The 144,179-nt window shown below is 36.5% G+C and overlaps 8 protein-coding genes and 1 pseudogene across 8 annotated transcripts; 5 read left to right on the top strand and 4 right to left on the bottom strand.

Annotated features, from left to right (window-relative positions):
- Nucleotides 1-7,821: 7,821 nt before the first annotated feature.
- LOC146138285 (carnitine O-palmitoyltransferase 1, liver isoform-like) lies at nucleotides 7,822-24,005 on the bottom strand. The gene is made up of 16 exons (XM_083393333.1): nucleotides 23,674-24,005; nucleotides 23,489-23,525; nucleotides 23,181-23,290; nucleotides 22,793-22,909; nucleotides 22,650-22,723; nucleotides 22,445-22,581; nucleotides 21,712-21,851; nucleotides 21,248-21,428; nucleotides 20,756-20,854; nucleotides 19,471-19,605; nucleotides 17,209-17,385; nucleotides 16,393-16,553; nucleotides 13,381-13,447; nucleotides 12,153-12,332; nucleotides 10,159-10,318; nucleotides 7,822-8,851 (listed from the first exon to the last, which is right to left on the bottom strand). Exons 1-16 carry the CDS (start codon nucleotides 23,973-23,975, stop codon nucleotides 8,739-8,741), a joined length of 2,190 nt encoding a protein of 729 aa, XP_083249459.1. The 5' UTR covers nucleotides 23,976-24,005; the 3' UTR covers nucleotides 7,822-8,738.
- A 9,474-nt stretch (nucleotides 24,006-33,479) lies between these two features.
- Nucleotides 33,480-39,207, top strand: LOC146138284 (carnosine N-methyltransferase-like). Its single transcript, XM_083393964.1, has 7 exons — nucleotides 33,480-33,625; nucleotides 33,704-33,896; nucleotides 35,050-35,202; nucleotides 36,037-36,182; nucleotides 37,240-37,436; nucleotides 38,466-38,683; nucleotides 38,916-39,207. The coding sequence occupies exons 1-7, from the start codon at nucleotides 33,531-33,533 to the stop codon at nucleotides 39,012-39,014; spliced, it is 1,101 nt and encodes a 366-aa protein (XP_083250090.1). The 5' UTR covers nucleotides 33,480-33,530; the 3' UTR covers nucleotides 39,015-39,207.
- Nucleotides 39,208-48,124: 8,917 nt separating this feature from the next.
- Nucleotides 48,125-61,372, top strand: LOC146138283 (carnitine O-palmitoyltransferase 1, liver isoform-like). The gene is made up of 16 exons (XM_083394237.1): nucleotides 48,125-48,414; nucleotides 48,552-48,588; nucleotides 48,803-48,912; nucleotides 50,127-50,243; nucleotides 50,318-50,391; nucleotides 50,467-50,603; nucleotides 51,582-51,721; nucleotides 51,982-52,162; nucleotides 52,390-52,488; nucleotides 53,190-53,324; nucleotides 54,686-54,862; nucleotides 55,962-56,122; nucleotides 57,740-57,806; nucleotides 59,575-59,754; nucleotides 60,376-60,535; nucleotides 61,260-61,372. The coding sequence occupies exons 1-16, from the start codon at nucleotides 48,125-48,127 to the stop codon at nucleotides 61,370-61,372; spliced, it is 2,178 nt and encodes a 725-aa protein (XP_083250363.1).
- A 2,160-nt stretch (nucleotides 61,373-63,532) lies between these two features.
- LOC146138282 (general transcription factor II-I repeat domain-containing protein 2A-like) lies at nucleotides 63,533-64,168 on the bottom strand. The gene has a single exon (XM_083394557.1). It carries the CDS (start codon nucleotides 64,166-64,168, stop codon nucleotides 63,533-63,535), a length of 636 nt encoding a protein of 211 aa, XP_083250683.1.
- Nucleotides 64,169-77,497: 13,329 nt separating this feature from the next.
- LOC146138281 (cadherin-7-like) lies at nucleotides 77,498-90,202 on the top strand. The gene is made up of 16 exons (XM_083393649.1): nucleotides 77,498-77,795; nucleotides 78,281-78,433; nucleotides 81,232-81,370; nucleotides 82,022-82,209; nucleotides 83,135-83,267; nucleotides 83,803-83,951; nucleotides 84,490-84,667; nucleotides 85,225-85,297; nucleotides 85,469-85,596; nucleotides 85,823-85,953; nucleotides 86,234-86,345; nucleotides 86,635-86,751; nucleotides 87,043-87,159; nucleotides 87,754-87,955; nucleotides 88,456-88,636; nucleotides 89,441-90,202. The coding sequence occupies exons 1-16, from the start codon at nucleotides 77,514-77,516 to the stop codon at nucleotides 89,669-89,671; spliced, it is 2,514 nt and encodes an 837-aa protein (XP_083249775.1). The 5' UTR covers nucleotides 77,498-77,513; the 3' UTR covers nucleotides 89,672-90,202.
- A 1,299-nt stretch (nucleotides 90,203-91,501) lies between these two features.
- Nucleotides 91,502-104,174, bottom strand: LOC146138280 (coadhesin-like). The gene is made up of 16 exons (XM_083393650.1): nucleotides 104,096-104,174; nucleotides 103,129-103,227; nucleotides 102,506-102,626; nucleotides 102,194-102,349; nucleotides 101,823-101,915; nucleotides 100,199-100,333; nucleotides 99,618-99,741; nucleotides 99,203-99,369; nucleotides 98,235-98,399; nucleotides 96,801-96,956; nucleotides 96,181-96,369; nucleotides 95,676-95,814; nucleotides 95,161-95,321; nucleotides 94,391-94,554; nucleotides 93,024-93,171; nucleotides 91,502-91,856 (listed from the first exon to the last, which is right to left on the bottom strand). The coding sequence occupies exons 3-16, from the start codon at nucleotides 102,510-102,512 to the stop codon at nucleotides 91,660-91,662; spliced, it is 2,001 nt and encodes a 666-aa protein (XP_083249776.1). The 5' UTR covers nucleotides 102,513-102,626; nucleotides 103,129-103,227; nucleotides 104,096-104,174; the 3' UTR covers nucleotides 91,502-91,659.
- Nucleotides 104,175-105,498: 1,324 nt separating this feature from the next.
- LOC146138279 (retinoic acid receptor RXR-alpha-like) lies at nucleotides 105,499-112,437 on the bottom strand. The gene is made up of 10 exons (XM_083394556.1): nucleotides 112,323-112,437; nucleotides 112,056-112,189; nucleotides 111,480-111,587; nucleotides 110,908-111,043; nucleotides 109,628-109,687; nucleotides 108,835-108,854; nucleotides 108,325-108,442; nucleotides 107,327-107,461; nucleotides 105,893-105,992; nucleotides 105,499-105,646 (listed from the first exon to the last, which is right to left on the bottom strand). Exons 1-10 carry the CDS (start codon nucleotides 112,435-112,437, stop codon nucleotides 105,499-105,501), a joined length of 1,074 nt encoding a protein of 357 aa, XP_083250682.1.
- A 3,779-nt stretch (nucleotides 112,438-116,216) lies between these two features.
- On the top strand, nucleotides 116,217-126,869 carry LOC146138278 (uncharacterized). The gene is made up of 12 exons (XM_083394555.1): nucleotides 116,217-116,290; nucleotides 118,760-118,901; nucleotides 119,447-119,579; nucleotides 119,952-120,081; nucleotides 120,238-120,393; nucleotides 121,673-121,829; nucleotides 123,280-123,519; nucleotides 124,903-125,075; nucleotides 125,158-125,287; nucleotides 125,402-125,505; nucleotides 125,693-125,855; nucleotides 126,801-126,869. The coding sequence occupies exons 1-12, from the start codon at nucleotides 116,217-116,219 to the stop codon at nucleotides 126,867-126,869; spliced, it is 1,671 nt and encodes a 556-aa protein (XP_083250681.1).
- Nucleotides 126,870-132,281: 5,412 nt separating this feature from the next.
- LOC146138277 (uncharacterized) lies at nucleotides 132,282-133,317 on the top strand (annotated as a pseudogene).
- Nucleotides 133,318-144,179: the final 10,862 nt, after the last annotated feature.

Raw genomic sequence — 144,179 nt, 5'->3', positions numbered from 1 at the left:
ATAGTTAAGTAATCAGATTATGACAGAAAACAATTTAATCAAAAATAAAACGGTGTTGCACTAAATGTATTTAGACTCCATTTCACTTTACCATTTTGGGACCAAAATCAGCAATTTATGAAGTCTGTTTGTATTGCGATGTCAATTTATGCCGTCATTTTTTAATTATTTTTGCCTACAGCGTTCCACGCGAGATGAAAGAAAATTAGGACCCGCGGTAAAAAAAAGTTTAAGAACCCCTGTCGTACAGCATATGGTTAGGACAGGTATTTGTTTACAGAATATTTACAAAGATGTACTCGTTAATACGTATAGTTCAAACAATTATTTTTACCCTAAATATCGATAAATAGGCTACCTACCTAGTTCGGCGACGTATTCGCATCCTGTGACATCCTGTGCCGGAAAGCAATCCATAGTTTCCGGGTGAAAGGCTTTCTTTGGCGCACATTTGGTGGCAAACAGTTGACCGTGGTGGCAGAAATAGAACCACACACATGAATCCGGATCGTGGAATGCGAACAGAGGCTTTGGTTCTCCGTTCTCTTTCTGACATACTTTGTCCGTGTCTAATAATAATTCATGAATGTTAAAACAAATTAAAAGTAATGATTCAATCTTCGCAAATTGTGACTATATTGCTTGCTTTTTATATAGGCTATGTAAAGGCATATAGCCTACTTCACTTTAACAGCAGGTGATATTGACATAATCCTGGTAAAAGTGGACTTTTAGGAGTTGGTTTGCAAATAAATTCTGGCTTAATCAAGGCTGCGTGAAACGTTTTGTTTAAATTTTCAAATTTTACTGAAATCAAATGTTCTAAACTTGCTAAATAAAGGGTTATACTTATAGGCAGTGGTGGGATTCAGCCGGTTCGCACCGGTTCTATAGAACCGTCCCGCGAAATTTATGAGATCAGCGAGCTGGTTAGCATTACTGTACTGTCAATGAATTTTTGCATCTTATCTCATACATTGATTTTTGAGATCAAAGTACCTCTCGTTTTTTTTTCAAAAATGTGCAATGGTCAAGGTCACATGTAACAGTCATACATTGTGTTAATTTTTATAATTGTAGTTTTTTTCCGCTTTTGATTGTTTGTCTAAAAGTCTAATTGTTGCGTCATAAGTAGAAGTCAAGAGACGACTGCTGCTTTTTAGTGTGGCTGTTAGCACTTAGCAGTCACGCAGTGATGGTATGCAGCCGGTTCGCAGTTCGCAACATTCGCTGGAACCTGAGGTTGCATCCTGTTCTTGCAACTACTTAAGTTATTTGCCGAGAAATATGACATTTTGTAAAAGTGTAAAAGAACCGGCTGAAATATATGACTTTCGTGATAGAACCGACTAATAAAAAAATGGAATCCCACCACTGGTTATTATAGGCCTATATACAAAATATTAAAAATGTTTCCCGTCTGTATCAAATTGTTGCTGTTATACTGTATGTAATGTTTACCATCTGGGCCTAATTGGTAAAACTATAGTATGGCGAATCACAATCTTATAACATATTGTAAATTTTATAAATACAGTTGTCTATAATTTTGAACTAAGAAATTGCCGTTCTGGATGTACGACAATAAAGTTTTTCAGCGATGGTTTGCGAGCTAACTGAGCGTTGTCCTCTTCAAAAGTGGTTTTATACAATAAAATATTAAAAGAAAGGTCACAATATAGTTTGACAGCGTTTTTGACATTTTTCCAAAGAAGCTCTTTTTTATTACCGATACGGACTATATCGCTCTTAAAAAACCTAAAACACGATAACTATTGTTGAAAGTTTCCACTTACATTTATCTGCTGCGGGTATAATAGAATCCGTGTCGACCGAGGGGATTTGTCTCTTTACTGAAAAAACAAAAAGGTTTATTGCTTTATTTAGCATTGCTGTCAAAGTAAAAGACCAGTGCTTAACGAACTTTTTGTTGGTGTAGCACCATTGTTGTGCTTTACTTATCTCGCATTCACGTAATCGTGTACATTATCTGTTTCTAAGATATAACCCATGGTTGGAAAAATCTGGTGTCCATTTCAGCCATATTTAGCGTCCAAACGTTCATTAGAAAGAAAAAAATGTTAATTTTAATATGGAGCGTAACTTAACTTCCTAACGCCAAAGTAAGTATGGACAAGTTATAAAATTAAAACGAATTTCTATATTTTTACCTTACCTAAATATTTACTTTGACAGTGGTAATTAAACGTTTGTTTTTCTTCAATCGTACGCCATAATTCGTTTATATAATAAATTACGAGGTAACGTTATCCTAAATACAACCAAGAATTTAAACAATGTTTAATCAAATATAATAAACGACATTCATTTAAAAGAATACTACAACTTGGGTAAACTTGAAGATGCTTTGAATGACGAACTAAATTTATAACCTGGAAATGACTAGCCTACTTACCGATGGTTTTAATGTCATCGTCTTCATCTGTATTCCTGTTAACAAAAAGTAGATTTACATTACTAAACTGACAAGTTAGCCTATACTTGAAGTTTATTTGGAGCCAATAACTGAACTTGTATTTTATAGCACCCTTGTGGGTATAGTATTAAGTGTTCAGTCACGTTTTTTTCTTACCAAAAGTATGCCGATCCAATATTGCTCCACACGATAACTGCAAATGAAAAACAATTTAATTTTACACTGGAAAAACGCCTTACGTTACTGCATATCAATTTAACTTACCAATTAAACAAATGAACAGGATTTTTCTGACTGCATTATCTTCCATCTTTCGGCTAAAAACAATTTTGTAAAAATGTAAAAATACAAATAAACTAAATATGCTACGCGTATTTAAAAACACACTAAATGTCTATTTAAGAATCATCGCAAATCGAAACAACAATCGATACGTTTAAAACTCATGACATACCTTTTCAGCTTCCAGATTAATTGAACAAAAACCTCATAAAATGTTTTGAATTTATATGATTTTTCGGGAATTGTACATGGCTGGACCTCGTTCGTTAAATGAGAAAATACAAAGACAATGTCGGAATGACTAATATCCTCCGCAAATGGACTGATTGGACTTATCGCTAGTTTTAGCAATGTTCCATCAATTAAGGTCGGACTAAAGTACAAACAAAAACTGTTTCGAAATCGGCAACCAGAGCATTAATGTGCAATTAAAATAACTGAATACCATTTGGTACTGCGCATCGTTTTATATTTAAATGGACGAAGAAAATATATATGCTAGTCAAGGAAATGTTCCCAATTTACGGGGTTTCCGTCAACATACGAAAGGCTTTAATTGCCACAACTCTTAACTGCAACAACCTGCAAACTCGTTAATTATCGGCGCAAATTTTAACGTTAAGTTAAAATAGTAGGAAAGATATCATTATATAATATTTGTCAAAGGATAATCACCCAAAGTTTGTTACGCATATGCCTCTATATGACAACGCAGTCGACATCGTTGGATCGCTACAGTACTTTTCACTTTTCATGGTATGTTTGTACCAAACGTTAACTCAGTGTTTCTTAAACAGGTGAATGGTTAAACCCAGGGAGAATAACTTTTATGCAGCGGTGAACCAACCAAAAGGGGTGAATACTGAATAAGGATAAACCGTCAGAAATGGACGATAGCAGTAAATCGACTAATAAACTGTTGTTTTTTGGTGATTTTTTGCTTATTGTAGTAGTGAAGTTCGTTTGCACTGAGTGTATAAGTACAAAAATTTTGTGACTGTGTTTTGTGCTTTTGCAGATAAATATTTCTGGACTCCAAAAATTGTCGATTTGCATTGGTAAAACTTAGCTTGAGTTGAACTTGTGCACTTAAAAATCGAAACTACCCAAGTCATTTTGTGCTGCTTTATATATAGACGAGATAGTTTTATCATATCATGAGACAAGGGTGAATGAAATCTGGAGATAGATGCTAGGGGCATGGGCGCCCCCACGGGGGGCAAGGGGGTGGGATTATTAGTATTATTTGTAAGTGCATTAAAAAAATATTTATGAAGTTTAAAAATATTATACATTATCCATTGCCCCCAGTGGCGTATCCAAGGGGGGCGGGAGTTCTTACCCCCCTTTTGTTAGCATAACTGTATTGTTAAGTCAAACCTTCTTTCTTTTCTTTCTCGCTAAGAAACGTCGCGTTAGGCGCAGTATGTTTCTCGCTGTTCGGTATCTGCGCTAATATCCGATGTTGGTGTAACAAGGAGGTATATTGGTGACTGTCGTGCGCGTTTCAAAGTCTCCATTGTTAAGTTATGATAATAGTTAACGCAAAATGATGCTCTTTAGGCACATACTCTAAGTCAAGACCACGTGTTAAGTGTGCAATGGAAACAACTTATTTCCCCTCAACAGCAGCTTGTAATTTAGCTGACTTGGGATACAGCTCGGCGCAGATATTGCGCTAATCTTGGCATAATAACACCCGTCTGATTAGTTTTTTTGATTGGGTCTTGCAATCACCATTCTATGACGTCATACTGTCGCTGTTTTATGACGTCATTATTCATAACGTCAGACGAAAAATAGGAGAATTCCCTAAGTTTAAAATTCGGGACCCCATTTTTGATTTTCGGGTTACGCCCTTGATTGTCCCCCCTGGAAAATTTTCTGCGGGCGCCCCTGGCTAGGGGTGGTTGAACAAAAGCACTGCACGTTAACTTAACTTGAAATCATCACAAGTTTCAGGCGTCTTTAATATAGTTAGTCCCGGACATTCTGTTCGCTAAAGCGAGTTTTAGCCTAATGACCTGAAATAAAATTTACTATGGACGTTTTAATTTAATCTATTTAGTTTGTTGAGTTTATTAATTACGTTATTATTGGTATCGGATCGGATCGCATTACTTGTTGTTGAAAATATCTGGTATCGGTAACGGATTAAAATGTCAAGCATCGGAAATCCCTACTTATAACTATAGCCAAATAAGTAATTTTAATCAACATTTGAACATGTGAATGTAATCAAGTTTGTAGAGCTCTTCTGGCAAATGTAATTTTTATTCCGACGTTTCGACGTCCTATACAGGTCGTCTTCATCAGGGTAAATAACACTGAATGCGACTAGCCCCCCCCCCCCCCCCTGAAGACGACCTGTACAGGACGTCGAAACGCCGAAATAAAAATTACATTTGCCAGAAGAGCTCTACAAACTTGATATTATGCCTGGCAGCAATAGCTTATATATGAATGCAATGTTCTCAAGTTTGTTAAACCAAGATTTGTTTTTTTGTTCGGGAAACCCCAACCTTTCAAAGGTTGTTATAAAAGCATTAACTTTACGTTGGAAAGCCGGGTGAAGGAGTAAACCATTGTTACAATGCCTTAGTTAAATTATTATCATTAAGCTCAACGTAATGGCAAGCATTTTTACTACCAAGTATACAGCTACATTTCACTTAAACTTGTCTTAGTTTGTAGCAACTATGTTATCTTGCATGGTTTGTAACAATGGCAAATGGCAACCTGTTCAAGAGGTCGGGCATGCAAATACATTAGCAGTTGGCACTTCGCACTATATATTTTATTGCCGCTTTAGCGTTTATGTTATACTGCGCAGGGCTAGTTATCAAGTTTGCAGACGATTGAACTTCAGATTGGTGGCATGATCAGTTCTAGGTAAGCAACCTTGAATCTTTGGACATCACGAGCAGCGACAAAGGCAAGTATTTCAATGGCGAAATTTCGATCGCTGACACCAAAGGTAAATCACTACCGGGATATGATTCATAAGGCAACTTTGGCACAGGTGAGGGTCTGCCGGTTCGAACGCGAAAAAGTGAACTTCGCCCTGACATTTATATGACAACCTGGTGCTGCACGCATGGCGCAGGCATGGCACAGGCACGTTATTGTTGTTATCCTCTGATGACAAATCTATGGCAGGAAGTCCAGGCCGATTTACCTTTGAACGTGTTAGCGAACTAACCAGGCCCGTGCCGAACCGCTATAATAAGTAAATAGATATAATCGATTTTTGTTGGATATTTTTATCGAGGTGAAATTTCTGACGAAACGATTGGGGGACGAAGAGTGATATTAGGCTTGTGATTTACATCAAATTAGAATTTCGTATTTCCGTTTTGGTAGCCTACATGTTCCAAAATGATTTGGGATAGTACCAAAAAACACTCAGTAGGCCTACCCCATCCATTCTTTTGAAGCACCCGAAACGTTTTGCGGGCACTGGACTAAACATAAACTCATATACAAGGAAAAATAATTTGCGAAAAGAAAGATGGTGTAGTAACTGTACCGGTAAATCTCGAAAACGACCTGAGACGATTTGTGGTATTTTTTGTAGATGTTTACTATATCGCCGTAAATAAAACGTAATAAAAATTATTGTACGAACATAAATATTAGTTTAAGCCCTAACGTATTATAAATTGAGCAAGTATATATATATATCGTATCCCAACGTTTACCCAGCAAGTTTCAGTGAATCAATTTACTCTCATAGATTTCAAAGCCTTTTCCAACAGAAAACGTGAACATTTTTGGAGTACGTTTATCTTGATTTTCCTTAACAAAATTGAGCGAACCTTCTACAATCCTCATAAATCCTTCGAATATTCTTTACAGTTTTAAAAATTAACAAGTTAATTTAGTGGGATAAATTGATAATATAGAGTTCATTGCACAAAATATGCATTCTCCGTTGTCAATGTTTGCATATGGTAAACCAGTGTTTTAAATAAGTAATTTAAAGTTCCAGTCAATTTGTGAAGTAACTTAATTCCGCCAAGTTACTGATACAAAAATACAATAATAAACCTTTATTTTTGATAAACTCAGCCGATAACGAAGCATAAGCCAAACCGAAAAATAACAAAAAACAAGGTTTAGCAATCCACTCGTTTTAAGAGAAAAAATTGAGATAAATAGCTTATTTTTATGATAAAGTGAAAATAAAAACTCTTTTTAGGCTATAACCCAAATCAGTTCACTTAAATACCTAGCTAACTAATTTATTTTTCGAAACGACATTTAAAAACAGTCACTTAAGTTAAGTCATTACAACACGGTGGTAAATTGTTTCGCGTTTGAGTTAAGGTAAAATTATAAATGAAAACTTGCATGGAGTGACACATCCAGCAGATTAGTAGTGTGTTTTTTTTTTTATATTTTGATAATTTCAGGTACAAAGAACTTTTTTCATCAGAAGGACTACTCAGAAGCAGAGGCGTAGCTAGGGGGGTGTGGCGAGGTACATATGACCCCGGGCGCCAAGGTACAGGGGAGCCAAAATGAGGCTTTCAAAACCCAAAATATGGCCGATTCTTCTTTAAATAGAATGTTGTAATAAAATTCGTTTTTTCGTATAAAGTAAATAAATATCGTTTTTTCGTATAAAGTAAATAAATATCGTTTTTTCGTATAAAGTAAGGTATATTATGTTATTGTAATAGAAAATGTGATTAAAAATGGAGGAGGGGCGCCAATTTTATAGTTTGCCCCCGGGCGAATACCCTGGCTACGACTCTGCTCCGGAGTAATATTACTAAAAAATAACACGCACAAAGAAACGTATAAACATATTCCAAATTAAATGTATTTAAATTCTCGAGATTAATCAATTATAGGCTTATTAGAGCATATAACGTCATATATGCATATACAATAGTACGTACATCGTACTGGGTTCAAATTTAGTTTCTATTTAAAATAGAATAAAAGAAGCACAACAAAAACACTCATGAATTTGTCTAAAAAAAACCTTTGGGAAAACGACGTACACACAAAACACAGCAAAGTGTGATTCAATCAAAAATTTATAAATTTGATTAGAAATGGAGTTTAAACTGCTAGAGTATAGTACCATCACCTTTGAAAAATAAATTGTTTCTTCATAGTTAAAATGACTGCAAATACAAGTGTTATTATAAAATACCGCTGTTTTAAGTGTGTTTTGTGCATGCCAGAAGCTACTGCTGATTTTTTAAAGAAACAATTTCTAATTGAATAACGTACAATGCATAAAGGAAGGTATTTTTTGCAAGGGCAAAACATATCGTTTCCGGGAGAGGAATACGAAAAGGATATACACAAAAAAATTGTTTATACATTTTTGTATTTAAAGAACATACTATATAGGTTATACTGGTGGTCGGCGTTTGAGGTTGAAACCGCGAACAGCGTTCGTTTTTAGTATACCTTACTAACCGATACAAAGCCAATACTATTATCGAAATAAATTTACTTGGTAACTATTGTTCACATAAATTACTCACCAAACACGCGTGCCAATTTATACTTGTTTCAGTACGATTCGGACAAGTGACTTAATTTACGGAAAAACAATAACAATACTTGGTTTTAAGTTTCGGGTAATGGGAAAGATGTACATACTGCTTCACTTAGTTACTACAAACGCGATATTCAAGCCAATATTTTTTATCGGAACGAATTCAGTTTCTGACACTATGCCGTTTTTTCAAAACGTAAAATCGGCGTAAAGGCAGTTCAACGAATGCAACATAACTGCCTGGTAATGTGCACGCGAAAAATAAAATCAGGAATTTCGGCAAAAAGAAAACATGTTTTAGCATTTGTCACAAAATTGGGTCTTGGTTTAAAAATTTAATTTTTATTCTACAAAAAACATAAAAATTAAAAAATATATAATTTTAAGATTAACCCTTTGGGTGCGAACAAGTGAAATTTTCGACAAATCACAGAGTAAAAACATCAACGTTTGGATTTTTGAAAGAAATATGTGTGCTGGACTGAAGTTGTTTCCAATTTACTTCTTGGCAAACAACTGCTTCATGTCAGCGATGGCTTCCAGTAGCTTCTCGCCGAACAATTTCGAGCTGGTGCTTTCGCAGCTACGGTAGCTGGTGATGTGAATTGTGCCTGCAAATAACACATTGTATATATTTTATACATGTTTCCCAACTGGATCTTTGATTGCGTTATTCCGAAGCTCAGTTGGCAGAAGACCATAACGAAATGTCTGCTAACAGACGTTGAAAATGAATAAAGAGATACTTTATATGGACTTCGATATTCTTACTGCCTGCTAACTAGAGTTCGAAGCTCAACGTAGAATAGTAAAAAAACAGGAATACATAAAGTTTCCTCACCACTGACAATAGTATACAATATACATAGTACATACTGTACGCCGGGGTGCTCCAACCAAGGCACATTTTTTATTTTTTTCTATATTAGCGTACACAATGCAGAGGCTCTGTATTCGCGTATCACATTTATCCCATAACTAAAAAATAAACAATAAAAGCTAAAAAAAGTTTTCTAGGTAAACAAATATCAGCACATGAGTCAAGATAGCCAAGGCCAGGGATGTCCAACCTGCGCCCCCCCGGCCTGATATTTACTTGCGGCCAACCACTTATTGTCAATTTCACTAGCCTTTATTAAAAACAATTGTTTCGACTATCATCAAAACGTGTAGAACGCGAAGTATTTGATGTAGGCCTAATCTTATGTTTTTTCTGAGACTATAATCGAGTCTAATGTCGCATTTCAACATCCATCGAACGCTTTGTGCACACACCATTGCTAAGCAAGATGTGTGTTTTCTAAATGTGTATTTTTCCGGACCGTTTTAAGGAAATGTATAAGCCCAAACATGTAAAAACTAAAATTTTCGCGCTTCGCCATAATAAAATAATATATAAGGTTGAGATTACTTGACTATTTGCGCATGAGTTCACTCTCGAAGAGCGGGTGTTTATAAGTTAAGTTGTTTTACGACGTCACGATATGACGCAACTTATGACGTCACCCCTTTAATTGAGGTTTTGCGGCCTATCGAAATTTTTAAAGTGGCAATGCGGCCCATTCTGCTAAAAGGTTGGACATCCCTGGCCTAGGCAGCATTAAGAAATGTAGTAATATTGTGGGTCTACAAATGCTCACAATCTTGTACAACCCTGTGATAGAACATATAAAAGCGTTATGGATTTGTTTCTTATCTGACAACTATTTCTCATATTAAAAAAGTAAATACAACCGGGCTGCATTTTCCTTTAAATGAATCAGTACGCGTGTACACCATAACTGTTGTTCAGCTGGTGCAAATGAAACGTCAAAATAGAAGGGTCATGGAAGGATGGGCATTTCAGAAAACTGTGACCAGGTAATGACCACAATTAGCATAACGGTCACTGAGACGCAAGCAAAGAGTTTTTACTTACAAAAGTTTTCACCAAGGAACAGGTAGAACACCCCGTAGCCGTCCTCACGCTGCGGTGCGAAAGCGCCACCTGCTGGATAGCAGGTCATCTTGTCGGAGAGCTTCCGATCGAAAGTGAATGGTGCTTGCGAGGTTGAAAGCTGGTCCAAGTCGGTGAAGATCTGAAATAGGATTTCTTACTGGTATATTTACAGCGTACGACAAAGCTTGCAACCCTTTTTTCGCGGTGGCCCAAAAACGAACGCGTAAGTACAACAGCGAAGCTTTGGCGACCAAATTATTTTCACTGAACTTTTTGTAAGGGAACAAAAAAAAACATAAGTAAGTAGCATTAATCAGTGCGAATTTAATTTTTGTTGTCCATGTCTCTGTATTGCCTTCAAAATATTCTCAACTTTGGAGAATTCTTTACCAGAATCAATCTCAATACATTTAAACATTTCAACTATTGCAATTAACGGCACAACCGAGTCAAATGACGACCCATTTTTATAGGTTGGAAAACACTGGTTTCCAGAAAACGAGGTTTGGGTTTATGCTAAATCTGCGACATGGGCACTGGTCGTTGTGTAGTTGGGACAAGTGCTTTTTTAAGCAAAGCCGGTAATAAAAATGCTTGGTGGAAAATGGGCGCATTTAACTGTCATAGGTAATTTCGTCAAAACTAGAGAAATTATTAGTGCTGAAAATGTTCACCTCTAAAAGGCCAACTACGAAAGCGTTGCACTGCCAAGTTACAATCGTTTATTAAATAAAGTCATTGGCTTCGGTTTACTACGCTTTTATTTTTTCCAATGCTATAAAAATCTTTCCCGAATTTGAAATGAATTAACTAGTTTTGTAATTTTACGTATATACATTTGCTCCCGATAAATGTTTATTGAGTAGTGGCTAAACAATTGGCACATAATGTTTATTATCTGTCTGGACTCCGGGTCAAGACCAACTCGATAAAAGCGTCAACGCTATGTCTTGCAACAAACTGTGAGGGTCAAGTAAACAAACCCAAGTGTTTACATTGGGAGACAAAAAACAGGCAACAAGGTTTCCAATGAAAGACGCGGCATTTCAAAAAGGCACAGCCAAAGGACGCGCATCTAAAAGCACACGCCCGTTCGAGCAAACAATAGGAAGAATGTTTTCGTCGCTGAGCCGCCATTGGAAACCAAAGCCCGATCATGTGCGTGATATCACGTGCGTACAATGCCTTGTCGTGCTGTGAGCGGCTAGACTGCGCGCCGAGTTTTTAGTTACAGCTCAGCTTTTCGTTTGTTATTGTTGTTATATCGTGAAAAGGCTGTCGGTTACAAAGTCCACATCGCCGCACGATTTGACATTTAAATCAAAAGCTGGATACCAGAGGACATTTTAACGCACAAAGCTTTCTCGTGGTACAAAGTCCGTTTGTAGTTTGGGACAAAAACACAATATCTATATTTTTAGCATAAACAGGTAAAACGAGCCTTGTAATATATAAAACAATTTACCCTGAAGTCGATTTGTACTTATAATAGCAGGATGGTGATATAAATCGTTTAAAGTATTTGTATATATTGTGTACGGCATTTGGGTTCGATTAGACGTTGCTGAGATCTGTCCTAATCCGTAAAAGTTTGAAAACAATCGGTATCAAAATAAACATGTAAGGGTGTTACAAAGAAAATCATACCGCCACGGTATAGCAAAATTGAAAAATACAAACGGAAAATTAAGTTAGTTTACAAATTTCTAGATTTAATACTTTAACTTATCTGAAAATATCTTCTCGACAAACGCATAGTGGTTACAGTTAAAGAGAACATGGTATATATTTTACAGTTTTTGAATTTACCTGTGCAATTTATCGATGTAACTATATAAAATTGCGTTACCCGGGGAACAATATTTGTTCAATTCTAGGCAAAGGAAAAAGAAATGCCATCAAAACATCTTCTCCCATTAATCTGACAGTATGAAGTATGGGAAACGGTTAAGAAACCTTCAACTTAGACATACCTTCCTTTCGAACAGTTTGGGCTTTATTCCGAGGAACTTTGAGGCGACTTGTAGACCGAACATGTGACGGTCGGCTCCTAGACCATTCATGGCGTCCAATTTGTAATTGTGGTGGTATGCCATCGCGTCCTTTAGGTGTTTCATACATTCAGAACGCGGCACGCTGGGGTCGTCCATCGCCTAAACAGTAATTAAAAGTAAATAATAACGTTTTTGGGTGACCATACAACGAGTTTATTCTGATTGCTCACTAAAGTTGGCAATATTGATCAATTTTTATTTTTCTAAAGAAAGGCAATACAGGTAAATGTTTTCAAAAACAATCATAATGATTTGTCCTTCTCACAAATCAATAAATAGAAGTAATTAACTTCAACAACATTTACCGTAGTTTGAGAGGTTACGAACTAAATTACCTCTTCAATTCTTATTTCAGATAAGTAGAAATAAGTAGGATCATAGATTATAGACATCTATTTTGACAAACCGGGGCTTTTAAATGCACTGCTTTCAAAGACAGTAATAAATACTCGGATAAATAAAAATGAAAAAGGGCGTAATGTATAATGGTTAGTACTTTACTAAGATGGCGCTAAGGTAATCAGTAAATCTTGTCACATTTATCAAACAAAGCTTTCTTCACCACTGGCGTGCGTGCGTGGTACCAATAAATCACAAAGTCAATAAAAAAGGCGATTGCGTAGAAAGCGTTTTAATCAAATGTATATCATGAACGTTATCGTCGGGATTTTGATTCGCACGGTCGACCATTCGCATGTACTGGCGCCAATGCGTGACATTGAATTTAAATTTAGTTTTCTTCAATATAAATCGGGCGAGAGACAGGTGTTAAAAAGTAATAAAATTCTATTAATTGCGTCAAACTATGATTTAGTTAAATATACTTAAAAAAATGGCAAACTGCTTTAACCAGACATTTAAGCTAATGCCCCCGTGCAAAGCCAAACCAAACAACCTTCTATAATGATTTATTTAGAATTGCCAATATTTTTTTTTCTTTTGCCGACCATTAAGATGTTTTTTACAGTGTTAGTGCATCACATCTGGCCACAATAGTATAACTATATACAGGTGAAAAGCTAAACAGAAATCAGCACGGTAAGTTAAAGCAAAGCATAACGTGTGTGGCCCGCAGAATATTTTCCGAGATGCTGGTAATTTAGGACCAACCTGATGTAGTCAATCGGACAAAAAAATATTTACAAACCTTTGTGAAAGCAAGTGAGTGGACAGATGCAGTACGAATCGTCTCGGTTCGGCCGTATTTGAAAAATCTGCAAAAAAATTAGGCGACATGTAAAACCAAAAAATCCAGGTTTTGTCCATATGATATTTGACCACAAATTATATTCAGTTCAACTAATTAAAAAATGATGTGGGTTCAACAGCTATTCAATTCCATGTAAATCATTGAATTCGTTATAAAAAAGTGCTACTGCGGGACTAATTTCACATAGTCACAGGTAGAAAAACATATTTAAAAAAATAACAGTAATAGAAACTGGACTTGATCGCACCAAAGAGAAAATAGGCCGATTAGTATTTGCAAAATAGCAAAAATGCTAATATTAAAGGAAACATTGCTAAGATGTAGTTGAATGTACGTTAAACAACTAACATTTTGAAACGACGAGTAAAACGTCGCAATAATAGCTTCAGTTATGACTCTGGTGGTGTGATATCAGTTTCGCAACGTCCACAATACGCAACAAACTGTTTGCAAACAGCGACGTCCGCATTAAACGCTTGTCGCAAAACTACAAGCAGCTCAGCTAACATTAAAGGAAAACGTGTGCTTAGTAAACTGATAAACCGGCCACGTAAAACGAGAGGGCCTAAATCGTTTTTGTTTGAAAATGTATCTATGCTAAGAACGGGAAACGTGCAGCACACTCCGCAACACTTTCAGCCATATCAGGCTAGCGTTTTAATTAAATTGATGTAAAATCGAGTCATTCACCAATAGGCGAATAACGAGAAATTAGATGACGGGTAACACTTTTGGACCATTGATGATGATGAATGCTGGTAATTTTCTTTGAACGACATTTAGTCATTCAATTCAGTGATCTACGATATAAAAAGACGAAGGCGTGATCAAAACAACGATAAACTGGCTAAAAGTCGTTATATAACACTGAAAATGACTTCCTAAACATCATATGATTTTCTGCAGGGTTTCTCGAAGAAGACTTACTTTTTTCACGTTCGTGCATAACCAACAAATTTTGTGTCACGTTCAGATGGAAAATTAGTATTTCTAAGAAATCGATTGCAATTCGTTTGGGGGTTTGAGCTGCAAACAGGAGCAGTACTGTAAAAAAATCTGCAATAGAGGAATTGCAACACAAAAAAAACCCAGGGGTAAACAACGCCAAGGTTCATATCGACAAACGAGAGGCAAAAATATATTCATCAAAAGCCTGTGCATGCGCCGCCACCGACAGCACTGTAAATAACGCTTCTCGGCAAGCAAGGAGGAAAGGCAAAGGGAGTGTCGGGCGATCACGTTTCACTTGCCCTGGATGCTTTCAGGCTCTCTAATCGCATTCGTCATGTGCTCGGCTTATCCCCAGGGAACTTCGCGCTTTCGATCAACACAGCACTAGCAGAAGCGAAACGCCAAGAGGAAGTTTACGAACGGTGGTTGCGAACTTTCAGGCGACAACCCATATGCAACACACCACGTTTCTAAGTTTTAAAAACATACCTATACCCCCAAAAAATCCTTATGGAAATGGGCGTTGTGACATGACCTCACATGATCAACACTGGCAATCGTGTCGCTAGACTTTTAAAATTTAATGACTTGTGTCTTTCGGGAACGCTTCGAAACGGGTCTCGAGTGGTGATTTGAAAAAGCTCGCACTTACTGTGCCGAACTTTGACAGCTAGGCCTAGTAATGTTTTTAAACATTTTTGTAAGTGTGCTACTAATTTTTCAACAAATGTAAACAAATTGTTTATTTAAACACCACTGTGTTTTTTTCTGGGCTATACTTGGTACAGTTTGCACTTTTTTCAATATGCTAACAAGTGGGGTTTCCAGTACGCCGACAAGTGAATACATTCGCTCCAGATAGTATAAAATTAGTTGTTTTTAATCTTTCGCGGGGGTACAAGTATAAATTAGCAAAGTAAACTGCCCTTGTTGAATGACAGGCAAGGATACTTAAATACATCTAAAGGGTCACAAGCAAACAGAGTAAGTATTAGGCTTAAAAGCACAAGCAGAGTTTAACATTCTAACGTGCTTCCCAGAACCAGCAGAACAACCGTGATGCGCTACAAGTATACCTATGCCACAAAGTGTCAGCAGCAATTAGAATAGCCCGGGGCGTCGGTAAGTTCGTCGTACGGTCGACAAGTCAGAAAAAAAAATATATAACATGTGTGTATCTTTGTACAGCAATTTCCAAGTATAATAATGAAAATAAAACATTTTTGTAACTCATCCCGCTGAACGGATATGGCTCTCGCTGTTTTTTGTTACCGCAATATGTAGGTGTTGTAGCTATGTCACGTAGGAGAGCATATGTTCTATTCTGTCATTGTTTACAAATATTTTTTTCATCAAAACTATTCGGTAATAGTTGACCTGGTGTTATCGTACGTATTATGGCAAACTTAATTTTAACAGCCTAGGCCGTTGAATGTTCAGTTCCCTTATATAGTTTCAAAATGAGTTAGAACTACAAAATCGCACCAACTTGCTTACAACCAACACGTTAGTATAAAAACAAAGCAGGAAGACTTGAAGGACGTTTTACGGTCGGTAAGCTCCTTGCAGCAGCTAAGTGGCCTGTAAGGCGGGCGACACAAACATAAGGGAAAGGAAATTCGATACGAAAAGCGCTTCAGTGAAGCGGAATTGCGCTGTTCGCGGGAAAGAAGAGACAATAGAAATACTGTAAGCATCACAATGATAGGAATCTCGCTTCTCCGCAAATTTATTAGGCACGCATTTTACTTTATAGGCGCATGGTTTAAAAACAATGACTTCATGTTTGCTACCTATACATATTTAACGTACTTCACTATTACCATACGTTATGAGTTAGTATCGTGATACTTTCGTTTTACAGGACCAATTGATTCTAGTAAAAAACAGAGCGTGGGACACTAACTCAACAAAAGGGCTATAGAAATAAGGCGCCGGAACTGTACCTACCGGTATATCACCAAATAGTACCAATTTTACGCGAACTGCTTGTCGTACCTGGTCATTGCTGTTTCGTATGTCTTGGGAGCTTTCTTGTGCAGACGGTAGAAAGCAAGCTGGAGCGCCATTTGCATGAAACTGTCCGGGCTCACGCGAAGCTTTTTGATCGAGCCCTTGCCCTGGTCCAACTTCAGCGCGCAAGCGTCGAGGTTAGCTGCCTGTAAAACGTTGTACAGGGCGGTCAACGATTGATTGGTCGAATTTGTAGAGAGTAATTCTTGCCATCGTTTGGTTCAGCACGTTTCAAAAAGTTAGCGAAATTACTGCATCCAGCAGGGGAACTAGCTAGGTAGTGTGGCCAAAAATTTGGGTTAAGCCGCTCTGGATTATATCAAATTGAAAAGTAAAATTAGGTTTCCGTATTTTTACTCTCTAAAATTGCTTTGCTCATATGGTTTTAACATATGGTTTTTGAAAGATTTTGCAAAACGTTAATTAATTCCAAGACTTGTAAATGGCCGTATTTGGCCAATCCTAAATAATGTAATCAGGTGGCACTATATAAAGACAAATTGTATTGAACTCTCGACAAGCTTTCGCACAACCTCGCTAAAGTTTTGTGGCAACCATGTATCTTGGCTTTGAATTTAGATTTCGCGTCTAACAAAAAAACAACAATTTTAAGTGATAAGTTTTGACATAATGTCGTGTCGTGCTTAACGTAGGTTAGGTCACAAGTTGTTCGTTGACACTAATGCACACGTTTAAATTGTATTTGGTCTACAAACAAAGTCCGCCAGACTTTACTGGAATCTATTTAAAAGGTGGATAACAATGTGCTTTGGCTGTAACCAAGGTTTGTGCTTTACTTACAATCTGCTGGAAAGCCAGTTCGCATTTCGGGATAATGTTGTTAAAGGACGACATGTCCCATTCTATCCGGGTCGGCACAGGGATCACCGGGTGCTCCGTACTGCCTTTGGCGACCGGGGTGCCGTTCTCGTCATAGGCCGAGTTGCACCAGATGTACTCCAAAACGCGGCTGGTCAGCTGAAAACAGAAATAAACAAATTGTATACCTTACTCGTAGTTCTATAAAACCCGAGCGATTGGAAGAAATGTCGAACGTATATACTTACAGCTAAAGCAGTGGTCACAAAACTTTTACCCTAAAGGTAGTGATAAACATAAGGACTTGCGGTCGCGGACTGAATAACTGTAAAGACTGGATATCTCAGTCCGGGTGTCAAGGTTAATCGAACTTTATTAATTGAATTATTGAATATTATTGGAATGACTAAACGACTGAAACTAAAAACTATTATAAAAATGTACAAAAAGCTTTTTGAATTGTTGTTTAGGTTAAAATTTCACCATAATTGAGTTTTTATTTGCAGACGAACATTTCAGTTAATAACTGTATTTTAGCTTCATTAGGAGCATGTCGCGGGTCGAAATAATTAACCGGTTTTCCATAGAAAACAAACAAGAACTGGGCGCATACTTTTTAAATGCAATGACCAATAAAAGATTTCGTAGTTTGGCCGACATCTTTTCCGAAATTGTTTAAAACCATTAAAAACAAAAGGAGACTGCAGCCCCATGCAATGATAACATATAAACGGCCACCAACATTGGGAAGCATGTTAATCAATTACAAATATATTGGAAAAACTTTACACGATTACAGCCCAGCTACTGGAAAATCATCACCATGTGGTAACTGCTGTCTGTGTGGTCACTTCAAAGATAGCAAAGGTATGGTGCCAACAACGCTCGCCGTTACAACCAAGAGTGGAACCGTTCAGTTAAAACATGTGCTTTGTTGTACCAACCATGGTATTTACATGGCTTCGCGTAAACTTTGCGGGACAAGGTACTAGGAAAAACAAAGAACTCGTTTTTAGCCAGATGGAGGGGCCATCGAGCCGTATGTAAAACGTTTAATTACAAGGACAAGAACGACAAAGCTGTTTTTTACGGCACTATGCTGTTCAACACATATCTAAACTTAAATTTTTGAATCATATTGTTACGTAATAAAACAGAGTGACATATTGTCGTAACAATGACCGAGTTTGAACAATTTTGCGATACAAACATGTTTCGGTTTGCACCAGAAACAAGGCGTGATTCATTTTATGCGAAAATCATTATGTCATGCGTTTACCGGAATCGAAAAATAACACTGTTATCGCATGCCGCGCGATCGTTTGATTTATACGAAAAAACACACAATATTTCTGCAAAGCATAGCTACAAATCCGCTTTAAATAAGTTAATGTAAACTCTTTGTAGAATCACTCTGTGAATGACAGAGGAGTGTGACGATTAAATGCCTAATTAATCGTTGTATGGCCCATCAATGTTTGCTATGCCAATTCAAGCTCTGACATTATTGAATCGATAGACGCTTTCTTTTTTGTAGCTTGTCAATGGATAACTAAAACACGTAATGTGCACAACGTTAGAAGGAAACACACCTAAACGCCTGTGAATAAAATACATATAACTAAGGACAAACTTTTATTCGTCAATGTAAATAATGAAGAGCGAGCAAATCTATCTGTGATATTTTTACCAGCAGTTAGCTATGCGAGCAAGGAGGATAGCAGACTTTATTGAAAACGATAATTAAGTTATGTAAGCTACACATAACGATTCAATATGTAAAATTAATGACAAAATAAAACTTTTCACAGAACCTAAAAAATCACCCTTCTATTGAGGCATTATGTATGTACGTGTTTCCAAAACTTACAAACAAATGAATGATATTAGAACCGTTCTCATCGCTATGCAAGTGTTAAACCCACTTTGCAGCGAAATAAATGTTATGAGTCAAACTTCGTATTGTAGTCTACGGCACTGTTCGGCACCCGCAATGTTTATAACGAAATACACCGGTAGGACTCTTTGCTGCATTGCGTCGTGCATTGACATATCCGCATCCACATGAGATTGATAACAGCCTTTTGAGCCGCACCAGTGATGCAGTGCACGGACGAAGAATCAGTTTCACAAGGCTTGCACGTAAAACCTAAAGTTTGTCGTATAAGGCTTCAAGCTGCCGGCACTTACTCAAACAGACTCAAACCGGTCGAATTAAATAAAGCAATAACACGCTTTACGTACCGTGGCGTCCGCAGTTGCGTGTTCCACGTTGCCACCGGACAGCCCATTCTCGTAGATTACGCAGGTGAGCGACTTGTCTAACCACCTGCCGTGGCCGTTTCCGAACAGATTGGCGTGGCACTCTTCGGTCAAATTCTGGCGAAAGAGTGACAGGTTGGCGTTAAGGTTGGGCTATCGCAGGAAATGATCCGCGTTCTGATTGAATTTTGAGTAACTACTAACTACCAGCAAGGAAGGAGAAATTAATTTCCGAATAGTTAACGGGGAAAATCCATTTTCGGGGGAAAATATAAGCTATAGTTGTTTTGGCACATGTTCAAGTAGTTCAGGGTCAACTACTGAACACCCAATACCAGTGTTGTAAACAAGTCATTTTGAAATGACTTACATCCCAATCAACTCATATGTGAAATAACTTTTCAAGTCCAAGTGGTCTTTTTAAATAAATAACAAGTAAAGTTTCAGGTAAGTTATAATTAAAGCAAGTAGAGTCCTTGCCATAAATATTACACGTTAAACGATTGAAATTGGGTACATTCTTCTGATTAGGAGAAATACCTTAACCAAAAAAATACCAAAAACGCAATATGCAACAAAAAATTGTTTTATTTGCAAAAATTAGGTTAAGTAGCTCAATTTATAAAAAAAAAATGCTTAATGAAAACACTTAATTTTAACAAAAGTCATTTGTCTAAAAGACCCAAGTCAAGTCGAGTCATTACAATACTGCCCAATACACACCGAATAAAAATAATTTGGAAAAAAAAAGTATTTGCATTTTATTTAATGGGTAATGTTATTAATAAAGAATTGTTAAAAAACATTTTGAGTAGTAATATTAGAAAGCCTACAAAAATGTGGAGAAAAGATTCTACAGCTCCTGATATTTACACAATAGTCAGGCAAGATATTCCTGTTTAGGCATGGCATTTTGCTTGGTTTAGCAGGGAGGAAATGCATTTCAGGCTGGTCTGGGTATGGCAGTACAGGACGTGATGTAAATATATTTATCACCCGTTAACAAATATTACGGGAATCTACAGAATATGAGCTAATGAGTATTGTTGTACATTTAATACAACAAATAATATATAACTGTTTTAAAACAGAAAACATAAAAGGCCTCACGAGTCACGACACTAGTTTTAGTAATGTAAGCGTAATTAAACCGTTGCAAAGTCATGTCGGAAAAAGTTACGTCCACAATATGGCGGCGATCCACCAATACGATTGGATTAAAACATACAACTGCAGGGCAAAATATTGTAAGAATTGATTGGCCTACTTTGGGGCTGCAGTCTTCCAGCACGAGATGAAACAGGGCACTTTCAACATCTTCTAAGTAAACGCTGTTGCGTGGGTGGGCCATCAACTTTTCCCTTTCCTAAAAGGACAGGAGGAGTATTTGACAAGGTAAACAACACACGCAGTCATAGAAATACAATGGCGAAAGTAAGTTTCTTGAGTTTTGTTTCAATTCAAAAATCACAACGCTTATGTAAAAAGACAATTAAACACAAGGAACTCAACTAAGTTGAATCAAGAGAAATTCAGAATATTTCTTCTAGTTATATTCAGTCACAAAATTTTCACAAGAAATTAAGAAATAACATCGTAAATCGATTATGCATAACTTTGCAGAGCAGAACACCACTTATTTACCTACATACAGTTTGTTAACGTATATCAATTAATAATGACAAACAGAGTGGCAGACACAACAGCACCATATGTCAACTGAGAAACAAATATGAAAAAGCCAATTCATTTTATTCACCTGGGCCCAAACAGTTCTATTTTGTGTTGTAAAGACTGACGGATTCCATTGGGTGGTTTTTATGTCCTCCGTTTCTTTGAGTATTCCTTCCAGAACTTTCTGTATCTCAATGGGAGAAAGCACTGTGTGTTCGCCGAACTGGTCAGTAGTGTATACCTCCATTCGAAACATAATACCTTTTCTGTTGAAAAAGAATAAAAGCATACTTCATAACAATTTGTTCTGGGGTTTCAACTTTCAAGGTTTGTCAAAATAGTCTGACATAGACACAATTTAGTACAGAATAAGAACATTTAATTAGAACCAAAGATTTAAACTAGTTTAAACATATAAAGTGTAAAACACAAGTTGTACCAATATGGAACTGTTTTTTTTAGCAGAATGTTAGTGTTGTAGCAGACAGCTCAATTTATTAGACTTTTATTTGTGGTTAAATTAAAAAAAAAGATTAATTGAAAATTTACCTGAAAACAATTATGTGATTTGAATTATCATAACGTTTCAATTCATCCATAGCATGTCCAGGTAATCGGTTGGCAGCATACAAGTAGCGGTACCGATGGCAACATATTGGTACCAGGTCTTGCACAAGCAGAGATGGCAACTAAAATGGAATAAGATTATAATCACTTGGCTTTTAATAATACTGTTTTTAATTTTTATAGGTAAAGCTAAATTAATTCTACAGTATCTGCTTAAACAATGATATTGAAAGAAAACACATAAATATGTAAGTATTTATAAGGACAGTAAAGGGAGAAGTCATGAAAATATGGCTATTCATGTATGGTGACATCAAGGATACAGGAAATCAAATTGTGGCCATTGAAAGGTTATGTCAACAACAGGGTGTTCAGTATAGCACGTACACAAACTGTTTTGCAGCATAATCTTATTAATCGCCCTTTTAGGATGCCAATAAATTTTATAGTAGGATGCATCTGGACTCCAATACAAACAATAACAGGATTGTTAGCTTGGAAAAACAATTTGCTTTGTAAAAAATCAACCATAGTGTCCTTCAGAATGCAAACAGGCCTTGAAGCTAACAAACATTATGTCAGTGGCAAAGTCCGAAGTTACTGAAAGTGACGCACAGTTCACATAAAAGGCAAACAATTGAAGGACTCCAGAAAAAGCCACTATCTTACAAGTATGTACAAAGCAATTATACTACAAAAAGTAAAGTTGACATACTGTCCTTGAGGTGATAAGGTCATATAACTTAACATTGTGGTAAACAATGTTGGCGGCTCTGGCACACTGAGGACGCTGTTCCACATTAGATAAGTCCTTTTTTTTTAATGCTCCACTTTGGCAAAAGTTTGTGTACACTGAATAAATGTATGTTTATTAGAAACAAAAGGTGTTAAATTAATTTAAATTGATATTGTAAACTTACAAAGCGAACTTCTGGTGACAAGATAAGCATATTTGTCCCACAAGTCAGCAACCCAATTCTCCTCAGTTTCATATCTATTTACGAAGGATTTGTGTGTTAATCAAGTTACAGGCAAGATGACAAATCAATGTTTTTAATAATACCTTTTTTGTAACACTTTTTGCAAAGCTACACCTTCTCCCTTTTCAAAATTGTCCATTTCAGTTTTGATTTCCTCAAATTCATCTTTTTCAACCAGCGGTTGAACAACATCCAGCATTCTAAGCAAAGTTATAAAAACAAAATATGTTACATTCCATTTTTTTAATTTTCTTTATTATAGACAGAGTACTCTGTACGTATATATACCAAATATCTGAATATTTTAATAAATGCTTTATTGTGTCATAGACATGTTTTATATCGCTAGTAAACATTAAATTATATTTTTTTAGTGTATTTAGAAAATTATTACAAATTTCTATGAGTTGTTGTTTCCTAATTGTTACTGTTGTGTTTTGTAGTTCGAAAGCATGCAAAAAGAAAATATACTTCTTGCATGTGTATCCCAGGGAAGGAAGAGGGTACTTTGGAAGGACATGTTGAAAGCTTAAAAGAAACCTCTTTCTTGGCAGAAGACTTGACAATGAAACAAACCAACACTGCAAAAAAACAACAATGAATAAGCCTTACTTTTGTAAAAAAATGACAAATGTATAGCTTACATAATGAGAAATATCTAATCATAATTATGCCTAGTTACACAATCTTTTAAATTTACAAGTTTATGAAAATATTGCAATCTATGATGAATACATATATATATATAGTCCTTTAGTCAAACAATAACATAGTCATACCCAGGTTTTCTTGCTTTTTGGAAAGTACACCCAGTCCCTGCAACAAATGAACATTTAGTTTTACTTTATAAAAACAAAACTTAAAAAGAAATTTACAGATTTCAAATCAGGACAAATTTGCAAATTAGCTCCGTTTTATGCGATTTAAAGCAAACTTTGTCAAAGAATGGTATATAAATCTATACCTATATTTAAGAAGCTGGCGAATCACTTCCCATCGTAGCTTTCCAATAACTGTCCAGAAAAATACCCCTGCCAGGAAACCACCAATTGCAGCGGTCAGCTTAGCTGCAGGCAAGCGGGTGTGTGCCGGGAAGGGGTATTCTGTACCCTCTGGAGCAAGTTGGGTCACGGTTCGATCTAGGTCGGCATGAAAACCAGTGGCAAATATGGCAGCCATGACCATCCCTATCATGGTCATGTACAACAGCTCCGACTCATCTTGTAGTCGGGCAGCATAAGATTGCTGCTGCATGGCTGCTTTCATGTTTTTAACTCTATTTCAAAACCTAATAAAAAAACGAGTTTATTTAACATCTTACAATTTTAGACAAATGCCAGAATGACATATGTGCTTCAAAGCAAAACAGACAAAACACTAAATTCTTAAGGCTGTTTATCCAGACAGCAATGTAATTATAATCGACATAAAATCATTAAAGTGTGCCGGCGTGAAAAGCGATCCAGTTTAATAGGCTCTAGGCATCTCCTAAGGCTATTTGCCCGGATAACAAAGTAATTTAAAACGATTTCCGAAAATAATCATCGATATTATGCAAAACTCGGCAAATTAAAATTAGTACTAACTACTAACCCCCTCCAAACCCAAACTCTAACCCCAACCCTAACCCAAATTAATAAATCATTACCCAAGCGTAAAATAGCAATCCGATCAAGTAGACACCTCAAATTTTTAAATTAATTGGTTAAATTGATAGCCTTACAATTCCTATTGGACACCACCGTCCACCGCCTTCTGCGGCTACAAAGCGTGTAAATACAACACACCCTAGCTACGCCAACCAAATACGCCCTCAGCGCAAACGTTACGCATGACTGCGGTAAAACTTTTTTTTAAATTTACCCGCTGTGATCAGTAGTAACGATATGCAGGGGAAATGCAACAAGTTTGACAAAACTAAAATAACTAAACACCATCCCCAAGTGAGTGACAAATTGCTTTTACAAATAAGGATTGCAAGTAGTTTTATTGAGTTGAAACACCTAAAAGTTTGAGAAGTACAGTTTATGGAATGACAGTGGCGGATGCAGGATTTTAGTTTTGGGTGGTAAATATTTTGGAAAACTTGACTTGCGTTAAATTAATTATGTTTTTTTATAAAGTGTGCACATGAACAATTCGCATGCTAACTTGCGTTTTCTTATTTTTCGGTTCACTTGACGTTAACTCGCTCTAATTATGACTAGACTTGGGCAAGTGATGACTTGGACTGGAACTTAAGTTATTTTTACAAATTAATTTAGTAGGACTTTAAGCATTTTTAAATGACCTGTTTACAACACTGGTTCATAAGTTCACACGGCGTAACCCCTTAGTACGCTTTGTGTCTGAGAGATGAATAGATTATTTCGAAAAAATATGTTATATTCGAGTTCAATTTTTTTTCAAAATTCAGTCTAGTCCTAATAGTCAGACCGACCCAACAAGTAAAGTAAATCGAAGTGAAATATTTAACACTTTTATATCAAGCGAAAACGCTATAATTAGGCTACATCAACCATCCGATACCAATCCTTTTGGAAAACGAAAAAGTTCCAAAGAGTTCGTTGAACGCGTTTCTTCTAATTCTGACAGAACCCGATCACTAGTCGACAATTAAGCCCCCACGAACCGTAGCACAATTAAGGAATATAGACTGCGCGTGTTGGGGATCGTGATGTTCAATAGAGCGAGAAGGGTTAGTTCATTCCTTGTGTAGGTGGCCAACGAACAAAAATTCTTGGGTATCTCATTGTACTGCAGAATGCAACGTCTGTAACAGTAAGCTATTTGAAAGGCACCACGAAACAAACAATAAAACCCAATTTTTTATGGCCTAGTCCACTGGTTTTTAACCTCCGGTCCGCGATAATTTTTGCTTTGGCCTGCTAAAATTTTTCTCTATTTGTGCGGTTGGAAACAATATTTTATACCAACTTTAACTGTGATATGCCAAAAAATTCAACTCATTTTTGTATGTAAGCCTCTTTGGAACAGTCAGCACAAAAAACGCTTCCAATAGTCGATAAAAGATACTTCTACATTAAGAATGATGGCATCCTCTCGAGAGAAAAATTGCATTAGCATTTCTTCTCTGTCCCGGTAAAACGTTATGTTTGTTGCCGAATCAAAAATGTTATGATCACGGAGGCGTTACTTAAATTGAACCTATGCTACCCATTAGCATAGGCCTATAGGCTACATTTTTTATGGTGTGTGTGGGAAAGCAATATCTCGAAAACTACAGCAAACCAAGCAAAAGTAATGACTTTTTCGGACTCAGTGCCCCTGATATACCCCTAAATCGATTTAACATATCATGTCTTTTTTTTTTAAATGTTAGTTGCCTGTGATAATTTTTGTCAAACTGAGTGAACAGCTATGCAGTAAATTCAGTTTAGCTCAATGTCGGTTTTAAATCTGCAGTGCATGACGGATATAGCAAAATTCAATGAACTTTCAATTCAGCGGTAAAATACTAACAAGGGAGAAAAAAGAGAGAAAAAAGGGCGTGGGGCGTAAAATTATAAACAAGGCATGTAATTAATAACGTTTAATGCATAGCGCGCACAAAAGTTACGAATAAACTATAGCTGCCATACAGGGACGCCCGCAGAAATTTTTCCAGGGAGGGCAATCAGGGGCGTAACCAGAAAATCAAAAAGGGGGTCCTGAATTTTTAACTTAGGGAATTCCCCTATTTTTCGTCTGACGGTAATGAATAATGAAGTCATTAAACAGTGACCGTATGATGATATCATAGAATGGTGATTGCAAGACGTGATAAAAAACTAATCAGAAACAGCCAAATACGTCCAGCAAAAGCGAGCACATGCGTCGTCGACAATCCTGTCAGGCGCCAGCTGCGAAACCACAGTGTGCAATCGTTAACTTCAGGCGACAAAATAAACCAAGACCGTGAAAAATGTGTGATTAATTGTGGTAAAATCATACATAATTCGACTATCAGCAGCGCAGTTTTCAAGTTCCATGAACGCAACTAGCGCAATTACAAGCACGCCTTTCACCGCCTCAAATACTAAACGAAGATCGTTTTTTTGTTTTTTTTAACGGCGTTTTGCGCTCGATTTTGGTTTCGCATTAGATTAGATTAAGACGCGTGACCCAAGCACTGCGTGTAGCACCAGGTTTGCCAAACGATGTTCATGTGGATGTAACAGATGGCTACGAAGATTTTGTAAACTATAGCTGCAGCGCATCAATCAGTTTATTGCCTTGTTTTATATTTTAGCTTGGGTAAAAACAGGTATTGGTTTCGATGCTTTAAAAATACCTGATAATTTGCAACCATGAAAGAGTGTTCAATATATGATTACCAGGTGGCATAGGTTGCCTACAACAACTGCGGAAATTCATCATTGTTACATAAATGAAGAAATTGTATTGTTTTCTATGTTCAGTTCACACCCTACTATGGACGAAGATGGGAAAGCGGCTTTGGCAAGTAAAACTTTGGATACACCCAAGCTAAGTAAATTTTGCCTGGGGTTGCCATCGTTCATAAAAAAACAGGACGCACCAGAATTAAAAAAAATTGTGGGATAAGAGTCCTGGTTTCTTGTTTCCGCTCTGGGTGTTAATTGCAACTTGCTGTGGATTCCAGTTTGTAACTATGGACGCACGATAAAGACTACCAAGTTGCGGAAAACTTTGTAAATACCTTCAAGTTGTTAATGATGTTAGTGAGAGAATGGTCAAGTTAAACACTGATTACTCCGTAAACCTCACTGATGATGCACAGCAGCACGCTGGCCTCCTGCAAAAAAAAAAAACTTCAGTTAGCTAATTTTTTCAAAAATTTTCAAAATTTGAACAACCCTACAGGGCGTGTTGGTCCAATTTTGGCATATTTTCTAATGTCTTGTTTATCTTTCGAATTAATGAAATATAACCGTCATATAAAAATAAAATATTTTAAGGCGATGGCAAGTCTTTATTCCAGGTGCCCCGAATTAAAAAAAAGTACACACTAGAACCGGCGATAAAACGGAACGCAAAAAATAAGAAAAGGCAAACATAACGCTTCGATAAATCCGGGTGGGTGTAGTGTCGCCCCACTTTTAGCAATTACTTGCCGCAAGTTTTATACAATTATCTTGTCCACAGCAAAAGTTATCACCTTTCAAAAAAGGTGACCAATGTGGTACAACTTGCCCTGTGCACGGGTCAGTTCACTCAGTTGTAATACCTAAAGGGGCGAATTGTAACTAATAAACATATTTGAAATGCATTTTTATTGTTATGGTACTTCAAAGAAATGTCAAACTCAAAGGTAAATGTATAACAGAAAGTATTAGCCTACAATACGCCAAAAGGGCTACTATAGGGTTGTAGGCTACGTCTCAGGTCGAGTGTAACCAGGAGGTGCACAAGGACAGGATTACTACTATTAAACAAATTTCGATTAGGCCTACTGCTAAATTCAAATAGCCTACAGCTGAAACTGCAGGCTTGGATGGGCATGAATTACTAAACTATAGCTTAAACGAAATTGGTGTATTTTGGTGCTGACAACAACTTTTGTTGGCCTCTCCACTTTTTCCATTGCTTCGTTGCCTGGTCTATCTGTTAAAATTTTTTGCTGGTACCTTTTTCCGTTTGGATTCAACTATTTGTCTTGGTGGTGCTTTTGGTAATGGACGAAGTTGTTTAGGACTAAATTTATAATGAGACTCGCATACAGCAGAATTTGACGTAAGAATAGATGAGCTTGTGGCATACCTTGAGGCATTCTATCACACTACGAAATCCTACTCCATGTTATGACAACAAATTGTCCAAATGGGAGCTGGAGGCAAATTTCCAGGCGATAAAGTTTCTTCAGCATGTAGAGTCAAAAAAGATGTCCCATTGGGAGCTGGAGGCAAATTACCAGTCGATGAACATTCTTCTGCATGTTGAGTCCGCAAAGATGAGTGAAGAGCTGGGTCTGGCCGATGAGTCACCTAGAAAGGAGAAAATTCGTGTTCTTTAAATATATCGGAGTTGAAAGGCCAGATTCCTGTGCAACGGAATCCTGACTAAATGCTATTTGCGTTGTTGCCACTTGAAGAAAGGTTTTACCCAGCCCGGGAACATCATAAGTGGTCATGGCTTTTCCGGGGTTCATTTTCATCCACGCGTCACTGGCACCATTAGCATTTTTTTTCAGGGATCCATAAACACTAATCTATGGCTGCAGTTGTATGGTGGGAGCTACGATTGGCGAGCAGAAGCAAAACCTTTCGTTCAACTGTGACTTTAGTCTTACTAACAAAGTGTTTAAGGAAAATAAGGAAGTCGTCCTGTTGCATTGTGTTTAAATCAGGTGGTCGAACCGTTTGACTTTTCCGGTTCAGCTTCGGTTCGGTTTCAAGGATTTTTTCGGAATTCGGTTCAGTTCCGGTTTCGGTTCGGAGGAATTTAAAAGTTCCGGTTCAGCTCCGGTTCGACAATCGTTATTTCAAAACCGGTTCATAAAGTTCCGGTTCGGATACAATATAAGTTGCGTTAAATCTCAAAACGAGGGTGAATATAAATGTGGAAAATAATCTTTGAACTGTAAGTCATTTAATCAAAGTTACTTGACGTATTACAAAACAGAAACTCATAATTGAAATATCTAAAATATAAATTAACGTTTTATTTATTCAATATGCATATTTTTTTCATAAAATTTCAAACATGGCGTAACTTGACTCTGTAAAATAGAAATTGTGACGTCATGCTGGAGCGAACCGCTTATATTTACAGGTTAGGGTTCGGTGCTTTCAAAATATTCGGTTCGTTAAAATCTTACAAAAAACGATTCATGTTGGGCAAAAATTGACCCGAAACCGGTTCATAAAGTTCCGGTTCGACTCCTGCTTCAAATGTTTTAAAACGTATTTTTTTCAAAATATCGAATTTTTGGAGGATTTCCCGCCAAATTTCTATGTGTTTAAAGTTAGGCTGGGGTATTCTAACTCACCCGCCCACACTCACAAAAAAGCCACCAGGTCGATGGAAAAATAAATCTTTTTATTTACAAAAAATTCAATAACAAAAAACAACGAACAGCTAAAACTACAGCGAAAACAGTTGCTTATGCGAAAACAATACTTATTCCCCTGGGCCCCACTCATTTTCAAGATCAGGAAAAATCCGCGTTTGTTAATGCTGGCATCCTCTGTGTGGTGCTTAACAACTTTGTCCCACTCATAGTCAATCTGGTCGACACAATGTGGCCATCGCCAACCTTTACGACAGTTTGCTAAGTTAGACCTTGGCACATTTCTTATCCATTTCTATTACAGTTCCACGGAAATTCGACTAGCTATTATTCTCATGTCCAAATGACTAAGTAGAAAACCCCTTTTTACGACTTGAATGTGTTCAACAAACGCATCTTCTTCCATTTCGCAAAAAACTGTTGGATGGGTGGTAGAACCAGTGTTTTTGCTTAGCATTTTGTTGCTCAACGTTTCGAAAGGAATGTTGTACAATTTGCTTGTTTGCCTTAACGACATAAACTTTTTCTGAACCTGCTCCATGGCTGTTGACAACGTTTGACTCAAATATGATCGTTTGGATGCACGAACCCTATTTTACAGTGCTTATCAATAATATTGTATACGAAAATTGATGAATTAATGGACGCATTTTTATGCTAAAAAAAATTAAACTCTATTAACATGCGTGTCATTTGCATCGTCAACGAAAGTTCCTCTACGGCATGAGGAATCTAAAACAGGACGTTATTTACAAATGAAACTTCGATACAACAACAAAACGTATAGGCTACACTTTCAACAGCACTAAAAAAGGTGTGGCCCAGTCTGGAAAGTATGGCAGATTTCGACGAGATGTCGCGGATGCACGGCCGAAAAAAACGGGTGACCGGGTGCAACAAAGTTAAAAATCTGCACCTCGGGTGCACTAAATGATTTTCCGATGCACGTATTGCATACATTGCACTATAAACGTATGTCGCTCAAGCGTTTTTCATATTTGTGGTGCAGTTCGGATTTTTTCGAGGTGCACTTTTGAAAGGTTAAAAAAAACTCGCGGGTGCACTTGTCATACTTTCCACAGGGGGTGTGGCTACTTTGAACACTGTTCAAAACTTCAAAGTTAGACGCACCAAAATAAAAAATGACCCACTTTAGTAATTTTTAGATACTGAACGGTATTCTCAACATAAACCCAGTTATAATATGTCTTTCATGTGCTAATAAAATTTTACTGAAAAAAAGAAGATCAAAACCTCTTTCACTTTCCTAGATCCAAGAATTTCCCAGGCTACTTACAAATTACAATTACAAATTACCAAATGCTAATAAAAGTCACGTGGTGCGGTTTTAATCTAAAAGCAGTCTTTACTGTCAACATAGAAATCTTGTTTTAAAATATGCGGAAAGAGCGGATATTGAAGTCTATTTCATTAAATTTGCGGGAAAACCGATTTATGTTGTGTATTTTACAGACCTTAATGCATGATGAAATATTTTTTTTTAATTAGTGTTCAAAGTTATAGTGCTGTTCAAAGTAGCCCCTCATCACTGATCAGACAGATGTTCCCTGGCTTTTCAAATCGTTGGCAGCTGATGTAAGTTCACATTTAAATTTTCTCACCATAGCAGAAAAATAAATAAAGAGTTCCTGTACGTTATACTGTTTCGCCCAGGGTCACTTTTAACACTTTTCAAATGTTACAACCAATCCCGGTCAATTTTGTTACAACCGACCCAGGCCCATGTTAGCCAAAAATTACCATCGTTCACCCCTTGCTCAGTCAACTGGCTAGTTCATAAAGTATGCACCAATAAACTATTGTTATTACTAAATCAGATTGTATGCTTTTCAATTTTTTAAGTTAAATGATTGAACAACACTAACAAAAACTAAACATGTAAAAAAAGATACTTTCTCACCTAAAATATATATTTTTGTCCACCACTTCGTTTGTACTTTAGGTCAGTGCTCTTCAACTTGCACCAAAAATATGCATGGGGTGCATCATTACGAAAAGGTATAAAAGGGTGCATCACAAACGTTTAATGAACCATTATTACTTCACATTTTTATTAATAAAACAGTCATTAAATAGTCTTTTTGCTATTTTCTCAAGTTTGTTTGAATGCTGTTTTATGACATGCAATAGTACTCGCAAGCGGAGAACTCTCACCGACAGTGTGTAATACTTCGGCAGCCCCTCTTGGTTTAACTGACATGATGATATTGATATGCATAATGATTTTTAAGATCGCTATTTATCTCAGTATACCTTTTAAGTAAACAGGGTGCACGAGTTCGTCACAACAACTTTAAGGGTTTACCAAACTGAAAAAGCTTGAAGACCACTGCTTTATGTAGCCTGCTCCAACTTTCAATGGTGAAATTGAATCGAAAGGCGCATGCACAATGTTAATCACGTGAATAGAGTTTGGCCGCAGGTGGCGCAATTTAGAGTGTTACAACCGACCCGTGTTACATTGCGCACCGGCCTCTCCTCATAAAAGCTTACTAAGCTATCATTAGGTGTAAACGTCGTAAGAAGGTGCGGCTTCGAACGCAAAGTGAGCTGGAGAAGGAAGTAAAGTATCTATTTTCGTGCGTATCTGCCGATTGTTTAAGAGTTCACTGGGAGAGTATCCGCTTGCCATTGGTGTCCGCCCGTACTGCATGAAAAACTCGAGCAGAGCTTCTCTCGGAGGCTTGGACGGCTTGCGTAAAGCCTGTTTAAAGGTTTGTACAAGGCGTTCAGCAGCTACATTTGTTGCAGGATGATATGGGGCTCCTGTCAGGTGAACTATACCGCGCGTCTTGCAGTAGTTCTGGAATTCTTCCGAACGAAATGTCGGTGCATTGTCCGACACAATGGTGCGAGGATAGCCAACATGGAAAAAGTCTCTTTCCAGGAGATCCATCGTGGTCTTCGCTGACACCAAGTGTGCAAAATGTATACACGGGTACTATGGAGTAAGTATCAATCATAAATAACCAATTGTACCTCATGAGATTGATTGCATGGTCCACATGTAGGCGTCTTCATGCTTTTTCGGGCATCATCCATGGATGAACAGCCACCTTTGAAGGAGCGTTTTGGTGCACGGCACAGGTGTGAGATTTCCTGCACAGGTCGACTATATCGCTATCCATGCTTGGCCAGTAGACGGATGTTCGGGCTAACTGCTTCATTCGATGCATGCCGAAATGACCTTCGTGTAGTAGGGCCAGTACGTTTGTGTAAACACTGCGTAAACTGTAAAACAATGGTATTTTAGGTGATTACCCTTTCAGAAAACCAAAATAACTTTTTTAAATTAATACTTATAATTAGTTTACCAGATATAAAGTTATACGAAACTTTTTAAGTTTTAGGGTTTTCTGCTATAATTAATTAGCCTCATACATGGATAATGAGCAATGATACTATAGTATCATTGGTAGTAAGTAGTTTCAAATTTCCAAATGTATCATATTTGGATTTTTAGTGATGTAGTGTACTAAAGGTTGATAAATGTTGAAACTCTTACGCACGTCAATGTCATATTTTCCGCAGAGTGCAGATGTTGAAGTCTAACTATCTCTCACTGTGCAAAACTTTTCTAAACTGAAATATTTTGTAAATTTGCAAGTATTTATGACTATGAGAATTTTTTTAATTTTGTGATAGGAAAAAATATTTATCTTGTTAAACGCTATTGTGGTACACAGTGTTTTAAAATAATAAAAAAATAAAATTTTATTTTAAAAGCGTGTCTTTACTGTTTTGTATAAAAAGTGAATAAAAAATATTATTAAACGTTATATGATGTTAATGGTTTAAGAAATATTGCTATGCGTTGTTCTTTGGAAGATTCTACCAAAGATGAAAATGAAAAAAAGGAACAGCTTCATTTTATGCAGGTGCTAAACGCATTTAAAGGCTACAGGTAAATAGTTTTAGTTTTTAATTAATATACAAAACTGATTTTTGGTGTAGCTTTATTTAGAGAACTGTTTTACTGCAGAAAAACTGCTTTGCATCGATTAAACTTCAGAGAAGATAACTATGAAAATCTCCTCCCTGAACACAAGGCAATGCTACCAAATCATAAAAAGATGTTGGATGAAACACGACTTTGTATTGATTGCAATGCTGCTGTGATTAGAGAAATTACGCAGTTCTGTGGAGACATGTTCCAAAATGTTAAATATAAAGAGGTATATATGTAAATGTAGAAACAGGAATACTATTTTTTGGTAAACAGTTATGTAAATCCATTAGCAATCCCAGACTATTTTTAGCGTTCAACGCATTTTACATTAAATGCGTGGCATTTTGATGCCGGGTTTTTTTTTGATGCCGGTCTGCATTATGTGGCACATTTTTTTACTAAATTGTAATGTACACCTTAATTTTGGAAATCGGTTGTATTGTGTTGGAATTCCAAACCTCAGTTGTGCTTAAACCTTAATTACATAACTAAAATATGCTAAGATTTTGATAAAAGTGCCATAAAATGCAGACAAAATTTTTAAGACTAGTTTGATTTTATTCTGTACAGTAAACTCTTGCAAAACTGCAATTTTTGCATAGGTCCAGGTTAGCCAGTGTTGTAAACAAGTCATTTTGGAAAGCAAGCCCTGTCAAGTCATATGCAAAATAACTTAAATTCAATTCAAGTTGCTTTCAACAAATAGCAAGTCTCAATACAAGCCATTAGTTATGCAAGTCAATTTCAAGTCACAGTATTGGTACAAAAAATAAGATTAAACATCTAAAAGGGTGAAATCGTTCCATTCTGACTAATATTTCACAAAAAAAAAAAAAAAAATAACTGTTTAACATTTATTACTTTTAAAATTTGGCTAAAATAACCCAAATTTTAAGTATTCAATTGAAGCACATTAACATTTGTCAAGTAGTTTGTCTAAATGACTCCAGTTAAGTCAAGTGATTAAACCCAAAAGATTATGGTTGAGTCAAGTCATTTGAAAACAGTTACTTAAGTGCACTTATGTCAAGTCATTGACTTCAGTCATTGTTAAATGCTACAACTGCATTGGTTATAGCCCATGAAAACCCAGGTTATATAGGTGTTTAGGAAGTTATTCTTTAATTTAATTCTCGTATTTTGTTTTATTTACAGGTTGTAAACACAATTTAATTAAAAAAAACTCTTTGAATGCAGCTTAGAATTATTTCCATCTATTGTTCAGTAAAATTTATCAAATAATTTTACTTGTTTGAAATTTTAACAATATATCTTTTAGGTGCTTTTTCACCCTTTTAATTTGATTTCCTACCATTTTATACTCAAAAATCATGCATATTTGCCTTTGCATAACACAAGCATATTGCATTTCATTTCAGCTTCAAGAGCATGTTTCTTTTACTTCTTTTGATTCGGATAAAGTGAAGTCGACCTTGAAGCAAATAGTCCGCGATTGGTCATGTGATGGTGCAGAAGAACGGAGTCTTTCTTATCAGCCACTGATCGATGAAATTGTTAAATTTTTACCAGTTGTAAGTTTTTTAATTCTTGTTTTAACCCCTTGTGTACTTAATAATTTAAAATGCGACCGAAGCCCTGCAACCAGTATTCAACGTTATAAGTACTTTTTTACTATGATTGAGTTATGTAACATGTGTTTCTGTAAACTTCTAAATAAATTATTTTGTAAAGATAAATGTCAAGTTCAATTTAATTCATTGCATCATACCATATTTCAAGTCAAGTCACTTTGTTTAATAAAATAAGTTTGTAAATATTACAAACCTTGTACTCATTTTTGAATGACATACACAAAGGAAGCAAACTGTTTTTTTATTCAGGCATTGCATTAGGGAAAAAAAGTAAATGTTTATACAATCTAAAATAAGTATACTTCAACAAAAATGATCAAATTACTTTCAGAAAGTCATCATTACTGAAGAAAGAATTTGAAAATAATAGTTAGTCTTTTTACTGCATTGGTTAAACTGTAACTGTTTCAGTTAATAACACATGAACTACATTACTTCTAAACTGCTTAATTTAACTTTTGTGTTTGTGATTAATTAGTTGCTGTTGGTTTAACATTCTTAAGATCGAAAATATTTTTGTTCTTCTCTGAGTAAAGCACAACTATCCCTTTAACCTGAAATTGCACATGCAACAACATTTAAAAATCTTGACACCTTATGTTAGTTGATTACTAAACTTGAAAAAAATGTTAAACTCTCACAACGTTTACATGAAATTTGCAATCAGTAGACCAGATATAGTAATCTTCATAATAATAAAATGAGATACTATATGAAATTAAAACACACATTTCAGTGGGTTGTTATTTGTAAGTTATTTACAACAATTTTTAGGATGGTTCAAGCGAAACACCATCTGTGCTTGTTCCTGGCTGTGGCTTGGGAAGGTTAGCTTGGGAATTGGCTAGGTTGGGTTACTTTTCACAAGGCAATGAATTCAGCTTCTACATGTTGTTCACTTCTAATTTTATCATTAACAAGTAAGCATATGTTGTTTTGTGTGTTATTATTTACATAACTTCTTTACGTTTTGTTGCTCCAATTAGTAATATGTTCCACCTTAGCTAAATCATTATACAATACTATGTGGTATACACATGACATGAATATATATATATTAGGGTTGTTAAAAAAAAAACACTTTTTTTGTCAAATTTCAGTGGGGACCCCCTGGAATTGTTAGGTTGCGTCTAAAAACCCCACAAACCAAATCTGAGCACGTTTGGTTCAGTATTGACCGTGCTACAATTTGAAAATTCAGATTTGGGCTAAAACAAATAAATTGTCCTCCCCCTAATTTTTTTTTGCATTGCATTGCTTTGCAATTGAATAGCCATAAATAAACCTGTTTTGCAGTAAAAAAGTGAATAGTCATGGTACAAATGTCACATTTCAACAACATTTGTTAAGCTGTTTTGTATGAAAAATGGCTTAAAATTTTAAAATAAAGTAGATGCAGCACACATGACATCCAATTAATAAAATAGTGCATTTAGTCTTCACACAATTATATCAATTACTTATTTAAAGTTCAAAAAAATGTGCTAAAATGCCATTTTTCGTACAAAACAGCCTAACAAATGTTGTCGAAATGTGACATTTGTACCATGACTACTCACTTTTTTACTGCAAAACATATTTATTTATAGCTATTCAATTGCAAAGCAATGTAAAAAATGAAGAAACATTTTTTTTCAGGGGCAGGATATTTTTTTTTTTTAATTTTAGCCCAAATCTGAATTTTCAAATTGACGTAGCACAGGAATTTGACAAAAAAGTGTTTTTTTGAACAACCCTAATATATATATGTATATATATGTATATTAATAAATTAGGATTCACTTTGTACTGCCGTAGGTGTATTTGGAAATGGTTATTCAATTTAGGATTTAACTTCCTTGCATACAAATACTTAGTTCAGCAAAATTCAGTAGGCCTAAAATAAACTTAAAAAGGTGTAAAATATAATTTAGTTTTAAAGATTAAAAACATGTTAATTTGTGGATCTTCTTTTGCTGAAAATGTCTTTTTGTTAAGGACTCTAGGAGATACAGAATCGTCAGACCACCACAAGTTTTCTATTTATCCATGGATTGATAAAAGCTGCAATAATATGTCTTGGGATGATGCTTTAAAGGCCGTTCAGTTTCCGGATGTAAACCCAGCTACTTTGCCATACAACAACCGATTCAGTATGACTGCCGGCGATTTCTTGGAAGTTTACACAGAACAAGGTATAACATTTACACTGATTTAATTATGAAACTTAAATAACAGAATCTGTTGCCCACACCCCAACGATTAAGCAAGGTTGCATGATAAATTCACTCATCTGATCAGCCTAACTACAGAATTCCACACCTGATTATTTCGTTGTTGATAAGCATTTTAGCGAGCTTTGTTACAATTAAAAGAAAATAATAATAACTTTTCTATAAAGCGGTCACATTTCTGCTGGAAATACTGTATATGCCAAGTTGTTTAGCTTTTTCAGTGGTGCCCTCAGCATTGGCACAGCCAAACGCCTGTTTCGGTTTAACACGACCAGTAGTGATGTTCATAGTAGAATATCGAATCCAATTCTTCCGTTTATTTCGGGTATTTGGGACCAATATAATATAAGTTTTTACCGCCGATCGTTGCGCCTAATCGTACGAACGTGAGAGGCAAGTTTGGATTTAGGCCTGTCTCTGCGGCGAAACATTTATATTGCTTGCTTTAAATGTAGCAAATTAGTGCAATATCAGCGTTTTTTCGGGCGACCTAATTACTTCACGTCTTGCGAAAACCTTCGCCTAATAATTAAGTGTCAATCAAGTGTTATTGGGCGAGCGGCTAAAGTGTGTGCATAGTTTATAATTTCCCTAAATGCGTTCAGTTGCAAAAGTAACTTAACATTGTAAAACGTGCTGGCCGTGGAAAAAATGCGCTATAGGGTTACTTAAACGGTCAACTTTAGGCCAATATTCAGTGAGGTTATGCAGTGATGGTCAGTGATGCACAGCGTAATTGTCAAGTATTCGCTATGTCAGTAGTAACTTTGTATTCTTTGCAGTACATTATTTGATTGCATAACAGATCACGTTAGTCAAAAAAGCAGCAGTTAGACCCAACATGTTTTAAAAAACAGGATCTAATTGGTTAACAGTTTATTGTGTAGTGTTGCACTGTACTTACTATATTGGCATAATATAAAGTTTTTGGCAAATTTTTTTTTTACAAGATGCTTAAGTTTGATCAACTAGTCTGCCTTGTTTTAATAGATAGCTGGGACTGTGTTGCAACTTGCTATTTCATCGACACCGCCCACAATATTATTTCCTACATTGAAAGAATATTCAAGATTTTAAAGCCTGGTGGTCTCTGGGTTAACCTGGGACCTCTTTTGTATCATTTTTCCGGAATGGCAAAGGAAGCTTCAATAGAACTGTCTTGGGAGGAGGTTGTGGAAGTAATCAAAAAAGTCGGATTTACTATCACTGTGAGTTGCTTATTCTCTTAAATGTAAATCTTAAGTTCTTCCTTATGTTATTAGAGATTTTTATAACGTTTAACTTGATAAATTTCTGGGTTTGAACTTGGGCTTATTTCAGGATTAATATCTACATTTTTGCAAAATTTCAAACAATAAAGTTAAAAAAAGATAACATAATTTATGCTTTTAATCTGCACTTTTGTTAATGAGCGAGTGACCGCGTAACATGTGATTTCAGAAGCAAAATTGGATGAAGGGTTTGTATACGAGTAACCCTCAGTCAATGCTACAATACCAATACAACTGTGCTTTGCTGGTTGCAACTAAGCCGGGCTAGGCAAATCAGCGATCATGTTTTCCTTTCAACCCAAAGAGGAGTTACAAATTGACATCCTAGTTGATGTGCCTGTATGCAAGTAATCTCTCCGCCTTTCTTTCTTCTGTGTAAATGCATAATGTTCAGTATAATTTACCCTAGATAAACGCATGCTCACAAAAGCGCACAAACGGAAAACATTGTTTTGTTCGAGCTGTTAGTGATGTTCAAAGTAGAATCCCAAGGTATTCTAGAATATTAGGTTTCGAATCCAGAATAACGAATCCAGAATAGCGAATCCTAGTATATTTTTATTAAATTATCTAGCCTTGGTTTTGTTTGGGGAAGGGATTAATCTTAATCTATCCCACAGGGCCTACAATCACAGCAATAAATCGCCCAAACAATTTGCTAACATGTGTACATTATAATAGAAAATTCTTCCATATGTTTAACATTCTTAACAACTGTCATTTGAAGCAGTTCTGTAAACTGTATTATGTCAACTGTATAAGTTGTTGCCAAAACTTATATTTTTGCCAATAGTGAGTACAATGAAACACTGCACACAGAAGTCTTAAGCAATTCGGTCCTGTTTTTTCAAGCATTGTTGGGTCTTAGGGCTTATTTTTTTACTAACGTGATCTGTTATGCAGTCAAATGATGTACTGCAAAGGATACAAAGTTACTATTGACATAACGAATTCTTGACAATTACACTGTGCATAACTGCATAACCTCGCTGAATATTGGCCTAAAGTTGACTTTAAGTAACCCTATAGCGCATTTTGTGGACGGCCAGCACGTTTTACAACGTAATATTACCTTTGCAACTTAAAACATTTAGGGCAATTGCGAACTCCACACCAGACATTACAAGTTACTCGCTCGCTCAATAATGCTTGATTGACACTTAATTATTTGACGAACGTTATCGCGAGAAGCGGTAATTGGTCGCCCGAAAAAACGCTGATACTGCACTACGAGGTTACATTTAAAGCAATCACTATAAATTGGTCGCCGCAGCGACAGGCCAACTTAACACAAGCGTTTGTACAATTAGGCGCAACAATCGGCGGTAAAACATTAAATTATATCGGTTCCAATTACCCGAAATAAACGACAGAATTGGATTCGATATTTTGAACATCCCTAGTTATTACACACAGTAGACTCCTCTGTACTGTTGTGTGGGAAGAAACAATACGCAGCCAATAGAAGCATAAAAAGTGAAATAGAGCTAAAATATTTTTAATGCTATCTTCTTCAACAAATGTTTCTGAAAATTGTGCATTTTTAGAAAAAATGTTTAAAGAAAATTACGAATATAAATTATTCTTAATTTAATACCGTTACATTGGGTGTAATTCCATACTTACCAGAATCCAGAACTTTGTCACCGAATTAAAGCTCACCTTCGCAAACTGAAATTGACTAGCCGATTTTTGGTATTAGTTCAATTTTGCAAATATTACATTTAGTTAGGCCGAGCCTTGTAAGTTTACTAGGCTTGTTTTAAACGTGTTTATATACGACTTTGTGACCTGGCCCGTCTGCCTTATCTTTGTAATTTCATTTTATTGTTTGCGTTCGCTTTCGAGGTGTATAGGTTTATTCAAAAATTTGAATACGCGATACCGTCATTTTCCGTTATTCTTAAAATCTTTCTAGAGCAAACGTTTTCCACACTTAGGGAAATTTTATATTTAGATCTTTATTTAAGCAATCACGGTTGTGTGAATTGTTTTATCCATCGTATAACGTGTACTTCTTAAGTTAATTTTTTTCCAAATAAACCGACATCTCATTACTGAATAAGAAAGGTCTTTTGACCATTAAAGTTAACACAATACATATGCACATTGGTACAAGTTATCAGCTTCTTTCTGTTTTCTTTTTGTGAATTTTTTTCACTAAAATATTTTTTAGCAAAGTTAATTAGTTTATTACTAATAATTAGGTACTAATATAGAATCTAAGCCCGTAGTCTGTTTTGAAAGTGTATATCTATTTCTCAGTAAACAAATGTGAGAGTTCTCTAAAAACTAAGTTTATAGGGGGAATTTAGTTTTGAATAACAGTTACGGGGTCCACTGCTTAACGGCTTAAAAACGACTGAGAACCACTTGGCTTAAAGGATAAAGTAGTCGACATTGTTGTGTTTTCTATTTTACAACAAATTATAGTCACTTACAAGTCTCATTTTACTCTTTTTAAATGCTGGAATACAACTTCCGTATAAACGGCAAATTTAAGCCATTCTACTTTCATTTGTCGTACTCTTGCATATTAGAATGAGTAGCCTATGGCAAATGAACTTGGGAGTCAGATAGTACAATGGTCAGTTTCCTCCGGTTGAAATACCCTTGGGAGACGCCGAATGGATATAAATACGCAAAAAAATCTTCTGAATTAACTATTATACATATATAGTTAAATCGAGAAATTTTGTTAAATGAATTTAGTTCACCAGTACAGTTTCTTGATTGTAGCCTAAGTATTTTTCAGGAACGCCGATCAGTTATGCTTCGTTTTTTTGTTATCAAGCTTTTGTCAGCATTGTTGCTTGTAATCGCTTTAAAATAGAAATCGCTTTAAATTATTGCGTCAGATTTTAGTTGCCTTTTATAATCGTTATTTATCTCAATTGTTGCACGTAAAACTATCATATTGCGACATGTTGTTTGTTCTTTTTTTTATTGACTTTTGGTCCAAACATGACGAGTTTACCAATTTTCAAGGTTTACCTTTTTAATTTCGATATCAGTGATTTGACTTGAAGATGACTTTCTCTAATAACGACCTGACTGGGACTTATTGACTTGGTTAACTGATGACTTAAATTGGGACTTAGTTATGTTTTTAATAGACTTGACTTGGACTTAAGTTATTTTACAAATAACCTGGTTGCAATACAGCACGTACCCCACAGAAAGCCACTAGCACATTGAACTTTTTTGTTAGCCTTTTGTGCCAAGGGTAATATGTCTGCTAGTTAGCGGACGCAACTAATGTGGACTAGGCAAGTGGTTCTTCAACTTTGGACACTCGCGGGTAGGTAAAAATACAAAACCTTTCACGGGCTGATAACGAGAACTTTGATGGCGCGATTCTTTATTCAACAACTAAACAAAGTCAATAACAAGCAACAATTTCGAGGTGTATTCTATTAAGGGTTAGGCCAGTGGTTCTCAAAGTTTTTTTGTATTCCTCCCTTAAAGACCTAAACAATGTTAATTCCTCCCCAAAAAATCCCAAAAGGAATATTGCCAACATTTCACAGTTATGGATATGATGTGCAAGGTACGTTTTTCTAATTCATCTCAGAGATAACAGTGAACATTACAAAAGTAGGGTACAAAGCGTTATTCATTGTTAATGTGAACAATGAGTTTCATGTTCAAAACAAAAAACAATAAAAATTGAGCAGAAAAGCATGACAGTTTTTCCCGAAGATCACCGCGTTTGCAAATGTGAAGTGTTCCTTTTTTTGGTTGAAATATCTGTAATGGCACTAAAACCACATTGAACTTAATATGTAGTCGGAAATGGAAGAAGTGTTTGCTCTGCAACGGTTAATTTGGCATACTTGGCACAAACTTGTGGATCCAACCACATTAGCCGTTTTTTAAATGAATGATTTGGAAAAAGTCGCTCTCGAGCATTTGCTTTGGCATTTTGCAGAATTTAAAATATATACTGGATCTGGGCAATCTTATGTTTTGCCCTTTCTTTATTTTACTTTTACGTATCACTTTTACCATGCTTTTACAACCATGCTAAAATAAGCAAACAATATAAAACAGACACCTGGTGCTAGTAAACTTTACTTACTGTGACGAAACAATAGATATTGTAAACCAAACAGAGTCTATTATGACGTAGGTTTACCACAATTAAAGCAGCATATCGTCTTCACATAAGGCTACTTTAAGTCGTAAAATAAGTAGAAGTTCCCATTTAAACTTTGAGCAGTTAGTTATGTGTTATAATTATCAAATAATAAAAAGTGAGCCATTTTCATCCACTTTTCCTTCCCAATTCCTCCCTGGAACAAATTTCCTCCCCAAAATTTAAAATTCCCCCCAAAGTGAGCCAAGTGGCTCCCTTTGAGAACCACTGGGTTAGGCCTACAATTAGTAGTTAATCTGAAAATGTTAGTATGAAACGTTTAAATAGTATTTAAACATTTAAAGACAAATACTAATTTTGGCATATTCCGAGTGCGAGCCACCACAATTAACGCAACATTTCCAGTTGGGCGAACAAATTTACTTACTATTTTATCAGTTAATCTTTTACTTTACGGTAAAGTTTACTCGTGCGGTTTAGTGACAGACAAATACTACAATTATTTTTGTCAAACACATAACATATTACACTCAGTTATGCACTTTTATCCATAACCAAAAAGCAGCATAAGAATACACATTGTGTTGAATTTATGAAAAAGAATAGATTTATGCAGCACTTCTTTATTTAGCTAACCTTATTGTGTCTTTACCTGTTGCTCATTCTTGTGGTTTTAGTGCAGATAGACTTACTGCAACATTTAATATAGGCTGTTTCTTAAGATAAAATGCAACCTATAGCTTCAAATTAATACGGTGCCTAAATTATCTCAATTCGCTAATATCTTAAAAACTATAGTTAAAATGTCATTGAATATAACTCCAAACTATAATATTTTATGACAAAAAGTTAAGACAATTTCAAAAATCTGACTATAGTTTTTTAATTTTGTAAACGATTTGATGTGCATTTTAATCGATTTTGACCTAAAATAATTTTGACAAATTTTGACCTAACGTTTAAATTTTGACTTTTTTTGACAAGTCAAAAAACAATCGCCCTATAATTATAATGAATTAAGTGACAGTTTTTAAATGACTTGACTAAAGTCGTTTCGGCAACAGCTAAATGACTTGGGTTGAAATTAAACAGTTTTATTTAACTCTTTAATAGAAATGAGTTATTTATTTCATTTTTGCAATTAAATCGATACGATTGCTGAACATTGTTTTTTGTTATTTTTCGGTTGGGTTAGCCTATTACTCATAATTTGACGAGTTAATCAATTTTAATGGTTTGTTGTTGTATTTTTATATCAGTAATTTAACGAAATTAAGTTATTTTACTAAGTACTTTAATGAAACTTAAGTAATTTCAAATGACTTGTTTACATATCTGATTTACCATCGGTCATGCAATGCAGATTTGAAACCGTCATTGAGCTAAGCTAAATTTACCGCACAGCTGTTCAGTCATTTTGCAAAATTACGTTTCTTTTTGTTAAGTTAAAAACCTTACGTAAAAAAGTTCTTCTTTTGTAAAATAATCTCTAAGCCAATAAACGGATATATATATTTATCTCTCACACTTACAGAAGTTGTGCTTTTGAAAGCGCCTTACATTTTGCGGCTAACCTGCCGTCTGGTCCTATATGGTTTACGGTGTTTGATCAAAGATATCACACCTAGAACAACCTGACCATTTTGTTTGTGTCCTGGGCAAAAATCCTGATTATTTTTAAGGCCACCTACGTGATGCCTTTTACCTTGCAGACGGCTGAGATACCGTCACATGGCCATTTGGGGTACATGCTTGCATAGTGTAACTTTTTAGTTTAACCTTCACGCCAAGGTTAAAAAAAAAACATGGACAAGGCGGTAAGTTTGTTGTCGAGTTTAAGAGTTAGCACCTTTTCGCTTCCTCAATTTTAGTATTTTAGAGCGATAGACTCCTAAGCATTTGACTGACGGCTTTGCCTTTCTATATTAAAATTACGTGTTTTACGGCTTTATTTCTGCATTGTGGGCTAGACATTTCCTGTGTATTTGCATGTTGTTAATCGCCGGTGTAAGTATTTTTACACATATTGTTCAGCAACAACGAACCAGATCGATAACTATAGGGGATTCTCGAACCCTAAGGAGCAGTTCAGCTTAAGCTCTTCGACTACCAACGCGCTTTGTGCGAAACGAGATTCTTTTTTTCTTTTTTTTCGTTATCCTAGAATTTTTTTTATATAACGACACAACAAAGCGAGCGCGAAGGAAAAAAAAATAGGCGAGATAAAACACTTGTCAGAAAGCTAAAACACTTTAGAAAAGCAAGGATCTCCAGCGGACAACAAAATGTAAAAGAAAGATTCTTGTCCTTGTATCTAAAGTTCTTAAAACTGTTTATTTATTAAAACAGATAAAACATAAAATCATTTCTTAAAATCTTTCAGAAATATATATTACGCCTATAAGGCATCGTCAGTTTCTGTACAAAAACAAACATGTAAAAATGCCAATATTAGTAATTAAAAAGTAAAATACATAAAATAAATGGTAGGATTGCGTATAGGTCTAAAATCATTAAACACCTGCAGATGTCAGATGCAAAAGCAGCAACTAGCGAATGGCATCAAACTACAACGTGAAAAAAAACGGAAAGAAAGAGAAAAGTCACGCAACTGATAAGCATGTTATCAAACGGTGTCGCAGAGCTATCATTTATGGAAAGAAATAAAGCGGGTCAAAAACAAGCCCTGGGCAAAAAATTACATTACGCGTGGTAGTATCATTTTTTGGATATTTATTTCGGCTTAGATTTTATTAAGCCATTTATCTTCAAAAATATCCAAAAGACTGACTGGTGGCATTTGTGCAAATACAACAACAAAACATTGGTATAAGTGCGGCTTTCTTTGCAGTGTGGTATGTTGATCAGCATAGTGCCGTAAGAGCGCAGCTCGGTCGTTGTTGGCCGAATAATCAAACGTCTTCCAAGTTGCTCGATGAGCATTCCAACGTGTGGAAAACTTGGATTTAGTTTGACCGACATACTGCTTGTCCCACTTCTTGCAGGTGGCCACATAAATGCCGTAATAGCTACACGTCAAATTTTGACTTAGCTGCACACTACCTGTGTTTAGTTAAAACAGTAGTGTGTGGCACATGGTTTGGTGTTCACCAAAATTGTCACAAAGAGCACATTTACCACATGGACTCGATGAACCAATTGTATTCCCAGTCTTCATCCTCGACATACCTTTAAAATTTGTGAGGAAATGTGCCAATGTGGGCGGTCTTTTGTAGAAACTGAAAATGCCTTATAGGCGTAATATATATTTCTGAAAGATTTTAAGAAATGATTTTATGTTTTATCTGTTTTAATAAATAAACAGTTTTAAGAACACGCCCCCTTGTGGGCGTTAAGGAGTTACAGGGGGGCATTGTAAGCCTTTTCTTAATTTAGGGGCGCCAAACCCGGACAAGGGGTCTTTATAACATTTTATAGTATCACGAAATAAACACGCAACAGCCACATTTTTTTTGTTTACAAAACTTCTCTTAACAAACAAATATTATTATAAAATGTACTATTTAAGCTTGTATATCGGGGTAGTCAACTAGAAGACCAAGTGCGTTATTTCCTCTTTAACGTGCTTTGTTAACTGTCAGGGACACACATTACAAAATTGGCGACGACTTAGGCAAGACGTGCAGTAGGCTATATAAAAAGCACATGTGGCTCGCAACCCACGGTTGTCTAAGCCTGTAGCCCCGCAAAATATGGTTTTATGACGCGTAAAATTGCCTAATGCAGGCCATTTATATCCAAGGGTAAAAGTAGATAAAATAGCTGCAACGTATTGTACATAAAACCAGCAAACTTGTAAAATTTAATCAAATTGGTTGCTTGATCTCACTGGTTTGTGACTATGCAGAGTGGGTGTCAATGACGTTACAGCTATTTTTATGTTGAAATTGCGTTAAAAAGTGGCAAAATAGTCATTAAAATGATTAGATAGGTGCTGGCATTCAAACAACTAGCTGCAAATAACATTAAACTGTATAATGAATTAAGAAACAACAACTACGAAAGGTGGCTCGGATATTTTAATAAACTTGTTCTTGTTATAATTTTTCATTCCTACAATTTCAAAAAACAAAAAACACCTTAACGTTGAGTTAAAATTGTACGACTAAGGATTAGTTAAATTGTAATGGTATTGGTATTTTTTTATGTTCTTTGCTGAATATATTTAATATCCCATAATCACAATCAACACTATATTACAGGTCATCTCTTTAAACATCTATTTTTAAGCCGATTTAGAATAAACTTTCGCCTCGTGGTAATCTTGTTCGGCTTTTTGGTAGAATTTGTTTCAGTTCGCTTTAATTTTGATGGCCACATTATCATGTAAAACCGGAAACTGTCTGCGGGCCGCTCAAAATCTTATCGCGGGCCGAATCCGGCCCGCAGGCCGTATGTTGCCCGCCCCTGGTCTAGCCGGACAATAACGCAGTTATCTACGTCTTGGTGGGTCCACCACATCTCCTGAATTCTGCTGCAAAAAGCCAATCAACAACGAGGACAATGCCGTCCAACGAACAATGTTTTATCGGGTCAAACTCTGGTCATTCTGTGAACAGCTTGTCCGGCTGTACGCCTCATGTCATATTGCCTTCCCGCCGCGTGTTGTAAATTTGTTCGTCGAATGACCGATTTCCTAGTCGTATTATGTGTCGCACGAACTAGTATGAACTATAGTAACTATTAACATCATGCCGGTGTAGGCTACATAAGAAACAGTGAAAATCTTTAAACCCAGCAGTTACATATATAGATAGGCCTGGCCTATATTGTTCGCAAGCGGAGTCAATTGCGTAAGTTTACTGAGGTAAAATTATTGACTGTACCATAAGTAAACCAAGTACTGATTCTCGTTTGTTTATACGCAATACATATTCTTTATTTGTGGTCTAACCCACAGGGTTAGGGTTGGGGTTAGCGTTTAGGCTTGGATGGTGGTAGTATTAGATTTAATTTTTCTGAGTCCTTAATTTCAATGATTTTGTTCGAAAATTGTTTTCAATTACGTTGTAAGCAGAGTAAATAGCCTCAGGGGTGCCAATATGCTATTTGGCCGGATCGCTCTTTTAGGCCGGCACCCGTTAGTCATATTTCGATTTTAACTACTTAGTTGTGTCCGGGTGAACAGCCCCTTCCTTAAAAATGTAGTATTATCTGTTTTGCTTTGAATCACACATGCCGTGTTATCCTTTGCCGAAAATCGTCAGATGATAAATATGCTTGTTTGTTTGAGTAGAGCTAAAAACATGAAAGCAGCCATGCAGCAGCAATCTTATGCTGCCCGACTACAAGATAAGTCGGAGCTGTTGTACGTGAACATAATAGGGGCGGTCATGGCCGCCATATTTGCCACTGGTTTTCATGCCGACCTAGATCGAACCGTGACCCAACTTGCTCCAGAGGATACAGAATACCCCTTCCCGGCACACACCCGCTTGCCTGCAGCTAAGCTGACTGCTGCGATTGGTGGTTTCCTGGCAGGGCTAATTTTCTGGACATTTATTGCTGAGCTACGATGGGAAGTGATTCGCCAGCTTCTTAAATATAGGTATACGTTTTTACAAAGGTGTGCTTTAAACCACATAAAACTAAGTTAATTTGCGTGTTTGTCCTGATTTAAAATCTGTAAATCGCTTTTTCAAGTTTTTTGTTTATGAAGTGAAACTAAATGTTCATTTGTTGCAGGGACTGGGTGTACTTTCCAAAGAGCAAGATAACCTGGGTATAACTAAGTTATTGCTTTGACTAAAGGAATATATTTATATATATATATATGTATTCATTATAGATTGCAATATTCGCATAAACTTGTGAATTTAAAAGGCTGTGTAACTAATAATAATTATGTTAAGATATTACTCATTGTGTAAGCTATGTATATGTCATTTTATTTTACAAAAGTAAGGCCTATTCATTGTTTGTTTTTATTTTTGCAGTGTTGGTTTGTTTCATTGTCAAGTTTTCTGCCAAGAAAGAGGTTTCTTTTAAGCTTCCAACATGTCCTTCCAAAGTACCCTCTTCCTTCCCTGGTCTACACATGCAAGAAGTATATTTTCTTTTTGCATGCTTTCGAACTACAAAAAACTTAGTAAAACAGTAACATTAAGCAACAACTCACTCATACAAAATGTGTAGTAATTCTGTAATCCGATAAGTAATAATTTCATGTTTAATAGCGATACAAAACATGTCTGTGATACAACAAAGTATTTATCATTAAAATATTCATGTATTTGAGGGTTGTTTCTGAGCAAAAATTTGCACTTGCCAGTTGGGTGAGCGGCCATCAATTAGCACTCGCCCAGACGAAATAACAGTCGCCAAAAATGCTGGCACGCCGTCTGCAAATTTCCGTCCTATAGCGCGGTCATTTCTTGGGTTATTGTTAACCTGTCTTGTGGCTTCTATACGAAAACATTAGTTTTGATAAAAGTCTGGTCGTTGGTTTCCATCATGGATGAACCAATTAATGACCCATAAAAGTTTACGCTTAAAACAATGTAAACATTTCCTTTAGCCGAAATATTTTTTTTACAATCTTTAATGAAAAAATAACACTGACAATATTTACAACCTGATTTAAGAGCTACTCGAGCTAGCTGTAGTTACATAAGTATAAAATACCGTAGTGTACAGTGGACCGTTTCGGTCACTTAAAACATCTTAAAAACACTGCTTACAAATATTACTATAGGACATTGCATTATAAATTCTTATACAAACAATTTAATAAATACAAAAATAATACAGCTTTCCAAATTCGTTTACGACTGGGTTAAACATTTAAAAATTAGCAACGTTTAAGTTAAACAATAAACCTCATAACATAACTATTTGCCACTGGAGAAATGACGTATTTGATTGTTTGCCGGTAAACGATTTTATTTAAAACGGGACAAAGAGTCTTTATTGGGAGCATTACTTCGAACGTCACCTTTGATTAACCTTATTAAATTGTGTAGTGTTGAATGTATTTGCGCCATTAGTGTTTAAGGAAATGACTGGGGCTGAGTAATATTTCGCTAAGTAGTGGTGCTTATCACAAATTGTCCTCTACCAACTTAAATATCTCGCCTAAGCCACTCGCCATTTGGGCAAGTGGGTGTCAATCAACACTCGACCGGAGTAATTTACACTCGCATTAGCGAGCGTGCGAGTGCGAAATCCCAACCCTGTATTTGGTGTATATATACAAAGTACACAATAAGGAAATGTTAAAAAATGGAATGCAACATACTATGTTTTCATAACATTGCTTAGAATGCTGGATGTTGTTCAACCGCTAGTTGCAAAAGATGAATTTGAAGAAATCAAAACTGAAATGGACAATTTTGAAAAGGGTGAAGGTGTAGCTTTGCAAAAAGTGTTACAAAAAAGGTTATATGAAAAACATTACTTTGTCATCTTGCCTATAGCCTAACTTGATGAACACACAAATCCTTCTTAAACAGATATAAAACTGAAGAGAATTGGATTGCTGACTTGTGGGACAAATATGCTTATCTTGTCAACAGAAGTTCGCTTTGTAAGTTTACAATATCTATTTCAATTAATTTTACACCAAGCCGATTTTGTTTGAAATAAACATACATTTATTCAGTGTACTCAAACTTTATCCAAAGTGGAGCATTGAAAAAAAAGGACTTGTCTAGTGTGGAACAGCGTCCTCAGTGTGCCAGAGCCGCCAACATTGTTTACCACAATGTTAAGTTATATGACCTTATCACCTCAAGGACAGTATGTCAACTTTACTTTTTATAGTAAATTGCTTTGTACATACTTGTAAGACGTGGCTTTTTCTGGAGTCCTTCAATTGTTTGCCTTTTATGTAAACTGTGCGTCACTTTCAGTAGATTTGGACCTTGCCACTGCCATAATGTTTGTTAGCTTCAAGGCCTGTTTGCATTCTGAAGGACACTATGGTTGATTTTTTACAAAGCAAATGGCTTTCCCAAACTAACAATCCTGTTATTGTTTGTATTGGAGTCCGGATGCATCCTACTATTATAAAATTGATTGGCATCCTAAAACAGTGGCGTAGTCAGCCGAAATTTTGAGGGGGGGCCAAAAAGTTGAAATTTTTTGTTTAGCTTTTACCTACGTATTAACTGCCGTAACGAACACAAATAACAATGCTAGCAAACCGTTTCGAGCAGTAGCGGACTTAGTGTTAACGCAATACTCAAAAAAACATCCAATGGGCAAAAACTGTCTAAAAGTGGTAAAAGTACATTAATGTATAGTCAATGTTATATTAACTACATCGTTTTTCACGTAACAGTGCCAGACAATGGAAGGTGTGGCATGCCTGTGATCAAATGTTGTGGTACTGCTCATAAATGCTAGAAAACAAATTATAAAGAGTAAAATATTTATAATTTTTTTGGGGGGCATGGCCCCTTAGACCCCCCCCCCCCTGGCTACGCCTATGTCCTAAAAGGGGGATCAAAAAGGTTTGGGAGCAAAACAATTTGTGTAGGCTACGTGCTATACTGAACACCCTGTTGTTGACATAACCTTTTAATCTATTTGATGTCATGTCAAATATTTACATATTTATGTTTTTTATTTTACATATTTATGTTTCTCTTTGAATATCATTGTTTAAGCAGATAATGTCGGGTTTTTAACCTACTGTTAATTTAGCTTTACCTATAAAACTTAAAAACAGTATTATTGAAAGTCAAGTGATTTCATAACCGTATTTCATTTTAGTTGCCACCTCTGCTTGTCCAAGACGTGGTACCAATATGTTGCGATCGTTACCGCTACTTGTATGCTGCCAACCGATTACCTGGACATGCTATGGATGAATTGAAACGTTATGATAATTCCAATCACATAATTGTTTTCAGGTAAATTTTCAATTAATTTTTTTTTTAATTTAACCACAAATAAAAGTCTAATAAATTGAGCTGTCTTCTACAACACTAACATTTCAGCCGAAAAAACAGTTCCATATTGGTACAACTTGTATTTTACACATTGTATGTTTAAACTAATTCAAGACCTTTGGTTATAAATGTTCGTATTATGTACTAAAATTGTGATTGTGTCTGTGTCACACAATTTTACTAACCTTTATTATGTAGTATGCTTTTTTATTTTTATTCAGAAAAGGCATCATGTTTCGAATGGAGGTTCACACTACTGACCAGTTCGGCGAACACACAGTGCTTTCTCCCATGGAAATCCAGAAAGTTCTGGAAGCAATACTCAAAGAAACTGAGGACGTGAAAACTACCCAATGGAATCCGTCAGTCTTTACAACACAAAATAGAACTGTTTGGGCGCAGGTGAATAAAATGAATCGGCAAAAAAAATTTGTGACTGAATATAACTTATAGGAGTCTTGGAGAAATAATCCTAATTTCTCTTGATTCAACTTTAGTTGAGTTTCTTGTGATTGGTTGTCTTTTTATATAAATCGTTGTAATATTTAAATTAAAACAAAATTGATGAAACGCATTTATATGACTGTGTATATTGTTTGTCTTGTCAAATACTCCAGCTGCCCTTTTAGGAAAGGAAAAAGTTGATGGCCCACCCACGAAACAGCGTTTACTTAGAAGAGGTTGAAAGTGCCCTGTTTCATCTCGTGCTGGAAGACTGCAGCCCCAAAGTAGGCCAATCAATTCTTAAGATCTTTCGTTCGACAGTTGTATATTTTCAACCAAATCATTTTGGTGTATCCCGCCATGTTGTGGACGTAACTTTTTCCGACATGACTTTCCAAGTGTTTAGTTACGCTTACATTACTAAGACTACTGTGGTGAAGCCTTTTATGTACTTTGTTTTTAAAACGGATATATATATATATATATATATTATTTCTTGTATTGAATGTACAACTGTACCTCTAGTTGTTTTACAGTTTTCCCATATCAGTAGATTTCCGTAATATTTGTTAATGGGTGGTAAATATATTTACATCACGTCCTGCACTGTCATACCAGACCAGACCGAAATTTCATTTCCTCCCTCCTAAACGGAACACAATGCCAATACGGGGAATAGCTTGCCTTACTATATATAATAACGTAGAATCTTTTTTACACATTTTTGCATGCTTTCTAAAATTAACACCCAAAATTGTTTTTCACCCCTCCTTTAATAATAGCCTTACCCATAAAAAATGAAAAAATCTATTGTGTTTGTTGTCTATTGGGTGTTCAGTAGTTTCCGCTGAATTACTTGGACATGATTTAACAATATTCGGAAATTAGTGTCTTGTTGGTATTTAGTTACTCCAAATTCAAATAGAACGCGGATCATTTTCTTCGATAGCCCAACCTTCAAATTAACCCGTCACCCTTTCGTCAGAATTTGACCGAAGAATGCCACGCCAATCTGTTCGGAAACGGCCATAGCAGGTGGTTAGACAAGTCGCTCACTTGCATAATCTACGAGAATGGGGTCTCCGGCGGCAACGCGGAACACTCAACAGCGGACGGCACGGTACGTAAAGCGTGTTATTGATACAGTTAATTCGACCGGAAGTGCCGGCAGATTGAAGCCTTGTACGACGAACTTTCTCCGTGCGAGCCTTGTAAAACTGATTCTTCGTCCGTGCACTGCATCACTGGTGCGACCCCGGCTAAAAAGTCTGTTATCAATCTCATGTGGATTCGAATATGCCAATGCACGACACAATAAAGCAAAGCGTCCTGCAAGATCTATTTTGTTATAAACATTAAGGGCACCGAACATTGCTGTAGATTTTCTTCAATACTGGTTTATGACATTTGTTTCGCTGCAAAGTAAAGTTGGTTTAACACTTGCATAGCGATAAGAACGGTTCTAGTATCATTCATTTGTTTATAAGTTTTAGAAAAAACGTAAATAATGCCTCAATGCAGGGTTGATATTTTAGGTTCTGTTGAAAGTTTTATTTTGCCATTCATTTTACACATTGAGTTGTTGTGTGTGGCTTACATAACTTGTGCTCCCTTCGTATGTTGTGCACATTACATGATTTAGTTTTACCTGCCGTGCTTATAAAACAGCAAGCCACTAAAAAGAAAGCGTCTATCGAATGAATAACGTCAGAGCCTGAATTGGCATTGCAAATACTGATGGGTCATAAAATGATTGTAGGTATTTAACTGTCATACTCTTCTGTCATCCACAGAGTGATTCTACGAACAGTTTACATCAATTTATTTAAAGCAGATTTGTAGCTATGCTTTGCAGAAATATTGTTTTTTTGTTTTTTTGTTTTTTTTGTATGAATTAGATAATCGCCCGGCTGCGATGCAGTGTTTTTATTCCGCTCAAGCATGACTTGATGATTTTCGCATTAAATGAATCACACATTGGTTCTGGTGCAAACCAAAACATGCTAGTATCGCAAAATTGTTCAAACTCGGTCATTGTTACGGCCACTTTGTTTTATTTACGTAACAATAGATGCAAATTGCTAGTGCTGGTGGTTGTACTTACACGTGGCACAACTCTGAGTATAGTTCAATCGTTTATTGGTCATTTCATTAGAAAAGCATGCACCTAATTCTTATTTATTTTCTTTAGTAAACCGGTTAATTCTTTTAACCGGCGACAAACTGCGAGACATGCTCCTGAAGCTAAAACACAGTTATAAACAGAAATGTTCGTCTGGTGCGAATATAAAATAACTTAAGGTAAAATTTTAACCTAAACAACAAATTAAAAAGGTTTTTTAACATTTTTTATAATATTTTTTAGGTTCAGTCGTTCAGTTTCAGTCGCTCATTAAGTAGTAATCAATATATAATCAAATCAATAAAGTTTCGATAAACCCGACAGAGATATATTACTTGGACAAACCCAAACCTTTACAGTTATTCGGTCGTGCTTTGGAGTACATCACGTGCAACTCAGCCTATGACGATAACGGCTACCCGGTGGCCAAAGGCAGTACGGAGCACCCAGAGATTCCTGTGCCGACCCGGATAGAATGGGACCTGTCGTCGTTTAACAATATTATCCCGAAATGCGAACTGGCTTTTCAGCAGATTGTAAGTAAAGCACAAACCTTGGTTACAGCCAAAGCGCATTGTTATCCACCTTTTAAATAGATCCCAGTAAAGTCTGGCGGACTTTGTTTGTAGACCAAATACAATTTAAACGTGTGCACTAGTGTCAACGAACAACTTGTGACCTAACCTACGTTTAGCACGACACGCTATTATGTCAAAACTTATCACTTAAAATTGTTTATTTTTTTAGACGCGAAATCTAAATTCGAAGCCAAGATACATGGTTGCCACAAAACTTTAGCGAGGTTGTTTAGGGAAAGCGAAAAAAAGCTTTCTTTTAGCGAAAGCTTGTCGAAAATGCAATACAATTTGTCTTTACCTATATAGTTCCACCTGATTACCCGTTATAGCATTAGACAAACACGACCTTTAAAAAAAAATTTACGAAGTCTTTGGATTACTTCACGTATTGAAAATATTTTAGTTAGTCTTTCAATTAATTTGTAAGAAAGTGCCGTTAAAAAAGCAATTACAAAATATTTTATGCTGTCTTGTTTTCGAATTATATTCAGAAAATGTCGAGCAAACCAATTTTAGTCATTTAATTTTTTTCATAAAAAAAACTCTTGAAGATAATAAAATTACGTAAACATAATTATACTTTTCAACTTGACATAACCTAAAGCGGCTTGTCCTAAACTAATGTCGTCATTGGTAAGAAGTCGAACGCGGGTCCACATTTTTGACACTATACTTATAGCTATAGTTGCCCCTTCTGGATGCAGTAATTTGGCTAACTTGTTTAAACTTGGGTATACTATGCACGGATCTGTAATGTAGCTTGATGATAAATTGCAAAGCCAAAATTGTTATCATCGGAGTTTTTCTCCAACTATAAAAACTCAGATGATAACAATTGCGTCCCACCTTTTAAAAGTGATGCTTTGATTTGCTTGTCAGTCACATTAACTCACGATGATACAAGTTCTTATCGATATATCTTAATTACAATGCTGTCGATCTACTTAACCTTTTTGGCTTTGCAATTTTTCAAACGTGCTTAGCCAAACGACGGCAAGAATTTCCCTCTACAAGTTCAACCTATCGATCGTTGACCGTCCTGTACAACGTTTTGCAGGCAGCGAACCTCGATGTTTGCGTGCTGAAGTTGGGCCAGGGCAAGAGCTCCGTCAAGAAGCTTCGGGTTAGCCCGGACAGTTTCATGCAAATGGCTCTCCAGCTTACTTTCTACCGTCTGTACAAGAAAACTCCCAAGACATACGAAACGGCAATGACCAGGTACGACCAGCAGTTCGACTATTCGATGACATACTGCTCGGTACAGGTTTGACGTCTCCTTTCTATAGCCCTTTTGTTGAGTCTTAACTCATAAGGTATGGAAATAGTGAAGCAAGTTAAACATGTATAGGTAGCAAACATTAATGTAATTTTTTTATGGTCGTAAAACTGCTACGAAGTGTGCACGTTTTCCGTTATCAGCATAGATACATTTAAAAAAAAAGTAGGCCCTCCCGTTTTACGTTGTCTTACGTGGTCTTTTCCTCTGTTTTTACTAAGTAGGGAAGATGAGACCGTGTTTTGATTATGCAAAACGTTTCCCTTTAATGTTCAGCTGAGCTGTTCAACGTTTTGCGGCAAGCGTATAATGCCGTAATGCGGACGTCGCTGTTTGCAAATAGTTTGTTGCGTATTCTGGTCGTTGCAAAACTGATATCACACGACCAGAGTCATAACTGAAGCTTTTATTGCGACGTTTTACTGATCGCTGCTATATGTTAGTTGTTAACGTACATCAAACCAGTGCTTGTCAACCATTTTGGGGACAGTACACACTTTTACCTTTACTGAAGAACTTGTACACCCCAGTCCACGCAATGCACTGAACCCTGTTGTGCTGTAAAAAAAACTATTAACTGTTATGAAGAACTAGTAAGTACCTCATAGTAACAATTGCAAGAGAAATATTTAGTTATGATGTCACAAATAGAATATAGTATCACAAACTACGTATCGCTTAAATAATGTTGTGCCATGTATATTGTACACTCCAGTCCAGTGGTTCTCAACTTTTTTCTTTCGTGGTCCGTTTTCTTTGCACAAAAATTCTGCGACCCAATATTTGTTTAGGAAAGAACAAACTATAAAAAAGGTTTAGAACAAAAAATAACAGAACATATATCGAAACAGATTATTTATTCAACCGTACAGTAATGAGGTAGGTACTTGCTTCTGAACAATAAGTTTACATTCCTTCTCGATTCCTTCCCAAACCATTATTCCTGTAAAATTAGGATAGTGATATAAATGAAAATAAATTCATCAATAAATCTAGCTTTTTAAATTCGTCTTTGGCCAACCTAAAAGTTTTCATGGGCCACCATGGCCCACTGGTTGAGAACCGGTTCTCCAGTCAGTCTGGTAATAAACCTGTTTATATATCATAATTCCTAATCATAGTCCGATTGTAATGTGGTATCTTTTACACCCTAGTACACCCCATCAATGTAGAACACCCTTTAACAATTTTGGTATACCCTGTGGGGTGTATAATACACCCGGTTGAAAAGCACTGCATTATACAACATCTTTGCGATGTTTGCTTTTATTTATTTTTTTGAAATTTTGCGGATACTAATCGGCCTGTTTACTCTTTGGTGCCATCAAGTCCAGTTTATATTTCTATTATTATTTTTAAAATCTGATTTTCTACCTGCGACTATGGGAAATGAGTCCCGCAGTAGCACACTCTTTATGAATAATCATTTACATGGAATTGAATGGCTAGTTAACTCACATCGTTTTTTAATTAGTCTAACTGATTATAATTTATTGTCAAATTTTATATCGACAAAACCTGGATTTTTTGGTTTTATATGTCGCCTAATTTTTTTGCAGATTTTTCAAATACGGCCGAACCGAGACGATTCGTACTGCATCTGTCCACTCACTTGTCTTCACAAAGGTTTGTAAATATTTTTTTGTCTGATTAACTAGATCAGTTTGGTCCTAAATTACCAGCATCTCAGAAAATATTCCGAGGACCAAACACGGTATGCTTTTGCCTTAAATAATCAGCTGTTAACTAAACATAGTTATAATATTATTGCCATATGTGATACACTAACACTGTAAAAAACCTCTCAATGTTTCGCAAAAGAAAAAATATTGGCAATCCTAAATAAATCATTATATTGGTGTTTTGTTTGGCTTTGAACAACGAGGGCATTGCTTAGGTGTCTGGTTAAAGTATATTTATTTTTTAAATATATCCTACTGAAGCGAATTTTTTGAGTATATTTAACTAAAGATGACCTGGTTTGACGCAATTAGAAGCATTTTATTACTTTTTAACACCTGTCGCTTGACCGATTTATATTGAAGAAAACTAAATTGAAAATCAATGTCACGCATTGGCGCCAGTACATGCGAATGGTCGACCGTGCGAATCAAAATCCCGACGATAACGTTCATGATATACATTTGATTAAAACGCTATACGCAATCGCTTTTTTATTGACTTTGTGATTTATTGGTACCACGCACGCACGCACGCACGCCAGTGGTAAAAAAGCTTTGTTTGATAAATTTGACAAGATTTACTGATTGCATTAGCGCCATCTTAGTAAAGTACTAACCAATGTACACTACACCCTTTTTCCATCTTTATTTATTCGGTCATCTATTCCTGTCTTTAAAAGCAGTGTATTTAAAAGCCTTGATTTGCCCAAATGGATGTGTATAATCTTTGATCCAAAACAATTCCTTCTTCTCAGAAATAAGAATTGGAGAAGTCATTTAGGTCGTAATCTCAAAAGTACAGTAGATGTTGTTAAAGTTAATTACTTCCATTTACCTGTGATGGAGGACAAATCATAAATATTGTTATCGAACATATTTACCTGTGATGGCATTCTTTGGAAAAATAAAATTGATCTATATTGCCAAATTTAGTGAGCAATGTATAGAAAAAATACGTTGAATTAAAAAAAAAAATATACGTTGTATAAGCATCCAAAAACGTTAATATTTAGGAACACTAAACACGGATCTGTTGATTATCTTCAGTAGAAAGAGAGTGGCCCAAATAATAGATAAAAGATTCATTCTTTTATTAGCAAACGTTTCGGCAATTTCTTTTGCCATCATCAGTGCAGTAAGTGAGACTAAGATAAAAACGAGTCACTATATATACGCTCGGACGTTTTAGAACGTTATATAAACAGAAAAAGAAAGTCGCAAAGTAACGGAGATAAGAACTGCAACGAAAAATGTTGGAGTCGCTGCTTATACAGCAGCACAATCCCGCTCTCAATGTTGACACGGTCTCAGTCCCCCTGTATTTGTTTAATACTTAAATGGTATATTCGCGCAATTCCATCGTCGTGTTCATATTTTATTTTTAATTTATTACTAATTCCCTCTTACGTGTATCTGTTGCTTCCCATTGACCTCATTGTCTTATCTTTGCCCTACTTTCGCCTTACGGATGTAATTTTTCGTTGCAGTTCTCATCTCCATTACTTTGCGACTTTCTTTTTCCGTTTATATAACGTTCTAAAACGTCCGAGCGTATATATAGTGACTCGTTTTTATCTTAGTCTCACTTACTGCACTGATGATGGCAAAAGAAATTGCCGAAACGTTTGCTAATAAAAGAATGAATCTTTTATCTATTATTTGGGCCACTCTCTTTCTACTGACGTTAATATTTACTTTTAATTACTGTTTAGGCGATGGACGACCCCAGCGTGCCGCGTTCTGAATGTATGAAACACCTAAAGGACGCGATGGCATACCACCACAATTACAAATTGGACGCCATGAATGGTCTAGGAGCCGACCGTCACATGTTCGGTCTACAAGTCGCCTCAAAGTTCCTCGGAATAAAGCCCAAACTGTTCGAAAGGAAGGTATGTCTAAGTTGGAGGGTTTCTAAATTTGTCTCATACTTTGACCTGTCAGATTAGTTGGAGACGATCAATGTTCTCCTATTCACTATTATCTAGAATTCTAGAATAAGGTCAAGTGGACAATTACTGACTTTTTTAGATGGTCATACTGTAGGTTTTACAGTATTCCAAAAATATAATTTTTGCATTATTGCTTATTGTCCATACTCCACTGTGTAATCACAAAATACTTTTTAATTTTTTACTCTGAGGTCACAAATGATTCTTTTAGATGCGTAAATGCCTTCTGTTTCTTAAAAAAATGTTTGGTCGCCGTTATTTTGTGTCGCCAATAGCAATAGTTCACATTGTTAGATATATTGAGATTGATTCCAAAAAATAATCTCCAAACGTGAAAATATTTTGGAGGCAATACGATCAAGACTTTGCTGATAATAATTAAATTCGCACTGATTAGTTTCTTAGGGTTTTGTTCGCTTACATAAAGTTCAGTGAAGATAATTGGGTCGCCAAACTTCGCTGTTGTATAGTACTTACGCGTTCGTTTTTGGGCCACCGCGAAAAAAGGGTTGCAAGCTTTGTCGTACGCTGGAAATATACTAGTAAGAAATCCTTTTCCAGATCTTCACCGACTTGGACCAGCTTTCAACCTCGCAAGCACCATTCACTTTCGATCGGAAGCTCTCCGAAAAGATGACCTGCTATCCAGCAGGTGGCGCCTTCTCCCCGCAGTGTGAAGACGGCTACGGGGTGTTCTACCTGTTCCTTGGTGAAAACTTTTGTAAGTAAAAACTCTTGCTTGCGTCTTGGTGAATGCTGATTGTGGGCATTACCTGGTCACAGTTCTCTGAAATGCCCATCCTTGTCTGGACGTTTTCATCTATCTGGACGTTTTATTTGGGCCGGGTGAACAACAGTCATGGTGCACAAGCGTACTGCTTCTTTTAAAGGAAAATGCAGTCCAATTGTATTTACTAATTTAATATGAGAAAGTGGTCAGCTAAGGAACTCAAATTCATAACGTTTTAACATTTTCTACCACAGGGTTATCCACGATTGTGAACATTTTTAGACCCACAATATTATTGCGGTTCTTATATTTGTTTACTTATCAAACTTTTTAAGGTTTCAAAGTTTATTTTTTAGTTTATGGGTATATACGTGGTATCATCTCCTCTGCATTGTGTACGCTAATATATAATTAAAAACAATGTGGCTCGGTGCATGGATAAACTACCTATGGTTGGATCACCCCATCTTACAGTATGTTTAATCGACGGTGAAGAAACGTTATATATTCCTGTTTTTTTACTATCATCGCGTTGAACTCAAGCCCATATAGAAGTAGGTAGCATTTTTAACGTTTCGAATATCTCTTTATTCATTCGTCAACCCTTGTTAGCAGATATTTCGTTATGGCCTTCTGCCAAATGAGCTTTGGAATAACGCAATCGAAGATCCAGTTGGAATACATGCATAAAATATATAGAATGTGTTTTTTGCAGGCACAATTCACATCACCAGCTACCGTAGCTGCGAAAGCACCAGCTCGAAGATGTTTGGCGAGAAGCTACTGGAAGCCATCGCTGACATGAAGCAGCTGTTAGCCAAGAAGTAAATTCGAAACACCAGCAGTCCAGCACACATATTTTTTTTTGAAAAAATTCAAACGTTAATGTTTTTACTCTGTGATTTGTCGTAAATTCCACTTGTCAGCACCCAAAGGCCCAATCTTAAAATTAGGTATTTTTTAATTTTAGATATCTTTTGTAGGATAAAAATTAAAAATTTAAACCTAAACCCAACTTTGTGACAAATGCAAAAACGTGTTTTCATTTTGTTAAAACTCCTGCTTTTTTTTCGCGTGCACTTTACCCAGCAGTTATATTGCATTCGTTAAACTACCTTTAAGCGGATTTTACCTTTTAAAAAATGGCTTGTTGTTTCGATAAAATAATTTTGCTTGAATATAGCGTTTGTAGTAACTTTGAAGCAGTATGCACATCTATCCCATTACCTGAAACCTAAAACCAAGTATTGTTGTTGTTTGTCCGTAAGTTAACTCACTCGTCCGAATCGTACCGATACAAGAATAAATGGTCACGCGTGTTTTGTGAGTTATTTATTTGAACAATATAGTTACGAGTAATTTTATTTCAATAATAGTATTGGTTTTGCATCGGTTAGTAAGGTATACTGAAAAAGAACGCTGTTCGCGATGTCAACCTTAAAGCTCGACTATCAGTATAACCTAGTTCCTATGTTCTTTGCAAAAATGTATAAACAATTTTTTTGTGTGTATCTTTGTATTCCTTTCTCCTATACAAGATATGATTTGTCCTTGCAAAAAACACGTTCCTTTATGCATTGTACCTTATAGTTAGAAACATTTTTCATTAGGCAGTCAGCAGTAGCTCTTGCTTGCACAAAACACACACTTAAAATATAAACAGCCCTAATTTATGATAACACTTTTATTTGCATTCATTTCAACCATGAAGAAACAATTTATTTTTCAGGTGATTTTAAAATGCTCCAGCATATCCTTTTTGTTTAAATTATTAACATATAAAACCGGAGCAAAGTTTATAAACATTAAGTGAGATTTTTAAACCCTCGTGATAATTCCCCAGAAAACACGAGCATTTTTTGCTGCACAGTAAAATGATTTATATTATATTTAGCTCATGCTTTGCTAAATCTTGTTGATGCTTTTTTTACACTATGCCTAAGAGAATTTTTACAACGCAAATCTGTGTACATAAATTTCGACAAAATGGCCATAGTGCAGATTGCGTTTTTTTATAAAACAGGGTGGTCCAAAGTTGACCGAATGAAGGGCCGCAAAAAAATTTGAGAAAGCCTTGCGGGCCGCAGTCGGGGAAACTCCAAAGTAATCAATAAACTGCAAGTTTTACTCTATTAAATAAGCGAGTTTACCGAACTAATTAGCCAAGAGTGGTGTTTTTTTACATTAGGGAAATATAGATGAAGCACAAACAAAATAACAAAACAATTCATTGTTTCTTGCTTTTGATTTTCAATGTCAGCATTGATTTCGGTTGTCGACAATCGTAAGCAGGCATCAGCGTTTCATCAGCTATTCTGTTTCGTACATCACTTTTTATTCGCTTCATAATTGAAAAAGTGCTTTCGCAAATGAAGGTACTACCAAACATGGAACACATCTACAGTGCAAGTTCTCTTAAGCGTGGAAACTGCTCGTAGCTTACAAGTTTCCAAAAGGTGTCGTAACGCTCATTTTTCTTGACAAAAGAAAAGGATCTGATTGCAGTTCACATAATTCTTGTTGGACATAAGACGGTTGAGACTCAGTATCTACTTCCAGTGGATTATTGAAAAGCTCCAATTCTGCTTTCAGTGAATCAAAGTCAGCGAATCTGCTGCTAAACTCGTCAATAATGTCACCTATTTTCTCGGAAAATGTGACGAATGCAATATTTTTAAAAAGTAATTCACAGCATGAAAGGAAAATGAGTAGCATCATTTCTTTGCAAAGAAGTCTTGAATAATAGAAGTTTCTTGCGAAAACCTTCAACGTATCCCACCAATTGAGATGTGTTTTGTTTCTTACCTTGCAACTTCATGTTTAAGGTGTTTAAGTGATTAGTAATATCAGTCAAGAATGCCAGTGAACCTATAAACTTATCATCATTCAATTGAATCACGTATTCAGGAAACCCTCCTATTTCATTCTGGATAAAAGTCAAAATTTCTTTTCTCAAAGAAAAAAAGCATTTCAGTGTTTTGCCTGCACTTAACCATCGGATGTGAGAGAATAGTGGAATATCTTCATATTCCGCATCCCCGTCTTTAAGGAATTGGGTGAACTTTCTATGTCGAAGAGCCTTATTCCCCCTTTGATGATGTTTACTATATTTGAAACACTATGCATAATTTCACTCATGTTCAAAACTTTGGCACATAGTGCTTCTTGGTGAAGGATGCAATGAAATGTTAGGCAATCCACACCATGACTTTTAAGTATGCCAACCAGGCCATTTCTCCTTCCTGTCATTGCCCTGGCACCATCTGTTGCAACACATGAACATTTCTCAAAACCTCCATATGCATCAACGACAGAGGCGAGGCTGTTATAAATGTCCAAGCCTTTTGTAGTCCCATGAAGTGGAACTGTCTTGAGCAGTTCTTCGCAAACAACAAAGTTTTCATCAATAGTGCGGATGAAAATTAGGAGTTGACTAATAATGTCACTGATATCAGTACTTTCATCTAAGGCCAGAGAGAAGAACTTGCACTGCTGAACAACTTCTTTCAATTGTGAAGTAACATTGTCGCTTAAATCGACCACTCTTCTCGCAACGGTTTGATGGGATAAAGACACATTTTCAATTTTTTTGGCAATTTTTTTATCTCCAAATGCAGGAGCCATCCTAATTGCACATTCTTTTATGATTTCCCCGCCACGAATAGCCTTACCGTGCTTAGCGAGCGTTAATGCAACTTCCTATGATGCTTTCATGTTTGCGGTTGAATCATTTTTGGCAAAATTGGAAATCATATTTTTTTGTTTATAGAAGTTACCCTTCAGTTCTTTTAAAATTGCTTCCCGAGAAGTCCCGTGGTAGTTTCCGTATTTTTCCTTATGTTTGGTGTTGTAATGTCGTTTCAAATTAAACTCTTTCGGAACAGATAATACTGAAAGCACACCAAACACTGTGGTTTACCATTGTTGTCGCCAAATAAATACTTTTCCTCCCAGTTAGAATTAAACACTCTGTTTTCCTCTGTCACCTTTCTTTTAAGACTCATTTTATTAGGAAGTTTTGTACTGGGCTAATTTTATAACTTTCAGCGTAAGTAGGCCTATTACTATCGTCAAACAACAACAAATCCTGCCTAAGTTGCGATTACGGCTGTCACACGTGCTTGTAGCTAACTGTGTTCAAGTACACTACCTTACCCAACTTCTAATGAAAACTAATTTTATACCACTGTTACGTCATAAATACCAAAAAACAGCTGTTTACAGTACTACATTATCATGATGTAACGAATCGTATCTCTAGAAAACATGGCGATCGTTCGGCAATTAATGAACAAAACTGAAAATTTTTTATGTAAACTAAAATTATTCTGCGGGCCGCACGAAATGTGTCCGCGGGCCGCATGCGGCCCGCGTGCCAGGGTTTGGACTACCCTGTTATAAAACAATGAAATACCTTATGCCAGTTGATTATATTGCCAGATTGTTGCGGACTTCTTGTAATTGAGTAAAAATTGGCTTCTTGTCTGATGAGTCAAGAGTGTTCCTTCGACCCATGAGAGACCTGTCATCGATTGTAGGTCGAGAAATCGATTGTTCGTAATGTTCAACCTTCAGCCGTTTCAACTGGTAGCCGTTGAACGCTGTTGGATATTTATAAAAACTTTCAGTTAAGAACAGAGACTGTTAAAATACCTTCCGTTTTTTTGCGGTCAATTACTAGTCAGGCTTTAATAAATAGTGATGTTCAAATGTGTGTTTTTGCTGGAGTCTTACAAAGGATTTTGCAACTTTTATGTAAAACATTATGCGGCAAGCACACAAGTTGTTTGCCTAACCGTTTCTATTACGTCACAATGCCCTAAAACTTGTTTGGGAATACCGTGTGTTATGCGACTCAGTCAAAATATGATTGTGTGGTTTAAAAGCTTCGACCGCCAAAGTATTTCTAAAATTCTAGCTTAACATTTGTAAAACTGTTTTAGAAATATTCTTCAGATAGCGCTTATGAATAAATTTAAAATCCTTCTTGTATATATATTAACAATGTAGCTGGTGTGACAGAACACATGCCAATATAGTGTATTAGGATAGTCTTTAAAAAAATGTATCTATATTTTAAGTGTCTTGTGCGCTGGTCTAGAATCCTACCACTAAGCACATCATTTGGGTTAGTTTGCGGGTTAGAGTTTGAGTTGGGGTAGATCAAGTATTATTACTAAATAATAAATAGAATAATACTTCGTAACCAAAAAACTAACCTAACCTACACCCTAACCCAAATATTATGCTTTGATTTCATACCTGTTTTATTTCAACACTGGGGTAGGATTATGGACCAGCACCGTGCCTTATTTACTGCTACTTATTTCGTAGTGCATGTCGTTTGATTTATTTTCTTGGGTCGTGGTTAGGATCACAGAGAAAATATAGTAGACAGGCCGAGATAACATAACGCAAGCAAGGTGATAACAGAGGAATTTTGGTGCGCGCCAAATCTGACGATGCCAATTCGATTAACGTGAGAGGCTAGCAAATTCAAACTTTGCGGCAGGGAATGGTCATATTGAATTCAAACTAACCTACAGCATATATATATGAATGTGTATCCCTATAGGCTGCGAAGCGTTTGAACGACAACTTTCTTTGCCCTGAGTTTTCTCAACTCCCAGAGGTTATAAACAACCGTACTGGAGCGTTGTTTGAGTGACAGGCCGCCATTATCGAACTTCAAAGGGTAAATTAGTTTTGAATCGCCATTGTTGTGTGTGGGTGTCAGGCTTGGAGCACAGGAAGTTGTCCAGCGCGTTAATGTGCATTAGTAGTCTGCAGATAACACAGATGTTGGCTTATTTGAAACAATAACTTGCAGGCTTGTTGAATACGTCGGGATCGAATTAGTGCTAATAGTTTTTAATTTGACTTACGTCAACCACTCTGTTCAACAGATTCGGATTAGCTTTGCGGCGACATTATGATTTGGTAAAGGAGTTGAATGAGGAATAGGTTTCGATTTAATTTTTGCTAGGGTTTTACGATATTTTAATAACTGAAAACAGCTGGGCTGGATGAGTCAAGTATATTTAACAGCTGTTTCAGCTTCGGCAACGTTTATGTTGGCATTTTATCTCAAATTTCAGTTCCGAACTTTTTGAAACGTGCGTAACCGCTGATAGTACGTACGTTGAACCCGACGGCACGTATGAATGTTTTTTCAGGCGGTATCCGTCAGCCACGTCATACAGTATATGACCCGGTCAGGTCTCACTGTATATCGTAAATAAGTAAGAAAACGGTTCAGAAACCCCGCCGGTTGGCCGGTCTCATGCAGTCGTCTAAGGAGTCTTGTGCGTTTGCGGCGTGACGAAAGCCAGACAAGAATAAAAACTTGCCGAATTTCTAAATAGAAGAGCCGATGCCGCGACGTTATCAAAAGGACTCGACAGTGCCCAGCTACTGGGGGAGTTTTTGACTCAGCTCGACTTGCCGTCGCCATAAACGAAAGCGTCCCGGTATGAAGTTCCATCATATTCATCATCGCATCGTTGGCGAGCGACGCCACAACAAACGACTTTCTCCAGCGCGCGACGAAAGGCTTGTGACTTCGCAAGACGCCACTCCGCGCACCCCCCGCTATTTGCACAGCGGGGTTGCTCTATTATTGCGATGCGCCGATGTACGACGGGGCCCTAAATATGTCGCTTTGCGGTCGGGTTTCCCATTTGCCATATCGCCTCCGCTGATTGCCCGCTCAATGATGCTCCTCATTTTGGATTCGGCGATTTATTTGCGGTCCGAATACTGCTGGGCGGGCCTTTCGCCTCCGCTCATTTTCTCATAATATCCAGCAGGGCTGAAATTTGAGTGAATATTAGCCTGTAACCACAAATGTTTTGAACAGGGTTTAGGTTTTCTAAAAAGCCTTTATGAAAGTGGTGAAATCACACAAACATCTTAGAGGCAGTATTGAAAGGTACAGGGTAATCTTTAGCCTGCAGGAATATTTCTTTAAGTCGGTAAAAATTTCTTTGAAAACGTAAGTGTATAATTTTGGTAACTCGGTATATATCTGTTAGTTGTTAAGTTATTTCTATGTTTGATTAATTAAAACTTGAATAATAAAACACATTTTTCGAAGTTGTTTAATAATAATTTTTTATAGATTTACCCGTGTCTGTGCATTATTTGGGACTTATTAATCAGAAAAAACGTTTAAAACAAATAATTAACAAAAATAAAAAATAACAATTGATATTGTTTGTAATGTAACGACAATATATTTTACCGTAAATAATAATTATGTAGCGCTGTTTGCGTTACTGTACAGAAGAGCTAGTAGATTGGCTTTACTAATAATTGGCTTGCGTTTTTTTAAGGCGATACATTTTTAGAATTTGAAATGAGACGAAGTTGTTTGGTAAACTGTGGCGCCCGCGCAACCTGCCAGTTTTTTGCGAAGCACGATAACGTCCATCTAAAGTTATAAAAAGTGCAGAAAATCGAAATAGTCAAGAAAATTTCGTGTCATTTTACAATAACTTTTCTTTTTATAAAACTACGACTAAAATTATGTAGCACAGCTTGTGTTGATAAACTCCAATTTAATATCTGAGTTTTGTACATTTTATAATTTAGGTGTTTTTGTTCAGTCTTTTCATTACCTACACATGTTCTTTCTAAGGTGCTGTACAGTCTTTTATTTAGTTGAGGTACAGGTTGAACCCTAAAAAAGGTACGGTTCGGATATCATTTATATTAAGTAAGGAGTTAGTTCTTTACCCAACCAAATTTTCGTTTTACTTTATAAACTTTGTTCTTCGGCAATTTTGCGTTAAAAAATCAAAAGATTGTTGTCTTTGAAATAATCTACAGTTATGGTTTTAACACATTTTTACGTCGTATTTATGCCTTGTAAGTATGAAACATCTTAAAGTTGTTGGAGAACAAATCCATCCGTCTAGCCTTCGAAAATTTCTGAGTTCAAATTGTCTGAGATTTTTCCTTCCCCTTGGAAGCCGACGCAGACAATCGGGTGTAGTGTTCTCAAAAACAAATTATCGGTGCACTCGTGTTTCGACAAATCGCTGCCGACATTTTGCGACGTCGTTTTACGCAACCGGTAAACCGCGAAACAATTTGCGCCACGCGACACCGTATTTAATGGGTGGTGAAATTTTGCCCGTGTAACCCAAGCCATTTTTGGTCAAGTGTTTTAGAGTAATTTCTTGTTTGGCAGTGTCTGCCGTATGAGGCTGTATTTCATTGGCAACGAAAAAAAGTGAACCGACTTCAATAGGCTATGTTTTTTTGTAATTGGTCTGTTCTGTACGAGTTATACCGGCTTTAAAATAGTATCCAGTATGTAATAATTATTCAAACAATTGTGCTTTGTTCTACTTTTTACAATAAATCATTACTTTTGCTTGGATGTTAAAGAAAGTGAACAAATATTTTCCCTAATGTCAATTTACTGATTAATCGAATTAAAGGCTTGATAAGTTGGTTTTATACCTAGTTTTTTTTAATTTAACTCAGAAATTGTTTGTAAGTTTAAATATGATAAAACTGTTGTGTAGTTGAAATAAAGTGCTGATATGCGGTCACTACTTTGGTGAAACCACACAATTGAACTCCAAAATAGGAATGCATAATGATCCTTCATCCTCATTCTTCATCATTGCCCCGGAAAGCCATGGCAAATCCCATTTTCAAGACCAGTGCTCATCAATTACGCTGCACAGAGCCGCAATAGGCCCACCGTGCGTGTAGTCTTTGGGGAGATGGGCTTACAGAAGAGCCGGCTAGATTAGGGTCAAATGGACGCTGCGACGCCGGCGGGATACCTTATCTTAGAAATCTGCTGCCACCGTGATGTCCAGCATGACACATAGGTAGACAGGCGGTTGGATACGTAGTTAAACTCTAGAGATTTCCCTTGGATTTTTGTTCAATGTAAATAATGTAGGTCACGACATTTTTTCGTTAAAATCAATGTAGGCTGCAGTTTCTAGTTTGGTAAGATTTATTTCAAATAAAAGTATTTTCGTCGTTTGTCGATTTATTCAACTTTCGATGTCGGCATTGGAAGTACAGTTATTTATCAAAACATTGCTATTTGTTTATCAAGCAGTCTATTGTAAAAAGGTTTGTTTACGAACACAGGAGTACTGGATTAATCAACTTGGCGCCCGTCGCAGTTGCAAAGCCAACTAATATACTAGCTTATAGACCAGGGTTTAGTGCTCGAGTTTATATCATTGCACTCTGTTGATTTTGCGTTGAAGTGGCACTCTCTTCTTGTTCGCTGTTGGTCGTAAATTTCCAGCGGTCATTAGCGCTTGTCTGCGTGTTTATTCGTGGGTGCCTCATGCATAATTAATTGCTTTCTTGATAAATTAATTATGTTGCATTGTGGTGGCAATTAGTCGGCTAAGATTTGTCAGCGTGCACTGCAGGGACAAGAATAAATATGTTGACTCTGGTTATATTTTATGTTTATTTAAGCTTACTGATATCTGTAGCTCACCAAAATATTCTGTTGGGATCCAAAGGCGATGTATTGTGTCATTTGTAACGCTAAATATTGTGCTACTTTTTGGTTAGAACTCCGGACAAATAACGTGTTTCTTATGTCATGATAGTTTTTTGTGATAAACCTCCTAGGTATTCTTACTACAACAGTCTCTCATTATGTTAAAAGGACAATCAACAATATCTTTTCGTTTAATTTAAAAACAAACAATGACCTGTTTTCCATTGTTGCCCAGGTATAAATATAATCAACGCTCATATTTTTTTGTGTTTTACAAATATATTTTCGGCAATCTGTTATTTAATGTAAGCAATGTATGTGTTTTTGGTAAATAATCAACATACAAGCGTTAACCGAATTCCCATATAAGGTTATTTCTCTTTCACCAGTTAAGAATGTGCGTGAGAAATGTTTTTTGTAGTAGCACTGTGGCCACAACGGTCAACGGAATTCACCATCACTGGAAATAGTGCCAGTAAATGCTTATACGGGCCGCGGGAGAAAACAGTCTGGGTTAAATATAAAAACGTGCCGAGTGGGGCCCAGAGTGGCGAAACCGGGTCGAAACGAGACTCGTGCGGCTACGGGGATTAACAATATCAACACGGTCGCTTAGTCAGGCCTGGGTAAAGGGGTACGTCGTCGCAGTGCGGCGCTTGATGATTGGGGCCTGGATTAGTTTGAGTTCTCTGGCTATTCTTTGCCTAATTCCAGTGTTGATGCAAGTGCGTGTTGACTCATCGGAGAAAGACCCATATATGCTCCTACGCACTATACACAAGAGCGGCGGATAGTCTGTGGAGTGTACACGCACTCCAGAACAAGGCCTGGCAAATGTTAAACCATGGTTGTAAACATGCGTTATCTCACTGCCCACCCCCGCGCTGCTGCTTCGAAAACGAACTTTCTTCTTAGGACCGTAGTGGCGATTGATGTGGAATAGCTTTTTTTATAGTGCCGCTCCTTTAATTTCCGTAATGTCTAGAAAACATTAAACCCCCAGTCTCAAAATGGTTTTCCCAATATTGCTGACATCATTTTCATGTCGGTTATGCTGTGATACTTGAGTTAGTATTTCGATTATTACTAGTACTTTGTATTAATCAAAAATAGTTTCATGGTAAATATTTTTGTTCTCCAACGTTTTGACGACCTATACAAGTCAAAGGGATATAATTTTGTACATCATTTAGCCAGGATGTAATAACTTTTATATATTTATAGTTGTATACAGATAAATTTTCGTGTTTGATATTTCTTTAGTTATTCAAGCCTGTTGGTTTCTGTGCCGAAATTGGGACACTTCTGTTTTTGCCGCGTTATTTAGAAGGTAGGGGGTTTCGCATTAGGCTTTCTTCCTGGTGTATTAGGTACAATCAATGCCGCCATTTTACACAGATTGTCTCTAATGAACAGGGCTAAACGGAGGCGCGTTTACATCAAGCGCTTTCTCCGACTGTCCGGAACACAGACCGTCTTCGATCTTAACCGAATTTCGCCTGTCACACGGGACACGGGTAACAAGACACAGGGAAACGGCAATGTGTCGGCCATTGGTCAGGCCAGGCGGGATAAAACCGCCTTATTTCCAATTTCTGCCCGCGCCGAGATGGTCAGTCTGATTCTCGACGCAAATTAGATGATAGAAGGACGTGCTTTTCTTGGATCGCATTAAGTAGCGAGCGAAGCGCCCCAGTTGGTCAGTTTCCCGCCGTGCTGTTCTGTGGGAGCCCTCTTGCAGCCTGACAGCAGGCCGTGATTGATTAGGAACGCTCGCCCGCGCCACAATCGATCGCTGCTGATGTCTCGAGCTTTTATCTGTCGCAAAACACCGAAATTCGCCAGAAATTGCAAAGGGGCAGTGCGTAATTATCGCGAGGCAAGCGAGTTCGCTTTCGGAATTGATCGGTTGTTACTAAAAGGGACAGATTTTTGTCCCAGTTTGCCCCCAAAGGCTCTGAAAGTAGTGATAAACATCCACAGGTTCTTAAAACGCGCTTTTATAGTTTTTTGCCGTTTACACAACGGCGCATACAGTGTCCCAAACTCACAACACAGTTGAAACAACAAGGTTTCTCAACATGTAACCATGTCCTTTGTCCTTCTGGGGGCCATGAACAGATGTTGTTTTAAATATTAGCAAGTTAAACTCAAACTTGTGTTTTCTGCCATTACTTCATAATATAATTAATACAAAGTATTCATTGGTGAAACCTATTTTGGCCGCAAATACTTGTTTTCTAACAGCTGTACACGGCACAGCCGTGATCTTAAAACGCCATGTGTAACTCTTAAAATGTTATTTTGTGTCAAACAAACGTAAAATGTCGCATTTGATGACGTTTTCAAGTGGAAATAACCAGTAAAACTAATCAAAAATATCTCTTTTATATCTATCATATTAATTTTCGCTGACAAAAAGGATCGAAGTTTAGGAAACAGTTAGAACTTTCAATAAATATTTTATTTCAACCGCTAGTCGAAATTATAAACAGATCAGAGGCTGTGCGCAAGATTCTTCACCGAAACTCCATATTATTTAAAGTATGCCAAAAGTAAATATTTACCATCGGATTCTAACCCAAAGCATCACATTCAAGGCGCAATGTTGAAATCAACCCTGGCGCGATTCGAACCCGAGACGAACGGAAATCGTGTCTAAATCCCTTAATCCCTGTCGCTACTTGACTGGGCCCGCGCGATTCTGATTCACTCGGCCGTCACACACACTTCATTACGTCATCAGCGCGTCACGTGACTTGTCGCGGCCTAAACGTTGGGGAAAAGCGCAGCGAACAATTTAGTGCGGTATTTTCGGGCGACAGGTTGTGACATTTTTTCTGTTTGGGTAAACTCAGTTGAGCAAATAAATTACTTAATTTGACGCCGCAGTAATGTTTGCTTGTTTTGATTGTTTCGATATACCAGTTAACACTTACGCAGGCTAAGGTTGCATTGAACAAGATATCTATTAAAGATCGATATTTGTTGCAGTTGTAGTAAAACAGCGACATTACATTCTAAAGGTATTTAATATTAATTGAATCTCATGATTTTATGTCACTTTGTATGTACAGTGCTTTGAAATAGTTCTGCAGTGTATGCAATTAATACGTCTAATCGACACACGTCAGCTTATTTCGTTTGCTTGTTGCATCTTGCGACGTTGCATTTTCGTATCATAAACATTTATTGCAGTCGAATGTCGGGGTCGTAACCGTTGTGTATTATAACAAGTAAGTTTCGACTTAAGCGACTTTAATTGTTAATTAAGAGTGATAATTAGTTTTTTGTGCTGTGAGCACAATTATTATAATAAGTATTGTTCGATTAATATAAATTGACGCTGCCATTGTTTAAAAGTTTATGTGATTTTTTTTCAACAACAACTGTTTAGCTTTGGTAATGTGTATTATTAGGACTTGTCTATTTTTTCATAAAACCTTGCCAAAATATTCTAACCTTGTTGTTTTGAGCATTTTAAGAATAGTAGTTTCATTATAAATAAATAGAGTAATAAAAAACGTTTTAACAGGCAAGCGCCCCTGTATACCAGTGTGATGATTGTCTACTTGTTGGGTTGGTAATTGTGTGATTTATTTTTCTTTCGAAGTGTATCCGTCAATGGCATTCGAGATGATTATGTGTGTAAGAACAACCAAGACCTTTAGACTTTGGGGTTTGAGGCAAGTTTTTTGCTAAACAGGCCTTTTTATCTGTCCGCCTTTGTACTTTGTACTGGCAACGAAGTAAAGCGAGGTCTCGCGGTAATCTGTTCCATTCGGATTGTGAGGCGGCGCTCAAAAAACAACATTTGAAGTGTATCACTGCACATCAGAGGTTACGTCTATCTCTGCCGGGTAAGTGGTTTCTGATCTGCGCTTTTGAAGTAGATTAAACCACTGGGTTTAACGGAATGTTAAAAATGGGGCGTTTTTTACTTTTAGAAAAAGGTGGCATATTTCTGCTAAAAGTTAGGCCTCGTTTCTTTTGTGAAACAAAAAATAAAAGTTGAGCAATGTAGCTACGGAACTAGTAATTGGCGTGATTGAAAATTTAGAAAGCTCTTGAAAATTGTGTTGTGAAGATACGTAAGTGGAAATCATTTATTCCGTTCGGTGAAATAAATTATTTATCTTGATCACCCGTTCCGATTCGCAGAGGTTTCTCTTTTATTTCCAAGTTCCGTTGCGTTCGAACCTACCAAGGGTTATCGAACGAAAAACGTGCCTTTCTGGCAACTAAGATTCCGAAACAGTTTACAGATTATCAATTAGAAGTCGCGGGCCTGCCCCGCGCCCCGCTAGAGTTACGGTAAGGCGAGAAGGCGCAACGCTTTGTTCCCGGATTTGCACCCGTTTGCGGTCTCGGGCGGCGGCATCAAGTCCATTCGGCAAAACCACGAGTCGGTTGGTTGTCCTTTACTAGTCGAAGAAGCCGCAGTATGCAGTTGAAGATATTTTCATGGCGTACGACCAAGCTCGGGCATTTCAGGTTAATATATTTGCCCATTTTAGGTTAAAATTTATATATATTTGCGCTGGTACAAGCCAAATAGTAAGAGAAACAATCGGCTAAAAAGGCAGAGAGACTACAGAAAGTGTTTTGTTATCTGGCTGCGCCTTTCTGAAAATTACTTATAAACATGCTGGATACTTTTAACTGTTCATATAAAAACGCAAAGCTCCTATGATTTTAGGGTCACATATGATTTGTATAACTCATGGTATACCTCGCTAAACAAGAATACGTTATACTTATACTAAACTGTTTTTGTAAAACTTAAGCCTGTAGGAAAAAAAACTACCTGCTTTTTAATACAAAAAGTTACATCCGTTTTAATGTATGTAGTCCGTTCACAGAAAGATTTTAATTTTTTATGTTCGAAATTAGCGTATTGGTGTTACCTCGACACGTTATTATATAATACTTACGACAAACAATTCTTTAAATTGCGGCAGAATTGATTTAGGCAATTTGCAATTTACTGACACTAAACGACGTATTGATAAATGAGTAGGTCTGGTCGTAGGGTGTAGAACAGGGCTACTCAACTATCTTTAGCAAAGGTCTAGTTACAAAAGTTTAAAATTTGCTCAGGTCCATTGTAACTCTCATGGGATAATTTTACAGTACATATGTCCTTCGCTTCAAATGAAAATTATGTAATGTCCGTTACTGGAAAGGGGTTTCAATGCACCGATCCATAAGGGCGGTGTCGGTTGGAGTTTCCTGCTACGTTTGTTGCCTGTTGGCGGTCGTTATATCCCGCACTTTAAAGTCGATACTGTTACTGCAGCCTCACCCCGCTGAGCGAAAAGTTCCAGCCGTATCCAGCTGCATATCGTGGCTACAAGAGCCGTGATGTTGTTGCCTTTTAAACTTGGGTGCGCGAATCGGCTGCAGTAGTGAAGTTGAGAGTATCCATTTCAGCCGCCACCCCGCAGTTTCGATTTCCTCGCCGGGCGCCGTTTCACGCTCGCAGGCACCCGCGCGCTTTCCCGCCCATCGCCAAGCGAAAAAGGGACCGGTAGGTGTGAAGATTCGCGCCCGAGCGGCGAGTAGCACACCAGCCGTGGGAATGGAGCGTAGTAGTGCACGTGAAGCTCGTGAAGCTTCCCCTATCTCGGATCGGCTTTCTTGATCGTCCAAGTCCGCGGTTCCGGCTCGGGCATTTGACAAGTTAAAGTTTGTCGCAAAGGTTAGAAAGGGGTGTTTTGTGCTTGGTTGCAGGATAGGTGCGTGACAGTCGCAGGTGATAGTGTTTTTGTGTTGATTACGTTACCTTAAAAATAGGGGGATAGCAATAGTTGTTTTTGAATGAATGATTTTTTCCCAAATTTTAGGCTGTTGTTCGGTCGGCGTGTGATGTTTTGCATTTGTACTTGATACATTGTATAACCATTGTTGAGTCGCCACTAAGCTACAATAACGGCAAATTCTCTGGCCAGACGCGGTCAACATGCCATGTGCAGTTGTCAAGAAACAGGATGCGAGTCTGTATTGGTCGGAAAACCTTGCATTGTCTTATTTTAAAACGTTAAATATATTAATCCTGGCACACGTCCACCAGCGAATGCTTTAAATGTACCACATGCTCGTTGTAAAAGTCGCAAGACCTGGTAAAAGAAAATGGCATTATATGAACCTCTTGCGAAATATGCTTTTCTATTTGAAACTTATGTTACGATTCAATGCCTGAGGTATTTTTACAAAAATTGTGAAGATTGTTTTATTTTCGCTGCTTTCATTAAGCGCTATTCGTTTTTTGCCAAAACGGGATATATCAACTGTAAAACTTTTAGTAAAAAAACTATGCGACCTTAATGCGGAAAATTAGTCGCGCGACCAGATTGCGGCTTTGTCGTTGTTTGACAAGCAAATAAACACGTAGTTGATTGGTGCAGCACGCGCGGCTGGAAGTCCACCACAAATACAGTCGCTACAATTGCGGTTGTTTGGTCGCCATCTTACGTCGCGTAACTGGGTCAGGGCGTGAGGTCAGCACAGCATGACGTCACCAGTGCAGTGACGCGACGAACTTGTTCTGGTGGCACAGACTCTCATTGCCAGCCTTCGGGTCGGATGAGGACAGCTTAGTGGCGCTTTATTGCCAGTTTGCACTTAGTTGTGAATAATTCACTTGACGATTTAAGCGTACTGTACAGAGGAAGTAGGGGGATTTTATTTTTTAGACTGATTTATGGGTCAGCGTTGTGCAACGTTAAATGTGATCTTAGGAAGCAGTGGCTGTTGAGCATCTCACTGATTAACAGACAACTGAGTGGTAAGGGATGAAATATACCGCTAATTTTCGAGTTAAGCAAACCTTTTGGTTGCAGGTAATTCTGTGGTATTTTACGTTTTAAAAAGACTTCTTACCATGTTGCAGATCATTCTGTAGTATTTAGTTAGAATTTAACGCCGGGTAGTCATTACGCAACTGGGGTTTTGGTTCAGCGCCAACTTAGACGCTTAGCCGCCGGCTAGAGCTAAGTTCCCATAGAAAGTTACACCTTGGGAAGCACAAGGGCATGTGTTTTGAAAACGTTCCTGTAACCCACGATGCTAAAGTAAACTAACTGTTTTAGGGTTCGTGAGATAATGTATTAATGCTGCTTTGCCGTACTAGCCTACCTTGTTTTATCTTGATGTTTGACAATGCCGCTTTATTCTACTTTAATAGCAGTTGTTGTTTTTGCTTTATTTATTTTCTACCAAACAAACTGTCGATTAAGTTTCCGGCACTCGGCGCCAAATTCGCGACACTTAAAACGAGACTTGCGTAACAGAAGCGCTTTTAGAAAAGCGCGTTGGATTTTGGCAATACGTAAATTGCCCGCGTTCCGAGACACCGCTGATGTTGACAGTTTCCAACTTACAAAAGGATTGAATTCCAAAGTTTCCCCAGCGCTCTGTTCCCACGATAAACGAATCTTGTACTTGTTTTTTCAGCTTTTTCAGCCAAAAACAAAAGTAATGTTGCATCTAGCAAAGGCAGTAGGCCTAATAGTGTTTGTCACGTATCTACAATCTGCGCTCAGTTCGACAGCAAGCGAACAAGGCGAATTAATTCATCGACTTACAAGAAACGTCATCCACGACAAACTCCTATCGAAGAAACAAGGTCCGAAGGCTGTGTCCGTGGAAGGAAAGCTCAGCCTTACGCCAGGCAAGATCTTGAGTCGCAGAAAACGATGGGACTTTAGAACATATACGGTCACAGAGGAGCAAAGCAATCCACCTACATATGTTTCAACGGTAATTTTTACCAATGTTTGCGAATGTAAAATCAACCAAACTTAAATGGCTTCATATCGATCAACTTATTTTCATTTAGGACTAGTAATTTTTATTGTGATAGAATGTGTAAAGAGACAAAAAAAGTTTTTCTTTGGATTTGAATAAGACAAAATGTTGAAGCTTGATAAGCACTTTTTACGTAAATGTCTTGCCGCTGATCTAAATGGCTTGTCGCTGTAATTTATTGCTTGCTGTATAGTGTATATATTTTACATTACAAGGTTATGGACAACTGAGTGATATAACAATGCACACAAGAAATATTGTTTAGCTACACCAGATTTTTGAAACTAAATACAATTGTGTAAAGTTGCCCTTGAACATTTTTTTCGATATCCGACGATATATATAGATAGTTGCAACTGCAAGTAGGCTAACCACCGATCCAAAATTGTTTACTAGATAAATAATCTAATATAAATATTTTTTCTCTTGCGTTATAGCTCCATTCGTCATTTGACAACTACACAAACAGCGTCATGTACTCCATCACGGGACCTGGAGCCGGCTCGCTGTTTACAATCGAGCCGATATCAGGGAGACTCTACGCCCAGACCAAACTCGACAGGGAATCAAAAAGTTCCTATCACTTCATGGTACGTTGGTCACTTTTTATGAGAGTGTTATTTCTGCTGATCCGGCTAAACCAGCGGTTCTCAATCTGGGATCCGCGGACCAACTGTGGCCCGTACAGCATATTAAGAGGGTCCGCAATGAGAATTAGTCTTTAAGTTTTTAAACATTAGGCTTTAGCGAATATTTTTAATATTAGTCTATGTTCTAAACAATATCTGTCATTATTATTAGTCTTTAGTTATGCTTTATTATTTGTTAATATAGCATGTTTTATTATGTCTCTTGCGACATAAAGCCCATCTGTTATGCTGTACTACCTCCTATCAGCGAATCGTTCGCATTAGTAAGAATGATTTACATTAAAAGAATCATGACTGCACTAGTGTACTGCAAGAAACATGGGTCAACTGACTTTTTATAGGGCCCCGAAGTACCAAAATAATTGCAAAGGGTCCACCAAGCAAATCATTTTGAAAAGTTTGGAAACCGCTGGTCTAAACACAGCGCCTCGTACTGTTGGTAACCCAGTATAGGCCAAATAAAGACCACAGTGCACATTTGATTGTGCGAGCAGATTTTTTAAAACAATTTCATTCGAAGAAATTACAACTTCTTACGCCCGGGCTAGCACATCTTATTAGTATTTAATGACCCAAGCCTTCGAGCGCCGTAAATATTCATAAGGTTATCCCAGGTCGATGCAATGTTACGTCCAAGGACACGATTTTCTTGAAAGAAAAATCGAAAAGCAGGCCCGAACTAATTTAGTTTGACGACAGCTGATGAACGGTGAACGACAGCGCTCTCCAACCTAATATAACTGCGAAATTTCAATTTACCAAAACACATTGAACTTGTTTTTTTGATACCGGTATATTACGTTTAAATTGCCAATGCTAGAAAACTAGCTGTAAAAACGTTGATTTTTTTAACGTTAATTACAATATCGGTGGTGATATAAATTGAGGGCTTCAACGTAAAATATTATTTAAAATATATACATTCTTGAAGTGAAAAATTTTAGCGTGAGAATTTTAAATAATTATGTATTTTAATTATACTTTTTCTATATATCCCCGGGTCTCCCGACTTTTACAATCTAAGTAAAAATGTTTAGCTGAAGTTTCCATTACGTGTATACAAAAATAACGAAAAAACACGCTTTTGCGAAAAATCGCTCTAGTGTGTATTACACCGTATTAGCTAACAGCTGTCAGACAACGGGGCCGTTTTTGCCCAACCAACCGTCATAATGGCGTCTTCAATTCTCGTTCTTCGATCATCAACCCGCACTTGTTAAACGCGAATTGCGGTCAAGTGGCAAAAGTCTTTTGATCCATCGTCGTTGACCGCTTTACATGGCACTTTCGAAAAGCACCGCTAGCCTTTATACGTGAACGCACAAATTTGCAAACACGATCTGTTTGTGTCCGCTAAATATTTTACGACTGGGACTGGCCCACTAAACGGATAAGAAAATGATATTTTGTACTTTCCAATTATGAACTCTTTACTTGGGCAACTACCAAACAGGGTCAAATATTTTAAAAGCAGTCAGCACGAAACAGGGTAAGAGGAACTCTTTAAAAACTTACCAGATCATCGTTTAAGTGGCCAGAGAAACCGGCCTACTAGCGAGCAAGTGCCATTTGGGTCAGCGCAAACGCACTGTCCTGCTGTAAATACGGAATGGCCCGGTAGAATTTCCATAGCTAACTTTTCTTTGACCTACATTAACGAGATTTTGTCTGTACTGGGCAAGATCTCTATTATTCGCGATTATTTGGTAGCTCATCACGACGCTGTTTTTTGTTCGTTTTCAAAATGAAAATATAAAATGGAACTTACATTATGCTACATAAAATGGAGTTGCTTGCGTCGGTTTCGATTTATCCTGATTAAGTGCTGTTAAGTCTCAAACAAAGTAAAAAAAAATTCACAACCCCTCCCTTCGCTTGCAAATTATAAAACTTTCCTATACCACCAGTCGCCGATGCCCGAATCGTTATTGGATTCCAACAGATCGCACAAATCCTATCGCCTTTCTTCATTAAAACGCCCACTTGACTTGACGGGAGCCAAATCTTCTCACCCCTTAAGAATGTATTGATTAAAGCGAGCCGGCTTATTGCTTTTCCGCTGCCCATCATCCGCGAATAATTGCAAAAATGCGGTCGTTTCCCGCCCGCGACCCTATTGGCCGAGCTAATCCCGACACCAAAGTACCTCGCTTTCTGCATTTTAATCTGTTCAATGGCGAGATAAACAGACAGCGTTCCAAGATAATTTTAATATTTTAATATGGGCCTTAGTTGAAATCTGAGCTATATACAAAACGCTTTTGCTAATAAATAGAATTAAATAGGTTATACTTACTGTTGTATATTATTAGGAATCATCTATAAAAAGCACTGTAAGGTAATTGTTGTCTATATAATATATGCCAGCCTCTTCTTCTATTAATAGCAGAATACTCTAGCAAAGTTAGTAATTTAGGTCGGACACTTTGCATTGATGCTAAAAGATATATAATATATATATATCGCCAGCCACATCTATAAACAGTTTCTGCCCTAAATTATTAGCTTTGTTAGACTATTCTGCTATTACTGATCAGGAATTAGGGTCGACATTTAGGTGTTAAGCAGATTTCCACTATCACATATTCAGTGCTACGCCTTCTTTTTTTACAACTCCGGCCATGTTTGTTAGGTTTCAGGTTACTTTAAATTCGTAAACCAAGTTAAAACTAGAACAGTCTGTTTCATCGTTAGTGGTGCCATTAGTCGATTTGACGCAAGTGCTTCCTTTTGTGAAGGTGAGGGCCAAGGACTTGGAGGGCCGCGAGGTGGAGCCCCCGAGCAACATCACCATTAACGTTGTGGATGTCAACGACAACGATCCAAAATTTCCGCCAGGTGTTAAATTCGCCACTGTCGATGAACGCTCTCCCATTGGTGAGTGACTGCGCAATGTCTTACCTAATTGAAGTTTGATGAGACTGTTTATAAAAGCAGATAAAATTTTAAATCATTTCTATAAGGGGTTCGTTTCTGACAAAATTTAAGAAAGGATTTTTTGTTTTAGTTCCGTTTTAATAAACAGTCTTAAGATCATCTGATGCGAAAACAAGAAACTTTCTTTTACACTTTATTGTCTGTGGGAGATGCCTTACTTCCTAAAGTGTTTCAGCTTGATTGAGGTTTATTGGCGGCCAGTTAAACTAATAAATGCATTATGCCAAACTACCAGATACGCAACAATTGTCAAATTAGTATCGAAATACCATATGTTACTTAACTTAAACTGTTAGACATAAGCCCTGGAATATTTTGGAGATTTTGTATATACTCCTTTAAATTCAGAGTAAAGTAAATAGAGTTGGAAGATCACTGTTGGTGGAGTTAATATGCCGTCGTTGCCACCTTTTTTTAATTGGGTTCTAATTTTAAACGTTGTTATTAGCTGCCTTACACATGAAACTGCCTTACACAGGAACTGCCTTTGAAGGCCAAATAGATATAATTATACAAAAAGCGGTCGTAGCTGTAAAAAAATCTCGCAATGTGTTGGACAATCACCCTCAACTGTCCCATTTTTTTCTGCAGGTACCGTGGTGATGGACATAAAGGCGTACGACTTGGATGATCCGACCCAACCCTACGGTCAACTGCGTTACTCGATCATCAACGGAACCGGACGCGGCAAGTTCGCCATCCACCAGGAAACTGGACAAGTTCGCACCTCGGCCATCCTGGACCGCGAGCAGGCCGACAACTATACCCTCATCATCCAGGTATGTCGGAGAGTTCTGCGCTCACGAAAAGTCAAGGAAATTTGTTTGCTTAAATTGCGAGCCCAATGCTGATGTTTTGTACCCCTAATGCAGTGATTATCAACTTTTTATGGCTTACGGCATCCTTTAAAAATAGTAAATTGATTTTCGGCGCCCCGACTGAAATTTTCGTTGAGAATTTCACTGAAATGTTACTTTAAAGGGAACTGGAACAACACAATCAACTTAAAACATGTAGAAAATGTCATTTGATATATAATAGTCTATAATCGTACAAAAATAGTTGTATCAAGAAGCTTACCATTTGAGCAAAAATCAGATTCGTAAAAATTCTTTAATACCTATCGCCAAATGGCACACCAAGGCGCCACCACGGTTGAGAACCACTGCCCTAATGTATACTATAAAATAGACAACTCCGATAGAATCATACGCGATAACAGGCATTTTTTTTTGTTGATATTTTTAGACAGGTTGGGTTGTGTCTGCATTTAATTCCACGAAATATAAAGGCACCAATGTAAAACGCAAAACCAAATATTTGTAAATGTTTTAACCAGGGTTTGGTAAGCTTCTTATGCTTGTGGCATACTAAGAAAATTTAAAACCAATCGCGCCACACTTTTTTAAAAGGCATTACAAGCACACCCATATATTAACAATTAACCTTACCCGCGGAAATGCTAAAGTTAAATACAATCATACTATCAGACGTCCAAAAGACTTGCATTCAAGTCTGACAAGCTTGCCTGTGCGTTAATTTGCAATACGAAAATTTGTTTTCTAAAATAAAAAAAAAAATACTGCGACCCACTTGATTATATTTAAAAGTTCGCTAGTTTAAGAATCACACGCACGAAACTTTACTGTACAAATGCCGCCTAAAAAGTAATGTTATCAAATGTACCGCTTTGTTTCATCATAGGTGCGGGATTCGCCCAACGCCCGTCTCTTCTTCTCCGATACCACGATGCTGACGGTGGCGGTGATTGACGTTAATGACAACCCTCCCATGTTTGTCAACTTGCCCTACACCGCATCAGTGCGCGAAGACGCTGGTAAGAATAAACCGTTTTTTATAAAGTAGTCAAAATTATCTGAAGGGTGTTTTGTGTTCGCATAGTTTTTAGAAAATGCCAAAACAAAATATAATGACTAAAATGCGTTTGTGGTACTTGTAGATATCTTCACGTTACAGTAAATCGACATAACAAGTAATTAAACTCGCTTTATCGTAGAATAATTCAACTCAATTTAAAATGGCCTAAAGTTAAAATTAATACTCAGTGCATACAAAGCTATTAATACGAAGTGCATACAAAATCCAATGGATTGTTGCCCCTTGCAAGGTCATGTCTTAAAGAATCATTTTCGACAATCAAAAACCTTTCCTTTATTCATATGATGAAAAACCCGTTTAAATGGCCTAAAATTAGCATCACTACTCAGTGCAAAGAAAGCTATTAGTACGCAGTCCATACAAAAGCAAATAGATTGTTGCCCCTTGAGGACGTTTGTATAAAAGTATCATTTTCAACAACTAAAACATTTTCCTTTAAACATTTAATGAGCAAGCCGTTTATGTCCTTGCAGATATCGGATCACGTGTTATGGACGTATCAATTCAGGACGCGGACCTTGGACTGAATCGACGTTCGACTTACTCGATCGTGGACGGAAAGGATTCGGACAAATTCCGAGTGGCCACAGTCGGCAACAAAGGCGTCATTAAAGTCAACAAGGTGGGCTAAGCAGTGATTTAATTGTCAGTCACAGTTCAAGGTTTACGACATGCATGAACGCTTAAATTTATTTGTCCTGTTGTATTTTAAACGAACCAAACTTCGGTCGAGACTTGGTGTTTGATCCCGGCGTCTGGCCGTTTTCGTATTTGTGGTTCTCCCCAACAATCACATTAAACAGGATGATGCATATTACTGCACCTCTCTATGAATTGAATTAAACAGGACGACGAATACTTATCACTTTAGCGGAAATGTCACATTTAGTCTGCAAAATAGTCAATTTTCAATATTTTTGTATGGTATATGTTTCAATAAAATACTCCAAACCAACCCGTCACGGCCGTAGCACTGTTTGTCATCAACTTGTAATGTTAGGTTGTTGTACCGCCGCCTTTATATCTTGATTGCATGTCAACCACAACAGAAGAAATTAATCCCCCCCCCCCGAAAAAAAGACATAAAAAACGTGCGTTAAACTGGGCGGCTTTAAGAGCGCTAAGATTGTTTACAAAGTAACACTAGGCCATGTTTCCAGCGTTTGGATTACGAGACGGCGCCGAACGACCACCACTACCACTTCCGCGTCAAGGTAGTCAACACCGACTTAAATCCCAACTACCACGGATCCATGGAGGACGAGGCCAAGGTCGTTGTCAGGGTAACGGACGTCGACGAGCCGCCCGAGTTCGACAAACAATTGTACGAGTTCACTGGTGAGTTGATATGTGATGTTTAAGCAACATTAACAGAAGCGGTGTTTAGCATAAAACCAGAGGTTCTTGAACTTTTTTTACCGCGGACCCCTAATTTTTTTGGTTGGTTAGGCGTGGACCACAGTCCACAGTAGATAAGAAATATCAAACATAACGTCATAAAAACGTCATAAATACAAATAAACTTTATGAATCTGCTGATTTCGGTTATAAATTCAGTGCAGAACCGAGTTATTTTTAATTCAACTGTTTTTGTTAAAAAAATGACTACTAGTTTAACAACCCCTGATATAAACTGATTAAATATATAATTTGTTGTCAAGCATTATTTTAACGTGGTGAACCGCATTTAAAATTGGCAACCAATTGTGATTGTTACTTACAACCAAGTATTATGCGATATAAGTTAAAGTTAATAAGTGCAATTTTGTCGCACTTTCTGGGGGGAATAAAAGTTATTTCAAATAAGGTTAATCAGTAAATGGTTGTTAAAAATATAGTACATTGTGGCTAAGTGCAGGTTGTGGCTATATCTAAATCCTTTATTTTCTTCTCAGTAAAAGAAAACGCCATTGTCGGTTTTCCCATTGAAGCAGTCAAGGCTGCTGATCCAGAAGGCGACTCTTTTACGTAAGTGAAAAAACAGTCTATTTAATAGCATAAACTTCAACAAATCTTCGGCAAGGTAAACAATGCCGGACGCTTCTCATGGTGCGTTTTGACCCGTGAGTGTGATGAGTTTAAGCTCGGCAAAAGTAACCCCTCCTCTGGTTATTCTTAAAAAAACTTTGTGCTCCGTAGATACTACATGGAAGACCCCAGCGGCAAGTTTGTGATCGGGCCGAGCTCTGGAATGATATCAGTTGCCGCTTCACTCGATCGTGAGTCCTCTCCCAAGTACGAAGTTACGGTTAAAGCCGGAAGGCCTGGTGAGTGTTCTACGCGTTTCATATTTTCCACTTTGGGCTGTAAAGCAAAAGGGCGTGTAATAACGCTGATTGTTTTTTGCGCTATGTAAACCGAATGATAATAATTCTCTACTTTACATCAATTTCGATACGCTAATTTAGACATTCCTATTTTCGACTTCTGTTTTTCCCAGCTTTATATACCCCAAATGTTTTATTTTTGCTCAATATTGTTGCTCTACTACAGGCCGCATTGCTGCGATCAGCAAAGCCAAAGTAGTAATCCACCTAGCGGATATTAACGACCATCCGCCGCAACCGGTAGAGGGCGACGAACTCAATTTCGACTTTTGCGACAACCACCACTCCCCGGTTCAGGTAAATTGGCAAGAAAAACGTCAAATTTAGAAAAATGTATTTTGGTAAAACTAAGTAATACCAAACAGGTCATTTAACATATTAAGAAGTACCAGTCACGTGAGGATTTAAAAGCATTAAGATACAGAGTGTAGTTCACATATTAAAAAAATTGAAACAACGAATCTAAAAATCTAGCCATATCCACGAATTACAATATTCAAAAATAAAATTAAAATAATTTTATTTTCTATAATTGCATTATAAAATTAGTAACACGGTAAACTTTTTATTACTGCAGGAAGCACACCCTAAGCTGCGAATGACTGACCTTGATGCCGAAAAGAACGCTGCTCCATTTCGGTTTTATTTCCCAAAGAGAAACAACGATTTCAAAATCGTCAGCAATGGTGGTAAGTATAGGTTGAAATTTAATATCTGTACATTTTAATATGTAAAAAGGTTTTTTTGAAACTCAAATTATCCTGTTCGATCTGCCAGTGATCAGACAGTCGTATACATAAATTTCCTATTATTTTGTGGAAATAATTATTTGTGGGCAACTGGTAAAATGTAATTTTGGTAATTACCTTTTAAACGGTGACACATATACCCGATGGCATGCGCAAACAAGCATATTATACATTTTTTCATGAGGCGCTGGATTTTAAATCTTTATTTTTGTTATCTGAATGTTTTAAGATGACAGTGGGTCCCTGTTTACCACGCGAAAGTACTACAACGTCAAAAAGTATCAGCTGCCTATTGTGGTTGAAGACAGCGGAAAACCTCGCCTGAACGCCAGTTACATTATTACAGGTAATTTGAGTAGCATACTCTGTGACAACCACTAGTGTGTACGACTTGATTCATTTTGATCGGTTAAATAGTAAATATGTTTTGTGGTAATATGAGCATATAAATTATAATAAAGATACGATTTTTATCTGCCTGTTTAATTCTTTCGATTTTCCGATGTTTAAAGATTACGTTTGGCGCACCTACTGCTCAAGCGTAGTTGTTATTCAAAAGTCATACAATTGTATAACACGTGCATTTTTGTCTTCTCGTTTAGTTGGTGTTTTATTGAATTTGAACGTTATTTTACAGTGCGCTTTTGCCACTGCGGTGACAACGGTACACCCGCTTGCAACGTCATGACATCAGTGGGTGGCATCAAACTTGAAGTTTTGATTTTCCTGCTTTTGGCCTGCCTCATTTTGCTTGGTAAGTGAACGCCTGCGTTACACTTCGTTGTTTCCAAATAATGAAACGTATTACTTGCAAGAATTACGCAGTGCAGTGATTCATACGAAAAAAAATAATAGTGAAACAAATGAAAGAAATTGTACTTTAACCCTCACCGAAATAGTGATAAATTGACTCGTTTATTTTGTTACCCTTGGGCAGGGGTGGGAAATTATTTTTGACAGCGGGCCGCATGAGAAACAGAAAATGTCTTGGCGAGCCGTGTCAAAAACGGGATCTCAAAAACACATAATACCGCGTTTGGTAGTTTTAAAAGAAGCTTTAAATATCAGTATAGGTGAGGTTGCTTTACGAGAGTTATGTATTTATTAAATTATTTAAATAACAGAAAAAAAATTGAAGGCATGTTTTTCCCTAAAAAAGCTTTATTGAAAACTAGGCGGATTATATTGCCTCTGTCCTTAGATATTGTTACCTTAAACATTGTTGCTGTCTATCGTTTAATTCCTTTATTTATTCACCAAATTTTTAATACCCAAAAATAAATATTGATACCTAAGATCAGCCTTGTGTCGCTTGACCCTATTTTCATAGCCCGCCATTTTATTTCAGTTCTAGTTATCGCACTGCTCGCCGTTCGCCGCCGGAGGCGCCACCGAGCCGAGGCTCTTCTCAAGGGAAGCGCGAGCTCTTTGGACGACGATGAAGTCCGCGAGAACATCATCCACTACGACGAGGAGGGCGGGGGAGAGGAGGACACAAACGCCTACGACCTCAGCGCCCTCCAGCGGGATTACTGCAGCAGCTCTTCCGGGTATGTGCTGACTGTCGTGATCAACTCCTTATAGTTGTTATTGTAATTAGCTGAAATACTTTCGTCTTCTTTGTCTACCGCACAGAAAAATAATTTTATTTTATTATTTATTTTAAATCTAAGCAAATCCGTTTAAAACAGAGTGTCAAAGGCATAATTCGTAATAAGAATATCAAAGCCCATACCGATGTACAGCATCGTTGAAAATAAATAAGGAGTTATTCGAAACGTCCAAAATGATACCTACTTCTGTATTGGGTTTGATATTCTCCTACGTCTTACTACAACCTCCAACCATTATGCTACAAATCCATAATTTTTCATATAATTCTCTATTCGAAACCTCTAAAATATTCTACCTACTTCTTCTGTGAGGGCTTTTATGTTCATTGTACCGCTAACTACAACATCCGGCCATTATGTTCCAATAATTTAACCCTGGTTTAAACGCAATCACACCAATTTCGAAAAAGCTTAATGTTTCATTTTTCGTTGTTCAGCTCGCAAGTGAAAAGCCGGCACCCGAGCCCGCCTTCCACCAAGGTCAGTCTTCTGCCACCTTACGACCAAGCCACGCCCCGACGACGCCCCGTTCCTAGTCAAGACATCCGGGAGTTCGTCAACGATCGTAAGTCCGAGGAGGACAATGACGACACCAAACTCGCCTTTGACTCACTCCAGGTAAATTCCAGAACCTAGCTACTGGGGGTTAATATGGTGATGTAATCATGAGGGGATATAGCTTTGTTTGTCGCCGAAATTCAAATCGCCAAACCTGTCGTTTTTTAATTTGTACATTTTGGATGATTTTTGTAACAATTGTTGGTAATCTAAAAAAGTAGCAAATTTTGAGATAAGGCATTTTGAAAATAGGTGTAACTGTAGTGCATTGTTCATTAAGTTATTATTGCAGTGGTTCCAAACCGTTTTTAGTCACGGACCACTTTGAAAAAAAAACAACAAGCTTATGGACACCAACTTAAAAATAACCATACCAAATCATAGAACTGTGGTCAGGTTTTCGATAAAGCCGTATATCATGTTAATTGTCCTGGCGATTTCTGTCTTTGAACTTTTATATTAAATTCAATGCGTAAAAGTTGAACCGACACTGTCTTACTCTAAGAGGATATTTTATTAGGGTTTAAGTCAATTAGAAAATAAATTTTAATTCATACTTTAAAGCCACCCAAATTAAAATACTTAAGCTACCAAATTAAATCTTTAAAATAGGACTGTGGAATAATATCTCAATTTGAAGAAATTTGTTTTTCATTCAAATGAAATACCACCATATTTTAATTGTCATCAACAGGAAATATTGTCCGGCAGTTATTGGCACACATTTAAAAAGTTTGATCAGTTTTCAGTGCACACGGACCCCTTGGTTGGGAACCACTGAATTAATGCAAAAGTCTATCGCTCGGCAATTAGTTTACAAAGAACGCTCTTCTAAAATCCTAAACTCAACCAATCTCTTTGCAGATCTACGCCTACGAGGGAGCGGGCTCCGAAGCGGGTTCCCTGAGCAGCCTTTGCACTTCTTCGGTGGAGAGCGCCCAGGACTACGACCATCTGAGCGACTGGGGACCTCGCTTTCAGCGCCTGGCCGACATGTACGGCGCCGGCAAGCCAGAATATCCGGAAAGCGGCTCGACGCCTGCCAGCGAAAACCTGATGCGAAGCACCCTTTCGCGCCAGGCGACGCCTTGCTGATTACTTTCCTGAGAGTCATCAATCATACGTCCACTTTTAGAAAGCCAGTGTAGTTGTGAGTGCGAGAAGGGGTGACAAAAATGTACCTGGACGGTTTTCTTTCCCGCACAGGTATTTATTCCAAACTTTCGATGCCGATCGGTTTTGTAGTGATAGCGTTTTTGTAGTGTTGTACTGAACGTATTTTGACTACTAAATGTTGATACGGACCAATGAAGTAATGTTATTTAACGAATCGTTTTTCTTTTGGTATTTGTATATCCGAAATTTTACTAAAGCAGTGTTTCTCAACATATGGATGGCGACCAAAATTTGGGTCGCCGTTTGGTTTGATTGGGTCGCCAACTGCAGTAGTTCACATGGATATAGGTTTGTCGGATTGGTTTAAAATTGTACAAAACTGTGACTAAAATGGGAAGACATGGTTCATATAAGTAAAATTCTCAATCCTAAGTATTGACGTCTTCAGCATATTCTCTTACAAAAGTTCAAATAATACAATTTGGTTGGAAAAGCTACGCCTTTTATGCTTCTTAGTATTTGGGTAAGTTTTAGAAACACTGCTTTAATAAAACCACTCAAAAATTGGAAGACAAAAGTTTTTCTATAGTTGATAGTGTTTGCAGGGATTTTAATAGAAGTTTTGGTAAATTTTGTCTTTTCCACTGTAGCATGAAAATATTTTTCCAACGTTTTTACTCCATTTATATTCTGTATTTCTTCGTTTTTCGTCCGCACTGTTAGACAGTGTTATTTGCTATTTCGCGTTTTTGCTTAGATCGCAGTTTTTTATTCGCTGTGACTCCTTCCTACCACCGGCTGACGTGTTTTCAAACTTGTTCTTTTCACTTTTGCCAATTACACTATTTTTGAACAAACTCGGTTGCGTGTGTCAGAATGCAGTGTAAGTTTGCCAGAACAGCACTAAATACATGATCTAAGGATAGATATAATTTATGAGACCCTAAAACTTTCAAAAATTGTTGTAAAGAAAACCTTTTTAAACATGTCCCAGAGACAAGCATGATGAAGTTAGTGACTTAAAGAGGCAGAAAAAGCTTTACGAACGAGATGATGTTGAGCTAAATATATGGTCTATTATGGACCGAAACAATATAATTTACGGTATTTTACAAATTTTCGAATGCTTTTTTCAGCACGTCTGGCCTGCTTATTTACTTATCCCTCGTAAATATGTTTTGTCTTTTCGAAAAATAAGTAAATTTTTAAAAATTATTTTTAATTCTTATTTTGTTTTTTACCTCCAGCGAAATTCGTTATTTCGAAAGAATGCATGCTCTTAACTATTTTATTTCATTAAAAAACCCGTAAGCTCATACATATATAATTATATATTTTTGTTTTGTTAAACCAAAGTTGAAACTGAAAAGCCAGCGCCCGAAAGGTAAAACGCTTTTGCTTTTGGGCAGTCGTCCTAAATTCGATTTTAATTTAAACCGGTTTTAGGCTATATGCAGAATTTTCTCTTTTCAAAGGGCGAAAGTTTAATCGAATATACTCTAAAGAACAAAACTTAACTATCAGACATTTTAAGCTGATATACACCTGGTTTGCAATACAATGGCATAAGATTCTTGCAACGACAAAACTTCGTTACTTCTTGGGGTTAAGCAATAATAAATTAAAAAACAACCTTTTAGCTTGGGACATTTCATTGTTTCAAATGGCCAAAAAATACAATCTCGACCAAAGCACGACAATAATTATCGTAATCAAGTGCGAAACCCAATGGAAAACGATCAGTTTCTAAAACGATATATAAGGATGTGATTTCACTACAATTTACTACGATATAGATGATAAGGAAAACCGATGTTGAAGGCCGTTATATATTATGCTACATGCAATGAGAATGTTGTGACACGCAATGCAATTTTATTTGTCGTGGATAAAAGCTAAGTACGTGAACAAACTTGCGACTTTTGACGCGTTTATGGCGTAATTAGACGCCCTGTGAAATTAAGTCTTCATACCAACACACAGATGGGAATGGGACCGCTCCAGACCCCGTACTGCTCGCGTTGGTTGCGGCACGTTACCGAAGGGCCGTTTATGCGCCTATATTCCGGCTGGCAGTCGAATGTGCACACGCTGTTTTCTAGGTTCCCGTTGGAACAAGTCATGGTCCCGTGGTCGGACGGAATCAGGGTCTCGCAAGTGACGCCTGCAAACGAGAAACATATAAACATAGTATAGGCAAAATAAGGGCGGAGTAGACAATGTAAGGTTAACAACACACCGACGCCAGGAGAATACTACTAAAAGATAAGGAGTGTCACACGTTTATTTGTTACTTTTTATTCATAAAAAAAGGTCCTTGGCTTTGTATATTAGCCCATCTGTTGTCGTTTCAGGTATATTTTGTGGGTGTGCCGACGACTGTTTCAAACTCTGTAATATGTTCAAATACAATAAACCTATATATATATATATATATATGTCATCTAAAAAAAAATCGAAAGAAGCGTCTTTCTGATTTCGGTGCTGTCATTCGTTAGCAAACAACAACCGTCGGTGAAATTGTTTAAATCTAGACGCACCTTAATACTTAGTGTAGGACGTATCTATCTATACCAGCCTTTCTTAACCTGGGGTTAATTTCGTCGTTTAAGGAGGTAAATGAGCTATCAATCAAAATATCCGCATCAGTTGGCAGGACAGAAAATTGTGCCAGCTGTAGGTATGGTAGGAAGCCTACTTTCCTAGTTCAAATTAACTACTAATTCAAAGCTAGCTCCGTAGTCGTAGCCTAGTGATTCTTTATTGTCTAGTATCGGTAACGTTATGCTTCGCTAATTGATAATTTTTTTAGTTTATTGGTAACATCCTTATATCTCTTAGTTACATCATTGTTACGTCATTTGCTGCTTGAAATAATCAGCTTTTCGGCATTCACGGCATAGATTTAGGTAACGTATCTGCGAGCAGCGTGTATTAAGTTTAGTTTAAATATTCTGGTTCCGTTTTTCTATGCGAATTGATACGAATCTCTGCATTGCTTACTGTCAAATCTAAAGCATGTTGAATCTGATATTCGTTTTGTATTATCTACTACTTTACAATTAAGGCATAAAACAACTCGTTGCCAAAGTAAGGAAAGCCGCCGCATTAAATATAACTGATGAAATTTTTAATAAATGAGCACTATTTAAATATGATATGTTGAGGGTAAATCTGACATTCATTTTTGTTAAAAGGGTAAAACATACAAAAAAGGTTAAGAACCCCTGATATACTATAGTTTGAAAGATTTCGAAATTGTATACCTACCCCAAAATACATTTTAGCTATTTCCAAACTAGAAATACCTGAAATGGAAGATAAACCTTACTTGTTGAACATAAGTCTCGCACAACTTCGGCCGCAAGTAGACGGTCGAGCGCCGCAAATCCGTCCGAAAGTAAAACCGGTTCAGTTGGCCGAGCAATGTCGATCATTTGCTGTTTGACAACATTTGCCCCAACGCCAACACCTAGAATCTGTAACAACAAGCCAGGTTCATGTCAAACAATATTTTCTATGTGTGAAAATATTATAAGCTATATGCAACGCAGAAATAAACCGGCAAATTCAAAAACAAATGGCAAATAGCGCATTACTGTGGTATGGTTGCATCCAGGGGCGGGCAACTTCTCCAGTCGGCGGGCCTGATATGGGAAATGAAGTACTAGGCGGGCCGGATTCCTGATCGATATATTAATTGGACTGCCATAGTCTATATCAGGGGTGTTCAAATGATTTCTGCCATGATCCACCACAGTCATACCTAACAACATGATGATCCACCAAATGCGAATAGTAAACATATTAGACACGCTTTAATTTTATGGTGCTTTATTTATGTAAATGTACCCTACTACATATTGATAACTTTGGAAGAGTCAAAAGTGAAGTGTGCTACAGCACCAAGATTTCAGTGAGAAAAAGGATGAGTTGGTTTAGACCAGGGGTCGGCAACCTTTTTCTAGTCGTGGGCCAACACCAAACTCAGAAAGCACAAAAATTTAACTGAGAATTGTGTTATTAAAATGTTAGAACAACTTTTAATCAGGCGGACCTCGGATCTTTTTTTTTTCACGTAAAGCGTGTTTAATTACATTTAAGGAGGCAGTAAAGCGTTGGCGTAAAGCGCGAAAAAGGGCGTTTGTTTGGTTTAAAATTCGAGCACAAACGTCGTCATTCATACTCCCAATTAAAAGTGTAATAAAACTACTTTAAAGAAACGCGATAACTTTAATAGTTAACCTTGTTTAGTGTTTGTTAACCTTTTTAAGTCAGTGCGCACGTGGCGAGCGAAGCGAACGCGATTTTTACGTATACCGGCATTTCTTTTAAATTTGTTGCAAGTTTTATTACATTACCGAAAATAAAAAATTAAAAAATATATATATAACGGAGAGTTGCTCTTCCAGCAAAATCAAAACGTGAACAATTTGGACGCAGTAAGATCATTCGCGCGAAGCGGGGCGCATCCGGCCCGCGGGCCGTGGGTTGCCGACCTCTGTTTTAGACTTCAGGTCTTACAATAGCATCGAATTGGGGCTTTCTGTCGCTTACTGATATCCTCAAACGCTTACAAAGTTTAGCATTTGGGAGTCTCGTTCTATGCTTGATATTTTACAAAGGGCCACTCAAAATCCCATCGCGGGCCGGACGAAAGGAATAAAAATGATAAAAGTAACAAATTTCGACACATACCTTTACACCTCTGCTCCTCAAAGCATTGCTAGGTTGAAGTACATCGTCCGTCGAATTACCGTCCGTAATCACAACCAAACTGTTGGGCACGTCAGGCCTGTCTCCATTAGCAGCAGATAATAGTACATTATCGGCATATTGCAATGCTGCTCCTGTATTTGTAGCTAAAATAAACTTTTATTATATTGTATGTTTTGCCGTCGATTTCCACATTGTACGCAAACGCGGTAATCAGTCTTGAAGCCCTTGAAGAATGGCTATGTTATTCCTATATGTTTCAAATTAACTATTCACGGAGGAGACTTTAAACTAGATTGGTAAAAGCTAATAGGCCTACGTTTTAAAAATGCAAAATTCATTACTACTATTTCTCTTTGCTAAGTGAATCACATGCGCACTGTCGGTGTCCGTATAATAGTCATATGAAAAATGATTCTGTTACACATTTTTAAAAATTTTTTATAGTTCGTAAACTACATGACCTAAACTTAAACACATACTTTGATCAGGGTATGTTTATTTGCATATTTACAGAAGATCTTCGAATCTTCTAACGAATAAAATTATATACGTCAAAAACAATTCTCGCTAGTTAATTGACAACACGACTCTAAATTCTTCTCTGTAAGATAAAAATATATCTTGTCATCACAGGAACATACACTTTAATAATACTCCCCTACTATCACAGACCGCTAAGCCTGAAAGTTTTAGTATATCTGCTATAAATGCACTGATAGCTGCCATGTAGTTATCGTGGAATATCTTACAGTCTGTGTCGAGGTATCGAAGTCGAAGAACTGCCGCCTGTAATGCCGACTTGTCGTTGGCGTATTGAGTGAAGAAAATGTGTTGTCCGCTCAATGCCGGGTTGCTGTCGCCAAATGTGATCACCGCTATTCGAGTAGCGTCGTTTCGCATTTTAAATGCGCTGCGATTTTATGACATATTACGATACCATTTTTTTTAGTATTTTTTTGCTGCTTTTTAATTTCAAATGCAGTTAAACTTCAAGGGACCGATTTAGGAAATTTATTAGACCAATAATTTTATTAAAAAACTGGGAAAAAGTTTACATATTTTCTTAAACGTATAATAATAAGCAACTATTTAGGCTTTTGTCATAAACACTTTAAAGCAAAAGAATAAAAAAAGAAGCAAAAAAAGACAAAATAGTTTTATTTTTGGCTTATTCGAGCAATGGCAGCGACAATTATGTTGATTTGTCCGTATAACTAATTAAGTTGGGGATGGGAAAGCGCTAGTATAAGCTTTTCATAGAAACCCGATAACGTTGTTGACAAAGTCAAGAATCCTCTCCCAATTTGAAACTGCTTTGAACTGACTTTCGAGGTTGACTGATGCCGATGAGTCCAGAACGAAAACAACGTCCGACAATACTTCCGGCTTGCATGGCGCAATCTCTGTTGGATTTAATTGGATAAAATTTAGTACGTTTAAAAAGTTTGTATAAGACGCCTTTTGTTATGCTATGAGAAAGCATAATTATAATACGCTACAATGTGTTTCAAAATCTATAGTACCAATTAAAAATTTTAATATATTCAAGAGCTAATATAAGCACAAAATGTAAGTGTGGTATTACCTGAATAAAGAGACAAAAACATCATACCAATTACAGAATCTTGCGACATAAGCCAATTATAAAATTGTTATAAATTTGCCCTTAAAACTCATCTCCATTCGTTGTTTAAAACGTGGTTTCTCCAACATGTATATAGGAGTACTGAAAAAACGAGTAAACCTTATGTGTAGCCTATATCTCATACCAGCGACGCATGTCGGGAGTTTGTTGTTCCAATTCGCCATCCCATCGCGTACTTCGCAAACTGTGCTGTTTGGCTGACCCCGGTTCAGAGAGTAGCCCAAATTGCAACCGAAAGAGCATTCGCTTCCAACGTGTTGACCGTCGGTGCACGCGTATCGACCGTTTGCTATTGGTGGAAGTTCCTTGCACACTATACGGGTTTAACAGGAGGTATTTAATCAGAAGTAAACTAATCGTTTTAATTTTTTAAATTAGTATATTCTAGCATGGCATCTTGGCAAAAAAGCATGAATTAATAACAGTGTTATTAACAAATCTTTTTAACAGACATAGATCCAATTGATTTGTAAGTCACCACACAAAACTTCATTAAATATGGGTTATAGGCTTTTTATTTAACATGTATTGTACAGAAATTGGAGATTATATTATCATAATTCAACAAAAAGATGAGGATATTTACTATAAATTAGGTCAAGTCATTTACAGCACTACAGCACTGGTAATCAATCATCTTAAATCAGTCATTTGTGCACAAGACTTATCCTTAAGTTTATCGATACTACTAATTTCAGTGACTACAGCACTGGTAATATCTCACCTACAGCATGACTAGTTTACCTGGACAAACGTCCGAATTGCATCTTTCATTTTCTTCATCGGGTAATGGGCATCCGCTGTCACCAGGATTGCCATTTAAACACTCTCTATTTCTGAATTGGGTTCCCCCAGCACATGACGCTGAGCAAGAGCTCCACTTACTCCAAGGCGTCCATTCTAAATTTATGCGTCACATAGTATACCTTATTTATCTACTTGTAATATATGTTAGAAATACTATGTAGATTTTTAAGTTAAGAGAAGTATGATCTGATTTCTTTGTACACTATACTGTAGGTCTGGTACTGTGCTGAATGTATCACTGCGACCCCGTTTATAAAGCGTAAAAATATCAAATACTTAAAGTAAACGATTAGCAGTTTTTGTGGCATTGTTTTATTCCAATCACCGATTATTTTGATATGCATGGCTGAATCAAACACATCTTTGTAGTGCATATTGTACGAGAAGTGGGAAGGGATACTAAATTTTTGGCCTTAAAATGGGCTTCCAAACAGTCACTAGATATAGAATTTTTTATGGTCTTGTAAGTTTTACGTAACGGAAATACGTCTAGCGTGACGTCACAATGCAACTTAAAGAGGGCATTTTGTTGCCTGTCAAATTCAGTGCGAATGTGCAATTAAAAACAAGATTAAAAGTAGGCCTACATCGATTGATTACGGCGAATTGAGAAGTCAAACAATTCGCGCGTGAAATTTTGCATTCATTATTATATTGTTTCGGCACGTTGTTCATACAGACAACCTGTGTCTCGATTATCTTGGTAAATTTACACTGAAAAAATAAAATAAATAGGGCTAAATTTTCTCGCTATTTTGTTTTGACTTCTTAATTTGTCGTACAATTTACACTCCTAGTATTAAACTACTTTGAAAACACAAAATAAGATGTATAAAGAAACAATATGTACAGTACAATTATCTATTATTTCACAGGTAGTATAATATTATGTGGGATTCTTATGGTCGGGACACAACACCTCCTATACTAGCATATTAATACTGTACTATACTTAATGCACAAGCAATCAACCCAGGCACTGGACCAATTGCACGCTATAGTGACGTAACAATTATATTTATATTGTTGGCAAAACGGACCTATCACAATAAACTTATATCCGTAAAATGTTGGCTGTTCAAAACGCGGGACATTTTAGTTACTATAATCGGGACGACGGGACAAAGACCTATTTTAAACGGGACTGTCCCGCCTGAAATCAGGTATAGGAACAGTTTATATAAACACGACTAAATGAAAATAAAATAAAAAAATTCACTAGTTATATCAATAGGTAAAGTTTTTGCTCAAACCCAAGAGATAGACAGAGTTTGCGGTGCATTTGATTAACATAAAAGGTTTTCCATGGGAATCTAAGATATCGCAGAGTAAGCCGAAATTTGGCCAAGCCAAGCCAAAAATTCAACTTACCTATGCAAAGTCCACGATCGCACGCTCTCCTCTCTGTATCGGATCCTTTGCAACCACTAGCGCCTTTCTGACCCACGACGCACAATCTCTTTCTTGTACTTTCGCCTTTACCGCACGTCACAGAGCATCCGGGAGACCATGGACCCCATGAGGCCCATTCGATAACTATATGAGCAACACAATTGTTTAAGATCAAAGTACTGGTAAAGCCATCTCCCGCCTTGGCCAAATATATTTCTATTAAGAAACAAGAATCAATTTTAAGCTGGTTATGAACAACAATCGCCTTTGGAAACATAAAGAAAAACGAAACGTTAATTTGTTTTATATTGTTTGTCAATACATATGGGAATCTTTAAAATTTTGCAAGAGCTTATATACCATATTTCTTACGATACCTATATAAGCTTATCGCGGTCAGCACTTCTAACCAGGGCTGCGGAGCCGAAGTCGCATTTGGGCTTCTACGGAGTCGGTTTGTTTTGCTGGAGTCGGACTCGGGACTCGAGTATAACTACGCGACGTGCGCAAGCGCAGTACGCATTTTTGAAACTGATATTGCCGCAACATATAAATTGTAAAGGTGGAATAGAATATTTTTTAACCCTGTATTGTGGGTGGATAAATTATATGACACCCCTATAAGTAAATGGCTGTACCTTAACTACGTTACGTTAATGGGTACAATACAGGATGTAGAGTCGGACTCGACAAGATCGCACATTTGGCCGGAATCGGACCCGGGACTCGGGAGTCGGACTCGACTTTACTTTTTATGGCGGATTTGAACTCGGTTTATTTTAACCGACTACGCAGCCCTACTTGTTTGTAACTGCATTGTAGCATTATAATCCTGAATTTTGTGCTCATTTGTGTGCTTGAGATTTAAATAGCTTTAAAAAACATGTATTTTTTCGCATTGTCTCAACCACAGGTACTGTGTTATTTTAATTGCATGAAGGTAATACTTTTGCACACTGGTGGAGTAGATGGAATCCATCTTGGAGTTGTGACACGGGGTTCAACGATGGTTATCTTGTCGTTTCGCGGAAAAGCTTCGGGTCCTTGGCCTTGTTGTCGTAAGCATCGCAGATATTTGGAACCAACCAATTGGTACCCGTGATCGCAAGAAAACCTAAAGCGAAATTCAGGGTTGAAAGTAGAATAATTTTCTTACAGGAACGACGAAAAATGTTTTTACTGGAACCCATGGCAATTATAGACAGACCGTTTTGGCTTACCTTCACAACTGACGTAATTATAGATGACCTGATCTGCTTTAAAACCAATATATTTTGGTGATAATATTTAGTAAACTAGAATAGACTGAAAAGTTCTGTAAATTATTTTGGCATTGCACTATACAGTTGAATTTCGACTTACGTGCAGTTGCTGTGTTCGTTGTTGGCGTCGCTGCAAGAAACATCACCGTGTTCCGGTTGAGTTTGAGGCGGACAATCATTCGCAACACATTGTGGAACCTCACCAATCCAATGCCCTCCAGCGCCTATAAAGCACATTTTGAAAGTTTTGCGCCCCCCCCTACTTTCCTTTGTTCTTAGGTATTCTATTGACATGTTCAGGTGAGAGTTTATGTAAATTTATGTTAGAATAGTATTTATGTTGTTGGGTGTACGTTTGTATGCCATTATTCTAAATATATTTTGTGTTAAAGCACAAATTATGAGAAATTAAAATCGTACAGTTAAAGGCAGTGTGGTGATACCAAAATAAGAATAGGCTTGACTACTAAACTAAACTGACAATTCTAAAGAAAAATACAGCTTCTCGCAAACGGTATAAGATCTTCCAATGATTAGAATATTAGAATCTAATCCATATCAACGCATCGTAATTCTATACCGAATATAAAAACAAACCGTTAAAATATTTTTGTTGTTTTGTGATTTAAATACATTTGTCTTGTGAACATCTTTCTCATATCAAAACCAGTTTACCCTTACCACATCGAATTGGATTGCCGTGATTAGGATGATATCCGCTAGGACACAATTTTAGACATTCGCTGCCAACAAGATTGGAATCTGTGCATTCAAGTGGTGGATGAACATGTATCATCGACGGGTCGCAAGTGTTCGCTGTAAAGATAGACATATTGGGGATCGAACTATTTTACTCTTTTTTTCAAGGTATGTGATTTATCATAAACATTATGCCTTTTGAAGCGGTGTTGCATACCGAAGAAGGACATGAAATACGCAAAACGTAAAAAAGGTCATCTATTGACAAAAAGATCATCTATTATCCACAAGTTCAACAGTAAGAACAATGAATGTAAAGCATGTCAGTCAGGACCAGGCGCGAACCTAAGATTTTTGTTATGGGACATATGTTTTTTTTCATAAATGACGTCACAAAAAAACGCTTTACTGGTTTGGGGGGGGGGGCGTTTGAAGTGGGTGGAGGCCGCTCCTGGTCGGGCCAGTGGTTCTCAACCTTTGTCAGCGTTCCGAGCAAAAAATTTAAGCAGACCTTTTTTAAAAGAGTGCAGAGAAATATCGTGATCGAAATTTAACACAAATAAGGCGATGGGTTATTTGTTCTTTTCAATTTTAAAAACTTTCCCTTGCCATTTACTCTGAAACGTACTATTTTCTTCCTGAAGTAGGCGACCATTCTTCAAAAGGTATTTTGACATCGTGACATGTGTTATATGCAGGGTTGGAACAAGGATTTCGTTTGGAGATGGTCATGCAACTTTTAAGGGACGACGTCAGTTACATAATAACATTATTAAACAATTAGTCCTAAAAACACTTGCTATTCTCAAATAAACTCGTGCGCAAAACATTAGCAAAACTTTCAATATAAAGGATACGTGATGCATGAGCCACATAAAAGAGACTCGCATTTTGAGGGATATAATGGCATTTATTGAGTAATATAGTTAAACAAAAACTGCACTTAGTAGAGTTTGTGAATTATTACTGCAGCCTGCGCCCTGCAGGACATGTTTACCTTGCATGGCGGTTTGGGCTGAATTAAATAGAAGTCCCTAAAACCGACAAAAACATTAACGACAGAAAACAATTGGCGCAAAGCGCTACGAAATTAAAAAATATATATAGTTTAGCGGGCTTGGCCTGGTGTCCCCCTGGATCAGCCCCTTGGTATGTGCTCCTTAGTTCATTTCGATCAAACACGAAAGCATTGCCGTTTATAGATGTGTTGTGATGTCATGGTTTTATGTTATATTTATTGGAGCGTTTTATTAACTACGTCATGCGAACTCAAAATGTGTAACAGAATTGTTGACTTTTTACCAACAAGCTTTTAAGTTAATTTTTAAGGGAAATAGATTATTGATTTAAGCATAGCAGATAATCAAGTATTTTACCAAAGGTAATGGTTGATATGTCGAATTTAACTTTAAGCCGCCATAAAGATCATTAAAAGCCACTCTCAGAGCCGCGGTTGAGAACCATACTGGCAGGACCATATTTCACATTGTAATGGATGATAAAAATTATCCCAAAAGCTTTGTAAATGAAAACATCAAGCGTTTACTGAAACCGTCATTGTTTTATTAAATAACGGATAATGCGCACAGTGGTACACTATACTCACGTTCACATCTTGGAATGCTGTGAGACCATCTGAACTTGTTTGATCGTTCGCTAAATCGACATCTGAGTTCGTCATACCCAACAAGTTTGTAACCTATATATTTTTATAATAAAATGTAAATTAAACAATTAAAAATGGGTCTATAAACAGGAAAAGTGACCTGAATAAAGTTTACTTTTTATTCTAGCAAGTACTTTTTAGTCTTACGTTTAAAAATAACGAAAAATTTGTATTTCATGATAATAAAATAGCAATGCCTATTTGCGTCACACCATTCGTAGAAAGTTTTAAAAGTACAAAATGTAAAAACTTAAAACGTTGTTAGAAAATGTAAAATGTCATAACTGAAGTTAAAAACCGTATTAGCATACCTTCATCACAGCTAAAATGGCACGAAGTGTCACATCTGTTCATTTCACGATTCGACACAGGCTGGCCGTTGCTAAAACATTCAAAAATGAGCGGCCTTCGTATAAGATGAACATAATTCCAGCACCTTGGGCTGTGACGATGACACAGCCTCCGCGCTGGAAATAAAATGTACTTAAATACAAACATTACATTTTTATAATACGCTATATCAAAAGAAAGCCGGTTTAACGAACCAGGCACTTTTATGCATTTAGACTATAATGGTACGTTAGCCGTAACTATCAAATGCAGAGGCTGGATTTATATTATACTTGGCATGGGATTATGTCGTGGCGTCGTTCCTTTGCAAACTGGTTTTAGCTGCTGGTTACAACGGTCTCTTGAACAGCAACACCTGCAAACTGAAGTCTGCCCACCAGGGATGCATCCAGGCTGAAAACGAAGAGAAAGAAATAGGCATAATGATATCAAGGAACATCATCCAAAAGTTATATTTTGTAGTTAAAACTTCGTTTGGTTGTGAGATACAAGTTTATTATTATTTTACCTTAATGTTTTCTAAAATTGCACAAAACTTTTATGTCGCTCGAAAATGCGATTTTGTTGTTTTGTGTCTCATGAAAAACATGCCTGTCTAAGTAATATAAAGCAATAGGGAGTGAGCGTGGGCATTTTAATCGGTTTGCAAATGTAATAATAAGAACTTCGGGTCATACATAAAACAATATTCGAACTTTCGGTGATGCAAACTATATACCTTTTTAGACTGGTTAATTCATGTTGCTGACAACTTTGTTCTATTTGAGTCAGATTATGTGCTTTAGTAAGAATACTCGTCTAATCAAGTGCCGAGTTTGACGTGCGCTTGCGCAGCAGCACGTTGATGTTTTTTATGACAGAAAAGTGATGTATTTCCTAACTATAATCTACGAACCTGTGATGCATCGTTAACACAGGCTTGGGTTTGTTTACATCCCGTTGAAATACTTTCCAATCTCGACCGTCGGGTGCGCACCTCAGTATGACAGCTTTGCTGCAAAATAGCAAACCTTTTAAGTTTAAAGTTTCTTAATTTAAGAGCATAATGATTGATGCCACAGGCATTCCACTCGCATTAAATAAATTAGCTTTATACAACATTCGTTTCCTTGGTAACAACTAACGCACATGATTGTATGTATTCGAGTAAATAATGCGAGTTTGTTTTGTTAAATTTCGATAAATAATTAATTAAAATACACGCGATTTAATTAAGTAAGTTCATTGTTCAATGTTAAGATGCTCAAATTACACAATATGATAACTCACGTACATAACAAAACACACAAAAATACTTTCACTACTAATTACAATCCAACTTTATATTGTTACTTGAAGTTTTGTTCATCGTTTAAACCTGACAGATATAAAAAAAAATCGTTCGTCGGGCTTGCCATATTCCGTGTTTGCACACAAATAAAAATGTTCATATTACAGTTGACTTACCATATACGTCTCGATTTTACAGTCCCGATTTTGAGGACTTTTTTCCGTCCATATTCAACCAAAATGTCGGGTTTTTAGTAAGACAACATTTTCAATACGTTACACCAATATAGGTTTGTTGTATTTGGTCTGTCTTAACTTGTTGAAAAGCGATACCTGATTTGCGTTTTATTCCTTGCGTTAAACATGAACGTATGTATAACGTCACTTTAGCGAGTAATTGGTCCAGATATTGTTTGCTCTAAACACGCTATGACGTATTTGCTAACGTCATACTTAAACAACCACAAAAATGATGGATTTGGTGACTGATTGGAAACGTCCTGATTTTAAGCCAAAATAGTTGGTAACCCTATATTAAAGGCTACCAGTCATACTGTCAAACGATCAATTGTTTCAACATGTAAATTACAAACCTCGTTTCGTGCACAAAGCTCCCACGACCCTTCAGACTTGCATTGCGTGATACTTGCCGACTGACATTTCCAACATTTTAGAGCTATGAATAACCGAGCGTTGTTTAACTATACTCATATAGATTTCATTGACAAATTTCTCCGTTTATAGGCCTACCGAAAATAGAAAGTTTTGTCTCGAATCTCTTTCTATATAATCCTATTTTGATTATAGGTTACCCAAAATGTAGAATTTATCTAAAACGATATGTTTTTATATACTACGGTTGTCTTGTTAGGTGATGCAAACATTTACCACATGATGAACACATACAACTCAATGAGAAGGAAAGTCTATGCTCTACATAAGAATGCATCATACTTGGAAAAATCCAATTATTTTCAACGCTGTTCACTAAGAGTATAGTACAATTATAAAACCTAATTATAAGTTTCTAACTTGCCAGGGCTGAAACTATAATGTTTATTTTACCACAGTTCCTGGGGAACTTTTGGATGATAACAAAATATAAAAAAAAGAAAAGAAAAGGTAACAAGTATTGTGTTATCATGTTCCTAAACCAAACACACGTTGGACTGGTATTACTTCGTTTTTCGTTTTTACACTATTACGTACCTTGTGTCTGTACTACTGCAACAGCAAGAACAAAAACTACAACACGAAAACAATTCATTTTAAATTTCCGACAGTGGTTTCCCTTTTTATTTAAAAAAATACCTTTGCCTAAATTCTGTTAATTTGACAAATTTCAATTGTAAAACAAAATCCTCGGTTATTCCATATTGAAATCTCAGAGCTGTTTCAGAAAACATACAAAATAGCAGCATTATTTTTCTGTTTACACTCTAATGAAGTAGCATAATTTTCAGTAACACGTCTGTATTATTAGAAAATGTATTCATTTTCTTTCTTGACTTTCTAGCCTTCCACGTTATTGCAATACAGAAAACGTTGCAATTGTAAAACATATTGCTTCCTGGACGATTTAAGGGCAGGTTGACTTGACTAGAAATGCCTTAAAACGAACAGATCGTCGCATACACAGGCTGACCACAAGGTTTTTGTTTAGTAATAACCCCTTTGTTAAAAGAGCTATATTTGAGACATATCCCTTACAAATATAAACATTGAAATAAAAACATTCAAAAAATTTGAAACTATTTTACGGTGTATTTATTTTGTTTTTAGCAACAATTTTAGTAATCGGAGTAGAAATATTTCAGCTACTATACTTTCACTCTCAGATAACATGATAATAGCTTAAGTACAGCACGACTAATTTCCATCGACATATTGTATAACATCATTTTATTAGCAAAATAAAACTCTGGTGCTATCTCAACCACAGCGCCGTTCTAACACGCGAATTCCGAAAAGCCTATAGGCGCCATTCGGAAACAATTTACAAATCGCGTTGCAAATTCGAATGAACGCTTTCCACAAAACTCTTGGCGAATCCCGGGTTTGCTGAGTGGTCGCCGAACAGTTGCTCCACATCTACTTGTCGCAAATGTCGCAAGCTGTCAATCAACGAGTTAATTTGTGTTTCCCTGCAAAGCAACGAGCAAAGGTCTTAAAACACTGGAATACATTTCGCTTTTAACATTACGCGACAATGCATTTTACCACTTATTATTACTTTATTGGCTTAGTTCAAATATTCGTATAGTAGTGGTTGAAATATTTAAGGTTTATTCAAGAAACTTTCCAGTTTCAGGTTTTCGTTACTTGAACAATACATTTTATGCTTTTCTATTCGTTTTATGTTCGTTTGAAATTAAAATCGAGCGTCCTACCTTGCCATTAACTCGCTCGGATCGCTGACTGCAACCTTTAGAGAGGAGTGAAACCTATTCCAAATACTTGATCTTTCTTTGGTGTAGCTCGTTCCCGGTCCTAAAAATCATTTTGGGTCAATTTAGGTATTTTTGGTTTTTGACCTACACTTTATTGCCCTGGTAAGTGAATTTTAAATTTAGAACAGTGAATTACAAACTGTTTTATTTCCCGCCATAAATGCTTATTAAAAAACGCTTTGTTACTCATCACATGTTGCAAAGTTTAATCACGTTTTTGTTGTTATTCTACAGAATAAACAATTTATATCAGGATGGGATTTGAATATGTTGAGACATTTAGACTTTAGAGTATGAAAAGCGTGAAACCATACAAGGCAATGGTATGACGCAGGGGTCGGCAACCTAAGGTCCGCGGGCCGCCCGCCGATGTAATTCATCCGGCCCGCCGCTTCTTTAACAAATTAGACCCTATTTCACTTACTTTTTGACTATTTTAACTATATAAGTGCGAAGAATTTTCGCACTTCGCGCGAATGATCTTTCTACGTCCGGTTTGTTTACGTTTTGATGCTGTTTGTTTCTACTAGATCAGCACTTCTTTACCGTTGCGCGGTGGACAGCTGCCAAAGTGCGTCACGGAAAAACGGAAAACGTATTTCACAATATTGGACATATCTTTTTTTAAATTTTTTTATTTTTTATTTTCGGCAATGTAATAAAAACTTGCGAGAAATTAAAAGAAATACCGGTATACCAAAAAAAATCGCGCTCGCTTCGCTCGCTAGTTCTGCCTTCACTTACAAACGTTTACAAACGCTGACCTAGCTTAACCTTAAATGTTATCGCGTTCCCCAAAGTAGTGTTATTACACTTTTCATTAGTTGTATGGATGACAACGTGTGAACTCGAATTTTGAACCAAACAAACGCCTTTTTTCGCGCTTTGCGCCAACACTTTACAGTCTCCTCAAATTTAAATAAACACGTTTTAAGTGCAAAAACGATCCGGGGCCCGCCTGATGCACAGTTGTTCTAAAATGCTAATAACACAATTCTTAGTGATCATTTTGTGCGGCCCGCAGAGACCTTTGTGAATTTGGTTTTGGCCCGCGACTATAGAAAAAGGTTGCCGACCCCTGGTATAACGTTATGGGAAATATGCTATGATTTTATTAGAACCAACAAAAAATATCACGTTTTGACTTGTTATCAACATTTATTTTGTAAAAGTACCTAAGATTCTCTTATAGAATAAAATACCTTAGGCTCGTGGAATTCGCAATCAGTTAGAAAACTGGCGTCAAACACAAAATCTTATGTAATACAAAACTGCAGAAAAAAGGTATAAAATAGAGATCTCCCATATTTATGGATGCTGCACATAGCCTCTGAACTGTCAATAAATTTGCGTAACATACTATTGTTGACTTACCCAGGAGGCAAACACCGAAGACTACGTCACGTTCTGTTAATTTCATCTCTACACTTCTCACTGCAATTAGTGACTTTTGTAGTCGCTGATTGGCGCCGTGGAGTCGAACGTTTATCCTTTCAAGAGATGGCGCCTCTAGATTTTAATATAGTTGTTGCAGATCAGTATAGATTATAGTCAAAAGTCCAATAGCAAACATTGATAATATTTTTTAACGTTTCAGCTTTAAAATGTTATCAGCATTAAGGTTTAGAAGACGTTTAAATAAATCTCAGTCAAACTGTAAGTACATTATATTATACTAAAAGTGTACCTGTAACATGTTCAAGATTCATCCTATATTAAAACGGAACTTGAACACTTCTTTGTTGTGTCGCTGTTTTAGCACCGTTATGCTTGCCCCTACTTGAAGTTATTGGTGCGGTTTGAATTTGACTTACGGCTATTATTAGGAGAGTTAGTGATAAAGTTAGGGATGGGATTGGGGTTTAGATTTTGTTCTGGCCAAGTAGGCCTAATTTCGATGGGTTTATGTCTACTTCCGATTTAGACGTTATTCCGACTTTTGGGTTTTAGCTCTATTTTTTTCAAACTGTATTGTTTTCCGACTGTAATATTGTTATAATTTCCATTTTATTGCTGGAGTCTGCCAACTATATTAATAGCATACTGGGAGAGTTTAGGAAGACATTATACGATCAGGATGCATTAGGCTATGCTTTTCTTTTTCGGGTGCAAAAAACAAGTCTGTGGTGTGTTATTCATCCAAGTTGGCAAAACGTATTTGACTAGATTACTCAATTACCAAAACAGGAGGTTTCCTCATATTAAAATCTTAGAAACTGTCTGAATCCCAAAGGATGATCGATTTGAGATCTTTCAGAATAAATCCAATTCATAATATTGGTATATCTCACGCGTCATCGACTCTTTGCGTAAACTTATATTTGTTTTGGGCTCCAGGATTTCGAAATTAAATGTACAAAGAAGTGTCTTACCTGGGTGACAAACCGCAAAAGAAATGGTCTGTAGTAAGTTCAAAAATTCTGATGCAGTTCCAGAATGACCCATGTCGACAACAACTAGCGATGGCCAGTTAGAGCGCAGAAGAGAAAGCTGAAACAAAATAGAAGCTTCTAAACCGCATTGAATGGGGAGCAGTTTTTAGGTTGATTGTTAGCTAGTTTACTTTAAATTTGCCTTCCTAATTTTGTCAGTTCAAAATATATATAGTGATCTAATCCGACAGAAAGCACTTTTATCTCAAAGGAACGCTTTTGGTCAATATAGACTTTGAAAGTCAAATTCGTTCGGCTGATCGCAAGACTGGAATAGTGGGAAATGCGAGAATTTTCGGTGTTTGAAAATACTGTTTTAGTAAAAGGTTGGGTGCCGTTTGAATATACTCCATAAAACTATAGTCTACCTAAGGTTTTGGCTAGGGATGTTCGATACTTGACAGTTTATTTCGATACCAATATGCTATTTCATTTCTAAGCACCATTTACCTGTTCAGATGCGGGCATCGCTGCAAAAGGCAATGTTTGACAACACCAATTTACAGCATTATACAGGGCCCGCAAGGCGGTCGTGCTCAACTTATTGCTGTTAATTAATTTGGTCAAAAGTTTAGAATTTGTTTCTGGTGAAGTTATCCGTGAACGGATATGATTGTTATTCGCACTTTGAAACCAATTGTTTGTCGATTGACTGAAATCCTTATGTTCGGTTTGAAATCTTGTTGCGGTTCTGCAAAGGGAATGATTTGATAAAATTTCTATTTTGTTACATCAAATTTCAAAACGATATACTCAGTGAATAAGTTATATATGATGTAATAGAAATTAATGTTATTTCAGTTCTTATTATTATTGTGTCAGCTCATATTTATTATTGTAGCTTAATATATTCTTGTCTTCTATTTTGTATTTTATTCTGATAGCTCATGTAGCTAAAAAAAAACTCTCATCAACAAAGTAGTTTAGGTGCAGTAACTAACAATCAAACATTTGAGTTTGAACGTTTATCAAACCTTTTATATGTTGAGGCAAGTGTATCCTTATAATCATTACTAAAATTGAAAATTCAACAAGAGCTAAAATTACCTTGGAATAGGCCAACTTGGAATGTTAGCGGTTTCCGAGGTATTTGCACTCCACGGAGCACCAACCGGTGCAAGCGTTTGCTGTTGTTGGGCAACTAAATGAGCAAAATGCCTTTGAAACAAGTCAACAAAAGTGTGTGCTGACGGCGAAACGATTGGCGCTAAGTCTTGTTTTGTTCTCTTTGCTATATTAGAACCTTCCAAAGACGACAACAGCTGCTGTTGGGCAAAACATAGATCCACTGGATGCTGTTGTCCTAATAAAAGCACAACAGTTAAAATCCAATAAAATTATAGCATTGTTTGTGTTACCTTAATCTAGTTTTACAAGTTGGTAGTACAGATTATACCTTGTTCTATTATATTGATCCTCATTATATTACTGTTAGCAATTGTTATATTTGATAGTGAATGGTTTTACGTTCGTACGCCACTACACTAATTTAGTATATGGGTTTAAACTTTACCGTTTGCCAGATTGTTGAAGGAAGCAAGGCATCTTATATATTCCGAAAGAGGAGAGCCACCGAAAAGCGGCGTTGTAGCGTCATTGTGCGGTTGAAAGAAATGCTTGTGCTTGGATGGCGAGATGTTTTGATAATTATGTTGAGTAGTTGTGTCAGGAGATTGTGTTCCACTTACAGAGGATCGTGGTGATGATCGATGGTTTATTCCTGCGTAATTTGATCTTGTAAGTTTTTCGGCTATTTGCGTATTTTTCAATGATGTATCACGTGATAGAAAATAACCCCTATGTATTTTAACTTGATTTAATTTGGAAATTCTGCACGAGCTTAGCAAACAGAGCACTATAATGGAAAACTGAAAATATTTAAGCGTAATATTAAGAACAATTTTTAATCGTATAATATTAGATTAGGATGCGCTGTGTCAATCTGCTCTTTGCCATTCATGAAAAATGATATGTATAAATCTGCAAATATTGCATATAAATGTTGAACTGCTTATTGCTTTTAATAAAACCTTCGTAAATTGCCCAACAATCCTATTCAGTAATAAAATGTAACAGCAGAAAAATACTCTAGCAAACCTAGTAATTCAGGTCAGACACAATAAACAGATCTTAAAAGATATATATATATATATATTTCTCCAATCAAGGCACCGTCAGTATATCTTATTCAAATAAAATTCTAAAAAAAATATATATATTTATCTTTCAAGATCTGTTTATTGTGTCTGACCTGAATTGCTAGCTTTGCTGTATTTTTTGCTGTTACTGATCAGGAATTAAGGTCGACATTTATCTTGCAAGGGTCAAGGTGATTTATATTATTAAAATGAAATAGGTATCACTTTTAAACATAAACATGCCTAAAAAAACGTATAATACTACCAACCCACTCGACACTACACTGCCGAAGTTTTGATTTAGCTTAAAATTTGTTTCTTTTTACAAACCAAATTTTCGGAACACTGTAGGATAATACGAGCATTGCGTTCAGCCAAAACGTACCTCCAATGCTGAGATTCATGCCGAGTGTTTCCATGGACCGTGTATTGCGATCTGCAGCAGAGTGGCGCCGTTGATCGAAATTGGGCGAGCTAACGTCGGCGTGGAAGCCACTGGTGTTTCGAGGTCCGCGCTCATGCTGCACGTATATAAAATGGCGGCGAAAATGTTACTTTTGTAAACCAAACTTACCTATGTTATAATATGTTTTGTTGCATTTACTAAATATGAAGGATATTTGTAGAACTATGGACGGCGTTGGTTTTACTGATATTAGAAAATCCGATTAAAATAGAGGTTCAGACATTAGCCCTGAACGTATTTTACTGTTAAAATAAAATGCGTCCCTGGTTCATTGAAACACACGTCGCAGAAAAGATCGAAAATCAAAGCTCTGTTGCTAAAGCTTTCGGGTTTATAAAGAAACAGCCCTTTATAATTATTTATAATAAACATAATTTCATATATGTAGTTTAGTGAAGAGTAAACTGATTTTAAAAAGACTAATATTTAAAAAAATATAGTTTATTGAAATATGTGGGAAGAATTACTGTATTGCTGTTATTTTTAATTACCTGAACCGCTTCTTTATTCATATTAACTGCTAGACATCGTTGCAGCCTACAGGCTCGACATTGGTTTCGATGTATTTTGTCCACCTTGCACTGGCCATCAACGTTACCCTGAAAACAGCGAGTTGTTTATTGAAATGAGAAAACATATTCAGACTGTTGGTGGACTTGGTAATAAACGTTGTTTAATAAATAAAAAAAGAGTTTAATAAAATAGTGCAACATGCCCTCTTTAGTTTTTTGGTTTTGCCTTTTAATCATGTTATTCCACCATTAAAAATGTGTTTGTCATTGTTCCACCATTAAAAATACCTTTGTCGTTATTTAAACATTCAAAATACCTTCATAAGAATCTCAAAGCCCATACAGAGGTATAGGTATCTTGTTAAAAGTTTCGAGTAACTCTTTGTTGAAAATGAATAAAGAGTTATTCGAAACGTTCAAAATGATACCTACTTCTGTATGGGCTTAGATATTATTATGACGTCGTACTACAACCTCCAACCATTTACTCCAAAAATACCTTTGTCTCACAAATTTTATATTAATGCGAAAAGGAACCAGCAAACTGATTTTTACCTTGCATAAGTATTTTCGGCTTTTTCTAATGCTCCGTTTGAAGAAGCCGCTACATCCGTCGCAAGCAAAAACCCCGTAATGCTTTCCAGAACTTCGGTCTCCGCACACACAACACAAGATGTCGAGAATTCGATCTAAAATTTGACAAAACGGTTTTAAAAAATATATAAGTAACTTGGCATGATAAAACCTTTAAATATTAAGTTTTTTTGAGATCACTGTGACCAGTATATTTTGTTTGGTGTACTTCGCATTTAACGTGCTTACTTTTTTTTCCTGTAACACTTTTGACAGGCATTTTTTTAACATCTTCCCTTGCGAAGTCCTTCCAATCACTATTGTTGCAGAAGCGCTCGTCATATTTGATCATCGCATCTCCCATTTCGGCAATTTTCTCACTCCTCCTATATCTGTTGATTTTATTTCTTCTTCTGAGGTGAACTCCTATTTTAGCTTTGAAACTTTCTCACACGCGTATTTAAGCTCAAGTAAAACTGTCAGGTTCCTCCTCGCTTTGATCTGGGCTCTCTGGATGCAGTTTGCAAAATGCTGGACCACTGCGGTTGATCTTGGAGAAGTGACCGCGAAATACTTGCTTTCGGGTATAAATAAGGGTTTCGGCGCGTGCAGGGCCTTTTTCTGGCTTGGACTTGGCACAACCCATTCTCTGCATCAGGGAAAATTAGCATCGACCAATCGCCTTTTGAAAAGCGGCTTTTCGCGTTCCCTAATCCGCCACTTATTCGCGACGCTTCGGCGCAGCGGCGTGTATAGTTGATTTCCACTGTAGCAACTTCTCGCCGGCACAACGCGACGCCGCTCAACGGGTGATTATAGCGAGCTGAGGCAATTTTTGAACGCCGCCACCGCGCAAATCGATGTAGGTGTACTTAAATCTTAGTTAAATTGGCCATTCCAACAGGTCCACATTGGTCGCCATATGCGACGGCCTTGCCCGCATACACCAAGGTCACTCATAGCCAAGGCGATCGTGCTTTGTCCTACTTGATTATCCTGTAAAATAAAAATGCGGAAGATAAGGAAATTTAATTTCCAAATGTGGTACGGGGATTCTAAAAATAATATTTTAAGGTTAAAAATTAAAAAAAAAGTTATATTTTCCAGCTTATAAGTAAGTTTTAAACAATAACAAATCTATTTAAAAAAATATTAAAGAAGAATAAAGTCAGAATCAAACGAATTTATTAGTTAAGCGGCCAACGAAATGTTTTGACAAAGTTGAGTTTATTTGATATATTTTTTTTTAGTTATTTAGTTAAATCTTTCAGTTAGTAATTGTTTTTTTTTCTACTGACAAAGTTTCTTACCCTCCAGTGTTGAGGTTATTGCAGGACGACCAACGTAGCTGAGGGATTATGCGACGTTCTTCCAATATGTGAGCATTAGGCCCAACGTGTCATCCGACAGGGAACACTTGATTTGATAATGCGGCACATTGGGCCGACACCGCCATTCATATACGGGCATTATGACGGATTGTCGGATAATCATCTGTCATTTTGATTTTGCTCGGCAGCGAAGTGCACGGTTGCGATGCGCCGTAATCGCAAACGACAAATCGAGCACCGGTGATTGGGCAATGAAGTGCCATAAAACGTCCGTTCCCATCAACAGGCCAGTGACGTTCCGCCACGATCTTCACCCTTGACAAGCTGTTATGGCCAAGTTGAGTCGCTGGCCGTGATCAGATTTAAACCTCAAATGCTGTGCTATAAAAATACGCGAGAACGGTGTTGTGTTCAACGGACAGGCCATTAAATTTGTCTAAGTTGTTCAAAATGATCAGAATTTTTTTTCGAATAACATAATCTGCCCGAATGGCTAAAACAAACGGTTTTTAGATACTGATGATGCTTTTAATAGCGAAATATATTTATCATATTATAACATCTAAACAAACCGATTTTTGGTTTACTAAGTTCTGTACTAAGTTCAATCTTTGTTTAAAATGATTAAGCCTAATGTGTTATTAAAGCGATTTTGTTATAAAATTTGCGATATCCCCGGAAATAGTGTGAATTTCATATTGGAATTCAGAAATAACTTTACCGCTTGTCTGTTCCCACAGTGATATTAAATCTCGAGTCAGTTGGCGATGGCGATTCGAAGCGGTCAAGCGCCTCTTGGAATCGGAAGAACTCATCTCGTTGCAAGCCGGAATTGGATTAAATCAGACGCGCGTCCAACTTGTTGCTTCGAGAAAGCGGCCCAACTGTAGTTTTCACCGAATTAGGCCTGGGACCCTGGAGAATAGCGATGTGTGACCTAATAACACCACTGATCGTTGATCTCATTAGGCGTGAAAGTTTAATCGTTTAACATGGAATTTTAACTCGACGTTTTGCGGTTTTTGAAGTGCACGCGACAAAAGGGACCCTATTTTTAGTTTTGAATATTTTCTGCAAAACGGTGCAATAGAGAATATCACGAACTAGGCAACTGTTACAAATATAGCGGGTGTGCATTTAAACGAAACGCTTGGACAAATAAATCAAAAATAGTGTTTAGTAAATTAAACTAGACGTTCTAGTTGATCACATATTTGCCTTTCAACTAAACGTCATTATTTGCTCCTTTTGAGGCCAATGTTTATTTGATTTTGTTTTTTTACCTGAATTCCCGACACAGAAGTGTATTATTGCTGTTTATATGAAGTTCGCAATAAAACCTCAATAGACATGTTACCTTGGTCATGTTTATCTTGCGAATAAGTTGGCAAGGTTGTCAGATATTTTACAACTGTTCATTAAGGTATCCACCGACTTTTTACAGAAAATGCAAGACTATATATACGTTTAAATGCTCTAATGGCACAAAAGGAGTGAAATCAATGTTTAACGCACGACGCTTCGGCATTTGGATGCAAGTTGCCCTTACATAAAAAGCAGCGCATTCCTGATCCGATAACGATCGCACATCGGAACAAATTTAAGGGGATTATTGTTTGGCGCGACTTTGCATGCCTGCCGAAATCGAGTGTGTTTGCTTACTGGCGCATTCAAATCGGCTTATAACGCCAGTTCCCACTTTTGCCCGACGTCAGTCAGCAACTGTTGCTTCGAAACCCGCGTCGCAATCAATTCCAGGATTATATACTCCGTCGTATTGTTCTGGATTGCAATACAGGGTAGGCGTGAAGGTTTTGGCAAAACGCATTCTTCACGGCCCGCTACTTCAATTGTTGTTATAGAATTAATAAATCATTCGGTATTTCTGCTGCACTATACGCAAAATTACCAAGTGTTTGGACATAAGGTTAATAAGCTTTCGTTTTCATCTATCTATACTCTAATTCGTCTATCTATACTTTAATTCGTCTATCTATACTCTAGGGCTGACCAAAATTATCGGGTCGGGGCCGATACCAGATACCAAGTGGTAGCATTAGTATTCTTTCGGAATCAATGCTCATTCGATATCAAATTCATAGAGGAGTTTCAGGCATGATTTGTGATCGAACGCTGTGATTTCTACTTTGAAATGTAAATTTGTTGAAAAGTAGTAGGTTAACAACTGGATTGAACACTAAAGTAAATTTTGGCCTAATCTGATTAAAATTACATTTACACGTTTCAATTCGATCAAATTTTATTGTTTGAACGGAGTAAGACGGTATTCGCGTTTCCCCAGACATATCGGATACCGAAATCAGAGTAAAATGTCGCGTTGGACACATCATACTAGTCCAAGTACAATTCTATTATTTCACTTAAATTAATTTAGTTACACTGTAAATGCGACCACATTTTCATGTTAAAACTATAACTTGCGTCAGACCATCATGATCAGTTTTACATTGGCGATAATTTTAAATGCAGTTTGCCTTGCTTAATGTGCATTATATTTATGTTGTTTCTCCTTGCCGTCGACTAAAGCAGCCGAACAACAGTGCTATTAGCAAACCAAAACAATAAGCAGTTTTTAATTTTAATTTTTTTTTTGATAATATAAACTCAATCAATTGAAAAACGCTTTTCTTAAATATTTAAAATTTAGCGCATTGTTTGATTCATCGTTTTGATTAAGTTTTTACTCCCTATTATGTGACTGAAACAAAATCAAAACTCAACATTAAAGCAAACATTTCGTCAAGGCTTTGTCGCGACAGATGTTTATGTATGCACATTGGATTGCTCTAAAATGAAGATGTTAGCTCTTTCAGCTAAAGGACGCGTGTTGCTACGCGTGACCGATTCGACCGCACGTTCCTCAAGGTTAATCTGCCCCTTAACATCGCACCGTTGGCATTTAACTCGTAGATTGACTGGCGAGAACTTCTGCCGGTCCTTCTTCGAACAACGTGTGAGAGCACGCGCGGCCATTGTAAGATAAGGGTTTCACGCCGAGAGTGGCGGGCCTCGATGCTATTTTGGACTCGCCGACAATCGAGTTAAACGTCCATAACTAACCGGTGGCGAAGTTAATCCGAGTCGTTAGGCGCCAACGTTACGACAAAGCCCGTTCGCCGTTTGTTCAGTTTCGATACTTACAGTTGATAAAGCCTGATTTATTTTTAAAATAAAATATCAACATCTTTTCTTCCGAAAAAATTCAAGAGACAATTTGACATTTTGAATGCTACAAAATAGAATACTATGTACAAAAATGCAGTCAAATACACGGTCAAAAATACCTAAATACCAGTATTCACAACTTTCAAGTAATGTGAATATACGTTCCTAAAAAGTAAGGTTGCCAATATTTATTAATTTATACGTTTTTTCCTGTTGTATAATTACGTATCACGTTTTAACAGTTACAATAGAAACGTCAAGCGCACTTTGGCCTTCCAAATCTGCCTTTGACAAAACTTGACATATGGCCTTTTATCAGAATAAATTTGCGCTAGATAAGAAGCATTGTCGTGTTGCTTTTTTACTTTCAGTTCTTCGTGGGATTATTACAAAATTCCGAGTGTGAGATAATATGAAGTACTTTTTATGTGTGGGCGGAATATGGGCAAACACACTTAAGAGAGCAAACAATTAAAGATTGGAAAGCTTCTCTCGAGTATCCGATAACCCCTATCGGAAAAGCAATATATGGTTCCCCACTGTAGTGTTATTCCCACTTTGCAGCATAACGCAATTATAAAGGACAGCACTTCTATGGAACCTTGTTGTATAAAGGTAGATGACCGCAAGCAGTTTAATAACAAAATTGGGGTAAAACCTTTGAAGGTTAAAAAAAGTTTGTTTTGAATACTTAAACAATCACAAAGTAAATCGGGCAAGCATCAAAAAGTTGTAGTTAGGCAACTGAAAATGCATAATATTTGATACTTTGTTCAGGTGTACGTTTAACGTTTGCTACGATGTGTTATGAAAACAAGCTTTCGGTATTAATTGTGAGTATTTTATGGTTCACATTTACTCAAGGTTCTCACTTACATGGAGGGTATTCCAATTGGAAGGTGGTGGCCGAGACAGGAACATTAGCCACGGTAAAGTAAAGGAGTTTTTTTACGAATTTTTAGACGAAAATCAATTAGAAATGGAACCGCCGGGGAAATCCCAATAAATAGAATCTTTGGGGAAACACAACCAATATAAAACAATTTGTAAAAGTTAAAACAATTGTCGTTACAAAAAATATCTTAAGTTTTAAGCAACATATTTGTGAAATGGAATTTTTGGGCGCGTCATTTATTTCTAGTACCGTTGTGTTGTGAGTCGTTGGTATCCACGGGCTTTATTCTCTAAAGGCGCTGACAATAGGTAATGCAAAATGTTCCATTTTGATAGAGTAATTTTCTTTAGAAATATGTCAAGCAAATTTTAAGACAAGATTAATTAGTCGACGGTCGAAGATTTTTATTCTTTGAAACATTTTTCAGGTATAATTCTTTAAAACATTTTGCAGGTGAAGTTTACATCGATGCATTACTCCCGTTCGCATTCGAGCAACTACTTTAGTTGCTATGAAACCTACCCTGGATATAGTAGCATTGGGTCTTTCAGCGTTTATGAAGATATAATCGATTCCGATCTAAGCAGCTACGCAAATTGGAACTCATACCAATCCGTGCAAAATGTTACAGTCCCCATTGGATCTGTTTGCAAAATGAGGTTAATAAATTCTATGTTTTGTTAATCCTTGGATTGCCTTATTGGTCTTACTATCTTGGTCTGCTGCGAAAGTTAAACAAAAATAAATCAACGTTTTCTATATTAGTTAATTTCGTTAAACTGCGTTCTTGTAGAGCTTCCGTTTGTTGCTGGGTGAGTGGTCTATACAACTTTGCTTATGATTGGAGTTCGCCAGTGCTAATAGATCTTCGAAGAAGGAGCGACACTGGGAAATTCAATTCTGCTCCAATTGCAATGTACCAACCTTTAACAAGGTTAGATTAAAGGTTTCGCAGACTTACAACACATCGCTTATAATGTGTTTAAAATGGTTCTGTACTAAACACAAACCGACCAACCGATTTATGGGAGCTGTTTTGTATGATAAATACTATTTTTTGTTATTGTTGCGAACTCCATGAGTGCCTCTTTGACAATACCACGCGAATGGTATAATACATTATATCATCTGCACGAAGGTTATTTATTCAGGATAAATTTTTCATTGATAAAACTAGATTTTCTACAATTAGGGTGTTTCAAAACAACTTCATTATCGAAAAGAGATTTAATCTACTTGTGTTAGAAATCGTTACTGTAATAATTGTTATTTAGATTTGTGAGAGGTTGTTCTAGCCACGTCATTATTCCGTTGTATGATGAAGATGGAGATTACTTGTCCTGTCGATACGGAAAAGATGCATACGAAAAAGGCGACGTATATAACTATCCGTACTTCACCCTTAGCAGCAACGGGGTACTAAAACATATAAATAATAATGTTCTTTAATACAGTTAACCAATAAATGATTTTATCTTTGAATACTTAAAGTAATATATTTTCTGTGACTAACATTTTAAACATAGAAACGTATAAAGAAAACGGGAACGAAGGGTGTTTTTGCCAAATTTTGCCAATAAACACACATTTATAAATAAAATATTTTGGGCGCCACAACAGGAAACCACCCTTGATGGTACTACACACAAATATTAAAAGGCACGACATGCAGTGAACCGATTTAATTATAAAACTGCGGTAAAAATCATGAAATATTCAAACCCTATAGTCTTTTAAAGATCAGACTCTTACTCATTGACTGGTTGAATTTGTTCATGTTAAACTGCATATTTTAAGTAAAAGACTTAACATTCAGTCAGATATCGAAAATCTTAAGTATCGGACAATGATCGCAGCAGTTAACAAAAAGTTAGATATCGTAAAGATTGTTTAGAAAAAACATATGCAATGTGAATGTAAAACCCATTTACCGTATGCATTTCGATGTATTTTATCAACAGGGGGAATGTCGGATTGACTACAACGGTGGCGCTTACGACGAAAAAGTTCCAATTGCTCTTATTATCGAAGATCGAATTTCATCTGCCTCATCTCAAGTCTTAAGCTTCACTTCACTTCAGTTTATAATTGAAAGTAGTCACCGACTTGTTAATATTAGTACTTAGGCTACCCGAAAAAATAACTGAAGTGTTTAAATTATTTGTTTTTAATATTTGTGCGGAAAGTCGGCCTCAAAGCCTCTATTTTGTGAAAATAAATATACACGTATAGACCCTTTAATGTTCGGTTCATGACTTCAGCTTTATATTTTTTAACTCGAATAGATTTATATTATGGCAAAAACGTTTTGCGTTGTATCATTAGTGTTAGCCTCGAAGGTTTCAAACGTAACCACGTACGAATAGCGCCTAATAAAATGTGTAAATATTTCTTTTAAATAATTGGGAAGTGATGTAATAATATTGTTTATAGCAATGAGATTAACATACTATTTGTTGCGATTAGTTTCCAGTAGCAGTTATGGGTGCTCCGACATTCCCGTGTTCTCAGTAAACACACCATCTCACAACCAAGTGCATTCCTTATCTGTTGGAGTAGAATGGGAACTACTTATTACAGTAGACTCAAAACGAACGTAAGAATGCGATAACCATTTTTGCACGCCTTTTCCAAATAAACGTGTTGCTGAAAAAAGCACACATTTTTTTTGCAATTACTTTGAAACAATCAAGTAAACTATATAGAATTTGCTCAAACTAAGAATGTATTTGAATAACAACCTTATGTCTAGAATGGCACATCTTGGAGTGTCTGGCCCCAACAACGTAGCCTGGTCACAGTTTTCTTCTATTGGTTCCCAGCAATATCAGGCGGCGATTCGTTGGACGCCGCTTAAACAAGATAAGGGACACAACCCACTCTGCTACTCTGCTAGAGACTCACAAGGGTAAATACAAGCCTCCTATTTGATTGAGAGCAATTGGCGTTTTTTAACAATGGTTATTTTGCAGACTATACACGGAACAACGATGCCTTCAGCTAATTGTTGACAGTAAGTTAATTTTTGTGACAAAGTCAAGCACATACATATTATGAGCATTGATTAAGTCTTTTTGCATCAACTAGCTGATCTCGAACCACTGGAACATATTCTTTTCTTCATTAAAAACACGCTTAATAAGTAACTTAAATTCTAGAAACGTAATAACAACCGGGGAGCGTAAAAAACGAATGAAGTTCAGCATGTTTTTCGAACGTGAACATTATAGCAGTGCTTCTTAAACTTTTTTAGTTTTGGTCACCCTTAGCATCGTTCAGTAGTCGATTTCCTGCAGAAAATTATTAACTAGCGACTAGGATGCTTCTGAACTGTCGTTCACCCTTATTCACCCCTTTGGTTTGGTTTACCCCTTCAAAAAATGTATTCACCGTGGCGTGAACCATATTCACCTGATTAAGAGGCGCTGCATTATAGTATCTCTTATGTAGTTTTTGTAAAATAATTTGACGAAAATGTTTCGTTGTATTCTTTCAGATATTTGGGTCAAACTCTTGTTTATAGTGTAGGTCTTTGGCAGAATCGAAACCATGCAAGCAAGACATTTAGCACTTTTAGGCTATATTTTAGACAGGTCATACAATGTTTTTTTCAATAAGACACGGCAATACCGTTGGATTTAATTAAAAAAGGCTTTATGGTGCTGTTTGCTCACTTATCTAAGATATTTTGTTATCTCAAGACACACCTCAAATTGTTATCTCGAAATTTCCCCACAATACCTTGGTTTTGCTGATAAGGTGTTCACCCCTGCTTGATTGACAACGGAGGCTGCAGCGATATTTGCACGCCGTCAGGAACGGGTTATTACTGTTCGTGTTCACATGCTTGCTGGAGTTTGGATTCTGACGCAAGACAGTGTATACGTGAGTATTAAGGCTCCTCATTCCAACTGTAGACAGTGGTTTATAAACTTTAGTAAATGTTTTTCCGTTTTGCAATTTGGACTTTACCAATAACAAATTAAGTGGCGTTCTGTAACTTTCAAATTTTCTTACAACTGATAGCTGTCTATTTGTTGCTACGATGCGAACACAGTAGCAAAGGATCAACGAAGGACCACAAAATGGTTATCGAGTCAGTTGACCCTGAAGGTATTGGGAACTCAGGTGCAATGTGTCGCTTACTTATTTGTAGCTGATATGGAACAAACATGTTCGAAATCCAGGATGGGGATCAGTGTTGCAAGATGCGCTGTGGACGGTAATATCGGATTGGGCGATTTTGATGACGGTTCGTACGTTCCACCTGAGTGTAGACCCACTACCACCTCCACTAACCACGTGTTTGACTTTGCACTCGACGAATGCGGGACAACTGAAATCGTAAGACATTTGTATCGTTTACGCGAAATTTTTTTAAGACAAGTTTACAAAATGACCCAATTAACAACACGCAAAATTGTGAAGCAGTTATTTCGCTTATCATGGTGATTTGGTAGACTCATGAGTAGGGCCCGCCAAAAGTCAATAAAGTTAAAAAAGGACCTCGTCTGCCCACGAATCACAGAATAAAGTTGTTTTCAGCTTCTGGGGCTGTTACTAAGAAGTTTATAGGTTAAAATAAAGTTAAAATTTACAATAAAGTTAAAATTTATTAACAAAGTCAAAATTTGTCAAATTATGGCTTTTGACAAAGTTTTTGCGTTTCTTGAGAGTAGTTTTTGTAAAAATCGTCGTGGAAGCATTGCAAATCAGGAACTGCGACACAATTACCATATTAATCCATAAAAGCAGGCAAAATGTCACGATGCTTGGATCAGCAGTAGCTTTTATCGCAAATTGTCCATTTTTTTATTGGTACAAAACACTTCCTATTCATAAACGTGGTCTTTTCGAAGATCAACAGTTTGAATTTTAGGAATAGCCTGCTGACATTTTGTAATACAAAAATGCCCAAGCAAGCTAAATCTATCGCCAAAAAAAACGATGCACTTTTTAAAATCCATAAAACACCTTGACTTTGCGAAAAAATATCACGTTTGGGTCTGAAATCGACAAAATATTATGTTTGGGTAACTGGCATCAATACAAGGAAGAACTGTGGCCTCTACAAACAAGCAATTTTACAAGTCTATGTCATGTTTTACTTTTTAACACACATATTGTATCGACGAAATTCGTTTTTGGCAACCATAAGTTATACCGATTTTGCCGAAAATAACGTTAGACTTCTCAGCTGCTGTTTACAGAACACTTTTACTATTCATCTAAAACGTGAATTTTAAGTAAAACGAAAAAATACATAACCGTTTCACTCTATGTCGTACTTTTATGTGATAATGGAAATCACTTTGACTCTTGCCAGATAAATGTCGACCTCAATTGCTGGTCAGTAACAGCAGAATACTCTAACAAAGCTAGCAATTCAGGTCAGAAATCAAAAAAATCATAAAAACATATATGGCATCGTCAGTATTCAAATGAACGTTTCACTCCAACTGAAATTTTACTTCGTCAAAATATTTTATCGTAAAATGAGAGAGTCATAACAAACTTTTCGGCAAAACATCATTAGAAGAAAGGTAAATTTTGCAAACAATAATATAATGTGGCGCATTGGATATTTATGGCAATGACTCGATTGTAAAAAAAATCTTTGAGACCCTAGTCCCGCCCAATTTGTAAACCTTCATGTCGCACACCGATTGGAAAGTTTTTTTTATTGCGTTTCGTGACTTTCCAAGCACTGCCTTATCGTAAATCAGCTTCAACAATTTTGAGCACCTAATTGCTCTTTAATGTATTTGGAGTAATACGTCTTTGCAAACTACAGAGTGGGCCCAACGAAGTAAAGAACAAAAACACCGTAAAGATGTGGGTTGAAACCGAGGACCAGGCGGGTATAATTAGTCGCGGTCAGTGGTACTATGTTGACGTCATCTGTACATCGGAGAAGTCTTTTGAAGCTTCTGGATCGTTTGATCCCGAGGATGCACACACAACCATCGTTAAGGAGGACGGATTCGCCGAGATCGCAATCACGTTTGATTTCTACACCGATGAAACTTTCAAGGTGCGATTTCCAATTTGTTTTTCAATTAAAACACAACGGAATTTAAACGCAACTTATATCAAGTACTACGGTGTTATAGTTTCTTTAAAACCCCAGTCAATTAGTTTGAATAGCTGTAATGAAAAACATCGGTGTTGCTGGAAAACAATATTTCATGTTTGTTATCCCTTTGGTAGATAGTAACAATTGTTGCCTTTTATGTAGGCCAGTGTTGTAATGACTTAAGTCAATGACTCAACTTAAGTCACTGTTTTAAAATGACTTGACATGGCTTAACTCATTAGGACAAAATGACTTGACTTATGTCACAAATGACTTGGGTTGAAATGAAGTGTTGTATTTTTTTATTTTTTTTTATAAAAATGAGCTATTTATTCAAATTTTTGCACATAAAATAATTTTGTTGCTAAACGTGGCCATTTTCTTAATTTTTAGTTGAGTTATTGCTCATAATGAAAAGAGTTTAAAAATTCTAATAGTTTAACGTTTTCTTTTTTATGACAGCCACGTGACTTGAAGTTGACTTGCTCTAATTATGACTTGACTGTGGGACTTTACCGGGACTTTAGTCAGTTTAGAATGGCTTCTTTACAGCACCGATGTAGGCTATGTTTGTTTGCAACCATATTTGGTAACCCTCGATAATTGGTGTAACGGTCGTGGCTGCACCTAAGCGACCTATGTAGCCTGGCCTACATCAACCGTTGCATGGGTGTTTTTTGTTGGAACGCGTCCCCGCCAGCACTGCCTATAGTTGCCACACAGTCTTGAACGGTGACGGTTCTCTGTTAAACAGAACGAAAAATCAACACAAACACACCGAAATGCGATTATCACGTCATACACGGCTATGGCAGACGGGCATTTACAGCATAACATTAACAGAACTCAAGATATTCGTAACTTAGCACAAACAATATTAATCCTAATCAAATGGCTTTTTACTTTTATATTAACGACAAGGAAATATAGCCACAATGTGTACGTACCAACTTGTTAGGGATCCAGGATTAACTTGGATATAATCAGTCACGGCTAGATTTCAGTTGCAATTTAAAGTTTGTAATCAATTACCAAACAAACAATAAACGTAATATTATTAACTTCTTACAAATTCTAAGCTTAATACGACTAGTCAATACAACTAACTAGTACAGAAAAACCCAATTTACAGTTAGCAACTAAAAGTTAAGAACTTGCGCCATGTGCTTTTTGCTAGCAACATTTGAGAAACTAGAAGAGAAAAACGTAACATTGTGACGTCATCTACATAGAAATTAAACAACTTTTCTCGCTGTAACAATTGGCATTTGGTTGACAAAAATGTGCTGTTTTTTACCCAAACGCTTAAGCTCATAACGAATTGCATTTTGTGACACGAAGGCAACCTATCCACCGTACAGTTATCCCATTCAAGTGGACATCAACGACGACGTCTATTTTGCCATCCTTGCCCAATCGTCCGACACAGATCTGGAGTTGTTCACCGAGTCTTGTGAAGCAAAGCCGGATCCAGACCCAGCTGCAATAGGACAGTACAGTTTGATAGAGGACGGGTGGGTACTGATGTTTAATGTAATGTGCTGAATATATAAAAGCGTAATTTATATTTAAATAAATTCTACATTTCTTTTACAGGTGTTTAGCTGATGAAACAATGAAACGATTTCCTACCAATTTTGCGATGATCAATCAGTTTAGCGTGAAAGCTTTTCGATTTAAATACGGCCTTCCCGGAATCACAGAAAATACAAACGTAGTAATTCAAGTAAGACAATTTTGGTATACCTTTTTAAATGTTAATACATTTTGTGTATTATATCTCGTAAACGACTGTAAAGCTCGTATGTGAAAATGCATATCTAAACTTCGCTGTTTGTAGTGCAGGGTTGTTGTTTGCGTTGTTGGTTATGAGGATAGCACTTGTGCCAGAGGATGCGTGTCGTCCCGCTCGAACCATTTTAATCATGAAGATATAGTTTACAGGTAATAAAACACCATTTTTTTCTTTTATCGGTTATATTTTATAGATTTATATAAGAAACTATTCAGCGAGTAAACTATTTCCGCCATTCTTGAATTCCTTATACTTAAGTAAGAAGCATTTCTCCCGAGTGGTAAATAATACTATCGCACATCGAAAGAATTCCATAAATATTTTGTTGCGTGTTAGGTACCCGTCAAAAGTTCGCAAGGAAGAACCTCATGGTGAAGAGCAACATGAAGAAAGCGAGGAAACTACACGGGATCCTAGTGTCCGGCAAACCGAACCAATTCCACTCATCAACTCTGGTGGACTACACATCAAAGAGTCTGAATCGGTTGAAGGTGTGATTGTATTAAAACATAAATATAATAAAAAGTTGATGGGACTACTTTCTTGGTTTAATATGTTTGAATAATCATAGATCGTTGGTAAATTGTTAAAACTGCTTTTTGTTATTTAAACTTGCTATTGCTATGTTATTAGTTGCGTATAGTTCTTGAAAGTAAGACTAATTTACTTTTAGTCATTTAACCCCCAAAAGTCTGGAAAAGGTATATTTTAATCTATTAAAACCTGGAAAGTTATATTTTAATGATAAAAAACACTGTGCTAGCGTCAAACCAGCTGGTAGATATACGATACTTTTTGATACCCGAAATTTTGGAAAGAAATTGCCGAATCCATCCAAAAATATGTTTATTACATAGCCTAATTATAATGGTCAAAAAAATCAGCAAATTGTTTAAATTGAAACTCAATATCACACTACTATCGTACGATTGACGATGCTACACGGCTCTGATCCGATACTTTCGGACTGCCCTACCCTTTCCGAGACATTGCATGACAAAAGTGTTATAATATTTCAGTACAATGACTTAAATTTAAAGCATTTAGGTCACCGTTTTAAATTGTCTTAACTTGACTTCCGTTATTTAAGCAAAGTTACTTGTTATAGTAACTATGTCATTTAGGGAAATGGATAAATTATTAATAATAATATTACTAAAACTTTTAATAAAGATGCAAATATTTTTAATTTATAGCCTACAGGCCATTTTCAATTTAATATCAAAACATTTTAAGCATTCTCTAAATGTGCATACCTATTTCAATATTTTACATTTGATGACCTGATTATGACTTTGCTATGACTGATTATGTGGTCTAGGAACCGAGTTCCTGGGAACCAATTTTAAAATAACCTGTTTGCAGCACTGTATAGCCTACATGGCAGTACTACCAGTAGACCTATCAATTTATTACTTCAAACTTTATTGCCATAATTTTGTAGAAACAGAAACTTCAACACAAGGACCAGATACTTCAACGCAAACTGACCATGCGACAATTCATCTCTTGAATGGCTATCTTTTGTGGTGTAGTGTTTTATTGGTTGGGTTTGTAGTTTAAAACGAACCATAATAATTTTATTATGTGATTATAATTCGCACTATCTGATCGGTTAAAAAGTCTATGCATGCCTTTGTATACTAAAAATTATTTTTAATTTGTCTTGTTTCAGTGTATTTTGGAAGAATAAAATAGCATGTATTGCGTTCAATCATATTTAAGATGCCATGTATTGATATTTAGGCAAAAAGTCGTGTAATGAAAATGCCAGAATAAGTCAAAGACGACATTAGTTAAAAACAATTAAGCATTTGTGAAAACAACATGTTTCCGAAAAGTTAGTTTCGCACACATGGCGAAATCGTTATTTGTCAACGAATCAGACTTCGTAATTTTACGGTCTGATATTAAAATTGAATGAATGTAATTGCATTTATTCATGCATCGCACGTAGGCTATATATAGCGTCGTGACAAATTGCTAAAGACGAATTATATTGCTTTGCAAATTTTACATTACTGAAACTGCGCGGCCCAAATGCGGCTAATTATATTGCGAGACATATCGCCTTATATCAGTGGTTATCAACTTTTTTCACCCCGTGGACCCCGTTAACCAATATTCAAATTCATCTTCCCCTATATATGCTGTCGTATAACAAAAACCACTCATAGCACATTGTGACGTAATTATAAGGAACTGTACACTTCAGTCATAACTACTCATCATAAGTTTGTCCGCTTGTGAAAATGACTAATATGCCTACTATTTAGAATTTAAACTGTCGGAGCTAAGAACTTGCTTCAATATGTATATGCACACGAAATTCGTTAATTGGTATTATTACATGAAGTTATGTCTATGGTATATTTGGTGTTGTCAACATTATAGGGCTACCATATTTTCAGCACCCAAAAAAAGGACATTTTTTGCCTGTAAGTAAAACAAAAGTATAATTAATAATTGTTACGTTTGATTAAAACGTGTCATATCCGCACCTTTTTGAAACGCGCACCCCCATGGTAATATTTGTATGCGTTGCGCCTTCTCTACGAAAAGCAATTCGGCATTTTCAATTAGATATCACTCAGACAATTTAAAAAAAAAGTTTGGTGTCGGTCGCGCGAAGCGCTAAAAAATTTGGAGTTAATTGGTTAAATTGGCGCTAAACTTTAAATTCAGGAGGCTTTTCGCATTGGGCACGCAACAAATTACTCGTGCACGAGCTGATTTTGACAAACGTGTTGTTACGAAATAAGAAAAGAAGAACATAGCCTACGATACAGTAACACTTATAGTAGGCTAGGCCTACAAAACTCACACCTTTGCTTTATTAATGGGTCTTTATAAATGTGAGGTTCTGTTGCCATTTTTCGGGCGCAATGTTTGCAATAACAATCAAGAAGGTAAGGCCATTCAGTTTTCTTGTGAAACGAGGACAAATCCTCCTAAAAGAGGACATATGGTATAGGCCTACATTATACTACCTCTGGAAAGCACATGGAAAACAGTACTTGTCGGTTACATTTTTTGCTCGAATTCTAAACCTTCAAAATTTACTTTAAAGGGAAATTTTTAAGGTGGAGAATTTCAAAAAAGCTTAAAGCCTTTTTGCAAATGCTCAGCTTAGTATTGTAGCCGTATTTGTTAGTAGTCAAGTTGTTTAAGGAAACCGCCTAATTTATATCAACTTTAAAACTTGTCGGTCGCGAGAAGCGCGAAAAGAATAGGATTTAATTGGTTGAATAAACTTTAAAATCAGGAGGCTTTTTGCAAAACATTTCGTCCCCTGTTGCTAGCCTGTTATCCAATTATATAAAATATGGATAAAAAATAGATCGAACGGGGGATGACTTAAATCGTTTATCTAAGTTAAAAAAATTATAATTGAATAGGACCGTTATACCTTCGATGATGTGAAAACATGCAATGGTACTCAAAGAGACTTTGTGCTCAACAAAGTAAACAAAATTATATAACAGAAGATTCGCAAATTTTTTTTGGCAGTTTTAATTTTAAAGTTGGCAAAAACAGAGTTTGTACAGTGCTGTAGGAGTGGTGTACAACCAAAACGAAAACGATATCATTAGAATCATGGCAGAAAATTTAAATATTAACTTAGAGCTCGCCTCCCCCCCTACGAATTGTTTGGAGTCCACCTAGAAACTTTTTTTAAACCAGCAATTCAGCATCTTTCATGGCTTAAGTATTTTTTGGAAATAAATGCAACGCCTCGCCTAAAAGTCTTGCTAAAAGTATTAGCAACTAACTCGAAATGCGAAAAAAGAGGACATTTGGACATTTTTGAGCGTCCTCGGAGGACAATTCAGTTTTTTTAGGAAACGGGTACAAATCCTCCTAAAAGAGGACATATGGTAGGCCTAACTTATACACTCAGTGCAAACCAACTTAACTATTATTAACAACTACATATTTGTGTGTATCTTTCAAAGTATAACTCCATTTACAAAAAAGATAAATTTAGATAACATATTAGGTTTGACATCTTGCTCAGGAGTATGACATAGGCAGCATTAAACGGTCACCATCAGGTTTATAGACTAATAGCGAATGCTAAATCGTTATAGACACCAAAGCTGATTAGGCATCATTGTGTTACTGGCTTATACAATTATGCTGGCCCATGACTGCCATCCTGTTTTTTTTTCAATTTAACAAAAAAAAAATAAATAAAAAAAAAATAAAATAAAAAAAATAAAAAATTTGAAAAAATAAAAAAAATAAAAAATTATTGAAGAAAAAAAAAAACTCGACGTGGCCCAGGACTGCCATTCCCATCAAAAACGCATTACGGTTGGTCCATAACTGCCATCATAGAATACTTAAGTATATGCAATTTTCTATTGTGTGCTGTTAAGTTCCAAGCCAGAGCATGGAGGTTTGTCACATGGTGTATCGGCCTTCTGGTGGGATTCAGGGTTGCCAGATTGGCTTTTTGACGGCAAATTATTCAAATTTGGCTCTTTTTAAACATGGTTGGCGTCAGAACATTCGTTTTAAGGTCTGTTTAGGCCCTACCAAATATATTTTACGCACTTGGGAAATTAAAAGCAATACAAATAAAATAGCTTGGCGCTGTTCTAGAATCCTACCACAATTATTAAATCAACGCACAATATTTGGGTTAATGGGCTGGTTAGCGTTCGGGTTTGGGTAGGGCAATATTTTCAAATTATTTTCAAAACAATTTGTTACTTTAATAGAAGAACAATTAAGTATACCGTGCATAAAAATCATGTGAAAGACATTTTTTTAATTTAACCAAAACAGGTCTTACTTGTGACGTTTTAGCCGGAGAGTAGGGTCCTTCATGTACTGCCATAACCCAGCTGTCATCAACAAAGCTCATATAAGCCTACATAAGATTCATTCCAGGTCATACATCATTTGAAGTAGATACTCCCAGTACATCAATAAATAGTGTTGTTGAAGTAGAAAAACAGGTCACAAACAGTATAACATTAGCAGAAATGATTAAACGTTTTAGATATTTTCTTATTTCACAGTAATATGTCGTGGGCTGCAATACCCAAGCCATTGGAAGTTATAATTGACCGTCAGCTTTTGGGCGAAGGAGCTTTTAGAAAAGCATACAGAGCAACAAGCAATCAGATATTTTTTGGAAATACAAAATGGGTAGTGAAGAGGTACCATCAAAAAGTGAAAGATGATATACTGTTGACCCTTGATCAAAGCTTGGAGGACCATACAAAAAAGATAGTTCAAATGAGTTTCTTGGCAAAAAATATAGCTCTAAAATTAAAACAACTTATCAGTTTAAAAAACATTGAAAGTGAGTTTGGACAATGTTTAGAGTTTACAGACGTTTATTATGGCAAAGACACGCATTCCCAAGAATGTGTTGCACTTGAGCCATATATTGAGGGCCAATTTTAAAAGTATATTAATAATGATGGAAATTTCATAAGTAGTGAAGAAACGATCATGAAAAAAAGCTGAAAACCTATCTCACTTTTCATATGTGACCTCCGATTTACTCAACTAATGATTTTGGACATTCAGGGTAGTGGTTATATCTTATATGACCCAGAAATTTCTTCAAAAACCGTTGTAGATGAATTTGGGAAAGATTTTATGTTTTGTGCTGGAAATCTTTCAGTAACTGCCTAAATCAAATCACAAATGTTCAACGTTTTGTAAACTTATTGGTATTGATAATAAATGGTCTAATTAACCATAAAACAGAATCAAATGGGACACTTTACTGCCTGTAGCAAAGGGTATTTGTAAATATTTAGGGTTTGGCGATTCGGGGTGTTTAGTTAGGGGTAAGAAGGCTGCTGGCTCTGAAGACGAGAGCCGACGGCTGCCTAGTCTCTTACAAGTTCTTAATCCGACTCCAAAGGAGCAGGCCGCTAGAATACCTGTCCTTAACTTCTTGTACTCTAGACAAAGACACTTCACTCAGTAGATGTTGCCCGTCGAGTATATTCACAAATCTCAGCAGTACATACAATAAACGGAGCGGTGATTCAAGCCGCTATTAGTAAGACGTATAAAACAGAATGAATGCGAAACGTTGAAAACGCACAATTCGGCGTTAGGTCACGCGTCAGTGAACAACGGTCACGTGTATAGTGACGTCAAAGTAGGCTAAATGCTACATAGGGTTTATATGATATTGTATTTTTTTCTTGTTTAGCTAAAATGTTAATTTTTGAATAATTTTTATAGCCAAATCCTGAATTTTCCAGTGCTGTTAACTGTTTGTTTGTAGTTTTTTTTTAATTTGTGTGGTAGAAACTAATAATGAATGACTGGAAGATTAATGAAAGCCGAAAGGCTAGTCTTAATAAATATGTAAAGTGAAAATTTTAGCAGAAGTGAGGGCGCTGGTCTAGAATCCTACCACAGTTATGAAATCAACGCACAAAATTGAGTTAGGTTGCGGGTTAGCGTTTGGGTGTGTCAAGTATTATTATATTATTTATTTAAAAATAAAACTTGACCCACCTTAACCCAAACGCTAACCCGCAACCTAACCCAAATAATGCGCTTTGTGGTAGGATTCTAGACCAGCGCCGAAGTGAGTTGTTAGATTTTATGGTGAGAGATTTTTCATGCTATCCTTGGAGTCTCAGGACTTTAGATCGAAGACTAAGACACTTTAATATTTTTTATGCAAGGTCAACAGCAACCATTGAAGAAGTAAGAGCAGCAGTTATTGAGGAATTGAGTGGACCAGGACAGTTGTTGGGTTACCGGGCGATGCATAAGAAGATTCGGCAGATATATAATTTTAACATTCCGAGAGGATTAATTTATGAACTTATGCATGAACTAGATTCTCAAGGTCTTAAACAAAGAACACCATGTTTTAAGAAAAAAAGAAATAAAATACCATTTACGTCATGTGGACCCAACTGGGTTCATTCTTTGTATGGGCTATCAGAACAGCACATTTCTTATTGCTATTTATGGCTGCCTTGATTCATGTAGCAGAAAGCTCTTGTGGGCTAATGTGTGGACAGATAACAGCAACCCAAAATTGATAGCAAAGTTCTACCTTGAGCATCTATACAAATCAAGGATCATCAGTCGTTACCTTAAGCTTGATAGAGGAACAGAAACCGGACATATGGCTGCAATCCATGCTTTTATACGTCAGGAGCATAGTGATTTAGAGATTCTACAGAAACAATTATTTATGGTCCCTCAACATCCAACCAAGTAATTTACCATAATTTGTTAGTCTATATATATATATATATATATATCATATATATATATATATATATATATATATATATATATGATACATCATCTTTATTTTGTAACAGTGTTGCAAAGATTTGTATTTGGACTAAAGATTTCTTTTCTGAAATAACTGGTGTGTAAAAACTTTATAAAGTTATTTATTATTTTATTTTACAGATTAAACGCTGGTGGAAAGAGTTGCACGAGAGACTTGAAAAATATTTTAAAGTGCAGTTAAGGAGTTTAAAAGATGAACATTTGCTACCAATGTGAATCATGGGTATTTACACGATTTAAGTAATTTTTACTATTTTAAGTTATGTAACTCGGTTGTTGTTTTAGAATGATGCTTGCATACATCATGATACCTGTTATGCAGAAAGAGCTTGATACATTTGTTGATGTTGTTGGAACACGCACAGAATCAGACCTCAAAAAGGAACAGCTTACCAACTGGAATTCCAAACCATATTTACAGCTTTCCAAGCAAATATGGTCTTGAAGAGTGTGGTAATTTATGTTTTACCCAATATAAAAACACAGAAAAGACATATAGTTCAAAGATATTAGGCAGTATATATACTCTTTTATTTCTAAGATATATAATATGTAATATAAACTCATGTAGGGTTTAATTTACTTGCTCATCATTACTTTTACACCAGGATTGCCAGTCACCATCAATCAGATTGAGAAAGCAATTCAATCAAGTGGAATGACTGATAAACCTCTTGAGTACTTACCAGAGAATTTTAAAGTCAAATGTCAACAAATTATTGCTGAGTCACTTGCAATTCATGTTTCTCACTGTGCTGATGCTTTTCGCTATTTAAAAACAAATTTCTAGCTTTGCAGCATTTGTCATCAGTCCTTAGTTATCTTTTAATAAACCAGGCAACTGTCATTTGTTTATTTTTATTGAGATTTTGCTATTGATACAATTTAAAGGGTAATATACACATGCAGCAAGAAAATACACTTAAAACAACGCAATTAGATATTTTAATTGTTAAGTGGAAGTATACATACTAAAAAAACGTTAATTCTGTTGCATAGTTCGTGGTCCTTCACAGTTAATGTTTTTAATTCAAAAAATAGCAATATGGCTTCGATTAACAACTGTTTTGCAATTTGTCATTCCCAACTGCTTCTGGTGATTATCGAAACTAAACAAACTGTCTGTAGCATTTCGAAGTGCATACTGCAGGTCGCTTTTAAAAAGATTTATTGTACATTCACATAAATCAGTATAGCTCGCTTTTAATAAAATGGCTTACAGCGCAGTAATAACACATGTTGCCAGTAGAGAGTGCATCGTTGACTGGTTGTTTTTTATCCAGCAGTAGCGTGACACTATATAGCACAAGAGCGACTGCGATGGTGATTACTAATTAATTAAGTCGAAATGCCGGCTGGATTTGCCTTTAACGGCCAGTAAAGGAAAAGAGTATCGAGGTGAAATATTTAACACTTTACCAGGCGAACACGCTATAATTACAAGCACAAACAAATCTGCAAAACAACTTTCGCTTGCAATGGTAGAACATAATGGGCAACTATAAAACGAATTCAGTCTTTGAATCGAATGCTAAAAGTTTTTTGTGACCTTGGAAATTTCGATAAGCACCAACAGGTTTACTGACGAAACCTGGTGAATATCAACCCCTGCAATAAACAAGTCCTAACGAATCAGAACCTATCTAACGGGTTAAGCCTGTGTTCATGTTTTAATAGAACCTAACGAGTTTGCCGCAATCTTACAAGTGAAACATGCACTTAATGTTTTTTAAGTGTACAGAGCAAAATATTTTTACTTTCAGCCAAAATACACACTTCAAAGAACCATTACAATATCCATTACCAGGATTAATATTTAAAACGCAAAGGCTTGTAATAAGTTATGTCAAAAGTCGAATATTAGACAAGATCAATTATAAATGTGCGGTAACTTCAACATTGTGTACAGCTTTTTGCACCATAATTTCGATAGCCCATAATACGTTAAAAGGAAAAAGTTGTGGAGGCTGTCTCGCGGTAATAAATGACAAAGGGGCACTTTGATTGCAGCCAAACAGAATACGTCAAAGCGTTGTATATTACTTTAAAACGCCAGAAGCCAGTATGCCAAACAAATACAGAAAAAAACCTAAGCGCCTCCCTGGCCATCGGATGTTATATGCAACTATGAAAACTGTTTTATATGTTTCCACAAGCCTTTAGATTTCTCGCAGTATAAACAGTTCATCGGAATGTATAACGTCAACTTGAATTTATGCGCAATCTAAATTTTTATCTGAATAAACAAATGCGTACGGCAATACGGTAAGAAACAGTCTTAATGAATTCTAGACTAAAATCTCACGTTTTAAGAAGGAAGTATAATTATCGAAACTACGCAAAATATATTGACTATAATGGTAAAAGCAATCATCTAAATCAGTGGTTCTCAACCTTTTTTTCTTTCGTGGCCCATTTACGTTGCAAAAAAATTCTGTGGCCCAATAGTTTTTTAAAAGAAAAAACTGTAAAATAGGTTTACAACAACACAGCAGAACATATTTAAAAACAGATTCTTTATTCAACCGGGCATATTCAACCTGAGATACTTGCGGTTGAACAATAAATTTACATTCCTTTTTAATTCCTTTTCAAGCCATTTTTCCTGTAAAATTAAATATGGCGACACAAATAAAACTAAATCTAGCTTTTTTAAATTGGTCTGTGGCCAACCTCAAATGTGCTTAAGGCCCACCAGTGAGCCATGGCCCACTGGTTGAGAACCGCTGATCTAAATTATACAATAAAAACGATAAAATGACAACAGTACGAAATCTGTCGTGCACTTTGAAACTTAATATATTCGGCTTTCATCTTTAAATTTATGTTTATTATGTTAATTGGGTTTATAGGTTTAACATTATGGAGCGGGTCCGTTTTTTGCTATAAAATAGTGTGACTTTAAGTTATTTATAGCATTCTACGCCTATAGCGACAGTAGTATCTAGCAATATAGCCTATCTCTATTTTGTAGTGTTCGCCAATATGCTATTTATGTAAATCAAATCGCAAGTAAACCATAAAAATGATACTACGAATCCCTTGTTTGTTTTTCAGGGGTGAACAATTCCAAAATCGGGTGGTTTTGTGGCAATTTAGTACAAAATATTGTTTTATAAGAAAACTGTACTTAATACGAATTTAGATAAAAAAAATTATCAAGAAGGTGGTAAATTTTGGTGGTTGGGCCCCAGGGTTGGGGTGCATTTTTTGAAGAGGGTTTGCAAAAATGTAAATACTGTTTATTTTAAAAATATTTACTCCCGGGTGAAGGGGGAGGGGGCAGGGGTTTAAAACAACAAGCGTTTTTTGTGGAAAAAAATGTGCATCTACGTCAGCAGTAAAGGCAGAAAATTTTCGGCCCATATCTGTTTGTGCTTTCAGAAACAAATCAAGGAAAAGTTTTGGGATGTGTATATGTCCATCAAAAGTTTCTTTGCATCTGTAAAGTCATGAAAGGCAAGAAATATTTTGGCCCATATCTGTTTTTGTTTGCAGAAACAAGTCGAGAAAGTACAACTTAATATAAACCGTAAAACGAATAAACCAGAGCGAAATTTATAATATTACAAAAAACTAACCTGGTAAATAATCTTTTTATATTGACCCAATTATTGAACCACCTATAAAAATAAGGCCCTGAAAAATACCCCCTGACAAAATATAGAACAACCGCAACCCCGTCTAGTTATATGGGCCGAAAATTTATTTTCGGGACATATCTTGTTATTGCTCGAATTATATGGGCCGAAAATTTATTTTCGGGACATATCTTGTTTTTGCCGTTATTATATGGGCCGAAAATTTATTTTCGGGACATATCTTGTTTTTGCCGCTATTTATATGGGCCGAAAATAAATTTTCGGGACATATCTTGGTTTTGCCGTTATTATATGGGCCGAAAATTTATTTTCGGGACATATCTTGTTTTTGCCGCTATTCTTTTTTAGTTTCCTATGGTATGTTTCAGACCGATTTTTGTCCGAAGCTTTATAGAAAAAGTAGACATCGTAGAACCTTCAAATTTTCAGACATGGCGTAGAGTGGTATGTAGGTGCTTTGTAAAAATTTATGAGGCTGCACCCCCAGGGGCCTTTGCTTGGGGGGTGAAAACCTGAAATATTGCGTTTTAGCACTTTGTAGCTAACGACTGCCATCTAGCAGCAGAAAAATTTTCATACAGAATTCGTTCATATTCGCTTGCTTTGTCCAGCTTGTGAAGTGACGAAGCGATTGACCGCCTGCTGCGCTTTATTGTCCCGCGCGTGAGACTTTCAATGTGCGAAGTGGCACGTCCTAAACTGGGCTCGTGCGACTTGCATTTTAAAAAGAGGCTTCTCTTTAGTAAAATTACTTAATGCTGTTAAGAAACAACTTATTTTACCGCCGCAAATTTAAATGCGAAATCTGGTGGCAACTCTAATCCAACATATCAACACCAGGCCTACACAACTTAAAATTGTGTGTTGATATGTTGGATTGGAGTAAAATACTATACAGTAGAGATGTTCAAAACAGAATATCGGCGAATCATTTATAATGCTTGCTTTCAATGCGGCGTTAGTTTTGTTTCGGGCGACCAATTACTTCGCGATAATCTTCGCCTAATAATTAAGTGTCAATAGGGTGTATTTACCACCGCAAGTTTAAATGCGAAATCTTAAGGCAGTCTACGCCTCTCTGTTAGCACCTGTCGTGCATCTTGCTCCAACCAGCATACTACCAACATCAGGCCTAAACTTATCTAGCAAAACTTTCGATTTAATAGTTTGCGTATTGAGAACATAATAGTGTTTTTCATATTGTTTAAAACTACAGATTTAAAGCCTGTTTTAACAGTGATTGCTCGGCCCAAGCCATGGTAAAAAATTACCGAGTAAAAGTTTGCAAAAGTATAGCAAACCATAGGCGTTAAACCATTTTTAGTCTTTAAGAGAATAATAATATTTGCTTTTCAAACACTTAAGCCAGTCAAAATTTAATAAAATGACCATACGCATTATCTACGTAAATTCTATTTATCAAATATATGTTTCGATCATTCCCCAAATTCTAGGCCATATTTGAACCCCTTTCGCATCAAAGGCATAAGTTAAGTGGGGAAGTTTTCGGCCCATATCTGTTTTTGCTTGCAGAAACAAGAGCATTATAGAAAAAGTGAACATCGTAGAACTTTCAAATTTTCAGACATGGCGTAGAGTGGTATGATGGTGCTGTGTAGAGGTTTATGAGGCTGAACCCCTAGGCACCTCCAATTGGGGGACAAAAAAAAAAGTGTTATGTCATCGTTTAGTTCATAACAGCTATCACTACTATCTAGCGGCAGAAAAACTTCAATACAGAATGCTTTCATATCACTTGCTTTATTCGGCTCGCGTCGCAACGAGGCGGCTGCTGGTATCCCTGCTGCGCCCTATTGTCCCGCGCGTGCAACATTTGTGTTCGAAGTGGCTTGCCTAGTAAAATTATGCACATGCGACTTGCCTTTCATAAAGAGGCCTCTCTAAGTAAAAAAACCTATTGCTCTTACAACACAAAATATTTTACCACCGCAAATTTAAATGCGAATCCTACAGGCGGTGTTCACATCTCTGTTAGCACCTGTTGTAATTGTTGCACCATTCAAACATATCAACACCAGGTCTAAACAAATATAATTATACAAGGGCCGCATCAACAAAAAGCTTAAGTTTAACGCATTCTTAACGACGACGTTACAAAGCTACGTCATAACATGGCGTCATAAATAAATAAATTTTGCGTTTATTGGATTTAAATTGGCAAAACTTTCAATATAAAACGTGGCTTATTAAGCACATAAACGTGTTTGCATATTGCTCAAAACTACAGATTTAAACTCTGTTTCAACAGTGATTGGTCAGACCAAGGCATGGTAAAAATTTACACAGTAAAAGTTGGAAAAAGTATAGCAAACCATAGACGTTAAATCATTTAGAGAGAATGAAAATATTGACTTTTTAAACATGATAGCTGACCAAAATGTAATAACATGGCCGTAAGCATTATCTACGTAAATTTTTATTGATCAAATGTATGTTTCGATCATTTGCCAAAATCTACGCCATATTTGAACCCCGCGCCTTCGGTTCAAAGCCATAAGTTATTATATTATTATACTCAACTTATAATTGTGTGTAGATATGTTGGATTGGAGTAACATGCAGAACATGTGCAAATAGCAAATATTCTCCAAATACGATGTTTCCAATATTCTCCAAATCGTATTTCATCGTATTGTCGCGGTAATACACAAAGAGGTAAGGCCGTGAATAAAGTTTCACCCACCGTACAATTAACGGAGGGAAGCATTTCAAGTAGGGATGTTCAAGGCAGAATATCGGCGACACATTTATAATGCTTGCTTTAAATGCGGCGTCAGCATTTTGTCGGGCGACCTATTACTTCGCGATAAGCTTCGCCTAAGTGTCAAATAGGGTGTATTTACCGCCGCAAATTTAAATGCGAAATCTTGAGGCAGTCTACGCCTCTCTGTTAGCACCTGTTGTGCATCTTGCTCCAACCAGCATACCAACATCAGGCCTAAACATATCTAGCAAAACTTTCGATTTAATAGTTTGCGTATTAGGCACATAATAGTGTTTTTCATATCGTTTGAAACGACAGATTTAAAGCCTGTTTTAACAGTGATTGCTCGGACCAAGCTATGGTAAAAAAATATCTAGTGAAAGTTTGCAAAAGTATAGCAAACCATAGGCGTTAAACCATTTCTAGTCTTCAAGAGAATGATAATATTTGATTTTCAAACACGTAAGCTGGTCAAAATTTAATAAAATAGCCATATGCATTATCTAAGTAAATTCTATTTATCAAATATATGTTTCGATCATTCCCCAAATTCTACGCCATATCTGAACCCCTTTCGCATCATAGGCATATTTTAAGTGGGGAACTTTTCGGCCCATATCTGTTTTTGCTTGCAGAAACAAGTTAAGGAAAATGAAAAACAAAATATATAATATAAAGTACACAATACAAAATATTAAAAAAAAAAAAAAAAAAAAAAAAAAAATTAAAATAAAGTAAAAACTGAAAATAAACACTAAACCCTGAATATATACCCCCTGACAAAATATACAACAGACGCACCCCCGTCTAGTTCTTTTTTGGTTTCCTATGGTTTCCTATGGTATGTTTCAGACCGATTTTTTTCCGAAGCTTTATAGAAAAAGTAGACATCGTAGAACCTTCAAATTTTCAGACATGGCGTAGAGTGGTATGTAGGTGCTTTGTAGAAGTTTATGAGGCTGCACCCCCAGGGGCCTTTGCTTGGGGGGTAAAAACCTGAAATATTGCGTTTTAGCACTTTGTAGCTAACGACTGCCATCTAGCAGCAGAAAAACTTTCATACAGAATTCGTTCATATTCGCTTGCTTTGTCCAGCTTGTGAAGTGACAAAGCGACTTACCGCCTGCTGGGCTTTATTGTCCCGCGCGTGAGACCTTCATTGTGCGAAGTGGCACTTCCTAAACTTGGCTCGTGCGACTTGCATTTTAAAACGAGGCTTCTCTTTAGTAAAATTACTTAATGCTCTTAAGAAACAACTTATTTTACCTCCGCAAATTTAAATGCGAAATCTGGTGGCAACTCTAATCCAACATATCAACACCAGGCCTACACAACTTAAAATTGTGTGTTGATATGTTGGATTGGAGTAACATACTATACAGGTGCAAATAGCAAATATTCTCCAAATACGATTTTTCCAATATTCTCCAAATCGTATTTCATCGTATTGTCGGTGTAATGCACAAAGAGGTAAGGCCGTGACTAAAGTTTCACCCACCGTACAATTAACGGAGGGAAGCATTGCGAGTAGAAATGTTCAAAGGAGAATATCGGCGACTCATTTAAAATGCTCGCTTTCAATGCGGCGTATTTTTTTTTCGGGTGACCAATTACTTCGCGATAATCTTCGCCTAATAATTAAGTGTCAATAGGGTGTAATTACCGCCGCAAGTTTAAATGCGAAATCTTAAGGCAGTCTACGCCTCTCTGTTAGCACCTGTCGTGCATATTGCTCCAATCCAACATATCAACACCAGGCCTACACAACTTAAATTGTGTGTTGTTATGTTGGATTGGAGTAACATACTATACAGGTGCAAATAGCAAATATTTTTCAAATACGATTTTTTCAAATATTCTTCAAATCGTATTTCATTGTATTGTCGCGGTAATACAAAAAGAAGTAAGGCCGTGAATAAAGTTTCACCCACCGTACAATTAACGCAGGGAAGCATTTCGAGTAGGGATGTTCAAGGCAGAATATCGGCAACACATTTATAATGCTTGCTTTAAATGTGGCGTCAGCATTTTTTGGGGCGACCAATTACTTCGCGATAAGCTTCGCCTAATAATGAAGTGTCAATGGGGTGTATTTACCGCCGCAAATTTAAATGCGAAATCTTAAGGCAGTGTATGCCTCTCTGTTAGCACCTGTTGTGCATGTTGCTTCAACCAACATACCAATCTCAGGCCTAAACAACTAGCAAAACTTTCGATTTAATAGTTTGCGTATTAGCCACATAATAGTGTGTTTAATATTGTTTGAAACTACAGATTTAAAGTCTGTTTTAACAGTGATTGCTCGGACCAAGCCATGGTAAAAATTTACCGAGTAAAAGTTTGCAAAAGTTTCGCAAACCATAGGCGTTAAATTATTTTAAGTCTTTAGGAGAATGATAATATTTGCTTTTCAAACACGTAAGCTGGCCAAAATGTAATAAAATGGCCATACACATTATCTACGTAAATTCTATTTATCAAATATATGTTTCGATCATTCCCCAAATACTACGCTATATTTGAACCCCTTTCGAATCTAAGCGGGGAAGTTTTCGGCCCATATCTGTTTTTGCTTGCAGAAACAAGTTAAGGAAAATGAAAAACAAAACATGAAATATATAATATAAAATACACAATGCAAAATACAAAATATTGAAAAATAAAAAGTATAAAATAAAAAATAAAAAATAAAAATTAAAAAATGAATATGAAGAAAAAAATTGAAAAAAAAAAAAATAAATAAATAAAATCAATTTAAAAAAAAATTAAAACAAAATAAAAATAAACCCTTAGATCTGAAAATATACCCCCTGACAAAATATACAACAACCGCACCCCCGTCTAGTTCTTTTTTGTTTTTTTTTGGTTTGTTTCAGACCGTTTTTTGTCCAGAGTTTTACAGGAAAACTATAATTTGGAGAGACTTCAAATGTCCATACAAGATGGACTGTTAAATCAGCGAAACAGATTCCACCAAAGGAGTACATTCTGCTTTGGAACGCCAGACACAAGTATGTCAATACTTACAGCCGAAACCTAAACATCTTCCCTGCCATCGGTTGTTATCTGCAATTACGAAAACTGTCCATTATGTTTTTATAAGCCTATGGAATTGTGTATTTTTATTCATTAATGCATTAGGCAAACCATAATATAATCCATTCTTTGAAATGTATCATGTTACTCTACAAACCCGTACTACGGTATGCAGTGGCTACGCGCTACGGTATTTTATGGATTCTACACTAAAAGATAACATTGTATAACGTTGTAGCCCTAGTATAATTTAGCTCGTTTTAATGGAATCGTTGCGCAATTCTATAAGATTTGCAAAAGTCAACTTTGTATCTCATGCAGCTCTTTGTAAAAAACTTGTCAATTTTGGTTTAAATGTTTAAAAAACGATTCTCAATTGGAAAATTATTTTTTCAAATTTAATGTCGCAATAATATGTCAATTGCAGTCTTAGGATTTTAGAAAAATCATTTTTAAAACAAAAATACAATTTATAAGTGTCTTTCATTCATGATGTCACAGTTGGGCACACAAACGTTTGACGTCTTTTTCGCAGCTACAGTCTGGTGGAGTTTATACCGCTCTGTAGTGAAATGATCTTTGGTTGGCTGCATTATATTGAAACTGATGCCTGACCGCCCTAAACAGACACCGCGTAACGCAATATAATTTATGTTTATTGTCGCGTACAAACTGCAGTGATGTGGTTCTAGTGACCTCCAATGCACCTCATGGGAATGAAAATACGTAATGAATAGTGAAACATAATAATCAAACCGAATTAGGCTACGATTAATCTGAACCGGAACCTTTTACGCGCTTGCGATTACCCAACAACGTTTATTTATTGCTTCACTACCATAAAAGTATAATTATTCGCAAGGATTAGGAAGAATTACAATTTTGAATTTTAACTGGAAAAATTAATTACACAAAAACTGTAAAACTTTTCGCTTGCAATGGTAGAATATAATGGGCAATTATAAAACGAAATCAGTTTTTTTGTAGTTTTGGAAATTTCGTTTCCTGTTTTAAAAGAACTAAACGAGTTTGCCGCAATCTATTAAGTGGAACTTGCACTCAATGTTTTATTAATGCACAGAGCAAAATATTTTTACTTTTAGCCAAAACACACACTTCAAAGAAACATTAAAATCTCCATTACCAGGATTATCATTTAAAACGCAAAGATTGGCACAAGTTATGCTAAAAGTCGAATATTGGGCAAGATCCATTATAAGTGTGGTACAACTTTAATATTTGGTACAGCTGTTCGGACTATAATTTCGATAGTTATAATAGGTTGAAAGAAAAATGTTGTGGAGGCTGTTTCGCGCTAATAAATGACAAAGGGGCACCTTGATTGCAGCGAAACAGATTACGTCAAAGCGTTGTATTTTACTTTAAAACGCCAGAAGCCAGTTATGCCAAACAAATACAGACAAAACCTAAAAGTCTCCCAGGCCATCGGATGTCATTTGCATTTATGGAAACTGTTTAGTATGTTACCATAAGCATTTATATTTCGCAGTATAACCAGTTCATCGAAATGTATAACGTCATCTTGAAATTGTGTGCGCATAATTTTTTTATATTAATGAACAAATACGGAATACGGTAAGAAACAGTCTAATGAATTCTAGACAAAAATCTCACAGTTTTAAGAAGGGAATGCAATTTTTTGATTGTCTATATTGGTAAAAGCAGCCATCTATTTATACAACGAAGATGATATAATGATTTTATATTCACAAGTAAACAAAACCCCAAATCTGTTGGGGAATACTATTTACTAGGGTTGCCATATTTTTTACATTATCTCTGCTAAACAACATGATGGTTTAAGGGGCATAAAAAGGCCGGAAACGTCATAACGTTTTAAACTTTAAGAAACTTGCTGTTGTCACGCGAAACAGACCGCAAACAAGCGGTTAAGTTAAGTGTTTTTGCGCAAATCGCGAAAATGTTTTTTTTTAATTGTTTTTACCATGTTCATTGTTCTTATTTAAAAACGGATTTTGTCAATTGTGCCTCAAAAGTTTTGAGGGTCTATAATCTGGTACTCATAAAGTTAACCTTTAAAAATTGACATATTCGGCTTTCATCTTTAAAATTTATGTTTATTATGTAATTTTGGTTTATAGGTTTAAAATTATGAGCGGGTCCTATTTTTTCGCAATAA

This window comes from Ascidiella aspersa, chromosome 7, assembly GCF_963924565.1.
Source record: "Ascidiella aspersa chromosome 7, kaAscAspe10.2, whole genome shotgun sequence".
NCBI lineage: Eukaryota > Metazoa > Chordata > Ascidiacea > Phlebobranchia > Ascidiidae > Ascidiella > Ascidiella aspersa.
This window is presented reverse-complemented; position numbering and strand designations above follow the sequence as displayed.

Bases quoted from the DNA above. Each gene is read 5' to 3' on its own strand.
- LOC146138282 (XM_083394557.1), bottom strand. From the start codon at position 64,168: ATGGCTCCTGCATTTGGAGATAAAAAAATTGCCAAAAAAATTGAAAAT.
- LOC146138278 (XM_083394555.1), top strand. From the start codon at position 116,217: ATGAAGATGTTAGCTCTTTCAGCTAAAGGACGCGTGTTGCTACGCGTG. The intron at 125,076-125,157 runs GTGGGTACTGAT...TTTCTTTTACAG, and splicing joins TACAGTTTGATAGAGGACGG to GTGTTTAGCTGATGAAACAA. The intron at 125,288-125,401 runs GTAAGACAATTT...CGCTGTTTGTAG, and splicing joins ATACAAACGTAGTAATTCAA to TGCAGGGTTGTTGTTTGCGT.
- LOC146138285 (XM_083393333.1), bottom strand. From the start codon at position 23,975: ATGAAAGCAGCCATGCAGCAGCAATCTTATGCTGCCCGACTACAAGAT. The intron at 21,429-21,711 runs GTAAATTTTCAA...CTTTTTCAACAG, and splicing joins AATCACATAATTGTTTTCAG to AAAAGGTATTATGTTTCGAA. The intron at 12,333-13,380 runs GTTTGTAAATAT...ATTACTGTTTAG, and splicing joins ACTCACTTGCTTTCACAAAG to GCGATGGACGACCCCAGCGT.
- LOC146138284 (XM_083393964.1), top strand. From the start codon at position 33,531: ATGCGTTGTTCTTTGGAAGATTCTACCAAAGATGAAAATGAAAAAAAG. The intron at 33,897-35,049 runs GTATATATGTAA...ATTTCATTTCAG, and splicing joins AAAATGTTAAATATAAAGAG to CTTCAAGAGCATGTTTCTTT. The intron at 38,684-38,915 runs GTGAGTTGCTTA...ATGTGATTTCAG, and splicing joins AAGTCGGATTTACTATCACT to AAGCAAAATTGGATGAAGGG.
- LOC146138281 (XM_083393649.1), top strand. From the start codon at position 77,514: ATGTTGCATCTAGCAAAGGCAGTAGGCCTAATAGTGTTTGTCACGTAT. The intron at 77,796-78,280 runs GTAATTTTTACC...CTTGCGTTATAG, and splicing joins CACCTACATATGTTTCAACG to CTCCATTCGTCATTTGACAA. The intron at 87,956-88,455 runs GTATGTGCTGAC...TTCGTTGTTCAG, and splicing joins TACTGCAGCAGCTCTTCCGG to CTCGCAAGTGAAAAGCCGGC.
- LOC146138280 (XM_083393650.1), bottom strand. The intron at 101,916-102,193 runs GTATGCTAATAC...AAAAATATATAG, and splicing joins CCATTTTAGCTGTGATGAAG to GTTACAAACTTGTTGGGTAT. The intron at 100,334-101,822 runs GTGAGTATAGTG...CTATCTTTACAG, and splicing joins CAGCATTCCAAGATGTGAAC to CGAACACTTGCGACCCGTCG.
- LOC146138283 (XM_083394237.1), top strand. From the start codon at position 48,125: ATGCAGCAGCAATCTTATGCTGCCCGACTACAAGATAAGTCGGAGCTG. The intron at 50,604-51,581 runs GTATGTCAACTT...ATTTCATTTTAG, and splicing joins ACCTTATCACCTCAAGGACA to TTGCCACCTCTGCTTGTCCA. The intron at 52,489-53,189 runs GTAGGCCAATCA...CCCTTTCGTCAG, and splicing joins TGGAAGACTGCAGCCCCAAA to AATTTGACCGAAGAATGCCA.
- LOC146138279 (XM_083394556.1), bottom strand. From the start codon at position 112,437: ATGGGAGATGCGATGATCAAATATGACGAGCGCTTCTGCAACAATAGT. The intron at 111,588-112,055 runs GTAAAAATCAGT...CGCTGTTTTCAG, and splicing joins GCCGAAAATACTTATGCAAG to GGTAACGTTGATGGCCAGTG. The intron at 111,044-111,479 runs GTAATTAAAAAT...ATATACGTGCAG, and splicing joins TGAATAAAGAAGCGGTTCAG to CATGAGCGCGGACCTCGAAA.